At 45.6% G+C, this 144,179-nt stretch overlaps 1 protein-coding gene and 1 non-coding gene across 3 annotated transcripts; both read left to right on the top strand.

The window, feature by feature from the left end:
- The first annotated feature begins 35,223 nt into the window (after positions 1–35,223).
- On the top strand, positions 35,224–107,789 carry B4GALT5 (beta-1,4-galactosyltransferase 5). 2 transcript variants are annotated; one of them, XM_081560251.1, is made up of 9 exons: positions 35,224–35,551; positions 86,941–87,075; positions 96,054–96,167; positions 97,139–97,263; positions 98,937–99,053; positions 99,709–99,896; positions 100,799–100,921; positions 103,551–103,652; positions 104,588–107,789. In XM_081560251.1, the coding sequence occupies exons 1-9, from the start codon at positions 35,437–35,439 to the stop codon at positions 104,733–104,735; spliced, it is 1,167 nt and encodes a 388-aa protein (XP_081416377.1). In that variant the 5' UTR covers positions 35,224–35,436; the 3' UTR covers positions 104,736–107,789. The 2 variants fall into 2 exon arrangements, with proteins under 2 accessions (XP_081416377.1, XP_081416378.1); XM_081560252.1 differs by lacking the exon at positions 35,224–35,551 and adding an exon at positions 83,424–83,526.
- TRNAK-CUU (transfer RNA lysine (anticodon CUU)) lies at positions 51,988–52,064 on the top strand. The gene is given in 2 exon segments: positions 51,988–52,024; positions 52,029–52,064. It is a non-coding gene; the product is annotated as a tRNA-Lys (tRNA).
- Positions 107,790–144,179: the final 36,390 nt, after the last annotated feature.

Here is a 144,179-nt window from a genome sequence, read left to right as displayed (position 1 = left end):
TTTAATTGCCTTAGAACAAACAGAGCATCAGCCCTGGTGGCTCAGAAGGTAAAGAAGCCACTTGGGTTCGATCCCTGGGTTGGCAAGATCCCCTGGAGAAGGGAATGGCAATCCACTCCAGTATTCTTGCCTGGAGAATCCCACAGACAGAGGGGCATGGTGGGCTACAGTCCATGGGGTCACAAAGAGTCAGACACGACTGAGCGGCTAACGCACATCAGCAAAGCTGCCCACAACATAAAGGCCATCCCCAGTTCAGTGCAAAGTGAAAGTCGCACAGTCCTGTCTGACTCTTTGCGACTCCATGGACTATACAGTCCATGGAATTCTCCAGGCCAGAATACTGGAATGGGTAGCCTTTCCCTCTTCCAGGGGATCTTCCCAATCCAGGGATTAAACCCAGGTCTCCCACATTGCAGGCGGATTCTTTACCAGCTGAGTTATCAGAGAAGCCTTTCCCCAGTTTAGTAAAACAGAGTTAAGAGTGGGACGTGGAGAAGTCGGAGAGCCAAAGAGAGTTCCATTATTCTTTGTAGAGGCTGGTGGGGAGGTGGCAGCGGTGCCAGCATCTCTGTCTGTGACCAACTGGGAGGAGCCCACTGCCTGCCAGGGGTTGCCAGGGCCTTTACTCCTGGATGTGTTGTGTGGCAAGCTTGAGGTTAATACATAGGTGGTATCTACAGCTCAATGAAAGTGACTCTGTTTTCTGAAGTTGCTGGTTTACCCCTCAGTCATCACTCACCTAGACAGCATATTAGAAAGCAGAGACATCACTTTGCCAACAAAGGTCCGTATAGTCAAAGCCATGGTTATCCCAGTAGTCATGTACAGATGTGAGAACTGGACCATAAAGAAGGCTGAGCACCAAAGAACTGATGCTTTCGAACTGTGGTGCTGGAGAAGACTGTTGAGAGCCCCTTGGACTGCAAGGAGATCATCAAACCAGTCAATCCTAAAGGAAATTAACCCTGAATATTCATTGGAAGGACTGATGCTGAAGCTGAAGCTCCAATACTTTGGCCACCTGATGTGAAGAGCTGACACATTGGAAAAGACCCTGATGCTGAGAAAGATTGAAGGCAGGAGGAGAAGGGGATGACAGAGGATGAAATGGTTGGATGGCATCGGTGACTCAATGGACCTGAGTTTGAGCAAACTCTGGGGGATGATAAAGAACAGGGGAGCTTGGCGTGCTGCAGTCCATGGGGTCGCAAAAAGTCGGACATGACTTAGCAACTGAACAACAACATTGTTCACAATGTGAAGGATTCACCTCGTGGCCCAAAATGTCTGCCTTAGCTCCAGCTATCATGTTTCTCTTCCTGCTAGCAGTTAAAAAAAAAAAAAAAGGCTCACCACCATCTATGAGGACATATTCTGAAAGTTACACACGTTATCCTTACTTTCATCTCATTGATCAGATCATAGTCACGTGGTCACAACCAGTTACTAAGGGATACTGGGAAATGTAGTCTGTATTCCAGTGTCCATGTACACGACTAAACCTGGGGTTTCTACTGTTCATACAGAAGAAATAACATGAATAATCAACTGCTTTTCATTTCCCCAACTCTAGGTTCGTTGGGAAAGAATGAAAGGTATTTCCCCGACTTTTGACCCAGAAGGTAGCCAGGATTTTGTGATTGAAAGGTCTGGATATTTTCTGTCCCCTGGGTGGAATTAACAGGCCATTCTTTCCTAAGGTCAGGGTCTCAGATTGTGGTGGGCAAAACCAGCTACACTGAGGGGCCTGGAGGAGCTTGTTCCAAAGTGGAGTCTCAGGCCCCAGCCCAGGTGACCCAGTCACAGTTTTGGGGAATCAGACCTTGGAATTTGCCTTTTGAACAAGTTTCTCCAAAGGCTGGGAAAGTTAAGATTCTTTTATTTGTAAAAGACAGAAAACCGTCTGAAATTGGCTTATGGAAAAGTGCAATTTATTGACTTAAGTAACCGAAAAAGGACTGGCTTAAGTAATGGAAGAGTTCTGGCTTCAGGCCTGGTTGGATCATGAGCCCAAATGAAGTTGCCAGATACAGCCTCTTGCCATCTCTTGGCTTTGCTGTTTGGTACATTGGCTCCCTTCTCAGTCACCACTTGACAAGATGGTAACCAGTAGCCTCATCTTGCCAGATAAAGGTCTGGTGGGAAAGAGGATCATTTCCTGGAAACTCTACTGAAGTTCCAGCATTCACTCTGATTGCACTGATTTAGGTCATGGCCCATCTCAGAACTAATCCCTGTCACTCAAGGATGGCAGTGCTTCGACTGTCCAGGTCTGGTCACATGTCTGTTGGGATAAGGACAGCTTCACCTGAACTGCAGGGACCAGACATGGGGGAGGGGAGTTAACCAAAGAAATACTGGATGCTGTGAACAAACAAGAGGGGATGAATCCTGGACAGGCAAGGGCAATTGTTTTCTGTGTAGAATCACTGTCCTAGGTCCTATATCTCCCCAACCTGCCCAGGGACTCTGGACTTCTTGACACCCTCGTGGGTGGGTACAAGCTGCCCTTTGGTCCAGATCACGAAAGGAGAACTAAGGTACCCAGTCAGGAGACCATCAGAGCCATGAAGCAGGCTTGTGGATTCCTTTATTCCCCTTCTTCCTTGCCAACAGAACCTAATTTTGTTGTTGAGGAGTAGCAGGCCAGGCCCAGAGAATGAATTCTGATGGGTCTAAGCCAGCCATGACTATCCTGTCTCCCTTTGTCTTAGTCTTGGGATAAACTTAGGACCTAGTCCTGGCTAGTGAGGCAGGAGGGGAAGTCTGCTGAGGGCTTCTGGGAAGGATTTTCCTCCCTGTTAAAAGAAAGAGAAGCCCTGTCAATGCAGGAGACACAGGTTCAATCCCTGTCTGGGAAGATCCCACACGCCGAGGAGCCACTAAGCCCGTGTGCCACAACTGCTGAGCCTGAGATCTGGAGCCCAGGAGCCGCAACTACTGAGCCCACGTGCCCTAGAGCCCCTGCTCGGCAAGAAGGGAAGCCATCGCAATGAGAAGCCTGCGCACTGCGACTAGAAAGTAGCCCCTGCTTGCTGCAACTAAAGAAAAGCCTGAGCAGCAATGAAGACCCAGCACAGTCAAAAATAAATAAATAAAATTACTTTTAAAAAAAGAAAGAGAAGCTTTCTCCCCCAACCTCTTTTCTTTCACAGATGTCTTCTTATAGCTTTTGGATGCTGTTGTGACATTTGGAGCTGCAGCAGTCATTTTGAGATCATGAGGGAAAAATCAAGGGACTCCTCCAAAAGGTGACTCATTGTCCTAATACCCTGATGCTGAATTATCCAACCCTGAAACATCTTACTTGTTAGCTTATTGTTATCTAAGATAAAAAATATCTTCATAATTTAAGGCCCTCTTAACAGAGTATGTAGTATCTGTAGCCCAAAGCACCCCAATAGATCTACCTCTGTGCTAAGTTGTTTCAGTCATGTCCAACTCTTTGCAACCCTATGGATTGTAGCCCATCAGGCTCCTCTGTCCATGGGATTCTCCAGGCAAGAATACTGGAGTGGGTTGTCATGCCTTCCTCCAGGGGATCTTCCCAACCCAGGAATATAGAACCTGGCCATATTATCCTAAGCAAGTTATACTCCTGTTTGAGCCTTAGCTTCCTTATATGTAACAAAAGAGGGTTGATTAGAACTCTCTCCTATGATTCTACTATCATTTTTCATATGACACCAACCTTGTCAATTCTTTCCTTCTTTTCTTCTAACAGGAAAAAAATGAATAAAAAGAATTAATAGTAGAAGTAAATAGTCACTGACAATTTTGGAATCATTCATTCAATAAATATTTACTGTTCACCCATGTTGACCAGGACTCTCTCAGTTGGAAGGAACTTTATTCATACTAGTCTGAACTGCAAACAGAAAAAGTCCAGAGGTAGGTTTAGCTTCAGGTAAAGTTGGGTGAAGAGCCTCAGGTGATAATACGCGGAATCTATGCCTTTCCCTTTCTTCATCCTGCTTTTCTTTCTATTGGCTTCATTTTCTGGCAGGCTCTCTCCACATTGTGGGGAGATGGTCGCCAGCAGCTCCAGATTTGCAAACAACCAGCTCAGTAACAGAAAAGGAACGATGGCTTCTACCTTCCAGTTCTAGCATAAATCCTGGTGCAGGCTCTCATTGGCCAGGATTGGGTCATGAGCTCACACCTGAACCAATCACTGTGGACAGGAAAGTGAATTACCTGGATGGGGACCTGGATCATGACTCCACCCAAAAGCCAGAAGGTAGTGCCTGTCCTGGACTGTGTATCAATCAGGGGAACAGAGTCACTGTGAGTGACTATCCCATAGGATAAGAGATTTAGTATAGGAAGTAAATCTTCTACCTGGGTGGGGGAAGAGTAGGGAGTTGAAGGCTTGGAAGAGGACTCAGCGGTTCAAATAGGAGTCATCAGTCAAATTGAGAGACCAGGGGAGTTGAGAGAGCTATAGGAAACAGTTGCCTCTGTGAGTCTATAGCCAAGAATCTGGCCATGGGCCTAAGCCTTTTGGTCAGCAGGGCCAGCAGTCAGGAAAAAGAACTAGAAGTGCTATACTGGACAGCAAGACAAGTCCACCAGTCATAAAAACTGACAGCTACAATCTAGTTTGAAAAGTGCATTAACAGAGGAAAGCATAAGGTGCAGTGGAGTCTTGAGGGCTTGCTGAATCCTCTCTAGAAATCAAGGAGATCTTCCTGGAGGAGACAACATTTGAGCTGAGACCTGAAGAATGAATAGAGGACCAGATGAAATGGGAGGGAGGGGGTGGAAGTAGAGGAATTAGCACATGCAAGAGCCTAGAGCCAAGATAAGATATAAGAGAGCTAAAAGTACTTTAATCTGCCTTGGACCAAAGTATGAAGTAAGAAGGGTCAGGGGTCATGCTTGAGGCCAGCAGGGGCCAGATTGCAGGTCCTTATAATGAGGAATTTGAACTCTGTCCTAAGAGCAAAGGTGAGTCACGGGAGGATTTGAAGCAACAGAGAGGTAAATGTCGTATTTCGGCACTGGCAATTTGGAGACAGGAGGGTTTTCTAAATATCTCCTTTCTAGGAAAAGCCCAAATATTTCACTTGGAACTCTGAGCTCTTTACCTTCAAAGGTTTGCTAGCTATGGTTTCCTTCCTTGCAATCTGGCAATAAGACATTGGGAAGGTGACCGTGTTGGTTACGATATTTTCAACTGCAAGTCACAGCATGCCCGACTCATAGTGGCTTAAGTGAAGAAACAAATGTTACTATCTTTTATAACAAAAAGTCTGGAGGTAGGCAGCTCCAAAGATGTTGCAGTGGCTTGGTGGTGTTCTCAAGGACCCAGGCTCTTCTCATCTTTCTGCTCTGTCATTTCCAGCAGTTGGCTTTTGTCCTCAGACTCATCGCCCACAACAGCTGCTGCCAGTGCCCTGCCTCGTGTGATGGCAGGACACTGATCAAAGCAGGAAGGAAGGGGCAGAGGCCGAAGACTCTCACCTCCCAAAATTCCGTGTTATTAATGAAGTTAGCCCCCAGATTTCCCCTGACCTTACATTGGCTAAGAGTTGAATCATGTGCCCATCCTGGACCAATCACTGTTGAATGGGGAATGGGGTTACTTAAGATGGATCATGATTTATCACCTGGGGCTGGAAAACTACCTATCTTTTAAAGATCAAGGGATTTCTGTCCCTTAGCTAAGCCCCAAATCAAGATTTCTGGGGAAGGAAAGATGTGGGAATGGAATGCGAATGCCTGTGGGGTAGCAAAAACAGGGCCAGATTGCAGGTCCTTATAATGAGGAATTTGAACTCTGTCCTAAGAGCAAAGGTGAGTCACGGGAGGATTTGTATCTGTTCGGGTCCTCACAGATGCTTAAGTGCAATTAAGATGGCAAGAGGCTGAGGGCCTTATTTTGTATTTTAAGTTAAAGGACACCCAGAGCCTTGTCTGAGGGGCCACATTTCTCTGCATCATTGAGCCACAGAACAAGGAATCTGCTCTGGGAAGCCAGGAGGCAGTGAGACAGGAAAGGGGTAGGGCGCAACCTCTAAAAGAATGGCATAAGCTTTTCAACAACAAACATAAATAGTATGTATAATATACACATACTTTAGAAAACTTATTGATTTTTGCCTAACTAAAAAATTCATCACACTCTGATTCCACTTGTTTGACTTAGTATGAATAGAATGTTATATTTCTAATTAAAAAAAATAGATATGCAATAAGCAAGACAGATTTACTGTACAGCACAAGGAAATATAGTCAATATCTTGTTATAACCTACAATGGAAAATAATCTTAAAAATAATATATGTATGTATGTATAACTGAATCACCTTGCTATGCACCAGAAACATTGTAAGTCAACCATACTTCAATAAAATATATAGAAAAAATTTTTCTTTAAATAAGAGTAAAAAGGCAAGAGGTTTATAGTAAGTGGGAGGAGTGTTGTACTTATGAAAGATAGAATATGGGAGACAGCAGAATTGATCAAGGGAGCTTCAGACTGCAATGCAGATCCGACAAAGTCTTCGTCAACACCGTGGGGAGCTCCAGAGCAAAGACTTAATTAGAAAAGCCCCAGGTAGGACAGAAATGGCCAGCTTGGGGACTTCCCTGGTGGTCCAGTGGTTAAGAACCCACTTTGCAATGCAGAGGATGCAGGTTCGCTCCCCGGTGGGGGAGCTGAGATCCCACATGTCACTGGGCAACTAAGCCCATGTACCACCACAACTACGGAGCCGGCATGTCGCAACGGACAAGCCTGCACGATGCAACTAAGACCTGAGGCAGCCGAAAAGATAAATAAAGAAATATTAAAAGAGAGAGAGAGAGATGGCTAGCCCAAGTCCCCCACAATACTCAATCATTGCCTGGCGGCTACTTAGGAAGAGACTGGCCTTGGCTCGCGGTTTAGATGGATCACAAAGGCACTGCAGCTGGAGGCTGCCAGCTCCCTGCACTCTTCACAGGGAGCAGCATCTTCTTCCTTGAAGCTGCGTCCTTCCAGGACTGCTCCAGGGCACCCGGGACCTGGTATGGTTGTATCATAAGAAAGTCAACTTTGAGGTGAGAAATCTATTTTTGCCCAGATCAGCATCAGCCTTGACAGACGGAATCAGAACAATTGTGAGATAAGCTCAATTCAGAAACGGAGTTTTTTAGAAAAATATTTTTTCCCACACATAGACTATTTTCATTATGGTAAAATTAGAAATTATACATATACACAAAAAAAGATTTTTAAAAAATCAGTCATAACTCTTACACCATTGATAAGGATGAGAGTAATAAGATAGCAACAGGTGACATTTACAGGGTGGTGATTACGTGCCAGGCAGTGTGATAAGCAATTCATATTCCTTACCTCGTTTGATCCCAGCTCTGCCGCTTGAGTGCATCACTTAGTGCCTCTATGCCTCAGTGCGAACATCTGCCTAATGGGTACATATGACACTATCAACCACAGGGGGTTGTTCTGTGGATTCAGTGATGTTAATCCATGTGAAGTGCTTAGAATACGATCTGGCACAATAAGGGCTCAATAAATATTAGCTATTCTTTTCACCACAAGTCCTCATTCTTTTAGCCACAAGTCAGCTGAAATTTTTTTAAAAAGCTGTGAAAACCAACAGCTTCCCAAAATCTGGTTGGTGCCAAGGCTCATCTGAGAACAAACCCTCACGTGATCTGAGGTTATGTACAGGCTTGTTGGGCCCACTTGGTGTGAATATTCAGGAGTTTCCTATCAATGGGTTTGACAACTTTTCTGAAATGTGAAACCTTCCAAATTTTGAAGTGCTGATTTCTGATGGTGGTTTGTAGAGCTGTGCTCTCAATCCCCGTGACAACTCTATGAGGATCAATAGCCTCATGTTATAGACAAGGAACCTGAGAGTCAGAACCACTATGTGCGTTACCCTCGCCCACCTGCCTAGGAAGTGAAAGAGTGAGGATTTGAACCCAGGCCAACTGACTCCAGAGCTTCTGTTTGGGGAAATTTTTTAAAAAATAGAGAGTAGTTCCCTTTACTGCAGGACTTTCCAGAGACTTTAACCTACTAACACGCTCTGTAAGTCTCCAGGTGGGGCTTCTAGCAAGTGGCATTCCCCAAACTCATAGAATGTGGATGTCAAGGTCATTTTCGCATAGGGGATCTCCAGAGTGCTAATACTGTGAAGCGGGGAGTACCCTCAGAAGAGATAAGAAACCTGTGCTGGTCAGGATCAGGAAGGGGGCAAACCACATGCACTCAGGCCAGCAGGGGAACCCCTCGGCAACTCCCACCCTGTCACCAACTGACTATGTTTGACCTTGAAAAAAAATTCCATGTCCTGACTTGTACGCCAGACGACGAAACCGTCTTGAGATTCCTCAGCCCACCAGAAGCATTTTGGCGGGGTGGGGGGCTGGGGGGCTGGGCCGTTCAGCATGAGGGGTCTTAGTTCCCGGACTAGGGATCAAACCCGCATCCCCTGCAACCTGCGTCGGAAGCATGCAGTCTTAACCACGGGACCGCCAGAGAAGCCCTTTTTCTCTTTTTCCACCAGCAGCATTTTGTACAGTCTTTGAAGAAGAGGAGGCAGGCTAACACACTTGAAGTAGATATTCAAAAAGAACTTCAAGGGGGTGCAACTGATGCCGGGTTCCTGGAAACCCTCTGAAACATGGGGCGGGGCTGGCGGCGCTGCTCCATGGAGGAAGGCGGGCAGGAGAAGTTCTGAACGCCCCTTAGGCTCTGCCCGGTGGAGTCCAGATCACCTTCCAGGTCTTCAATAGCTGAATCTGTCAACATCGCTTTTTTTGGCTGTCCTACCAGCCACTCTGAGATTATTTTAGTAAGGACCAGGATGGCCAGATTCAATTTATTTATTTCACGCCTTTAAAAGAAATGTAAAACTCAATTGTTCCCCTGGCTTTTCAAGTTTTATTTTCCAGTTTTTGAAATGCTAAAAGCTGACCCCAGAGAAACAAAATTCAAGCAGAATGAAAATATCCAGAAAAAGCAAGTCTTTCTTTCATCTTCTTCCCCCTGCCTGCCTCCTGGTCCTTTCCCCACAGTCACTCACGGTTACACTTATGGATCTCCTTCCAGGTAAACTTGAGACGTATATAAGCATATATTATGTATCTATTGAGATGCTTTGGGCTGCAAAACATGCAGCCTACAAGCATACAATTTACTTGGAAGACACGTGGATGTAGAACAGTTTTTAAGGTGGTTCTTTTAAGGCTAGGATCCCCAACCTCCAGGTCCAGACCAGTACCTCCTTTCAGATCAGGCATTAGATTAGAAATAAAGTGCACAATAGATATAATGCTCTTGAATCCATCTCCCCCCTTCCCCGATCCATAGAAAAATTGTCTTCCTTGAAACTGGGCCCTGGTGCCAAAAATGTTGGGGACCACTGATTTAAGGGACCAATAATATATTGTCAAGAATTCAGGTTCTTTCCCTCTTTCTGCTCTGGCCTTGGCAGTGTGATCTCTGGCCCTGCACTTTTGAGTCTCGATAGCGGATGAATCAGGAGTGGGGGCAATCGGAATATTCTGGAAGCCACTCCTATGCCAGGACAGCCGGCAGTACTTTCGCTCTGCAAGGAAGAGCCTTTGAACTCTGTGATCACATCCACTGCACCCAGACTGAATGTGTCCCCAGTCCAGCTTCTCTTTAGCTGACCCCGCCCCCAAATGCCCATGCTTCCCCAGTGCCACCTGGTGCCAAGGCAGGGAGTAAGGAGGAGGTGGAGAGACAGCCATCTTGATGACTACAGTTAAAAGTCCTCACCTGGGGCTTCCCTGGTGGCTCCGTGGTAGAGAACCCTCCTGCCACTGAAGCAGCAGATGTGAATTGCTCGTTTCACTGCCTGCCTGAATCACCATTAGTCCACAGGCATCACTCCTGCTTCACCCGCTCCCTCCCCCTACAGGGCCTTAGCACATGCTGTTCCCTCTGCCTGGAATGCTTTTCCCTTTCCTCTTTGCCTACTTCATGGCTATCTGTCTTTAAGATCCTCCAACATTTGACTGTAACTTTCATGAGGGCGGGATCATTTTTGCCCTCCACTGTGATCCCCACACCCAACACACACAAATGTGATATGCAGTCGGCATCCATTAAATATGTGTTCAGAGAGTGAGTGAGTGACTAAGTGAATAAGTGAGGTAAGGGGGCAGTTAATGCTAAATCATTCAACAAACGCTCTGTAAGTGAGGAAAATAAGTACCTAAGTTGCTGTATCACTGTGGGAATTAACTATGTTGCACATTTAAAGTACCCGGAGTGCTGCCTGGCTGTGGTGCTGAGTAAGGATTCCTCTTAGCGCTATTTTGTGTTGTTGCCATGGTTATTCTTTCCTGTAGGTGTTCTTGCAGCTTCCTGGTGGGATCAGGCCCTCTTGGTCCTGCTCTGATTGGATGCTTCTCTGGGGACCCTGCAGAGTTCCACCCCAACAAATGGGTCCACTTGTCCATCCCAGCACTTTCATCCATTCCCCAGAAGCAAGGATCTGTTCCGTCCGGAGGGAACACATTCTTGGTGTCCTGCACTGCTTCTGGGTCTTGGCTCATCTTGATACAGAGTGTCATGAACACATTCAGTGGCACCTACCAGTCCATGGGGACTTTTCTCTCTGAAACAGGTGTGGGCACCCCAGAAAGCGGTGCTTACAACTGCACAACCCTGCCCCCTCAAGCCAGAGTTGACTGGATAAAAATGGGTACCTGATTTGATGAGCCAATCAGATCCTCTCTCCTGGGAATTTGGGATTATGACCTAGTGATTTTTGTGGGTGGTTGCTTAAAGAAAGGGGTCATGCACTCAGGTGCTGTGAGGCAGCCATATTTGGTCACAAGCTAGGAGAAGACGAGGAGAGAGCGGGGAAAGGAGAAACAGAGGTGATGGAATCTGTGGGCAGGGAGACAGAGGAACACAAAATACGCTGCCACGATTCCTGGTGGTTTTTCAGACGCTAGTTTGAGAAATGTTGGAAGCCACTGCTCTTCCTACGCTCCTGTTTGATGTAACAGTGGTTTTCACATAAAGATAACTGGGTGATTGAGTGGACATCTATTGTCTTAGCTTTTGAGGTCTTGATTCTCCCCTCTTTCAAAAATAGGACTTTGATTTTCCCAGGGGAGCTACCTCTGTTTTACTTTCTGTCCGTGGTGTTCAGCAAAACTGATTCTATCTTCATGTGGCTCTAAGCTGGCCCAATGATAACATTTTATCCCCTGAAGATGATAAGTAATTGCTTCAGAAATGGACACATGACCCAGCTAGATCCAATGAGACTCCATTTTGGAACCTTAGGAGCAGTGAGAAGACAGATTCTCTTGACCCTGTAGTTGCTGAGAGGGCTGGAGCCACTGGTGCCATGTTGCTCCCAGGAGGAGAGGCTCATCTCTGAGATGGAGGGAATGACCTGGAGCATCATTTTAGCCTTAGATCCAGCTGTGCCTGAAGCTGGTCTCTTCAATCAAGTGAACCAAACGACTTCTCTTTTTGCTTAACCCAATTTTTTGTTGGTTCCTTCTGTCACAAATGAAATGCTCCTCCTTTTCACTTGAGCGAGTGATGATCCAAAGATGTCAGATTAGGATTAGAATCGAGTTTCTATTCTGATGACCATGCTTCCCCTCCTTTCCCGATGTGACTCTCCTTCTCCTCACTTTCTATTTCGAGAAACTGTCTGGGAAAAAGAGAACCTGAAACTCCCCTTCATCAAATGATGACAGTTTTAATTGTATCTCTGAGGAGGGGATTATAGTCAGCCAGAAGTGAGGAGAGGATCAATGAAGGCAGGGTTGTACAGATGGGGAAACTGAGGCTCAAACAGGTGAAGTGACTTGCCCCAAATTAGCCACATAGTGGATAGCCAATCTGGGATTTGAACCCTGATCTATATGACTTTGCAGCCTGGCCTTTAACCACCACCTGTCCTGCTCAGCAATAAGAACACGTCCACGCTCCACCACCTGCTAACATTATATACATGGAAAGGCTCCCAGTTGATGCTCTTTGACCTGCAAATCCCAGGTCAAAGGTTTATTTTAAGAACTGAAGATATGCTTCATGACACGGCAAGTTAAACCTGGAGATAACGTGAATGTCTCTGAAAGGAGATTCGATCAATTATGATATCAAAAAATTGTGCTAGGAAAAGCTATATTTATATATATTACATGGTTGTGGTTAAGATCGTAGACTCTGGAATCAGACTTTCTTGAGTTCAAGTCCTGACTCTACTGTTCACTAACCATAAATAGCATATGTGCATGCTCAATCGTATCTGACTCTTTGCAACCCCTGCCAAGTTCCTCTGTCCATGGGATTCCCCAGCCAAGAATACTGGAGTGGGTTGCTCTTTCCTTCTCCAGGGATCTTCCTGATCCAGGGATCGGACCCTCGTTCCCTGTGTCTTCTGCATTGGTAGGTGAATTCTGTTACCGCTGAGCCACCTGGGAGGCCCCTTACTAATCATATACTCTTAAGTCAATTTACTTGACCGCTATGAGCTTCACTTTCCTCTTCTGTAAAATGGTTATAACAATGGTCCCCACCCCAGAGCAGAGGGTGCCTAGAAATATCACTGGGTATAAGCAAATGTGGGCTCTGGAATTAGATTCTATGGGTGAAGCTTCTAGCGCTGCTGTTTAATTTCTCTTCTTTCCCCATCTGTAAAATGGGCCTAAGAATAGGATTATAGTGATCAGTGAATACATACATATAAGTACAGTGCTTTGGACAAGGCTTGGCATATAGCAAGGACTTAATAAATGTTAGCCATGTGATGGGGCAGAGTCCTGGTTCCTCCTCAAGGACATACTCACATGACAATCTGATACGTGTCTCTGAGTTCTTCTACACGAACTAAAGCCCCCATCAAGATGGAGGATGATAACTTCAGGCTGAGCACAAGCCCTGGACCCCAAATTGGTTGGAACCAGAAAGCTGATAATTGAGATTCTTGGAACACCATCCTGTTACCTCACCACCAACCAATCAGAGGAAGATCACACCTCCTGCAGACCTCCTCTCAAATTTCGCTTATAAACATTCTTCCCCCAAAACCATAGGGGAGTTCAGGTCTTTTGAGCATGGGCCACCTGTACTCCTTGCATGGCTCTTGCATTTCTCAGCTCTGAAAAAAAGAATTGTTTTTTTAAAAAATACTATTATTATTATAGCTGCTAAAGTCTTATAGGGGCTTCCCAGGTGGCATTAGTGGTAAAGAACATGTTCACTAATGTAGGAGACGTAAGAGACAAGGGTTCAACTGCTGGGTCAGAATCCCATGGACAGAGGAGCCTGGCAGGCCACAGTCCACAGAGTTGCAAAGAGTCGGACATGACTGAAACAACTTAGCATGCATGCACACACACACAGTCTTACAGAGTCACCTGTATCTACTTTTCACATATTCTAAGTGTTCCCCTCAATGTGATAATTATTAATGTTCTGGAGCACTTATATATGCCAGATATTGTGTTTAACTCTGTGCTGAGCCCACTGCCTGTTTGTTTGTTTACCTAGATGGGAGATTTATAGTTTGCTTCTTCAGTGATATATTTATGGTTGAATATAAATTAAAAGCCTGCTTGCACACCAAAACCGGGTCCTTTGGGTAGACATCGCCTATTTTTGCATGCCTCTTGAGCTAAGATTTCCTTTTTTTTTTTTTTTGAGCTAAGATTTCTTTTTACATTTTTTATTGGTTTACAAAACTCAAAAACTGAAAGTTCCCTGGTGGCCTAGTAGTTAGGATTTCAGGCTTTCACTGCTGTGACCCGGGGTTCAATCCCTGGTCGGGAAACTGAGATCCGACAAGCTCATCAGCGTGGTCTAAAAAAGTCAAAAGCCGAACAGCATTTTGTGCCACATGAAAATGATATGAAATTCAAATTTCAGTATACAAAAGTAAAGTTTTATGGGCACACAGCTGTATCTGTTTGTTTTCTTGCTGCCTATGGTTGCCTCAGCCTCTGATGGCAGAGCTGAGCAATTGTGGCAGAGACTGTGTGGCCCTCAGATATTTACTAAGTGACTTTTATCTAAAACGTTTGTGGACCTTGATCTTATTTGGGTCTTACAACATTTTTATCCCCTTTGTACCAATCCCATTTGAATCTGCTCTCCTGTTTTTATTTTCTTTCCATTAAGCAGAGGAATCAGAGGTTATGCCTGGTCCGGGGTTATTCCCCAGTTCATCCTGATACTCAGGTATCCTGGCTTCTGAGCTCAGGGCCTGCCCACCAGGCTAGACTAGACCCTGAAGCTAGGAAAGATTGAAGGCGGGAGGAGAAGGGGACGACAGAGGACGAGATGGTTGGATGGCATCACCGATTGAATGGTGAGTTTGAGCAAGTTCTAGGAGATGGTGAAGGACAGGGAGGCCTGGCGTGCTGCAGTCCATGGGGTTGCAGAGAGTCAGACACGAACGAGCGACTGAACGACCACACTGGGCTAGAACCTTTCTCCTTAGCCCTGCCCGAGACTCGCCCTGGGAATCCCCCAGCTGCTGGCCTGTCAGCTGGGTTACAGCAGAGGCAGGACCAGCAGCGTCTCCTGGTCTAGAGACTGCAGCGTCTCCTCAGATGGCCCCGCAGGGCGCCTCGCCAGGCCCTTTCTTCCTCCGGAGCCCGGCCTGGCTCACACAGGCTGCTCTGTGAGGCTGTGGGCAGGCGGCCTCCCTCTCCAGCAGTGTTCAGTTACCCAGTGACATTCAATTGTTCCTGGGAGAGGAGGCCCGCGTTTGGCAGCTCCTAGACCTGGATTCCAGGAAACCTCTGCCTGACTCCTATTCTGTTTGTTTCCAATCAGCAAGGCAGCCTGTATCGCTTTCCACCGGGTTGCGTAAGTCCGCCTGCCCCTCTCGCTGTCTCTCTCTTGCTAGCATCTTTATGTCACCGAGCTCGCTGCTGGGCGAGGAGGAAGACCTGGGACCTCTCAGGGGAGGGGGCAAGATGTGGGCGAGTCACTGGGCGTTCACTGCTGGAACACACCCGCAGCCCAGATAACAGATCCCAATGGCTGCCTGGCCGAGCCCTGAAGTTTCCAGGGCTGCGTATCTCACCCAGGCTCTCAGCTCTGAAAAGAGACCCCCGAGGCAGCAGTTCAGGCCTGCAGGTGGCGGGCCCACGTCTGTGTGTACACTGATGGAGCCCCTCGACCCTCTGCACGGCTGTTTGGCAGGAGCTTGGAAAACCGAAGTTGGACACATAGCTCGCCCAGGTTCAAATTCTGGCTGTGCCGTTTACTGACTGTGTGACTTTGGGCAAATTGCTGAGCCTCTCTGTGCCTCAGCTTCTGTATCTGTACTATGGAGATAATAATAAAACCTCCCTTTTCAGACTGGAATAAGAATTGAATCATTTAATACGTGTACAGGGCTTAGCACAATGCCTTGTACATACTAAAGGCTCAATAAATGCAAGTGATTTTACTATAATTACAGCAACAACTATTATTATTTTTAAAATTTTTATTGGAGTAGAGTTGCTTTACCATGTTGTGTTCATTTCTACTGTACAACAAAGTGAATCAGCCACATGCATACATATATCCCCTCTTCTTTGGATTTCCTTCCCATTTAGGTCACCCGTGAGCACTGACTTTCCTATGCGATACAAAAGGTTCTCATTAGTTACCTATTTTAAATAGCTATTATTATTGATATTCACCAGACAGCAAAGGTCACATTTCCGCCCAAGGAGATAGGAACGATAGCGTTTATTGAAGCATTATTTTTAATAATGGCAAATGGAAAGCCGTCTAAATATCTCTCAGTAGGGACTGGCTAAACAAGTTATGGTAGACCCACACTGTGGGTTTCTGAGCAGCAGTTCAAAAGAAAGGGGCAGATTTATACAGCCTGATGTGAAAAGACTTCCAAAATATAATGCTTAGTGACAAAAAGCAAGAAACGGAAGGATACACAAACAGGAACATAGATGTACAACACAAATATGCAAAACAGTCAGTGAGTAACGTAAATAAGTAAATACACAGGGAAAATGTCTGGGACAGCGCCGTCTGAGATGGTTGTCAGTAGCCACACGTAGCTATTTACATTTAAATGTAAGTTCATTTTAAAAGTTTAATTAAAATTAAATAAACAATTCAGTGTCTCCATGGCATCAGCCACACCCCAAGTGCTTAGTAAGTCACCTGTGGCCAGTGGCTAATATATTGGACATTGTGGGCACAGACTAGCTCATCAGTGTAGAATATTCTGTTGGATGGTGCTGGTCTAGATGGGTGAAAAAGCCAAACTGATAATAGCAGTTGCCTTGTGAGGAGGAGGCAAGGGTCTCATTTATTCTTCTATTTATTTCTTTTACTTTTTGACTGCGACACACCACATGTGGGACCTCAGCTCCCTGACCAGGCATTGAACCTGCATCCGCTGCACTGGATGCAGGGAGTCTTAACTACTGGGCTGCCAGGGAACAGTGTTTATTGAGCATTGACTCTGTACCCGCACCACACCAGGACCACAACTAGGGGTAAACCAGATCACATTATTTGCCCTCTTGTTTTCCAGTGGGGGATGTGTCAAGTGGAAACTGAGACTTTGGTGAAAAACAGAGCAGGCGCCTGGGTCAAGAATGTTGGCAGACGGCATGGGGCGATTGTTAGAAGACATTTTTTACATTTACCTGAATTTTTAAAAGATGAGGAGACTGCTTTACTTGTGTAATTAAAAATTTATAAAAGGAAACCAAAGTACCTCAGCCCTGGAGAGAAGAAACCTGGGTACCTCCTGCCCCAGTTCGTCCCTAACCCTTGCACCCTGTGCCCGGTGGCTTAAGCTTTCTGGGCCCCACTTGTCTGTCCTGATGCACCTTAGATAAGAGCTCCGAGCCCCACCCCCAGCCCCTGCATCCTGTAGTTGACGTTTCCGCCAGTCTCTTCATCTGTCCAGGAAGCCCATGGATCACTGGAATCCTTTGGAAGTGTTAACACATAAAGACTCTGCAGGAAGCTGTTGCAAGAATCACAACAACCCCAGAAGGAAAAGGAGGGGGATAGGAAGCAGGGGGCGGCTGAGGAGGACCAAAGAGGTGGGGAGACTGCTTGCAGTCAGCAGAGGCTTGGGTCTCCAGCAAACTTAGCCTGAGAGCTGCTTCTGCACACCCAGGTTAGACCCACACGGAGTTCTTGTTATAGTCGTGCAGACAGACACTTCATAATCGAAGCTAGTATCTAATGAGACTGACCGTGCTGCAGGCACGCTTTCCGTGGATTAGCTCATTTCATCCTCAGGATAGCTTTGTTGAGGTCAGTGTAATTTATCAACCCCATTTTACAGATGAAAAAACTGAGGTTCCAACAAACTAAATAACACCCAGTTGTTAGGCGGAGAGGCTGGACACTTCAACCCAGATGTGCTAACCACCATGCTCCAGCACCTGTGGCTTATAGTCAACTAGGACACGAAACGGAAGAAGTCCAGGCTTTTGCTTGTTGAAAGCAGTCTGCGCATGGGTTCTGGGGGCACAGATCAAGTGGAGGTTAACTCTGATTGAGGGTGTTGGGTCTTCTTGCTTATGCCCTTGCTGGCCACTCCCCAGTAGCCAAAGGAATCCTCAGTCAGATGCTGACCCTCCGGTTCCCAGCTCACTCAGAGTTAAATGCTTTTCATGATCAGCAGGGCCTTCCGCCATGGCCCCCTGCCCACATCGCTTCTGGTATCGGCCACCCCCCTCACTCCCCTCCAGCCACATCGGCTGCCTCCTTGCGGTTCCCACTGGCAGCTGGCTCCCTTCCCTGGGCTCCCATGGGAGCTGTAACCTCCCAGGACTTCCTGGAGGAGGTGAGCTCTGAGCTGAGCCTGGCAGGGTGTGTGGGTGTATGCTAGCTTCAGAGAGTGGGAAAAGAGGGGAGGTTTTCAGAGAAAAGGGGGTGTTGGGGGGGAGTGGAGAAAGACAGGGAGAGAGAGGCTCACGCGAGGGACGTAGAGAAAACCGGTGAGGTCCGTGTTCCTGAGAAAAGAAACGGAGAAAAATGGTGAGGAGGACTGAGAGGCAGGGACCAGTCCACGCGGATCTTGGCAAAGAGTATTGGACTCTCTCTTGCGGGACCCCGGGAGTTATGGGAGAGTTTGAGCATCGGAGGGACACATTCGAATTGGCTTTTCCACAGCTTGCTCAGTCCTTCCTGGGGGCACTTTGCAGCTCTTGACTTGGCATATGGTTGGGTTACAGGAGTCACTCTCCATTCTGCCTCAGTCAGTAATTCTAACTATATATATAGTTTAAAATTAGGTCTTTTTCCCTTTTGAGGAATGTGTTTATTTTTATTGTGCGTGTTAATTTTTTTTTTTTTTTAAGTGCAGTTTTAGGTTAAGAACAAAATTGAAAGGAAGGTACAGACATTTACATAAACTCTCTCACCCTACCCCCTGCCATGCATAGGCTTGCCCATTGTCAACATCACTGGCCAGAAGGGTACATTTGTTTTTCTTTTTAATCAACGATGAACCTACATGACCACTCATAATCACCCGAAGGCTACAGTTTACCTTAGGCTTGTATGTTTGCTCTTATTGCAGACCCTATGGGTTTGGAGAAATGTACAATGGCACATGCCCGCGTGTTAAGTCGCTTCAGTCTTGACAGGCTCTTTGCAACCCTAGGGACTGTAGCCCATCAGGCTCCTCTGTCCATAGGGATTCTCCAGGCAAGGATACTGGAGTGGGTTGCGATGCCCTCCTCCAGGGGATCTTCCTGACCCAGGGATGGAATCCGCATCTCTTGTGTCTCCTGCCTTGCAGGCAGATTCATTCCTACTGAGTCATTGGGGAAGCCCTCTTGTCTCCATAGCTTTGCCTTTACCATCATGTCATATAGTTGACATCATACATGGATGATTCTTTTTAAGTTGTGAATATAAGGGTTTTTTGGAAATAGTTAAAGTGAAGTGAAGTTGCTCAGTCGTGTCCAAATCTTTGCGACCCCATGGACTGTAACCCACCAGGCTCCTCCATCCATGGAATTTTCCAGGCAAGAGTACTGGAGTGGGTTACCGTTTCCTTCTCCAGGGGCTCTTCCTGACCCAGGGATAGAACCTGGGTCTTCCGCATTGCAGGCAGACACTTTACCGTCTGAGCCACCAGGGAAGCCCAGTTGACATCATACAGTATGCAGCCCTTTCAAATTCGTTCCTTTCACTGAGTAATATGTATTTAAGGTTTCCACTCGTTGGCTCTTATCACCATTTATGTACAGGTTTTTGTGTGGACACATAGTTTCACATATTTTTTGTGTATACCTCAGTGTGAAACTTCTGGTTATGTGGTAACTCTATGTTTAACCAATTGAGGAACTACCAGATTGTTTTCCAATGCGGCTGTGCCATTTGCATTCCTACCAGGCTGTGGATGAGGGCTCTAACTGATAGCTTTTTATACTTTTTTTTCCGGTCACACAACTATATGATCACATATAGAGAAAGAGCTGAAGAAAGGTGAGGATAGGGTGACCAGTGGGGGTCAGAGGGGAAGACTGGTTGGTACCTGATCCTGCAGGGTCTACAGGCCTCAGGGAGGTGTCGAATTTTACTGTGACTTCAAGGGGCGGCAATTAGAGGTTTTTAAGCAGGGAAAGAGCACGAACTGATTTGTGTGTGTGTGTGTGTGTGTGTGTGTGTGTGTATGTTTTAATCCCTAAATGGGTAGTGAATGATTCATATGGTTCCCTCCCCCTGCAAAAGCATTACTGTTTTATTTTCATGCAAATACAAACATACAGTCTTGCTTTCCTACTGTTTTTATACAAGGTAGATATCATCCCGCTTATTTTTTCACATGACAATGTATTTTAGAGAATTTTCCATATCAGTATATAGAGAGCTTCATCATTTTTTTTTTTTTAAACTCCTACATCATATTCTGTTAATGGCTGGATCATAGTTTATTTTAGGGCTTCCCAGGTGGTGCTAGTGGTAAAGGACCTGCCTGCCAATGCAGCAGACATAAGAACCACGAGTTTGATCGCTGGGTTGGGAAGATCCCCTGGAGGAAGAAGTGGCAACCCACTCCAGTATTCTTGCCTGGAGAATCCCATGGACAGAGGAGCCTGGCGGGCTATAGTTCATAGGCTCGCAAAGAGTCGGACACACAACTGAAGCGACTTAGCAAGCATGCACACTCCTCTTACTGGATAATATTTTTTTGTTTTTATTTTGCTTTTGCAACCCATTTTTTTTTATATAAATAATTCCGTACAAATGTCATCTCACACATAGGCAGGGTTATTTGCAGGACGAATTCCCAGAAATGAACTTGCTGGATGAAAATGTATATGCATTTACCATTTTGATAGATTTTGCCAAATTGCCGTTCAGAGAGGTTGAACCAATTTATACCCCACCAGGAATTATGAAGGTTCCTGCGGCCTCAAACCCCTATCACTCAGTGTGTTATCAAGCTTCTGCAACTTTGCCAGTGTGATAGATAGAACGAGGTGGTCCCTGCAGTTCTAATTTGCATTACTTGGAAGGAGACAGGCTAAGCAGCTTTCCGTATGTTTAACAGCCATTAGAACTTCCTTTTCTATGAACTGCTTACATCCTTTGTTCATTTTTCCATTGGGTTTTGTCCGTTTTTCTTATCTGTCTCTATGAGCTCTTCTTACATGAGGGAGAGTAGTTCTTTGCGGAAAGAGTTGCAAGGATTTTTTTCTGGCTTGTCATTTGTGTTTTGACTGCATATGGTGGGTTTTTTCTTTCTCTTTCTCTCTCTTTCTCTCTCTCCTTGCCATAAACTGGTTGTGGGTTTTTTTTGTATTTTTTTTTTAACATAGTCAAATTTATCAATCTTTAAAAAAAAATTTTTTTTTAGCCGCACCGCACAGCATTCGGGACCTTGGTTTCCCAACCAGGAATTGAAATTGCACCTCCTGTAGTGGACACTGGAGTCTTACCCCTGGATGGCCAGGGAAGTCCTCTATCAATATTTTTTTTATGGCTTCTGGATGTTGAATCATAGTTAGAAAGCCCTTTTTCGTATTTTTTTTTTTTTTTTAGTGTTTATAGTTCCATTGTATATATGTTTTAAATTCAGCCAAATGTTCTCCTGTATGTCTCCTTTGCTGTTCTCTCTAGCAAAGTTTCAGTTCATTCATTTTAACTGTTGGTCATTATGTGACTAATAAAACCACTTTTCCCCCCAACTCCCCTAACAGCGAATTTAGGTTGCCTGTAATTTTTCATTATGACACTCTGTGCTACAATGAACACCTTTGCATGTATCTCCTTATGCTCATTTGCCAGAATTTCTTTGGAGTGTGTATCTAGAAGCAGAATTTCTGTCAGTCTCTGGATGTAGAACAGTATATGATTCTGGCTTTAGCTTGTATTTCACTGTTCTGTCTCTAGACTGGGCACCTTTTCATGTTTATTGTCCCCTTGGATTACCTCTGCTCTCAGAAATACTTTCCAAACCCTTTAGTCCTTTTTCATTGGGGTGATGGTCTTTTTTTTTTTACTTATTGATCTGTAAGAATTCTTTATAAATTCTGGATATAATTTCTTTGTTATATTGACTGTGAATATCTTCTCTGGCTTATCATTCATCTTTTCCCTTTGCGGGGTCTTTTGTCACAGAAGGATACTCAATTTTGATGTATTAATAGAACAACAGGATAATCTTTTCCTTTGTCTTTTTCATGCCTGGTTTAGGAAATCCCTTGCTCTCCAAGATCATAAAGATATTCTTTCCTATGTTCTTTTAACCATTTTAGAGTTTGAGGGAAAAAAAATTCTTTTGAAATCTTAATGATGCCCAAGGAGATGGAGGTGCTTTTATGTTCACCGAAACTGGGTATGGGCTCAGAAAATGGAGGAACAGCGCCAAGCTCTGACCATCCTGAGGCCTCTAGCTCAGGGCAATATTACATTTGCTGTCATATGGGCTGATTGATTATGGCCAGGCTCCGGGATGTTTAGACCCCAGACTCAGATGTTCTCTCACTGCCTTTGATCAAGACTCCTCATCCTCGCCTGTGACCCTGGGGTGTAGCTATGGCCACGGTGTCTCCCTATGGCCCCCATCACTCTGCTCAGGGCGCTGCTGCTGGCTCAGAGGATGCGAGAGGGGAGAGGCAGGCACAGCTGTTTTTCCCTTCCGAGACCATGACAATATCTGATCGCTCCAGACACCTGCCACAACATAATGCCCTTGGCTAATTGGCTTTCCCTGTTGTGGACATGGGTGGCCTCTCCTCCAACCGGGGGGTGATATTTGGAGCTGTGTCCATCTCCTGGGAGCTGGGATATTTTCTCATCCCAGCAGAGAGTGAACTGAGCCCAGCTTTGGAATGTCAGCGCTCTGTTCAGGAGCTGGGCTGGCAGCGGGCAGCAAGTGGGTTGGACGTGAGAGTCCTCTGACCTTCCCACGGGAACTTTCCAGCGACTTTCCCATCTAGGGTCAGGTCATTTTAGGATTTTCCTGGGCCGCTGGCACTGTTACTTTGTAAGGCCCCATTCACGTCCTGTTAAGCAGAACAAAATGCCTCCCCATGGCTCAGTAGATACAATCAGAGGCAACCATGTGAGTTCAGAGGCAGATGACTAGTGGGCCTAACATCATATGTATTTTTTTATGGTTACTTATTTCTGGCTGTGTGGGGCGTTTGTCGCTGTGCTCAGGCTTTCTTCCCTCTAATTGTGGTGAGCTGTGGCTCCTTTTCGTTGCGGTATGTGTACTTCTCATTGCGGTACATGTACTTCTCATTGCGGTGGTTTCTCTTGTGGAGCACAGGCTTCAGTAGTTGGGGCACACAGGCTTAGTGGCCCCAGGGCGTGTGGAATCTTCCCGAACCAGGGATCGAACCCGTGTCCCTTGCATTGCCAAGCAGATTCCTGTCCACTGTACCACCAGGGAAGTCCCTAATATTATATTTTGTAGATATTTTCATTAAATGTTAATTTCATTTTCTGCTGTTTTCTTTTTATATTTTGGAGTCGGTATTGGCCTCGAACATCTTTAGGTGTCCTTGAAACATTTAAGGACTCTGGGCTCTGGCCTTTGGTGTTCCTTGATAAAACTGCCCATCCCCCAGCTTTCCTTCCTAAGATGAGATGTGCCAAGCCCACTACAGCCCGCAGAATCCCCAGACACTCACCAAGCACTCTCTTGCGTATTAAATCATGAACTGTGTCCAAACCCTCCTGTGTGTAACATCAAGGGATATTTGTAGAGATTCTTTGTCTTCTCAGCAGAATCAAGGAGCATTTGCTGGACTCTCTTCATCTGTGTAAAATCTTGGAATGTGTTCTGAATTCCTCCTACATGTAAAATCATGAGATATTTGCAGACTGCTCCCTCCTCTATGTGAAATCAAGGAGTATTTACCGAACACCCTACTATCTGTAGCATCATTAACTGCACGCAGAGTTTCCTGTGTTTGGTGCCATGCAATCTTTACAGAGCATCCCTGTTCTAGGTAGAATCTGGGAAATGAACACCCTTCTCCAAGTAGAATCATTAATTGCTTGCAGATCCTTCTCTGGAATGACCAATGGTTTGCGAAACACTTTGGAAAATCCACGGAGAGTCACACAGTTCTTTTCTATTTATAGAATTATGTAATATTTGTAAGTTTCTTCCCAGGTATGAAATCATAAAATGTTTACAGAGCTCTCACTGTGTATAGAATTTTAGGGTGTTTGATCAACTTTTCCTTTCTGTATATAGAATTATAGACTGTTTTTGAGGAACATTCTTATATATACAGAATCATGGAGGGTTTGCAGAGCCCCTTTTTGTGGTTTGAATCTTGTACTGTTTGCAGAACACCTGCTTCTATAAAATCGTTGGATGTTTACAGAGCCTCTTTGCTTATCATTATGGAATGTCTATAGATCTTCCTCATCTGTATAAACTCAAGGAATGTTAGCTGAAACCCTGTCTCCTGTGTAGAGTCATGGAATATTACCCAAGCACACTCCTCAGTATAGAACTTGACATATTTACATCCCCACTTCCACACTGGAGGGAAGTAAGAGATACATGGCCAGGTCATGGGGGGTGGGGTGGGGGGCGGTCTCGAAGGTCAAATGAAGATTATACTTTCTTCTATAAGCCAGAGAGAGCCACTGAAGTTTTTTTGATAAAAAGAGTGACATGATGAAAATTATGTCCCAGGAAGTTTAATATACTGAAGGAAATAAATGGGATAACCTGAAAGGTGGTAGCTTAAAACACATTTTTCAAAACAAAGTAAAAATTAAGGTACTGATGCATTTTTACTAAGTGTGATAATCTGTAGTAAACACTTTGATACATTAAAAACTCATTCTCTGTTGCAGGCATTAGCAAACTACAACTCATGGGCCAAATCTGGCCCCCTGCCTATCTTTGAAAATAAAGTTTTATTGGAACACAGCCGCATATCTATGGCTGCATTTGTGTGACAAACTAGAATCAGGTGGTTGCGACAGAGATTGTATGCCCTGCGAAACTAAAAATATTTGTTATCTGGCCCTTTACAAAAGAAGTTTGCTTACCCATACTTTAGAGAAAAAAAGAAATACCTTGAAACATTTTTAAAATGATTAAATGAAAGGGGTAATGTTTTGTTTTCTTACAGCAGAGTCAGTTGAATTCATAAACAGTTTTATTCGTTTAACCAATAGTTGCTAAAAATCTACCACGTGCCAGGCCCAGCTTTAGGTACAAAGAGTGCAAAGATCAAAAAGAGACATTTTCTTGTCCTCAAGGAAATGTAATCTAGCCATAACAGTCACATAACCCATACAAAACCAGCTGTGTGACCTTGGGCAAGTTCCTTAATCCTTCTAGACTTTAGTTTCTTCTTCTGTGAATGAGGGCGATAATATCTATCTCAAGATGTTGTTATAAGGATTAAGTAAGTTCCTATTTTACCCAGCGCTTAGAATAGCACCTGATACAGACTAAGTGCTATTTAAGTACTTGTTTTGTTATGTACACACACGTGCATATACACCCACATGCTCATATATAACATATAAAACAGTGTGATTGGTGCTGTCATAGAAGTGTCTATGATTATTCTACATAGGAGAATTTTATGTCAGGAGGTAGTTCAGGAAATAGAAACCACTACAGGTATTTTAGTCAAAAACAGATTTTTAAAAAATAGATATTTATTTATTTGGCTGCACCGGGTCTTCCTTGCAGTATGTGGAATCTAGTTCCACGACCAAGGATTAAAACCGAGGCCCCTGCATTGGGAGCACAGAGTCTTAGCCACTGGACCACCAGGGAAGTCCCCAAAAAGGATCTGATACAGGATTTTGGTGCTTGCAAAAATGCCAGGAGGACGGGAAGAATGGTCAGGGTGACTTAATTTTAAGGTTCCCCCACCACGCCATGCTTCGGAAATCACCAAACTGTTGCTGCTCCTGCCATCACCACCCACCTCCTACTCCTCGCACCCTCCAAACTGGGGACTAGATGATGGACTCCACTGCCCATACTCCTCCCATCTTCTAGGATTGGCTGGTCAACTGTCACAGCCACAGGAAGAGGACCACTGCTTCCCTTTCACCCTCCAGATTTCACGCAAATGCATCTAGCTGACAGAGCTTAATCTACCACTGACGTCCTTGCTGCAGGAGAGGCTGGTAAATGTCATTTTAAGATTGTGAGCCTCTTGCAATAGAAGGAGAGGGAAATAGAGGTCAAGAGCACCCATCTGAGTATCCAAACCCAGAATTCTGGGAGATTTCATGATAGGGAAACAAATTTGAGCTGGGTCTCAAAGGATGAAGAAAGATGAGAACCCAAGGTTTCCAGGAAACAGAAACAAAGTATGTAGAGTCATGAAGGCATAAGAAAGCTTAGTATAGTCCACAGATATCTGTTGTTGTCACCTACTCAGCATCTGTTCCACTGGAGCAACTGCACAGTTGGTCTGCCTTTGGGGAGTCACCCTTTTCCACTATCAGCCACATGGTTCATATGAAGCTCCTCTTGCTCCTTGGCTCTAGGGATAGGCATGTGACCAGGTCCAGCCAATCGGCACACTCCATCCCCTTAGTCACAGCCACTGGTCCAGGGATGATCATGCGACTGAAACCAGACCAATTATACTTGATCACAAATACTCTTTTTGGTGCGGATTCCTTAGCTGTGGGGACCACCTTCTTAGGGGGGCACAGATGAATCGGATGAAGCCAACCCAAAGGAAAGCAGAGCTAAGATATGGAGAGAAATTGTGTGCTGATGATATTACACTGAGCCCTTGGATTCGGCTATGCCTGAAGCCATGTAAACTTGCCTTAGGCCATTATAGTCATGTAAGGCAATGGCACCCCACTCCAGTACTCTTGCCTGGAAAATCCCATGGACGGAGGAGCCTAGTAGGCTGCAGTCCATGGGGTCGCTAAGAGTCGGACATGACTGAGCGACTTCACTTTCACTTTTCCCTTTCATGCGCTGGAGAAGGAAATGGCAACCCACTCCAGTATTCTTGCCTGAAGAATCTCAGGGACGGCGGAGCCTGGTGGGCTGCTGTCTACGGGGTCGCACAGAGTCGGGCACGACTGAAGCGACTTCGCGGCAGCAGTAGCAGCAGTCATGTAAGGCAATAAATTCCTTTTTCCTTTAAGCCAGTTTGAGTTGGAAGTCCTGACTTATACTTTATGTCAAGAGAGTAGTTTACTAGTATCATAGCCAGTACACTAAAGATTTTACAGCAGCATTATTTATAGCAGCCTCCAACTCAAAACTACCCAAATTCCTGATAACAGCTGATTGGATAAGAAACTGTGGAATACTATTCAGCAATTAAAATGAATGACTTGCAACCTCACTCCTCAATATGATTGAATCTCATATATAATACTGAACAAAAGAAGTCAGACATAAAAGAATATACTCTATGATTCTACTTATACAAGTGAGAACCAGTGATGTTCTTTTTCTTAAGTGCTTGTTTAATGGGTATATTCAGTTTTAAAAATTCAGTGAGCTATACATTTGTGATATGTGTACGTTTCTGTGTGTGTGTTATACTTCAATTAAAAACAAAACAAAACAGAAAAACCTCAGCAGGTAGAAAACTGAGGGGACAGGGTTGGGGGAGTGAATCGCAGGCCAGGACTAGGTGGATTCATGACTGAAATTATGTCATCAGGACTCAATTTCTCTTTGTTACTTGCATCAGTTTCTCTCCACATGCCGTCTTGATCCCCAGGCACCACATGTTGATAAAATGGCTGCCATTACTCCGGCCTCACAACCTTTCATATTAGTGTCTAGCATGAAGGGGAAAGTTGGCTCTCCAAAAGCACAAATTTAAATGTCTAGGAATTGAGTCTCATTGGCTCTGATGGGTCTACCCAACTCTGAACCAATTATTACTACCAGAGGAATACGATGTTCTGACTAACCAGGCTGGCTCACCTAACAAGTCAGAAATGGAGTTCAGAGTTCAGAGAACCCCACAGACTGAAAGCAAGAGGAAGAGGAAATTGGAGCTGTTGCAGAAGTGAATGGATGTTAAGTAGCTAAAAAAAAAAGTCAGTAAATGCTGGTACCTATACTTCTCCTCCTCCTCCTCCCCGTTCTTCTCGTAGCATTTAGAAAAATGCCTGGCACCTACTTTGATAGATCTAAATCACTTTTATCAGTGAACACTCAGAAGCGACCCAGGCATGCCCTCGGCCAGGTGGTCCAGGGTAGAAAAGACAGAGTCAGAATGTAGAAAGGGGTATGAATCAGTCTTTTGATGGCAAAGCCATAGCGCTCTATAGAATCAATGCTACTGGAGGACTTCTGCTAACTTTTTATGCCAGTTCCTCCTATCTTACTCTCTTTCCTCAGAGGGATTTCATGGCAGAGGGACAGAACTCTGGAACAATCTCATCATAGAAACTGTGAGTGAGGCAGGAAGTCATGAAATCCTTGTTCACTGTGGCGGAGAGTGTAAATTGGCACGCCCGTTCCAGAGAACAATTTGGAAATAGTTCATCAGAAGAGGTGCATCCCTACTGCTCAGCAAACTGCACTCACACGAATGTGCTCTGGAGAAAGTCTTGCCCTGGTGCGCAGGGCACATGCAGAACGGCACTGTTATAGATTCTACTGCTGTGCAGCAAAGCGCCCCAGACTTCATGGTGTAAACGAGGGTGACTTGGCAGCTGGGGGCCAGACTGTGTGCAGGTTGGCTCTCTCCAGTATCTGGCGACTGATGCTGCCTGGCGGCGGGGACCTCTGCCGGGGCCTCGACCGGGGCACCTGGACATGGCCTCTTCACGTGGCCTGGACTTCCTCACAGTGTGGTAGCTAAAGGCTCCAAAGCTGGGTGTTTCAACCAACACGTCAGAAGCCACATTTCCTCAGAAGTTACGTGCACTGTCATTTTCACTTCTTTTTCTTGGCTGTAAGTGATTCACAATCCCAGCCAGATTCAAAGGGAGGCAAATTAAAGAAAGTTCCTGAAGAACATGGGAATGGGAAATATTGTTGAGGCCACCTTTGTGAGTGACATCCTGCCAGAGATGCTCACTGCAGCTATGTTTGTACTGGGCCACCATCCCTTATCTAACCCCCTTGGGGTCTGATGTGGTTTGCAATTTTGTAAGAATCTCAGAATTTTGAAAGGTAATATAGTATATACACTGAACATTTACATAATACCCTTTGAGAGGACTGGGTCAACCTCTAAGTAAAAATATAAATATTTCCTCATATAGGAACATAGGAATATATTCATATAAAGTGCAATAAGTACTATAAATAGCTTTCTGTCTATTAAAGTAAGTTTTGTCACTAGTTCAAGTCAGGTTGAGTTTCACTGCCAAATAAATTATGAAGAAACATTTAGGTTTTAGATTTTTTAGATTTTGAATTGTGGCTAAGGATCTATGGACCAGTAATAGCAAAAAAAAAAAAAAAGAAAACAACAAAATAAACGTCATTAAGAAATGAATCAACTCCTGCTACATGTTTCATTGCAGCTGTATCTTATAAAAACATGTTGAGGGAAAGCAAATTGCACAAGAGTTTATTTGTGATCAGCTAGGATAAGCCAGATTGCATGTGTGCACGTGTAGTCACTCAGTTGTGTCAAACTCTCTGGGATCCTATGGACTGTAGCCTGCCATGCTCCTCTGTTCATAGGATTTTCTAGGCAAGCATACTGGAGTGGGTTGCCATTTCCTCCTCCAGGGGATCTTCCCAACCCAGGGATTGAACCCCTGTCTCCTGCGGCTCCTGTGTTGGCAGGCAGATTCATTACCACTGAGTCATAAGCCAGGTTATATTGACGAATATAGCCCCTGGGACTTCCCTAGTCGTCCGGTGGCTAAGACTCTGTGCTCCCAATGCAGGGGAAAGTGAAAGTGAAGTCGCTCAGTCGTGTCCGACTCTTTGCGACCCCGTGGACTGTGGCCTACCAGGCTCTTCCGTCCATGGGATTCTCCAGGCAAGAATACTAGAGTGGGTTGCCATTTCCTTCTCCAGGGGATCTTCCCGACCCAGGGATTGAACCCAGGTCTCCCACATTGCGGGCAGACGCTTTAACCTTTGAGCCACCAGGGAAGCCCTCAATGCAGGGGACCCGGGTTCAATTACTAGTCAGGGAACTAGCTCCCACGTGCCACAGCTGAGTTCTGCATGCTGCAAGAAAGATCCACGGTCCTGTGTGCCTTAACTAAGACCCAGCACAGCCAAATGAATAAATAAATAGATATTAAATAAACAAAACCAAAACAAACCCAAATAGCCCCTGTATCGCACAGGCTTAAACAAAGTTTTATTTCTTGTTCAGGTTATATGTTCATCCCCGCCTGGTGGGCTCAGGGGAGTTTTTTCCTCTCTTTGGGACTCAACCGGTGGGGCAGCTGGTCTGCGGAGCACTGCGGTGGAGGGGCAGGAGGACCCACTGGCTCTTAAAGCTGCTGGAGAGAAACGATGTCTGTTTCTTCTGCTCTGCGCCTCAGTTTCTTCTGAAAGGGCTGGTGGACTACGTAGCTGGAACTTACCAGGGGGAACCTCCCAGTCAGGGTTTCCTCAGCAGGGGTTTCTGGCACCAGAAGTAATCGATGCCAAGACTCCTGAGGCCTGGAAAGCAGTTAGGACATATCAGCGATCTTTATCTACTCACTGCCCCTGGGAGGGTGAACTCAGCTGTCACCGCGCTGTAATGTTATCGCACCACTGGCGATTAGCATTTATGGATTAGGCAATGCTTCCCTCAGGGCAGGTGCCTGGGACAGGCGAGTTTGAGGGGCTGTTGGGCGGGGGCATAGTGCCATTTCTGACTGACTTTAGGCTCTAGATCCTTTGATGTGTTTTACTTCAGCAAGTCTGTAATTGAGTGTTGACTAGCATGTGAGGCCCAACTCATGCGCTCCTTGAATATCTCCAGGCACCCGCCAGCCCCCACCGCCCTCCGCCTTTCTTTAGGTCTCCTCTCCTCCAAAACCTTCAAGGGCTCCCTGTGGCCCACAGGAAAAAAAATGTGTAAGAACAGGACAGTTCCCACTGACTGAGTGCCTGCTGCATGCCAGACTCTTTACAGACACTCTCTCAAGTCCTCCCAGCAACCTCAGGAAGAAGGAGCTGTGATCCCCATTTTACAGATACGGACATGGAGGCTCTGAGAGGTGCAATGACTTGCCAAGGTCATGCCGTCAGGGTCAAAAAGAGGCAGAACTGGTTGGTCACAAGATCTTTCTGACTCCGAGGCCTCTACTGAGCTACAGGGTCAGGGCCCCTTTTCCTTGGAAGAACCAGCTGCTCCAGGCAGGCTGGCCTCCCCTCCCTGCCCCTTGAGCAAGTATGTCTCAACTCCCTTTCAAAGGCCACCTAGAACCTCACAGGCCACCTCCCCAGACTGCTGGTCGTATGAGTCCCGCATTGTACTGCAGTTACTCACTTACCTGTCCACCCTGCCACGGGCTGCAGACACCTCCTCTTAGTCACCTGTGCGTTTGTCATGCCCAGGTGTGCTCAGTGCACATCTGCTATTCAGTCAGCATCCCTTCAACAACTATTGAGCACCTACCCCATTGGCTCAGCGGGTAAATCTGCCTGCAGGAGGCACAGGAGAGAAGCGTTCGATCCCTGGGTCGGGAAGATCCCCTGGATGAAGAAATGGAAACCCACTCCAGTATTCTTGCCTGGGAAACCCCCTGGACAGAGAAGCCTGGTGGGCTATATAGTCCAGGGGGGTCACAAAGAGTCAGACGTGACTGAGTGCTGACGCACGCTGTGTGCTAGGCACTGTGCTGGGTGCAAAGATTCAGCAGAGAATGAAACAAAATCTCTGACCTCATGGAGCTTATGTTCTAAGGTGGGAGACAGAAAAGGAGCAAATAAACACATACATGTGATGTCAAGGATGAAAAGTAACATGAAGAGAAAGAAACTGGGTAAGGAGATAAAGAGTTCTGGGTGGGGAGAAGGAAAATATTTCAGAGGAAAATCTCTTGGAGGAGGTAACATGTGAGCAGAGACCAGAAAGCAGTGAGGTTGTTTGACACAGAGACTGGATAGTGAATGAATGAATGAATGAACACTTGAGTGAGTTGGAAACCTGACTTGGAGATGAAAGGAGGTGTGGAGGAAAGATTTTACCATCTTTCCTGTCCCCTTCCATTTGAAAAAAATAACCACGCCCCCTTCCATTTGAAAAAAATAATCAATCAATGCCTTGTTATTTCAGATGGGTCTGAGTGGAGATTGGTCATCAGTATATAGTCCAGATGTGGGAGGGTCTCCCTATCTCTTTTCACCGGGGAACAGGGAATTCCTTGCCCACCTGGGCTAGGGTAGAGATGGATGGTAAGGGAATCCAACTGTGGAGGACACTTGTTCTGAGTCAGCTAGATTTCCTAACTGGAGCCCATTTTGAATCTGACTCTTTGCAACCCCATGGACCACAGACCCTCAGGCTCCTTTGCCCATGGGATTCTCCAGGCAAGAATGCTGGAGTGGGTTGCCATGTCCTCCTCCAGGGGATCTTCCACCCAGGGACCTAATGTCTCCTGCGTTGGCAGACAGATTCTTTACCACTAGCACCAACTGGGAAGACCACAGAGGGGCCAGACCCTCTTTTTCCCTGTCCCAGCGTGGTTAGAGGTACTCAAGTCCTCGAAATCTTCCCACCCAGCAGCACTCTGAGGAAGTCAGCCCTATGAGTGTCATTTACCGATGTGGAATGATGGAGGAAGGGGTTCCAAACAATGTGTCCAAAGATGGTTTTTGATCCCATTCACAAAGGCAAGGGCACCCCTTCCCTCAGCTTCCAGAACACCCAGCCTCCAACCTCTCTGACTCCTTGGCAGAGTCACAATTTCCTGCTCTGCCATTCAAGGTAGACTTCCTCCAGGCTCAGCCCTAGACGCTCCCTTTTTTCCTGTGAACCAGCAGCCAATGTTGTATCGAGGTGTGGTTTTAATTTGCATTTTTCAGATGACAAATAAATGCAAGCATCTTTTCATGTGCTTATTGGCCGTTTGCATATCTTCTAGCTTTTTCCTGCTTTCTTTTTGGCTGCACCGTGGGGCAGGTTGGATCTTAGTACCTGGAATGAACCCATAGCCCCTACAGTGGAAGTGTGGAGTCTTAACCACTGGATCACCAGGGAAGTCCCAAAGATATTTTTTAAACCAAGGGGGAAATTTGGGAATTGCTGTTGTTGTCCAGTTGCTAAGTTGTCCAAATCTTTGCAGCCCCGTGGACTGCAGCACGCCAGGCTTCCCTGTCCAAATTTGGGAATGGACTGGATATTACAGTTCATTGTAGTATAACTGTTCGTTTTCTTAGGTGTAATAATATTTTTGTCATTATGTAGGAAAATGTACTTTTTCTTAGGATTTCCTGTGGAAGTATTGAAGCATGAAGTACAAATAAGGCAGCAACTAACTTAAATAATTCAGAAAAAAACCTACATATGAATATAGATAAATATGAAAAAATAGGGGGAGGGGCAATGTAGGGATGAGGGAGTGGGACGAATAAACTATTGGATGTAAGATAGACTCAAAGGTGTATTGTACAACATGGGGAACAAAGCCAATATTTGGTAATAACTGTAAATGGAAAGTAACATTTAAAAATTGTATAAAAGTAAAAAAAATTTGTTTAATCTGGAAAAAGAACAGTCCAGGTGGAGTGTACAGTTGTTCCTTGTACTAGTCTTTGAACTTTTCTGTGTGTTTGTAAACATTCATTAAAGACAGAGTTAGGAGGGAGGCAGCGTTGCATGGTCCAAACAAAAGAAGTGGCAAGTCAGATTATTCCAGTTAGTTTGAGATTTCTGGTCTAGGGCCTCACCTCTGCATCTCACTTACCCTGCAGTACATCCCTATAGGACGATCAACACTGGGCCCATTTCACAGGCAGTGAATGGAGGCTCAGAGGGGGCAGTGACTTGCTCAAGGTCACACAGCCAGTTGAGACCAAGTTAAGATTTGAATTCATGTCTGTCCGAGTCAAAATATTTGCTTTTCTTTTTTGTTGTTCAAGCGTCTTCTCTCTCATCCCATTTCCCAGGGGTGTTGCTCAGCTGAGAACTAGCATGTATGTATTACTCAAATTCTCACAACAATCTGATGCAGTCCTTACTGATAATATCTACCATTTTACTGAGAGGCAGAGAGGTTAAGTAACTTGCCTAAGGTCCTGTCCAGCTAAGAATGCAAGAGACAGGAGTCAATGAGCCAGAAGAGTCTGACTCTAGAGCCCTCATTTGAAGAGCCAAAGAAACACTGAAAAGTATAAACCACTTTAGGAACACAAAGCAGGATAACTGTTGGTTTTCACAGAATTCCTGCAAAGTCCTTTCTTCCTCTGACTGCTCTGGCATTCCAAGGGGATACTTGGCTCCCCGGTTCAGCTGGCGGCCCACTGAGGCTGAGGCAGGTTCTACTGTGCCCACTGCCTCAGAGGTCTTCCAGCCTAAGACTGATCGCAAAGCATTGTTTGGATATGGCCGCATACTATCCTACACAGGAGGATACCAATTTGTCTTCAGGATAGGAATTAGGGTCCGCATGGAACGCTGAGGCACTTAAAATCTACAACCTACTGGTCAAGGGTGCCTTGAGAGATGGATCATTTTTAAAAGATTTAATTTATTTATTCATGTATTTTTGGCTTCGCTAGGTCTTCGCTGCTGCATGTGGGCTTTAGTTGCGGTGAGAGGGGGCTCCTCTCTAGTTTCGGTGCAGGGGCTTCTTATTGCTGTGGCTTTAGGGCACGGGCTCACTAGTTGCGCACGGGAGTAATTACCCCACAGCATGTGGAACCTTCCCGAACCAGGGATCAAACCTATGTACCCTGCATTGGTAGGCGGATTCTTAACCACTGTCCCATCAGGGAAGTCTGAGACCGGTCATTTTTTATTTAATCCCTCACTGCAAGGCTTGGGTGGATTGCTCCTCCATCCAGGAGCTTCACTCTTCATTTGTACAATAGGAATAATAAGAGCACACATCTCAAGGTTGTTGGGGGTGATTTAATGAAGTAAGTAAAGGCCAGTGTTTCTCAAGGGCAAGTCTTCGCTTTGATGACTGTTATCATTAACCCCCTTAGGAGTCTTTGGGATGTGGAATCTGCCCAGAGCTACAACCTGTCCTTGGATTTTATCCATGCTGGTCTTGAGTCAACCTGGGGTCAGATCAAGCTTTTTTAACCTCAGGGCTTTGGCATCTGCTGTTCACCCTTTGATGTGACTCCTTAGTGAGGGCTTCCCTGACGTTAGTCCCCCTCAAACATATTCTCCTGTTTTACTGTGTTCACATCACTTATCAGTACCTGACATGAACTGATCTTTCCTTTTCTCCTTCCATTTTAGTGTTAGGTTCAAGAAGACAAGAGATTTTGCCTGTTTTGTCCTGTGTAGCATCCTGAGCGCCAAGACATGCTCACGCACCCGTCTGACTTGCAATAAACGGTGAACCGAATGGATGACTGAATGAAGGTGTGTACCGAGCCCTCGCCTACAATCCCGCTCTCCTGTCGCAGTGGGTGACCAGCCGCATCAGACATTGCAGACTGTCCCTTGGCTCCCAGGTTGGGGGCGTCCTACCGGCACTTCAGCGACGCTCCCCAAAAGCCAGGGCGGCGGCCGCTCGGGTAAGAGGGGCTGTCGCCATTTGGCGACGTTCCCCGCGGGCCGCCACGGGAGCCGCACGGCGCGGGGAGCGCGCGCGCGGGTCTTTTGCGACGGTGCCCGGCGGCGCTGGCCCCGCCCCCGGCCCGCCCCCGCGGCCCGCCCCGCCCCGCCCCCGCCGCTGCGCTCTCCGCCGGGCCGCTCAGGCCCCCGCCCGCTTCATGTGGCCGGGCCCGCGGCGGCCGGCGGCTGGGAGGGCGCGGCGGCGGCAAGAGGCGGCCGGCGAGGCCGGGGAGGCGGAGGCCGAGGCCCGCGCGGCGACGGCGGCCCGGGAGGCGGCAGACGGGGAGCGGCGGGAGCAGGCCCGGCCCGGCGCCCGAGCGGCGGCCCGGCTGCAGCATGCGCGTCCGCCGGGGGCTGCTGCGGCTGCCGCGCCGCTCGCTGCTCGCCGCGCTCTTCTTCTTCTCGCTATCGTCCTCGCTGCTTTACTTCGTCTATGTGGCGCCGGGCATAGGTAGGAGGGGGGTCCGGGGCGCCGGGGTGGGGGGGTGCCGCTCTGATCTCTGGGCGTGGGGGACTCCGGGAACCCCCCGCCCCGCCCCGGGGGACCCCGGCTTTCGTTGGACACTCAGCAGGGAGGCGACTCGGAGCCTGGCGCTTGGAAGGCTACGGGGGCTCCGGCCCGATCCTCGGGAGACCCCCCTGCCCCCGCCGGGCCCTCAGGGGACCAGGACCTTCCCGCCCTCTGAACCCCGACGGGCTCCGGAGCCCCCACCCCACGCCAGCCTCCCCCCTGCCCTCCTTCAACCCCATCTCCACGCGCTAACCCGACGGTGCCTTCGCGCGCGCGCACACACCGACACACACACACACACACACACACACACACACACACACACACACACACACACACACACACACACACACACACACACACACACACACACACACACACACACACACACACACACACACACACACACACACACACACACACACACACACACACACACACACACACACACACACACACACACACACACACACACACACACACACACACACACACACACACACACACACACACACACACACACACACACCCTCCCTCACCCTCGTCGTGCTGGGACGCCCCCTGTTCTGGCCCTGGCCTCCCCAGAAGCCCCACTTCCCGCTGCTCGCCTCGAGAGCTCCCGCCCCGGGGTCTCCTCCAGCCCCGGTTCCCGCATTCCGCGGACCCCGAACCCGCCCGCCCCTCCCCGCGGAGCCCGGGTGCGGGGGTCTCCCGGCGTCCCACCTTCCCGGTTCCCATCCATCCTTCCCCTCTCCGCTCGCCGGCGACTCCACCGTTTCCTGCTCGCTCCCCTCCCTCCCCTTTCTTCCCTCCACTTTCCCAGGTTACATCCTCCTCCTGGTCCTCCTCCTTAACGCACACATCCTCCTCCGAGTGGCCAGATCCCTTTCCTCGCCGGGTGCCATCCCCCCGCTCCCCCCGGAGTTCCACCCCCCATTCAATCTGCAAGCCCCGGAGCGTCCCACGCCGCCACTCCATCCCCTCCCCCTGCCCCGCCTACCCCCAAGGGCACACCCTTGTCATTCCCCGCTCCCTGCCCTCCCGCCTATCCTTCGCCCAGCCTTCACCACCCCTCTCTGGTCCTCAGCCAGTTTCTTCCCCAGCTGAAGTCTTGGGGAAGGGGAGCTGTGTGGGCTCTTCCTTTCTTCCCTTCTTTCACTTCTGGCCTCTCCTGGCGTTAAGGGTAGAAGGGGACCTGTTCTGGGGCCGGGGCGGGGGTGGAGAGCCCTAGAGGAGAGGCTGTGACTAGGGCCTTGGGGAAATGGTGCAGGTGGGAAGGAGGAGCGTGGAGAAAAGATGGAATGGATACTGATTCTTCTCTCAAAGGCTTAGCCTTTAAAGGAAAGGCAGCTCTGGAGAAACTGAGCCCTGCCCAAGTAGAGACTGTCTAAGACCACAGAGCAGACATTAGGGAGGAGAAGAAAGATACTAGAAGGAAGTAACAGCGTGAGGATTAAGGTCAGGGAACTTGGAGGTCAGACTTGGATTCTAGTCCCTGCCCTGTATGACCTTGAGCAAGTTACTTAGCCTCAGCTTTTCTCCTCTGTAAAATGGGGGTGTGCATTAGGATGAAAAAAACCTCATAGGGTTTTAAAGCTGGAAGTACATAAATTCCCTTTTAAGGCACTTACCATTGTACTTGATGCTTAGAGAGTTTTAAAAGAAAAAGCTATTGTATATAGCTTTTGAGAAAGAAGGGAGTAGATGGAAGGCTTAAGGTATGTATTTGCCTGACTTGGCGTGACCATGAGACCATAAGAAAACCTCAGTTCAAGGTGAAAAAATGATCAGAAGATGCTGTTGGGGGTGGGGCATTTTTGCTCTAAAAAGTCTGGATGATTTGGATGTTAGGAAAGGGTTGATGGTTTAACTCTAGAGAAGAACCCTTTAGGATTGTAGTAATGATTAGTGCCTTTCTGTTGACCTGTCAACACTGAACTAGCTGAATAGAGAAATTTCCAGATACAGCAGGAGATTCTTTCCTGATTTTTTTTTTAAGAGCATATTTCATTTGGTTAATATTGATGATTTGAACTGCAAACTCAATCTCGAAGATAGAACAGGTAACATCAGCTTGCTGTAACAGTGTTTTAGGAGAAGCATCTCCCTCTGGGAAGGAACTGTGGATGGCCTGGTGAGGAGGTGGGAATTTGGGCAGAATAAGAATAGGTGAGTAATTAGGGGAATTAATTGAGAAAAGAGTTCATTAGCATATTGGGTATTAGACTCTAATAAAACTGAGTGTAAAACGATGGATTTGAACCCAGAGGCAATCTTGGAGCCATAACCCCTTTTGTGAAAGGAACAGGTTTTTTCCTGGTGTGGGTGCATATATCAGCTACGTCTAAATGGAAAAATATACCCCACTGGGTTGGTAATCACCCTGTTGATTAGAGAGATTAGAAGCAGGATTCTAAAACAAAATGGAACTTATCAACTTAATTAAAATTCTTCAGTGGTAGATTTTTAGGTCAGTGGATCCCAGTGTAAAGCAGTGGGCGCCACCACACTTCAGTTCCTGCCTCACTGGTAACTGACTGAGGAAGATGGGAAGCACTGAAAGTCACTAATTTCTGCTTAAGTGTAAGTCTTCTAAAGGACAGGTCAACTTAGGATGCAGATTCTGTTAGTTGGAAAAGGGGAGTGGTGGGAAGGATGAGGAGCGGTTTTCGGGGTTTCGCATCCAGGAGTTAGTGGTTTTCTTTATCTTGGCTTTCCTGTTAACTGACTTAATTTTTTAGATAATCAGCTTTGGACAGAGGGTGGCAAATCTTTTCAAAAGGTTAAGGTAAACTAGAGAAAGAGAAGCTTTTATATGCCTTGGGCTGTGAAGACCTTATTTGAGACAATTATTAAAATGAGCTTAGAAAATAATATTAGATGATATTCATGTGAAATTTCCATTTTTGCAGGTCAAAACCAGTTGTATGTCGGCAGTTTGATATAGCTCAACCTAATACATTTTCAGTGCCAATACTGTGTTCTGGCCTAACGGGAAGCATCAGACTTGTATTTCCTTCCAGGTTTAATTTTTTCCAGTCCTGCTTTTGATTTGCTTTGTATACCCTGTGGCCACGTTGTGCTCAAGGGCTAAAGTGAAGTCCTTAATCCGAGAGTGTGTTACAGCTGTACCCGGAAATAGGCAGACTTGAATTTGAGATGTGAGAAAAATCACGTTAGTTATAAATATTTTAAAGTTGCTCACGTGTAATATAGCCCAGATGCAGTTTCAGCGTAACTGTTGTTGATATTTTTGAGATCGAACGCTGGCTCTCAATATCAGTGACCCATGTAGTCTGAGAGCAAAGGGAAGTTTTCCTGGGCTTGCAGGTCATCTGAAATGGGGGTCGTGAAAATTGGATGTGAGAAGGATCACTAAATAGGGCTATAATGTGTTTGTAACAAATACAGAGTGCTCTTAGCTACTTTGATATCCCCATGCTGATCCGGTTTAAGTAATTTAAAAATTCGGCTTCATTGGCCATTATATTTTTGTTATTAAATCAAAAGTAGCGTTTTAACATCAGCACTGAAAAGTAGAAATGAAAAGGATGGGGCTGAAGTGTCAGGGAGGTGTGGGGATTTTGAAAAAGGAAGAGGAAAGGAATGTGGTTATGAAAGTGCGTGCATGCTTCTTCTCTGTAGCCCCCTGCCCTCTACAGCCTGAGTGGTTACTGTTGATTTCATCACTTGTTTCACCTGCAGGATGTGAAATATCCCTTTTCCTTTCAGAATTCTCAAGAGAACTTCGGACTTATTCATGATCCTTGAACTTAGAAAAAATCCAAGAGCTCAGTGTACCTCTGTTCCAGTCTGACCAGGTCTTTTAGGAGATAAGAGAAGTGAACTATTTATGGATGTACATTTGAAGGGCTGATTTTTAAACTCTTATGAAGTTTATGGTGCTGTCACATGGGAAGGTTGTTACAGCAGTTACTCACTTTTGCAAATTGTTTCAGTTACTGATTTTGAGACAGATGCCGGGGCATTGTTGGAGCAGTAGTTTATATACTGAGGACATTTTATTGAAGTTCCGCTGTCTAATTTTGCTTTTGATTGTTGAGGGAAGGAAAGGAGGAATGATTTTTCCCTTTGGGCCTGCTTAGTTCCAAGACAAGTTTGATGTGTGGCTGGCTTTCGGAAGGCAGAAATCAGTTGTTACAATCCCTCCTGATTTGACCAGATGACCTTGAGCAAGTTGCTCTGATCTTATCCTTGGCCACAAAACAAAGCTGTTTGAAAAACTAGAACTGCGTCTTAGCCAAACTGCTAGTGGGAAGTTTTTTGTATAGAAAGTTGATAATTCATGCACATTCTATATGAGATTTGGACCTAAGCTTCTAGGTAAGATACATGTTTTGTATAATGAAATGCAACCTTTTCTAATAATCCCAGGAAAATTTCAGATCCCCTCCTAAGTGTGGTATGAAAATTGTTGCTGTTCCTCACGTGAAAGTGGCCTCAAAATGCTTAGTGCCCTTAGTCCCTGAGCTTTTCTGGAGTGAAATTCGCACTGTGAATGTGGCTTATTTAGAGAATTAAAAGGCACCACCCTGTTAAAGGACCTGCTTCTCCACTCTCTGCTGGCTGCTCAGATACTTCCTCTGAGTATTACATTGTATCAGTCTTCTTAGAAGGAAACCACATTTGGAGAGCAGATTGAGGTTATAAAACAGAGCCAGCAGCACATTTGACCAGGATTTTGGTGATGTTTTATGGCTTTCTGCAGACGTTTGCTATGTCGGAAACAGAGTCTTAGGTTTGAAGTTGAAGCCTCTTCAACAGTGAAAATGTGCTGGTCCCAGACAGGCTTGGGAAGCAGCGTTCAGAGAGCATCAGTTGCCATTCCAGGGCCTCCATACTCCTGCCAGTAGCTAATTCTGCTGCGACCCTGACATTTCCCCCAGTGAGCTTGACAGGCCTGTGGGAGCTGCGTATAATACGGTGTAAGATCTCCAGGAAGGAGGGTATCCTTGTGTGGCCACTCTTTAGAGCTCTCCACGACTGTGGAACTCCAAAGCCATAGAGGCTGAAGTGCTGCTGACTTACTTGCTTCCTTAAGAATCTGCCTGCAATGCAGGCGACCTGGGTTTGATCCTTGGGTCGGGAAGATCCCTTGGAGAAAGGGAATGGCTACCCACTCCACTATTATTGCCTGGAGAATCCCATGGACAGAGGAGCCTGGCAGGCTACAGTCTATGGGGTCGCAAAAGTGTTGGACATGACTGAGCGACTTAACACTAATTTTGCAGCTTTTATTTTTTAAAGATTTTTCTGGTGTGGGCCATTCTTAAAGTCTCTATTGAATTTGTTACAACCTTGCTTCTGTTTTACCGTTTTGGTTTTTTGGCCATGAGGCATGTGGGATCGTCTTAGCTCCCCGACCAGCGGTTGAACCCGCACCCCCGGCTTTGGAAGGCAAAGTCTAAACCACTGGACCACCACGGGAGTCCCAGCAGCTTTTTAGATCATGGAAGATATGTTGTGCACATCTAGCTGCACAAAGCCAATAGAACTTTAGCAAGCGAGAAGTATGCACTGTGATGCTGCAGAGGCCTGCCAGAGAATGAGAGAGAGAACTAGTGGTTAACATTGGTCAAGATGAAGGTTCAGTTCAGTCGCTCAGTCGTGTCCGGCTCTTTGCGACCCCCATGGACTGCAGCACGCCAGGCCTCCTGTCCATGACCAACTCCTGGAGTTGAAGGTTAATCTGAAGCAGAAGGTTAAACAGAAGCAAACAGATTAGGTGTTGGCTTCAGAGAAGTTCAAGGAGATACCGTAAGAAGAGGCAGGCCTGTGTACACTATTAGTGAAAGGGCAGTTATTCTTTCAGTTCAGTCGCTCAGTCGTGTCCGACTCTTTGCGATCCCATGGACCGCAGCACACCGGGCCTCCCTGTCCATCACCAACTCCCGGAGTTTACTCAAACTCATGTCCATTGAGTCGGTGATGCCATCCAACCATCTCATCCTCTGTCGTCCCCTTCTTCTCCCGCCTGCAGTCTTTCCCAGCATTGGGGTCTTTTCACATGAGTCAGTTCTTCGCATCAGATGGCCAAAGTATTGGAGTTTCAGCTTCAGCATCACTCCTGCCGGTGAATATTCAGGACTGATTTCCTTTAGGATGGACTGGTTTGCGTTATTCTTTAGTTTCTAGATTTTTGACTGCTTTATAAGCCCAGATTGAGTCATTAACTTGTCCAAAGGTGAGAATTACAAAATATCCCTGAGGCACATACCACGTGATTGAAAAGATAAGGTTCATCATAAGAAGCACCTAGAGAAAAATTGAAGATTGTAGGTAGTCAATTGATGCTTCCCTTGTAGCTCAGTCAGTAAAGAAACTGCCTGCAATGCAGAGAGCCAGGTTTGATTCCTGGGTCGGGAAGATCCCCTGGAGAAGGAAATGGCAACCCACTCCAGTATTCTTGCCTGGAGAATCTCATGGAGAGAGGAGCCTGGCAGGCTACAGTCCATGGGGTTGCAAGAATCAGACATGACTTAGCAACTAAACCACCATAACCAGCTAATCAGTTTCTGAATTCTGTGATACTAGCTGTTAATGAGGTGGAGGTTCAGATATAGGCATTCATTCATTTATTGAGTGAGTGGTGCTTTTGATTGCCGCCCCTCGTCAGATACTCTTTTGGGTATTGGGCAGTCTAGAAATGAATAAGGCAGAACATTTCTGCCATCCTGGTGCTTTCATTCTAGTGGGAGGTTTTTCCCCTTTGTGGTGCTTTTATCCTGGTGGGGAGACAGCCAATATGCAAGACATTTTTGGAGAGTGGTAGGAGTAACTGAGGGTCTATTTTAGACGGAGTGGTTAGGGAAAGCTTCATTAAAGAGGTGATATTTGACTTGAAGGGTAGAACTGGTCACTCTCAGGTCTGGAGATCAGGGTGATGATGGGGGTGTCAAGCATATGTAAAGGCCCTGAGGCATAACACCTAGTGAAGGTTGACTGGACTTTTATAAGTGATGGGAAGTGGTAGGAAGTGAGCTTAGAAAGACGGTAGGGGTCAGGCCACATAGGACCCTGTAGGCCAAGGTAAGGGCTGTAGGGTAAAGGTGAACTAGTGGCTCAGACAGCAAAGAATCTGCCTCCAATGCAGGAGACCCGGGTTTCATCCCTGGGTTGGGAAGATCGCCTAGAGAAGGGGATGGCTACCCAGTCCAGTATTCTTGCTTGGAGAATACCATGGACAGAGGAGCCTGGCAGGCTACAGACCATAGGGTCATAAAGAGTCAGACTCGACTAACACTGGAGTCAACTGTTAGAAATCAATCAGACCTGGATTAGAGTCAACTCGGACTGAGTGGGCAAGCTATTTTCAGTTTTCTCATCTGCCCAATGGAGGATACCATCTTCCTCAGGGTTGCTGTGAGAATTGAGTAGAATATGCATGGAAGGGGGCTTGGCACAGAGCTTGGCACAACACTTCATAGGCCCAGAATTGTTATATTTTGTTATAACCATAGGAGATGTCCTGTAACAATTGTATAAATTGTTATAGCCATAGGAGATGTCCTCTTGACCTAATGCTAGCGCTGAACTCAGAGGAGGATCGGCGTCAGTCCAACTTGACGAATAACTCGATGGAAGCCTTTATTTCAGTTTTCCCATCTTTAAACTGAAGCAATGAACTCAAGTACAGATTCCAGGGTCCCTCTCAGACCCAAAGTTCCACGGTTCTGAGCAAGTGTGAGTTGAACCTTTTGGGGGAAGGAATAATGAGTTCTGTCAAGTAAAGATACCCCATTTATTAATAAAAAAAATTCGGACCTCTCATTCACTTAGTATCCCACCTGTAGTGAAATACTGAGCGGTGGATTCTGTGAAGTGTCAGTGTGTAACCATCATGAGGACAATCTGCCCTGAAAATAAGGCTTAGAATGTCTGCACTGAAGTCTATCTTTGAAATCATTGTGACAAAGAATGGTCAAAGGAAAAAAACCCTAAAGAATTCTAGGGAAATATCTTTGGGATGTTACAGCCTTTTTTTTTTTTTTTTTACCTTCTTTCTTTTCCCCCTTTTTGTCCCCTGGATAATCCTTTTAAGTTTTAATCTGTTAAATCAGTTTTTTTTTCCCCCTCTAAGCTTCACACTTTTGCTTTTAAACATGAAATGGAGCCCTGGACTCATTAGCTTCTGCCCCATCTTCAGTCCTCTAGGTAATTGGATGTTAAATGGAAAATGAATATTGCATTTTGACCCAGTAATTCTTTTTAATATTGTGGCTTATATCGAAGAGCATTCATACCTCCTGCTGATCCCATGAATCCAGTGTTTTTCCCAAGCCTGGGAATCACGCTGAATAATTTAAAGCGGTGTCTCTTCTCAGATCCCACCCCTCCCCACCCCTTTTGTTAGTTTGAGTGAGTAGTTACTAGACTGGAAGCAGTGTTCCGCCTCCTTCCCAGGTGACAGATACACCCAGGTACTTTGACTAGAAGGAAAGCTGGTCATTGTTCTGAAGTACCTTAGTTACCATCATCAATTATGAACAGTTCTCTGAGGCGATTAGTAGCCTAATTATAATGATGAAAAGTGTTGTGGAGTGTCACGTACAGGGAAGTGTAGATTGTAGGAAGGTTCTGTGTCATGTTTTAAAACTTAACCTAGAGGTGTGCTAGTGAGCACAGCTGTTTATTATTTTTTATTAAAGAGCTGTAAAACATTTAAATATCCATGGAAAAGGAATCTTTTTCACCCCCAAGTGGTCCTAAACGTATGATTAATAGACACTTAAACTTTTTGCTTAATATTCAGGTGTTGAACAACTGTATACTTGGAAAGATGGGAAAACAGTATTTTTTTTTAACTCATGGAACTGCTAGTTGCCCCGTTTTGAGGAACTGTGCTTTTTAGGCACTAAGCTTAAATTATACTCATGATTGTGATGTATATCAGTATTTTCTGATTGGTAGACTGTTGGCTTTTAAAGGTCAGAAAATAGTATTTTCTTAAATGTTGTGTTGTGGTCTTCTTTGTGTAGTTTAAAAAAATAATCCTTTATTCTCTTGCAGAAAAACGAAAAAAATTGCCAATATAGGAAAGTTAAACCAGGTGGGCCAGAGATGACAGCAGACTGACTTCAGGATTCTTGATGTACTTATTGTAGATCTTTATATTTTAAATAAACCCATTTAATCATTTAACTTGTAAAGAAAAACTCATTTTATCCATATCTTCATAATCTGTCAAGTCGTGATGCGGAGGTTCTGTGGGTTGAACGTCCTTGTTGTGCTTAGCACGTCAGATGCACTTAAATGTTAGTTGAAATGAATGGAGAGACTATTGTGGTCAAACTGGCCTCTTTGTTGTTGGATTGCATTTAACCTGGGAAAAGAGTCACTTCTTCAGTTAATTCTTATTTTGAGTTTTAATGGGGGTGAAGGGAAGGAGTCTGAGAAGAGACACCAATTTAAATTATTCAGTGATTTTTGTGATTTTGAATTCACTTTGCCCAAAACAACTCTGTCCTTTTTTCCCCCCTTGCTCTTTCTTTGTGGTAAATTTTTCTGACATGAAATTTGCCATGTATTTTGGTAATTTAGGTGTGCAATTCAGTGGCATTGATTGCATTCACAGTGTTAAGCAACCAGGACCACTATTTCCAAAAATTCCTGTTGCCCCAAACAGAAAGTCGCTTCCCATTAAGCAATAACTCCTCATCCACTGGCCCACCCCCCAACTGCTAATCTGCTGTGAATGTGGTTGCTCCAGCCTCCTCATCTAAGTGGGATCGTACAATATTGGTCCCTTAGTGTCTTCCCTGTTCACTTGGCAGAATGTTTGCATGGTTCGTTGCTGGCATAGAATGTGTCAGAACTGTACTCTTTTTATGGATGAATAATAGTCCATCATGTGTATACCCCATTTTGTTTTCTCAACTGTTGACAAACACGTGAGTTGCTTCCACCTTTTGGCTGCTGTAAACAGCACTGCTGCAAATGTTGGCACACATGTATCTGTTTGAGTCCCTGCTTTCAGTTCTTGGAGTGTTTACCTGGGAGTGGAATGGTTGGGTCATATACTAATTCTAGGGCTTCCCAGGTGGCTCAGTGGTAAAGAATCTGCCTGCCAAGCAAAAGGTGTGGGTTCGATCCCTGGTTCAGGAAGATCCCCTGGAGTAAGAAATGGCAACTCACTCCAGTACTCAGTTTAATTTTTTGAGGAACTGCCAGACTTCCCACAGTGCCTGCTCCAGTTTGTATTCCCACCAGCAATCTGTGAGGTTTCCAGTTTCTCCAGTCTTGCAGCCAACACTTATTTTCAGAGTGTGTATTTTTTTAAGTGTAGGGCATCCCCATAGGTACGAAATGGTAGCTCGTTGTAGTTTTGGTTTGCATTTCCTTAGTGAGTAATGGGGTTGAGCATCTTTGCGTGTGTTTATTGGCTATTTGTATATCTTGTTTAGTGAAAGGTCTGCTCAGGTTCCTTCACCCTTTTAATTTTTTTTCTTTTACTCTTCTTAAATTGGATTGTCTATTGGTAAGAGCTCTTTATATTTTTAAAATATTAAACCATTAGAGATACATGATTTGCAAGTATTTTCTCCCATCCTGTGAGTTGTCTTTGGATTCTGTTGGTAGGTGGCATTTGATACGCAAAAGCTTTTAACTTTAATGAGATTCAGTTTATTTATATTTTTCCTTTGTACTTTAAAAAATGTACTACTTGGTAAGTTTTGTGACTTAACTTTTGCTCCCTACATTGTACCCATTTCTTGTTTTTTTTTGGCTCGAGAGAGGTTTCCATAGGCAGCCTATCAGTAACTTATGGAAGCCTTTCACAAGCAATTGAGCTGATTTTTGAGAAAGCAGGAGGCAAGGTTTTTTTGTTTATCTTTCTCTTACTTTTTTTTTTCTCTCTTGTTTAAGTTTGATCTTTGTTTCTTGATTTCTGATTCTTGGTCTTTAAGATGATTACTCTCTTTGCCAAAGTTGACACGCTCTGCAGATTCCATTCGATATTTCAAGTATTTGAAGAGTCCTATGACTCTTCTGATAAAGGGGGGAAATCTATGTCTTTCTGATGTTTGTTGATTATTTTGCTAGATCTGAAACGTCACTTGCCTTTAAGTATCTTCTGTTTCTAATCGCAGTTCTCTGAAAATCCATGTAAGGCAGGGCCAGGATGTTAGAACACCAAATTTTTGGTGTTGGGAACAGTACAATTTAGTGATTAAACATAAGATTTAGAAGAGAAATTTAGAAAGTATTATAGATTGATAAGCGTAGTCCATGAAACACTAGGCTCACTCTTTTTTCCATACAGAAATGAAAGCGTATGTTGATTTTGACGATAGTGAAAAGTAAATATCACTTGGCATTTTGTTGGCCTCGGATCTGGATTAACCAGCACTTTAAATGTTTTGCTGTTTAATACGTGGTGATGCTTAGAGTGTAGACCTGGATGCGTGGCTTTGAGTTTGATGTTAAGTATGATTTTTTTTTCCCCCTCTGATCGTTTGAATACCAATAATTCTTCATCCGGGAGAGCACTGTTTCCCCAGTCCCCTGCAGGATGGCAGGTGATGATGAGGAGCAGCCTGCCGGGACGGCTGCCTGGCTGACTAGGAGGTGTGTGATATGAACACATGGTTTCTTTCTTCTTGGTTTCCTTTATAATATTATCAGAAAATGAAGAGAATGTTAAAGAATGAGGAAATAGAAGAGTCTAACATGTAAAACCTGCTGGACTTCTGCAACGGTGACATAGTAAAATTTGGCTCTTTGATTTTTTTTCTTTCTCCTGGTATCAGCTGAGTTTCAAACGTACTTAACTAAACGTGAGTGATAATGATAGTGACTTAAAACAGGTGGGTCCTTGGGAGATTTTTGTGTTTTGGAGCCTGTAATAAAAGAAAAAATGTACAAACTTGAGTTTGCGGTTGTCTGATTTGGCTGTTTTCTTAAAGCTAACTTATCTCTGTGTTAACCCCTTACGGTGTGCTAGGTCTGGGGATACAGTGATGAATAATCTGAACACCAAAGCTCTGTTACTTTTAAGTCTTCAACAGGGGAGCATGGCTTCATTTTAGTAAAAGCTTCTCAGAATTTTGAGTGATTTTTATATTCCCAGAGGATGTGTTTAATTGAGGGTCAGTTGATGTTAACATTCCTTCATTGCCAAGAATAATAGTGGATATATTTTATTGTAGATATTTAAGGCAGCAAAATTTTTAAAGAAATTCATGAAGACACATTTCATTTCTTAACATCCTCCCCCCGCCCCGCCCCCGCCCGGGCCCATTGGTTGTACCTGTTTTTGGTGCTGTTTTTATTTGTTATTCTTGGTCACTAAGTCACGTCAGACGCTTTTGTGACCCCGTGGACTGTAGCCCGCCAGGCTCCTCTGTTCATGAGATTTCCCAGGCAAGAATTCTGGAGTGGGTTGCCATTTCTTACTCCAGGGGATCTTCCCGACCCAGGGATGGAGCGCATCTCCTGCATTGCAGGTGGATTCCTTCCCCCTGAGCCCCACGGGGGTGTTTATATTTAACCATGGAATGTTTCCGATGTTTATCTCCTGAACAGAGTCATGGCGATGGTGGTGAGCAGTGACCTGAAGTTTCTTAATAACTAGATGCTCTCCACCAGCAGAGGGAGGATGTGTTTATATGCTGAGGCCTGTTCCTTTCCACCTGGAAGTATCAGTTTTAGAACAGAGGTCTGGTACTTTCTCAGTGCCATAGAGAGAAAGTGCTCCGAGAGCGTTTGTCAGACAGGCTCAGTCTGTCTGCTACCCGTCAGTGGCTTTCGTGGCTTTTAGGATAAAGTTCAGTCTCGTGGGAGCTTAGAAACATTTTTGTGGTCAGGCCTCTACCTTCTTCTTCCGTTTCATTTATGCCTCTTCTCTCCCTCCAGCCCCACAGACTTCCTACCTGGTTTCCAGAGTAGACGAGGCTCTCTCCTTATGCTTTTCTCTGGCCGACTCAAGTACTCCTGCTTGTCCTTGGATCTGTAATTCAGTGTCAAATGCATGGGCCTCATCTTGCTTGTTCGCTGTTGTATCCCTGCCTAGGACACTGGTCTGGCACACCATAGTGTTAGTTGCTCAGTCGTGTCTGATCCTTTGCGACCCCATGAACTGTAAACCCGTCAGGCTGCTTTGTCCATGGAGTTCTCCAGGCAAGAATACTGGAGTCGGTTGCCATACCCTCTTCCAGGGCATCTTCCCGACCCAGGAATTGAACCTGGGTCTCTTACATTGCAGGCAGATTTCTTACCATCTGAGCCATCAGGGAAGTAGGTTCTCAATAAATATTTATTTGTTAAATTGGTAAAGTAAGGTGGAGGTGGCCAGATCTGAGGTCCTGAAAAGTACAATTAGCCGATTCTCTGCTCATTTGGGTGTGTTGTGCTATTAAGACTTCAAGGTGAAGAATTAAAAAGGATCAAATGAAAACACAGTGGATTTGTAAAGATATTAATTGTAATAGAAAGTATGATTCCTAGCTCAGTTGCAGATTAATTATGCCCAGTTCAGTCAGATGTTTGGTTTTGAGCTGGGGGGTGTGGGTGGGTGCTGGTTTATGGGCAGATGACAAGTAGGGGTTCTAAAGTTTTACCCATTTAAGATTTGACATGGATTTTAACCCTTTGAGGTGCTTTGTATCTTACATAGTATGTGTAGCATAATGCTTCGAACTTGCAAATCACAAATGAATGTATTAATGGTTTGTCTTGTTCCTTAACTTGAAATCTAGATGAAAAAATGATAAACAGGAAAAATTCCCCGGCAGTTCAGTGGTAAAGACTCAGCACTTAAACTGCTGCGGGCCTGGGTTCAATCCCTGGTTGGGGAACCAAGATCCTGCAAATCACATGTCTTGGCCAAAAAATAAAGATAAAATAAAAATTGATAAACAGGAAAACACTCAGTCCTGATTTAGGAAAAAGTAGATACAATAATTCTTGTGTATCGCTAGGAGCATTGTTTCTAATTTTGAATTAGAAAAATATTTAGGTTAGTGGTTTTGGTGTTTTCAAATTTGTGATCAAAGCTATACTTTTTGTCTTGAGTATGCTCATCAGTATTTCATTTGAGAGGTAGTTTTTGCCTAGGAAATGAGAAATTGTTTTATATTTTACTTCTTCCAAGGAGCGATAAGGAAGAAACACTTTCTGAAATTGGAAGTCCATATGGTTGGTATGAAAAGTAAGTCTGTTATTCCTAAGCAGCTCGTCTTGCTGTTGGGTGGAAGGTGGAAATAACCTTGCCTCTGTTGCTAAGGTTATTTTTGAGCTGACTTGTGGCTGGCACCCATCGTTTGCTTTGTCTGCAAGGGACAACTGGAATCCCAGAGAGAGAGAGTGTGAATGTGAGTGGGAGAAAGTGAAACATTTGGTTTGAGTATTGGCTTGATTTTTCTGTTTTGTTGTTGACTTGGCATGCCTGGCTTTTTCATTCTGCTTTTAAGTATCCAGAAACCTTCAGGTCTGTGTGAATTAGAAGATTTGGATTTAATTGAATTTCATTTGGCACTGTGGAAAATTAACTTTAGGTAAGAGTTACTTTTTGGGTTGGCTTAATGATGAAGATAGTTTTTTCCCTTAATTGTTTTATTTCATTATAGAAAGTTTCAAACATATATACAAAAGTAGAGTGCATAGTATAATGGACTCCCATGAACAAAGGTGATTTTCGATGTGACCTTCATATTTGTGAAAAATGTAAATGTGAAACGGCCCCTTCCCCCAACAAGACAAAAGTCCAAGCTTAGGCTAATTAATAACCTGTACTTTTAAAACCTTTGGGTAATTGAGTTTCATTTTTGTTTAGCTGTCTTGCTGATCCAGTTACCTAAATGAGTGTTTCTTGATATATAGAAAGGGAAGACCAGAAGTATATAAATATAGGCTTAAATTGAGAGGATTAAAGGAGAGAGTATTTGTCAGAGTTTGCATGGCTTGGTACCAGGTAGATGCTGAACAGATAATTGTCCCCTTGCCCTCTCACAGTTCCTGGAGTAGAGGGGGGAAGGGACACTTGGGTGAACTGGTACCTAGTAGAGAGTTGATTATAGTGCAGTTTCCAGAGGATTTATTTATTTTTTCTATTATCCCATCCTTCTTTCGAACCCTGGATGTTTAGAGCTGGAAGAACAGAGGTCAGATTTTGCCAAGGGTAGACCCTTCTGTGCTCTGGTGATACCTCGAAGGCAGTCCTGAGCTTGAGGAGCAGGTGCTGTGGTTGAGGATGCTGAAGTCGCAGGTGCCCTGGAAGCAGGCGATTGCTGCTCGCGTGTGTACCACCTGGGTTCTTCTGGGTCCCTTGGCCTGTTTTTCTGAGAATATATTGCTGGGATTTGCAGCAGCTATTTATGAGTTTGGGAGATGGTGATGGACAGGGAGGCCTGGCGTGCTGCATTTCATGGGGTCACAAAGAGTCAGACACGACTGAACAACTGAACTGAACTTGACCAAAGCCAGGTGCCAACCTTGCAAAGGAAAGAATGGCAAAAATACCACTTTTAGGACTTGTGTTGGCACAGATTTTGTGATTTGTGTTTAGTAACATTCCCCAGTAACCACACATGAACACCACCACCGATTTAATTGTATTATTAGTTATATTAATTTATTAGTTCTATCATTAAAAAAGTAAAACAGCATAGGTGAAGCCATACTTTTGGGTTGTATTGTTTGTGTGAAAAACTGACTCTCTTCATTGTGAATTTTGAACAAACTTGCCAGTAGATTATTTTAGTAAGCTTGTGTCATCAGAAGCATTCCAGAATGAATCATGTTTTTTAGAATCTAACAAATGTTACCACCCTTGTTCTGTTGAGCAATATTTTTAAACTATTTAATCAACCTTAAGGATGATAAAGGAGTTTACCGTAATTTATTCATAATCATCTTTTCATCCCAAGTGTTTTCATTTCATTGTTTCCTTCTCTTTATATACACAAACAGATATTTAAAAATTTTATACGTTAGGAGTTGCTAGGCTGAGAGAATTGACGTTATAAGGGTGGCGGCAGTTTAATGAATGCCCTCAGAGTTTGTGTTAGAATAATCTTGTACCACCTCTTTGCTGTAATATCTTTTCCTGGTTAGTTCTGTTTCTCTCATTTTAACTAAACATAGCATCTTTATATAAGATTATTTCTGGCAGATGACTCTTGAAAGCTCTGAAGAAAACATGTGGAAAACTTGATGGGAAGTTCTAGCCTTTGTGACGTCACATCAGATTAGTCTCATTCCTAAACACATTAATAAAGTTAAAATAGAACGACCTCAAATTTTATTAAATGTTATCATGTGGCTAATTTAATGTGAAAGTGTAATATTTGATATATCTCCTCCTTTGATTGGGTTCTACAGAACAGAAATCTTTCTTAAAAACCTATTAACGGACTTCCCTGATGGTCCAGTGGCTAAGACTCTGCACTCTTAATTAATGCAGGGGGCCTTGGTTCAATCCCTGGTCGGGGAACTAGATCCCACATGCTGCAACTGAGACCCAGTGCAGCCAAATAAATAAATAAGTAAAATATATATAGAAAAACCCTAGTTGTACTTGGTTATTTTTCTGCAGTCTGATTTTTTTTCTCCAGTTTGTCAAGAGTAACCAAATTTTCTTTCTCCACCCTCTTTTTTCCCCATTCCTATATGTACAGAAGGTGGACACCATCGATGGCATGCAGTTTATTCTTTTTGGTAAAGATGATTATATTAATGCAGTCAGTTCTGTTAAAAGATGACTTAAATGTTCCTAAAAATCACTATACTATACAAAACTGTTGAATAAAAACCATAGAGCTGATGGGCAAGATGGAGTTAGGCACACAACACTTAAAAACTAAATTAGTGTCGTATTAACAAAAAAATAAGGAACCTAATGAAACCAGCATAGTTTTACACATGTTAAATGGTTAAGAAACACCAAAAAATAGGGTACTTTGTTTTGAAAAAGACCTGAAATTTGCTGGTGGAAGTGGGCAATCCAAAGAATTGCAACTCCAGAGTTACTGTGAAGTGGAGGTTATTGTGAAGTGTGCTGAAATGGTACTGGATGTTGTAACATCCATTGTGTATGGGATGCTCGCTCGAGATGCACTGAGGCTGCTGGCGGATGTTAGACGTAGGTGTGTGTCTGTTCAGTCCTCAGGGACGAAATTGCACATAAGCAACACGAAATTCCAGTTATCCTCAGGTTGTTCCCAAATATGTCATTTGTGTTGGAACAAGTGTGTACTTTGAAAATAAGTGTGATAGCGGGACTGACTGTAAGACAAAGTACGATGTAATTTGAATAAATATGTGAAATAAAAAAAGATTTTTGATTGAAGTATGGTTGATTTACAGTGTTGTGCCAATCTCTGTTGCACAGCAGAGTGACTCAGTTATACACATACAGACATTCTTTTAAAAAAATGATTTTAAAAACGTTTTGAAATCTCAAGCTTCCAGAAGAGTTGCATGTGTAGTATAGTGACTTTTTCTTGAACCATCTGGTGACATTATGTCCCCTCACTCCCAAATATCAGAGTGTGTTTTTCAACAAAGAAGGATATTCCAGCCAAGGACAATCCACCCATTAGCGTTAACATTGATACTCTACCTCTGTGGCCATCTAATCTCTGACCCCCATTCAGGCTTTGCCAGTTGCCCCAGTAATGTCCCTTATGTCAAAAGGGTACAGTTCAGAATCGCCCACTGTGTTCCACGTAATGTTTCTTTAGTCTTCTTCAGGAAAACCTGGAAAAGTTCCTCAGTTTCTCCTTGAATTTCATGACCTTGACACTTCTGAGGACGACAAGCCAGCTCTTTTATAGCCTGTCTCGTACTTTGTCTGATGTTTCCTTGTGGTTAGATCCAGGTTATGCATCTTTGGCGGTAAAATCGCAGAAGTGGTGTTAACGTCCTCGCGATGCGTGTCAGAGGACACAAGACTGTGATTTGCCCCATCCCCGAGGATGTTTGCTCTGATTCCTTGACCGAGGAGGTTTCTGAGGAGGGTTTCCACCATAAAGTGACTCTCTTCCCTTCTGTATTCAGTATGTATTTTGTGGGAGGGTCCTTAATAAATTTAAAGGAAAAGAAAGAAAAAAAAACTATATAAATATCTTGTTCTTCATCAGACTTCTTCATGTATTTATTTATTTATATAAAGCCATGCTTTTTTAATGAAAACATTAGTTATCAGCATGGACGTGTGGTTTTAATCTGTTTTCTCTTATTATTTGTATTCACCATCAGGCCAGGGGGACTCCCGCGCCCTGATGTCAGTCCTTTTGTCTCTGTCATTCTCGAGCACGTCCTTACTTTCTGGAATAACAAGTTGTTCTAGGCACACTTTGTGCTTTCTTTATGCCAGACCTAGAATCAGCTATTTATCTAAAACATGATTCTTTTTAATGGAGAATGGATTCTTAGAAGCCAAGATCCTGGTTCCGGATGCACTCACTGCTGTTGGAGTGTTGTGACTTCTAGGTTTTCTCATCAATGTATAGAGCTCTGGAATATATGTAGGTACACACACACTGTTACACACCCACACACTACATCTATATTTATTTCTCCGTGTGTGTGTGTGTATATATATATAAAACAGTGAGTTCACAGCAGTATCCACAGTTCAAATCTCAGGGTTCATTTTAGTTTTTTTTTTTCTTTCCATATTTGTAACTCCTTTCTCTAACAGTGAGAGTGCTAACTCCCATTTTCCTTGCTGTTATTAATATTTACTTATTTGATTAATCCCGTATATGTAACCGTATATTAATCTGTGTCCAGTCCCTGTTTGGACATGTTTCTCACCCTGAACATAGTTCGACTCTCTCTTGGCTGGGCTGGCTTCCCCCGTCATCCCACTTGGGTTCTCTTCAAGCCTGCCCCAGGCCACTCCCTCCACCCCTGCTTGGGCTCTGGAACCTCACCCTGGCATGCCTTCTTCTCTGTTGGATGCTTTTCTCACCCTTCCTGGCTCTGACACTCCATGCAAGGCAGTGCCCTCATCCTGCTTGGCTCAGAATCCCTCTGTGTCTGCCCTGTCTACCCCTGATGCAGGCATCTACCTAGCTTGGTGTGGTGGTGGTGCTCAGTCATGTCCGACTCTTTGTGACCCCATGGACTGCAGCCCGCCAGGCTCCTCTGTCCGTGGGATTTCCCAGGCAGGAATACTGGAGTGCGGTGCCATTTCCTTCTCCAGGGGTCTTCCTGACCCAGGGATCAAACCTGCATCTCCTGCATTGGCAGGATTCTTTGCCCACTGTGCCACCTGGGAAGTCCCACTTAGCTTGGCCCCACCTAATGGCATCCTTTAGGACTGAAATTTTTTTATTTTTTAGAAGGAATGGGAAAGGGGATGGCACTGTATAAAACTTTTTTGATAAGTAAATTCACATATTTTGGGAAAAAATTATTTGGCTTGACCATGTCACCTGAGTTTTTGCATACTGAAAATAGTGTCACCATACCTGTTTGAAATTCTTTTTAGACTATTTTCTGTGTCTCTTGACGCACAAGCTACTCTTGATTTCTTCCTATAGACTCCACACATGTAGCTAACTAGAGGCTGACGAAGTGACATTTAGCCCATGTAATTGTGATGACTCTTCTTTCCCTCTTGAGCGTTTCTCCTGACTGAGGGGCTGGGGTGTTGGAGAAACCCTGTTTTGCAGAAGTGACTGTCTCAGTCAGTAGTTTGTGTTCCTGGCTCCCTCTCCTCCAGCTCAGCGGTCCGGCCTTCTCTGTCTCCCAACCACAGTGGCAGCAGGCGCCGCTTCCATTTGTTGAGCCTTTTTAAAAGTGTTTTGCATGTATTATCCTCTTAATTAACACTCTAGCTCCGTGAGACATAGATGTTTTAGAGATGAGGAGACCAAGGCTTGGCGAGGTTAAATCATCTGTTCAAGGTCATAGAACTTGTTTTGAGGCCAAGCCTGCTTTTTCTTTAGAGCTGATGCTCTTGGATAATCCTCCACTGCCAGTGGACATGGATTCGAGCAAACTGCGAGAGATAGTGGAGGACAGAGGAGCCTAGCGCGCCGCTGTCCGTGGGGTCCCAGAGTCAGACCCGACTGCACAGCAGCGGTGATGCTGCCCCTAGAGGAGGAGGATGAATTTGATTATACTGAGTTTTCCAGTCATCGTTTTTTATTCCTTTTGATTTTGGAGGAGGAAGTATAAACTCTTTATAGTTGGAAGAAGAGAAATAGATGTCATTAGCTGTGTGGAAATACTGACACTTAAATGACTGTATTACTGGAATAGGCCCGCAGAAGTGGTAGGTGTGAAGCCTAGATAAGCCCTCTTTTTTTTTTTTCTGATCTGGGCACAATTCATCTCTTTGTACTTAGAAAGGGTACTTTGAAGTAGGAGGATCAAAACTTTTCAAACTTCTCTTTGGAAACTAATGTGAAAATTAAGATCTTCAAAGTATACTTAAGCTGTCTGTCGCTTTTTAAGGAAGAGCAGCTCAAGATTTCTCACTTACCAGCCCATCTCAGCGCTGTCCGTTTCTTGGTGAATGGAATGATGTGGCTAATTGTCAGGTTGAAAGTGGGTTTCCGTCCTGTGGTTTTGAGTTAGTTATTTTCCAGGTACAGAGATTATTTTGTGCCTTTGTCCCCATTATGCTAGCTCTCCCTTACGACTGGTATTAAGTATGAGGAACACGTCAGGAATTGGGGAACTTCCCCCAGGGCTTCCCTGGTGGCTCAGATGGTAAAGAATCCGCCTGCCGTGTGGGAGGCCTGGGTTCGATCCGGGGGTGGGAAAGATCCCCTGGAGGAGGGCATGGCCACCCACTCCAGTGTTCTCGCCTGGAGAATCCCCTGGCGGGCTGCAGTCCGTGGGGTTGCAAAGAGTCGGACCCGACTGAGCACCTCAGCACAGCACAGCACCCCCAGGCTACTCCTCCTGCTAAGAGTTTTTCTTTCTGAAAAGCTGCAGGCCTGCCCTGGGGGTCAGACTGGCTTTAGTCGTGTCCGACTCTGTGTGACCCCATAGACGGCAGCCCAGCAGGCTCCCCCGTCCCTGAGATTCTCCAGGCAAGAACACTGGAGTGGGTTGCCATTTCCTTCTCCAGTGCATGAAAGGGAAAAGTCAAAGGGAAGTTGCTCAGTCATGTCCAACTCTTAGCGACCCCATGGACTGCAGCCCACCAGGCTCCTCCGTCCATGGGGTTTTCCATGGCACGAGTACTGGAGTGGGGTGCCATTGCCTTCTCCAAACCATGAGACTAGTAAGGATGTTTATACTTAGAATTCCTAGAGCGCTGGAAATCAGAGGTACAGAATTCTTTCTCTCCTTTCTCTCCCCCTTTCTCTCCACTTTTCCTCCCTCCCGCCTCTCTCTCTCTCTCCATCAGCCAGTCAGTCATCTTTCTCACAGGCCTTTAGAAACATTAGTTATACTGTTCCGCCTGCCACTGTGCTCTGTTGAGGAGGAGGAGAATTTGTCTGCCCCCAGGAGATGTAAACCCAATGAGTTCTGGAGTCACACCTTCTAAGCTCTTGTCCCACCTCTGCAGTTTGCTGGTTTTGTGACTTCAGGCAAGTTTGTTGAACCATTCTGTACCTCCTTCAGTCTCCTCACGGGACAATGGCAGTTTCCTACCTCATAGTGAAGCGCTTAGCAAGGTCCTTGGCGATGGTGAACATGCCCAATGAATGTTAACCGGCTATGATGATTGATAGTCTGCCTGTTGGGAGATTGTAATGTTGGATGTGTTTTCCGGACTAAGTCAGATACACAGGGTCACAACATGAAAGATGGGACTGCGGCAACCTCTGTGTTGTACAGGTGGGGGAATGGAATCTGAGAGAAGTTACAGGATTTACTCAGTCTCCCTGCGATACCAAGGCTAGAGCTGATTCTCAGTCTCGTAATTCCAGGGACTTTTCCTCAGTTTTATCAGGGAGTCTCATAAAGATGGCATTGAATGATGGTGATATGATGATACCAGGATTTTTTTTTTTCTTTTTCTTTTTTTGGTGGGGGATGAGGCAGAGAGAGGTTTGTGTATAAATAGAAAAAGCACACTCAACATACCTATTGTTTTTATAATGCAGACCACAGTGAATAAGTTAAAAAAAACTCGGCAGGTGGGACTCCGCCAAAGGTGGAAAGCATGATTGCAGGGGGACATAGGTTTGACACGGTTGAATCACTTTCGCCCTTACAAACACGGGGTAAGTAGGGTGTCGTATTGGTTTGCTGCTAGGAGAACATACACAGGTGAGCAGAAAGATAGATACAAAGGGCATTGTAGGTCTGTAATCAGGTGAGATGGGGGGTTGTTACAGGTCAGTTGCTGCAATAGTTGTTGCTTGTTTTATTTTTTTAAGTATGTATTTATTTGGATTATAAAACTAATACGTTCAACTGTTTAAATTTGGAAGATACAGCAAAGCACAAAGAAAATAAAGAGCCTAAAATCTCAACCCAAAGATAAGTTGCTATTAACATTGTGTGCTTTTCTCGCTCTCTCTTTTTTTCGGTATGTGCATAATATTTTAAAAACACATTTGAGCTCATATGATATGTACAGTTTTATATACTAACTAAAAGTGTTAAAACAATCCAGAAGCAAAGTGGCTGTCATGTCTTCGGTCCTGTAAGAAAATCTGGACTTGACCATCTGGCGTAGAAGAATATTCTTTATTGTGTGCCTCGTATAGTAGCGATGTCTAAAGTGGCCTGTTTGTGCTGCACCTTCACTTTTATCAGAATGACTCATGTTTCCGCATCTATTGGAAGGCTCAGAAATGAAAAGGATAATTAATCCTCAAGGAAGTGTTGCCTGGTTCAACAGGCACCATTTCATCACCTACTTACTCAGCTCTTATCTGCTATCTGTTTAATAATATTCCAGGACCAGAGTACAGGCATAATCTGTTAATTTATGTTAAATTAACTGGTTGCCAGATACCACCAGGTAACTCCAGTTCACAGCAGAGAGAGCAATCAATTCTTGCCACAAGAAATTCATTTTGGTCATATGCAGAAAGAAAAGCCAAATATTCATGGAATGTACATTATAGATAAAATGGAAATCTGAGGGTAAGGATTCTTCCCTAGAATATTTTGTGCTTCCCTGGATTCATAAAAGTAGAATTTTAGAAAACAAGAACAGTTGTTAAATAATGGCTACATATGTTGGACTTAGCAATCAGTGTGTCTTTGGAGCTAAATATGATCACATTGAGACATACTGGCAGTAAATTAGCTATTATTAATACCACACTTTAAGTAGTTTATTGGAATTGAAAGATATCTCTTTCCTTCTTGTATAGATACATTTAACTTCAGGAATGTGGTTCCGTTTAATATTGTATAATTAAAATATTCATCCTTTTAATTTTTTTGTCCTTAAAACATTACTTTTCTAAGATTGACTCTTTACACTAGAGACTTTTGAAGATGTTTAAAATGCAGTTCTGAAAAATAGTGGGTTAAAAGTAGCCCTTGTTCTGGGAGTGGGGAGTGAGCATGGGGACTGACTAGGAGGGTCTCAGGGAAACTTGAAGAGTGATGGTTGTGTTTCATATCTTAGTAGGGATTTGGGTTACACAGGTATATGCCTCTGTGAGAACTCAGCAAATGACATGTGCTCATTTTATGGAATATTTATGTAGATATTGATCTCTTATTAGTGATATGTATGCTGAAGTATGTAGAAGGCAGTATACTGATCTGTGTAATTTCCTTGGAAATGCATGAAAAAATAAGATTGATGGATAGGCAGATGGATGTATTTGTGATGAGAAAGTGAAGAGTAAAGGAGGGCAGAGGAGAGATGAACTGAGCGTTTGGGATTAGCAGATGCAAACTATAATACAGAGAATGGATAAACAGCAAGACCTTATGGTATATCACAGGGAACGATCTTCAATACCCTGTAATAAACCATAATGGAAAGGAATGTATATATTTATGTATGTATGTATAACTGAATCACTTTGCTGTACACCAGAAACTAATGTAACATTGTAAGTCAACTATATACTTCAAAAGAAAAAAAAGTCAAGTAGAATCAAGGTGGTGAGTATCTGGGTGTTCACTACAAAATTCAACTTCACTGTATGTCTGAAATTTTTCGTAGTAAAATGTTGGTTGAAAATGTTATAAATTAGTATCTTTAAGGTTCTAGTTACCATAGGGCAGAAATGGAGCCATTTGAATCTGACCACTGAGTTGATCATTTTAAGACTGATAGAGAGCAAGTGAAGAATTGTTAAATTCTCTGTCTTCGCTACGTGGAGGCGCTCCCAGTCTTTCTCACTGAGTCCAAAGATTATTTTTCTGATTATTGTACTGTCCTGGAAATGGCCAGGTAACATAAACCTTGTATAACTGTCAAAGGTAGCACCTGTGTTCATTTCTACATACAGTATCCAGTGGGTTCATAAATACTACTTTGCTAAGGCACTTTCTAAGGCTAGTGCTCAGTTCAAACCTGTATTTTTCTAGTCTCTTCTCCTACTCTGCAAGCTTCAGCCTGGATGTTTTCTGTTGTCATGTCACTAATTCTCCTTTTTTTTTGGCTATGTCTAATCCAATATTAAACTCACATAGTAAATTCTTGATTTCTTAGTTTTTGAATTTTTATTTGATTCTTTTTTAAAAAATAGATTCCAGTGTATGGTGAAATTCTTTTTTCTCTCCATCTTTTTTCTTAAATTTTTTTCTCTCTTTTCTCGAATGCACTTATTTTGAAAACTCATGAGTGATGACTCCCAATACCTACATCCCCTGTGGATTTTTCTTTTTCCTGTTGGCTGGTTCTTTTGATACTCAATCATCCGGTGTCCTGGCTCTTGGCATGCCTGGTAATTTTGACTGAAAACTGGTTGTTGTGTGTAAAAAATTGTAGCTGGCCTTACACGATTTATCCTTGACTAGAGAAGGCTCGCTTCATTTGCTAGGCAAAGAGGATGGGAGCTGATCCCATTATCCTGCTGGGGACCGAGCTGACCACAGCCAGGGTGGGGTTTACTTCTGCTCACCTGCTCTCAGGTCGTAGCCCTGCAGGAGTTCCGGCTGAGAACCTGGGCTGTTTACCATGGCCCCTCCTCCCGATGTGCCCTGAACTTTGATCTTTGAATCCTCAGCACAGGGGATGGATAAAAACCCAGCTGTGCTCTTCAGAGGCTTTCTGCTCGGTCTCTGAGCTTCCGGACCTGTGCATCTTTGGGATTCTACTGGACAAATCTCTTAAAGGGAAAACTGGTGCAGTTCTTTTCGCTGGGATCTTGGCCCCTTAAGACTCGATTCTTTACATCTGAGGTAACAGCCAAGAGCTCTGCTGATGCCCCTGCCTCTTGGTGGTGTCTTCGGTCCTTTGCCCAGACTGTCTGCCTCCTTTTTCAGCCTTGTTCTTGGTACCCAGAATTGGCAAATACCCTGAAGAACAAACCAACTGCAGTATGTTGGCTCATACCGCCAAGGGATTCTCCCCTTTCCAGGATTTTGTCTCCTCGAGTCCTGGTTACCTCAGCAACTCTCTGAAGTTTTCAACTTTTTTTTTCTTTTTTTGACTTTTCTAGCTTTTCACTGAGGAATCCCTGGTCTGAAGTAGCTAGTTAGTAATAGTTGGAAGCAGACACTGGTTTAGATAAATCTTGCTCGAGTGTTTTTTTCTTTATGTTGTAGAAAAGATGGTATTAGTCTTTGCTCCATTTAAGGAAGACATGTCCAGTTCAAAGGGAATTCAAAAGAAATATGACCTGTTGATTAATCTAAAAGTGAATATATAAGTAAGTTATCATCACTAGTGTGCTTTTTGTCTAACAGTATTAATGGTTAATTTAAAAGTATTTTATTTCAGTTGCTAAGTCATTTTCAACTCTTTGTGACCCCATGGACTGGAGCACACCAACCCCTTCTGGCCTCCTCTATTTCCCGGAGTTTGCTCAGGTTCATGTCCATTGAGTCAGCGATGCTATCTAATCATCTTGTCCTCTGTGGTCCCCTTCTCCTTTTGCCCTCAGTCTTTCCCAGCATCAGGGTGTTTTCCAGTGAGTCAGCTCATCATCAGGAGGCCAAAGTACTGGAGCTTCCAAAGAACTGAGTATTCCAATGAATATTCGGGTCGATTTCCTTTAGGATTGACCGGTTTGATCTCCTTGAAGTCCAAGGGACTCTCTCAAGAGTCTAATACAGCACCACAATTCAAAAGCATCAATTCTTTGGTGCTCAGCCTTCTTTAGGGTCCAACTCTCACATCTCTACATGACTGATGGAAAAACCATAGATTTGACTATTAAAAAAAGAAAATAAGTGTTTTATAACACTTATAAGTGTTAGTCTTAGGCACAAACAAGTTTAATGGTTTATCCAAGGCAGAGTTTCTCAATCCCTGCACCAGTGACATACTGGGTTGGGTAATTTGTTGCTGGGGGCTGTTCTGTGCAGTGTGGAATGTATAGCAGCATCTCTGGCCTTTTACTTAATAAGAGCCTCTAGCAACCCCCTCCCCCAGCTGTGACAACCCAGAATGTCTCCAGGTACTGCCAGATGTCCCCTGGGGAGCAAAGTCACTCCTGGTTAAGAGCCACTGGTCTAAGAGGAGGGCTTAGTTGTCCTAATTTGATATTTTGCCAGAGAAGTGGAATTGAATTTTGACTTACTCATGTTATTGTCTTTCACCATTGAACTATTCTCCAGCTGCATTCTTGCCTAATCATTCAGTGGTAGACCCTGGGGCCCTTAAATGGTTATAGGAAGAAATAGGTTCAAGAGGGAGGGAGTATAAGTATACTTAACTGCTGATTTAGATCGTGGTATGGCAGAAACCAACACAACGTTGTAAAGCAATTATCCTCCAATTAAAAATAAATATAAAAAATAAGACCATCCACCTAAAAAAGAAAAAGAATATATAGATTTTATCCCTTAGCTTGCCTGTTGTGAATTGGAAGCATAGGTCACTCTTGAAGACAGACTCGATTTGCAGGTGATGGTAAGGGGTCCAGCCTGTGTGTGGCGTCTCCTTGGGCTTCTGCAGAGCAGGGCTGTGGCCGTCTGTTTTCACTGTGATCTCACACATGGCCAGTCTAAGCCGACAGGAGCAAATTAACACAGAGAAGTCCGCTCAGAATGTAACAACCGTTTGGAATTGAAGCGACAAAGGGCACAAAGAGATCAGAATTTAATGGCTGAAACTAAGGGTTAAAAGCGGAAAAGACAGCTTAGAAAAGTGAGCTGGAGTGAACATTTCTGACACCGGCAAAAGTGACTTAAGCTGTTTGCTACTCTTTCTCTTACTCTGCAGACATTTTCCTGTTTTCCAGTTCATTCTGCTTTGATGCCAAGGCTCTTATTAATAATGCATGGCTTTTTTCTGGTACTCCCTGCCCATCCAGCCTCTTAGGTGCTGAGTCAGAGAAGATTGTTACAGCAGCAGCTCAGAGCTGCGGAGAGAGGCCCCGAGGCGGTGCTCAAGGCTGCCCTCTTTCCTGCACCCGTATCCTGCAGCAGCTTCTCGCCTTAATTACTCTAGACCTTCTGTTCAGAGGTTGCTCTTTTCTTCCTTGTAAGAGGCTTTAAAAACTATCCAGAAATGTCTATGACATAAGGTTTTTGAGAGCTCTTAAAAAAAATGAAAAAAAAAATTGGTCTGAATGTTAATGTGAACTGCATTTGATTTCTGGGACAATACTGTTATTTCAGTACTTTTCTAGCTGGCTGCCTGGATATGTTGCTCCTGAGTTCCCTGATAGCTGTTTTGTACGATTTAAAATGGTATTTTCGCTTTACCTTTTTGATAGGCAGCTGCTAGGAGTCAGACAGATGTAAAAGAACAGGACAAGTAATTAATTGCCTGGGGAGCACTTGGGTGCAGGCTTGGAGCCAACATTTTCCTCCCTCCCTTTGCCAGCCCACGGCCCTCTGGATGGCCACTCAGAGCCTGATCTTTGAGAGCCCAGCCACTGCTGTGCCTGCGGTTGTCAAAGGCAGGTCTGTCTGGGCCACAGTTTTATTTCTGGTCGGTTAGGAAGTAGCCGTGTTGGGATGGACTCTGCGAAAAAAGCAATTGTTGAAGTCGCGGGGTTCGTGGTACAGGCAGAGGGGAGAGCGAGCGCACACACCTGCTGCAGCTCCTGGCACACGTGGTCCCGTGGGGAAGGTGGCGAGGTCTTGGATGAGTCCTGCAGCCTCTTTCTCAAGTCAGCCTTTAAACCATGACGCATCTGAACAAACTCGTTAAATCAGTTTATTGACCCTCTGTGGTGCGTTTACGTGCTGATTTCCCCAGAACGATCATCCTCTTTGTTACCCCGGGTTTTAAAGGTAGCTTAGAAGTTATTTACCTCTCTTCACAATCAGAAATAGCAATATAGATAAAAAGAATACTCGAATGGAAACCCAACAGTATCATCACAGTTTTTTCTGGAAGATTATCCTAAAACAAAAGGTGTATGAAAATAACAACTGGGACTCATACAGAAGGCCCACCCCGTTCTAATCACTAACTTTGGGGCCTGAGATTTGTTCTTGCCAACCTTCACAGGACTGTGAGACGCTCAGTCTTGAGCTGCAGACCACACGGCTGAGCAGGCTCAGCTGTCGGTCTGAGCCGAGTGGAAGACTGCCCCTGCCCCTTTTCGCTTCCTCTCTGTTCACAGAGAAATGGGATAGCGTTATTTGAATGAGTGGCTCTTCAGCGTGTACACGGAAGCCTCGATCGCTTTCTGTTATAGCACTGATTATGTTGCACAGCACATAATTAATTTGCATGCTCATGTTCTTGGTGTTATAGGTGGCCTCCATAAGTTCAGGGACCAACTTTTTTTTTAAATTAAAAGAAATTCTAAGCTAGCATGTGGGTGGTAACCATACACAAGGTCCTGGTCTTCGAGCTTTGTGGGTGTTCCTCATCTTCCTTACCTGGTGAGGTAGGTGTTATTTCCTTCATTTTACAGGTGAGGAAATTGAGGTACAGAGAGTCTAGGTAACTTGACCAAGGTTTTTTTTTTAATTGACTAATTTTATTTTTGGCTGTACTGGGTCTTCGTTGCCACGCACCGGGCTCTCGTTGCAGTGTGGGCCTCTCTTGTTGTGGGTCACGGGCTCCAGGGTTCTCGGGCTTCAGTGGCCATGGCTCACGGGCTGAGTTGCCCACAGCATGTGGGATCTTCCTGGACCAGGGATCGAACCTGTGTCCCCTGCATTGGCAGGCAGATTCTTAACCACTGGACCACCAAGGAAGTCCTTGATTAAAGTCAGCACTCAAGCCCAGGTTGTCTTGTTCTGGAGGCCAGGCTCTTAAATGCTAAGTTGTAGTCCCATTTTAATGTATTTGGATCCCCATTGCTTTGTAGTAGAAACTTAAATATTGATGAGTGGTTAGATTAAAAAGTTAATGAATATAAAAGCAACTCCTTGGAGGCTGGTCACAATGAGATACTGATTTTAGAAAGTATTTTCGTTTTTCAGGTAGATCAGAGGATGTAACTGCTGGTAAGGACTGGACAGGCCCCGGTGAGGATTAGAGTCCGTTTAGAAGGTGTATTCTGTTGGAAGGGGACAGCCACTAGGGTACAGAGCCCCGAAATTTCAAGAGAATCCAGAGATCTGGATTGAATAATAATAATAGCAAATATTTAATTAAATCTAGTGCTTATTATGTTCTGGGCTTTATTCTTAGTATGTGACAAATGTTAACTCATTTAATCCTAAATGAGATGGGGTATTGTTATCCCCATTTTATAGATGAAGAAACTGAGGCACAGAATGGGTTTTTTTTGTTTTTTTTTTTTTAATTTGCCCAAGGTCATTTAGCTGGCTGGGAATTATCCCTAGGTAGTTCTATTCCGAAATTGATACTTTTAACCACTAAACTGTCTGGCAGTTAACTCAAGTTTGAAAGTGAAAGGAAAACCAGAAGACGTCTGATCAGCCAGACAACACGTCTGTGTGTAGATAATTTGCAGCTTCTCATCTGAACCTTAGCTTTCTGTGAGATGAAAACAATTTATTTCTAAGATAACTGCTTTCCTTAATCATTCTTAGTTGGCAATTTTTATCTGTTGTATACAAACTTACTTCTAAGTCATCTCAGGTATGCTAGTGTTGTTAAATATCGAAACTGTTTGTTAAACCCTCTACCTGTAGGGCTGGTTTGCTGCTAAGTCGCTTCAGTCGTGTCTGACTCGGTGCGACCCCATAGATGGCAGCCCACCAGGCTCCACCCTCCCTGGGACTCTCCAGGCAAGAACACTGGAGTGGGTTGCCATTTCCTTCTCCAGTGCATGAAAGTGAAAAGTGAAAGTGAAGTCGCTCAGTCGTGTCTGACTCTTAGTGACCCCATGGACTGCAGCCTACCAGGCTCCTCCGTCCATGGGATTTTCCAGGCAAGAGTAATGGAGTGGGGTGCCATTGTAGGGCTGGTTTGCTACTTGATAAATTCAAAACCTGGGGTTCTTACAGATTTCAGGTTCCTTTGGTATTTTTGATAGTGGAGCAAAAAAGTTACCATCATTCTAACATTTTTAACTTTACTTGCATGATGCATTTTTCTTCTTTAAAATATTACTTACAAAAACTAGAGTTGCCAGTTTTGTTAGCACGGGGTTGGTTGGTTTTTTTTTTTTTTGACAAACATCATTTCTTTAATCTATTTCTTTAAAACAGGGTTTTTCTTCCTCTAGTTCTGGTCATTTCAACTAAAAGGATGATAATGAAAAGCAGTGTTAATGGACTATTGGAATAGAGTAATCAGAAATGTGTAAGTTAAGATGCTGATTTTTGAAGTTTAAAAGTTGTTTAATAGGCTATGAATAAATTGGAGGTTTACAGCTTAAAACAAGGTTTGAATTCTGAGCACATTTGGTATTTATTACTTAATTGAAACTCTAGACTGGTGTTTTGATTTTTTTAATTGAGAAATTTAGCTTTGGAAGTATTTGTCTCTATTTGACATGTGTTAGAAGCCAAAATTGTGTTTCAGATTCTTTTAAAATATGGATCCTAATTTTCCCTATCTCTTTTGTTAATTATTTGATTTTTACCCCCAACGATTAGAACAGAAATCTTGAATTTGGCCATAGGCTAACAAACTACCACACCTACTCTGTCAACCCTATTTAACAAATCTTTATTGGGTTGCTACGGTATGCCAGGCACTGTTGTAGACATTGGGATAATGAACAAAACATGCAAAAAAATCTCTGCCCTCATGGAGCTAATATTCTAATGTGTAGCGGTCAAATCAGACGAAAAAGAAAATTATGAATCATGTTAGATGATTAGTGATATGGAGAAAGACAGTTGGTGGGGGGGGGTATGGATATGTGGGGGTTTTTCTGGGGGGAAGGGTTGCCATTTAAAATGAACTTTGGTTCGGGAGGTCCTGCCAGAGGTGGATGAGCAAGCCGTGCCCTCGTCTGCAGTACAGCAGCCCCAGCAGAGAGCTGCGTGGGCAGGGCCTCAAGGGGCCAGCTTGCCTGGTACCCTTGAAATAGCAAGGAAGCTGCAGTGGCTGCTGCAGAGCGAGTGAGGCAGAGAGTGAAAAGAGATGCTGGCAGAAGGGTGAGGACGAGATGCAGATCTCTGTGAGCTGGGGTGGGCAGACTGACTCAGTGAAGGGCCAGGTTTTAGGCCTAGCAGTAGCTACTCTGCCCCGCCTTGCAGCTTGTAGCACTGAAGCAGCCACAGACAGTACAGAAACCGATGGGTGAGGCAGTGTGCCAGTAACACTTTGCTTACAGAACCAGGCAGTGGGCAGGCTTTGGCCCTCAGCGTTTGCTGGCTCCTGCTTTAGAGCCTTGGAGACCATTGTCCGGAGTTTGACTTCTTTGAGTGAAATGAGAATTCACTGGAGGGTTTTGAAAGGAGAGGAGTGAGATCATTTGACTGCTGTTTCAAAAGGATGCTGCTGCCTGCCTTGACACCCCTGCCTATGAAGGGGTGATGAGGGTGAAAGGGAAGAGTTACCATTAACCAGGATAGGGTGACCACAGTAGAGCAGGTTTGTGGGCGGGAACAACCGTGCCCTGGCTTTGGATCAATTGAGTTTGGACATCCAGGTGGAGATGTGGACGATGCAGTTGGTATACGGACAAGGTGTTCAGGGAGCGGTCCAGGCTGGACTTACATGTGGTATGTGAGGTCCTGAGGATAAGCAAAGCAGCATAATAGCAGCAGTTAGCTTTGTCTGCAGTTTTGACACTTTGGGAGTTTTGACTCTTCCAACTCTTAAATGGATTTTATTTGAATATTGTTTAAAAATTCTTTTTTGTTGAGGTGTAATTGATTTACAATAACTTGTAGGTTTCAGGTATATAGCACAGTGATTCAACTATATGTGTGTGTGTGTGTGTGTATACTTTTTCAGATTCTTTTCCCTTAAAGGTTGTTACATCATATTGAGTATATTTCCCTGTGGTATACAGTAGGGAGGGTCCTTCATTGGTTACCTTAAATGAATTTTAGAGAAAATTTATGCCCCTTTGGTTTGGTTTATTATTTATCACCTATAATTTTATTGTTGTAATTCTGGTTTTTTACATGAGGCTTTTTAAAAACTGTGGTTATATAAGCAAAGTTAAAATTTACTGTTGTAACCTCCTTACGTATAAAACCCAGCAGCATTAAGTACCTTCACAGTATGGTGCAGCCGCCACCACTGTCCATATCCAGAACCTTTTCATCATCCCAGAGACTGCGCTCTTTAAGCAGTTCCCCGGTCCCTCTTCCTGCAGACCCTCGGTCATCACATTTCTACTCTGGTCCTATGAATTTGTCTATTCCAGGTACCACATGTAAGCAGAATCATACAATGTTTGTGCTTTTGTCTCTGACTTAGCATCATGTTTTCCAGGTTTATCCATGTCATAGCACGTATCAGTGCTTTTATTACTTTTCAAAACTTCTTTGAATAATTAATACAGACTTCTTGTACTGAGTCTTATTTCTAAGAGGAGTTCTTTGCTACACAGCAGTCTCGAAAACCCATCCTTGTCACCCAGAACCCCCAGGGTCCCTGTGTCTGGAACGTGAAGAGTTGGTGAGGGACCTCCCCAGCCTGTGCAGCCCTCTTTATTTGTGCTGGTGGAAGAACAGAGACGATGAAAGTGCGTAGCTGGATGGTTTACTCTCTGGCCAGCATGACTTAATGGGTTTTCTGATATTATATGGCATGTTTAATCACAGGATAAGCTTGTCTCATTTGGAATAGATAGAAGACCTGAAAAAGTGGCACCTTGAAGGAAATGATCAAGATTCCTTCTGGAAGAGGGTGGAGAAGTATTTGGGGGAGTGGAATTCTACAGCTGGCTCATCTGACAAATTGCTGAGCTTGGGGGCAAGTCCTGTAAGCCTGCCCCTCCCATCAAAGCCGTTACAGTGTTATTTGCCACATCTCCTAAGTAACCTCTTCACTGTTGGCTTGATGACAGCAGGGTTTATGGCACTGTGTGCATTGAGGAAGAATCTGGCTGTCCTTTGGGCTTGGGGTTAAGTCCACTGCGAACTCAGCCAACATGTGAACAAGGTGATATTTGTTTAACCAACATCAGGTCTCACTGGCAAGGCTCAGTGATGTTCCCGCAGAGGACGATAGATAGAAGGGAACAACGAAGGCTAGAATGAAAATGAATGTTCACCTTGACTTCAGAACTGGCCATTGTAGAAAAACCTTAAGAACAGATTAGTTTAAAAAAAAAAAAATTAAGAACAAAATTGGAGACAAGAAGTCTTTTTCAAGACGCAGTCCCAGTTTAGTGGCTACAGTGGATCTTTCAGGTCATTTCCCGTAATTCATCCCAGCAGTCTTGAAAACAGTCAGCTCTGATGAGAGGTGAAAAGGATGATCAAAGTGTCCTTTGTTCTTTCCTTTTGAATCGTGGTTGGCTTTGGGTCTTGGCCCTAGGTTTCAATTTTTTTTTTCTTCTTTTGTCAAGTGGGCAAAGGATGAAATTACTGTATCTGGCAGGTTGGAGGGGACTTTGCTTGGGGCTCCAGGAACCCAAGAACTTTTCATTTTTACCCCCGTCAGCAGTAACAGCAGTAACAGTGTGTGTTGAAGATAATACATGGAGGCCAAGGGTCTCCACCATCTTAGTAGCATGATGAATGGGAACTTTTAAGCCAGGTCAGAGCAATGATGGACTCCCAGGTTGTTTTTCTATAAAATGGAAATAATAATACTTGATCAAAATGAAGTGAAACCCCCTGATCCCTTCATTTTCTTCTTGATCAAGGCTTGTGCAAGGAGGGAGTTTGGGAGGAGTGTGTCCTTCTTACCCTGTTGCATCTGTGTCACTGCACCCTTCCAGAGACCTGGGGAGCTCCTGGATGACTTCCGGGGCTCAGCAATTATGTGTTTTAGCAGCCTTACGTTGGGAGGCACTTTTCAGGACGTCATGGCCAGCTAATTGTAAGTCTTGCCCTTCAGAGGCATGCCCACCAGTACCAAAGGGTGTATCCATTAAGGACGCCCCGCTGCATCTAGCTGGTGGCTACACTGGAAAGGCATCTGCATCCTTTGAACAGCAGGCGAAGAAACTCAGAAAGGGCCTGAACTCTTTTCCAGCCAAATTATTATCCACCTGTCCTGGGCTATAATTAATGCCGTGACATGCCTTCCATCGTGTTTGAGTTCCAGGGTTGGTTCTGCTTTTCTCTCTTGCTTCCCCTGGGCTGTCTCTGGGAAATTAGTAACCAAGTTGACCTTCATCTTCTAATTTAGCCCAGGAGCCCTCAGCTGTATCTGATTGGCATCTGGGCAGGGGTAAGACCTAGGCTCTCTTCCAGTGCTGTCTGATTATCTACCTTGCCATTCTCGGCTCTGAAGAAATAAAATCTGTTTATTCTGAGTCCTAGGGTGGAAACTGTCTTTAGAGCACACGCTCACATTTGTTTTAAAAGATATTTCACCTGTCATCAAATCCATATGTAATTTTGGAGAGTGTGACTTATTTCGTATTGTGTTCTGGTTATATTTTATTTTTTGTGCATAATAAATAATAAAAGGCTGCATAATAAAAAAAAAAAAGGGCAGTTTCAACTCTTTTCCTCAGTAGACAGTTCCACTTCAGAAATCAGATAAGGATCAAGTAAAATTAAAAAAGCTTGACTTTAACATAATCACCAAGGGTTTGCACCTAGCATTTAGGATTAGAGATTTGTGTGTTTATGGTCTAAATGGTGTGAAATGGGATTAAAAAAAATAGAAATGATAGTGCACTCTAGTTAGTGTTGAAGTTGCAGGTGCATTGAAGATTCATGCTGTTGGAAACACTGCTTTGGGGAAACTAGAGTGGAGGTGTGGTGCTGGGGGGTGGGGTGGAAGGACCTTGCGAACCTTTCACCCGGAGGGTCTAACATGTGACCTCAGGGCCAGACTTTGGGGAGGGAGACTACTCGAAGAGTTCTCATACCCAGGACGAACTTGTGCTTGAGCTGAGTGTGGATCATCTTCGCACGGTAGGTGGTGTGGTTGTGGTCATCTTTGAAGCCTGTGGTTCCCTTTCTAGCCCATGCTCCCTGACTGACATCAGAAAGTTGTAGCGTTTTCTGGCTGATACTCTTCAAGGTGCCTCTGAAAAGATTGTGGAAATGCCCCTGGGAAGAAAGACGTCATCAAAACTGTAGCATCTTTTAAAAAATACGCACACACACACCTCATAGGCTGCTATTAGAAGGTCCCAGCCCCAGAATTAGAGCGATGACGCCTTTGTGTTGTAGAGGAACATAGAAGTATTATAATTCTCTGCTTTCCAGGATGACTTTCCCTCCTTACTCACCAGAAAGCAGCAGGTACTAGTCATCTTAGAGAATGAATGCCGTCATGATTCCTTTAACGGATGAAGACTATCGTTAGGTAGTTTTTTTGTCTCTCCTTCCTTTGAGATGGGGCTAGGACAGGCTGGTCACAGTCTTCTCTCCCTTGTACCTCCCTTCCCTCCAGCTGGCTTCCTACCAGTTTTATGTGTGCCAGCTCTAGTCCTAGTACAGAAGGCCTTCACAGACTTCACAGCCACGGTGCAGCTGCCAAGGGCAAAAAGTGTGCCCAGAAGAGCAGCGGGGCTTTTTAAAGGAGGAGGAGATCAGTTAGGTACATTCAACACTGGATCTTGAAGGGACTCATTCATCTTTCTCTCTTTCTATTTTCTTTGGTGGCAGGTGGAGGTGATAACGTTGGTACAATCTCCAGTCAATAGCTTAACTTCATCTCTGCTTTTATTACCACTCCCAGCATAAATTATTTAGCGCAAAGGCAGGCATAATCCCATAAAATTACTTAGCATTAGTATCCTGCTATGTGGAGAAGGAAATGGCAACCCACTCCAGTGTTCTTGCCAGGAGAATCCCAGGGACAGAGGAGCCTGGTGGGCTGCCGTCTATGGGGTCGCACAGAGTCGGACACGACTGAAGCGACTTAACAGCAGTATCCTGCTATGAGCATCATTTTCTCATGTTGCGCTCTAACCACAAGACACTTTAAGAAAATCTTCTGTGGATCCACTTAGAAAGGTCATATGGGTAGAAGGTTACAGTTGGAACTCCCTGATTTTTTTTTTGGCAGGGGGTGAGTTTTTCTTTTATTCTTATGTAATTCATTGCTCTACTAGAAAAGTGTTTTTTTTTTTAACCCACTTCTTACCTGATAATATTTCAATCTCTTAAAAATTTGCCGGTGACCGCATCTGTAGACTTGAGTCATTTTATGAGCCGGTATCCAGAAAGTGCCAGGCTTTGTCTGGGGAGCTAGAGTTGGGGTAGAGGGAGGCGAGGCAGTAATAAAACTTCAGCCAAAAGATCCAAGGCCTACGGTTGAGTTCAAGAACTAGGTTTGTTTCAGGGTGGCCTCAGAGTACAGCGACCCTGCTCTTAAGATGAAGTCACTCGCTCACCCCTTTAATGATCTGCCCGATTGCTGAAGTCAAGTCTGGAGCTGAAAATTTTGCTCCTTTCACAGGGATCTAATTGTGAAAAGCACAGATGGCCACTGACGGTTTACAAATGTTGGGCATTTGCTGATTTTAAAAATAACCGTGAGAAGGGAAAACGAAGGTGAGAAGAGAGACAGAAAACCAAGTGGGCACGTCAGGCTTTGGCTTGTCAGACAGCAAAAGACAAAAAAACAAAACACAGGCAATGCTGAGTTTGCTCAGGTCGTTCTCTCTCACGGTTCAGGCTTTCCTCCCGGTACGCAGAGCCCCTGGTGCATTCACTGTAATAGTTTTTGGTCAGAGGCACCTACTAACAAATCCACAGGGTCATAAGCAACTCTGAAGGCCTGGAGAGCCAGCATAGTTGGGCGTGGTGGGAAATGGTAATTGGCCTCTGCTAGGATTCTTATCCCTTGATAAACTTACTCCCTCTGGCAGTCTTGTTAGTACTTAAGGTGCTAAATCTATTACAGAGGGCCGTAATTTAATTTTCATGACATTTCAGTCCTATATGTTTGCCAGCAGAGCTATTGGTGTCTCTCAGTCGCTAAGTCGTGTCTGACTCTTTGCAACGCAAGAGACTGCAGCACGCCAGACTCCTCTGTCCTCCTCTACCTCCCGGAGTTTGCTCAGATTCATGTCCACGGAGTCGGTGATGCTATCTAACCATCTCACCCTCTACCGCCCCCCTCTCCTTTTGCCTTCAATCTTTGCCAGTATCAGAGTCTTTTCCAATGAGTCAGCTCTTTGCATCAGGTGGCCAGAGTATTACAGCTTCAGTCCTTCCAGTCCTATTCAGGTTTGATTTCCTTTAGGACTGACTGGTTTGATCTCCATGCAGTCCAAGAGACTCTCAAGAATCTTCTCCAGCACTACAGTTCAAAAGCATCAATTCTTTGGCTCTCAGCCTTCTTTATGATCCAGCTCTCACAGCAGAGAGTCAGTGTCTTAAGGTCTTTGGTCGTACTGCAGTTTTTTGATTTTTTGATTGTGGGGTGTGCAGGCCTAGGGATTGGCCTAGAGAATAAGTCCATTCCCAGAAATTAGTCATTTTTCATTTGGTGAACCTACAAATGTAACTGAAGAGAGCCACAGCACGGCACCCTCAGGAATGTGTGAAGGGAGAGGGAGGCACAGCTGGGTTGGGTCTTCCCTGGAATCTTTTCTCCTCCCCTCCCTATTCACCCCAAACACATGCTTTTTCTCAGTGAAGGTCCAGGCAGTGGAAGCAGCCCTGTCTGAGATCCTGGAGGACTGCTGATGTCCCTTGTGGCTGGAATTAGGGCGTGGCAAGATCTGAAATTGCAGCGACAGGGGACAGGTTTTATGAACACTGAGTCACCTAAGCATAAGGGATTTAGAACTTGACCTTGAAGGCTGTGGAAAGCCATTCAGAAATTAAGTGAGGGAGCAATAGGAAGATTTATGTATAATTTCTCTTCGGTTCTCCTGAGATAAAGAGTAAGTACAATTTGGGGTTCCAAAAACAAAGAATTGGGGAGTGGGGCACAGGTTAGCCACTGAATGCTCTAAGTTTGTATGTGACCATTACCAGGGTGTTTATCCCTGTGTTATAATTTATGACACGTTTAGAGAATTCTTAGTGCAGTATTACTATAACTTAGATTTAGTTGGCATTTTAGATACATCCAAAATCAGGCTTTGCCCCCAAATTTTTGTTATGAAAAAATTCAAGCATGCAGAAAAGTTAAAAGAATGACACAGTGAACATATGACCCTCCATCTAAAGTCTACAGTTTTTACCACTTTGCTTTTATTTAACTCTGGCTTTCTTTTTCCTCCGAGCCATATAAAATTAAATTGTAAATAGACATCAAGATATTTAAATACCTCAGCAGACATCTGTTTAAAAAATAAGTATATTCTCCTATATATTATTACTGCAACTAACACAGTTAACAGTACTTTCATAATATCTTCTAGTATCTAACCCGTATGCAAACTGCCCCAGTGGTGCTAAAAGTGTTCTTTATGGCTGCCCTGCCCGCAATCACATATTTTTATATTTGATTATGTCTTTTTGGTCTCAGTCTGTAGCTGCCTGTCCCCTCCTCAACCTCCAGTACATTTTCGAAGAGTCTGGGCCAATTTTCATAGAATATCCTACAGTCTGGAATTGCCTGGTGTCCATTTGATATGTTCCTTAATCCTTTGTATTTTTTCTAAACCGGAAGATCTGAACTCTTGATTACATGTAGGTTAAAAGTTTTCGGCAGGAATACTCTTGAAGGTAATGTTACCTTGTTTTAATGTTAGCGATACCCAGTTTGATCCCTTGGTCAAGAATGCCAGTCTGCTCTTCCCATTATAAACGTGCATTTTTGCCCTTAGCCATCAGGTGATCTGTGGGAAGGATTTGTAACGTTCCAGAGTAGTCTTACAAGTTTTGACCACAGTTTACACTTTATAGGATTCCCTCACCGAGTGGGTTGGCCCTCCTGCTTCTGTGGACCTGTTGGGCCTTGCATTGCTGTAGCACGTGAGCATCACTTAGCTGGAGAAAGAAGAGTTAATGTCTGCTCGTCCTGGGTCAAGCAAAAGACAAAGCCATTGTTAGAGATGACAGAAGATGAGTGCCTAGAAGACCCCTTTCTAGCACTACAATTTGACGTTTGCTAAAGACAGACCATCTGGTCTGGAGGAAGGGTGTCATACCCACAGGGTGTTAAGGAAAGACCTTATTCTGCTGAGTGTTTATGCCTCCAAGTCAAGACATTTTCAGGTGCTTTCTTTGATTATTTCTGTCCTTCTATAGAAACCATGGCTCTGATTTCGTGTATTTGACAACCGGGGTGCTCATTTCAGCTAGAATGTTGCCTTCTGGAAACACTTAAATTCCCAAAGAGTAGATAACCCTATTAGTCTGTACAATCTTCTAGGCTAAAAATAATATGATTATCATATATTATCCCCATGGGACATGGAGAATAATCTCCTTTCCAAAAGAGGATCAGGAGGGGGAGACCAAAGGGCTGTCTATGGGAAAATACTGTGGGGTCATGGGCTTGATGCAGAAAACTTGCTTGGTCAAGTTATAACTGGAAGCCCCAGAAGTTTCAGGATAATACTAAATCATTTGGAGGTAGGCGAAAGTAGAATAATGGTTTGGTACTAAGATTATTTGGGTCTGGAGCAGTAAAAAGGGGGGATCCTGAATAAGGCAAAAGCTTGGTTCTGTTTTTGTACACCTCCCCCATATAAATGTATGATCGTTGTTTACAAAAATGAAAAGAAAGAAAAAGACCATGTCCCAAGGCAGCATTCCTAGAGTCTGTTCCTAGACATTAAATAGGTGCTGTGTGAAACAAGCATTCTCAGAAATTCTGGAAACTTTTTAATTTTGAATCAATTTGAACAAATTTGGTTACTGCAAGAATTTTCTACCTTTATTCTGTTTATAACGTTTATAGCTTTTACTTTTAAAGTTGTACAAGATTCTCCCAGGTATATGTATCTGTTCTTTAGTTGTTGCTTTTGAGTTTTGAGTTTTCCGAGTTTTTGTTTTTAGGAATAACAGAATTAAAACCTTTGTGCGTAGACTGTCCTCATATTTCAAATAATTGCCTTAAAATTGCTAGATCAGAGAATATGAGTATTTTTATGGCTCTTTGTTGAACTTGCAAATAGTTTTCCCAAAGGGTTATACTAATTTACACTTACACCAGCAAAGTTGGTCAAGTATCAGTTGCACTATGTCATCTTCTGGCTTAGAGAATCTTTCTTGTATGGTTGCAGAAAAACCAGTCTGCTTCTAACTTGAGAAAACAAGGCATCTCCACCAAGTGGCCATAACAGCAAGCTGTGTGCTGAGCTGTAATTCATTAATTTAATAAACAGATAAGTGTCTCCTATTTATCAAACATTGTAGACGGAAAAAAAGTAAGACAGTGTACTGGTAAGGAATTTATAGCCTGCTGGACGAGATAAGCTCACATTTATAAGGATCATGGTAAGAGTTTATGTATCAGTTGGGAAAGAGTCAAGACCACCCAAGACTAACTTGGGGGTGGGATGATACCAGGAAAAGCCATGAAAAACGCTTCTTCGCGTGAACAGGTGTCACCTGAGCGCGTTTGTACAGAGGCCGGGCGTCAGCAGCCGCAGGAGGCGCTCTGCTCTCTGGCTGGTGGGACTGAGGGGCAGAGGTCAGGCCCAAGAGGTCGGCAGAGGCACACTCCCACCTGTGACACGTCTGCTCGCTCTGCACACTTATCCCCAGGGCGTGGGCACGGCCACGGCCATGGTCGATGCAGGCAACCCAGTGCCAACGGCCCCAGAAAAGTCACTTTTGATCGTCTCTGAGAGAAAATTGGACATCCTTGTTTGCTCAGCCTCTCCTGTGTGTGTGTGTCTCTGGAGGTTGTTAACTGACTGTGCTGTTGAGAATTTGGAGGGAGGGACTTCCCTGGTGGTCCAGTGGTTAAGAATCCACCTGCCAAGACGGGGGACATGGGTTCGATCCCTGCTCTGGGAAACATCCCACGTGCCTCAGGCAGCTAAATGCACGTGCCACAACGACTGAGCCCGTGCTCTAGAGCTCTCAGACTGCAACAAGAGAAGCCGTGGCATGAGAAGCCTGTGCCCCCAGCTACAGGTAGCTATACTAGTGGGGTAGCTATACTAGTAGGTAGCTATACTAGTGGGGTAGCTATACTAGTGGGGTAGCTATACTAGTAGGTAGCTATACTACTGGGGTAGCTATACTAGTAGGGTAGCTATACTAGTGGGGTAGCTATACTAGTAGGTAGCTATACTAGTGGGGTAGCTATACTAGTAGGTAGCTATACTAGTGGGGTAGCTATACTAGTAGGTAGCTATACTAGTGGGGTAGCTATATTAGTAGGTAGCTATACTAGTGGGGTAGCTATACTAGTGGGGTAGCTATACTAGTGGGGTAGCTATACTAGCAGGTAGCTATACTAGTGGGGTAGCTATACTAGTAGGTAGCTATACTAGTGGGGTAGCTATACTAGTAGGGTAGCTATACTAGTAGGGTAGCTATACTGGTGGGGTAGCTATACTGGTGGGGTAGCTATACTGGTGGGGTAGCTATACTGGTGGGGTAGCTATACTAGTAGGTAGCTATACTAGTAGGTAGCTATACTAGTGGGGTAGCTATACTAGTAGGTAGCTATACTAGTGGGGTAGCTATACTAGTAGGTAGCTATACTAGTGGGGTAGCTATACTAGTGGGGTAGCTATACTAGTGGGGTAGCTATACTAGTGGGGTAGCTATACTAGTGGGGTAGCTATACTAGTGGGGTAGCTATACTAGTGGGGTAGCTATACTAGTGGCGTAGCTATACTAGTGGCGTAGCTATACTAGTAGGTAGCTATACTAGTGGGGTAGCTATACTAGTGGCGTAGCTATACTAGTGGGGTAGCTATACTAGTGGGGTAGCTATACTAGTAGCCGGTCACCACAACTAGAGAAAACTCTTGCAGCAACAAAGACCCAGCACAGCCATAAGATAAACAAATAAACAATCTTTTTTTTTTTTCAAGAACTTAAATTTTTTTAAGAAAAAATGGGGGTGGGAAGCTGAAGTTAAGTGACCACCATAGGCTACTCAGCTAGCTAATATCTCTCAGGCAGCACTTTCATTTCTAATCTCATGTACAGTTTAATAATTTAACAGATAATAGACTAACAGGTCAGTGGAAATGTTTACAGGGTATTTCAAAGCTGTTAATTTTTACCACGTGGACTTTTCTTTTTTTTTTAATAGCTGGGGATAATAATTAGAGAGGGTGGAAAACAAAACCTATGTTTGATTTGGTGGTTTGTCTGCCTCAAGTGGGAAGGAAAAAATTCGTCAAATGAAATTTTTCTCCTCAGATAACCGTTGGGATTCCTTATGGTTAATGTCTCTCGTTGCCAGCCCCCCATTTTCTTTAAATACTTTTTGTGTGAAAATTGTCACACAGTTACTCCAGAACATTAAAATAGATGTGCCAAAGGGTGTAAACTTATTGTCAAAAAAAATTCCTTGTCTTAAAAAAAAACCCAAACAGCTTTCTTTTCCTTCTTCAATGTGTGTCACCATACCCACAATTTTGGATCTTCATCTCTCTCTGTATAGTATGATTATCCAGCATTTTAAGTAGATCCGAAATGCAAAAATTTGGGATTCATTCTTGAGCTTCAAACTGGTAACAATTTTAATAAAATCTTAGGGGATGTACCATACTATGCCATAATCAATGGCATCAGCACCGAAGTGGAATATTGGAGGTGAGTCACATATAAGAGTTTGACGTAAAGATCCAGACGGAAAGAATCAGTGAGCAAAGTGTGGTGATGGCAGCAGGGCTCCTGGTCATCTGGAACCTGGGAGACAACAGAACATACTTGCTAAAAACCTGGACCCTGGAGACAAAGACCTGTCGGGAAGTCTTGGCTCCAAATTGTCAAGTTACTTATCCGCACCTCAGTCCCCTCCTCTATAAAATGAGAGTAATAACTTCTTTCTCGGTTTACTGTGAGGATGAAATGAGATAAGGTATGAAGTGTTTACAAAGGCACTGGCGCACACAGAGACTCAAGACATGAATTGCCTTTTACAGGAATCCATCTCTTTACAAGCAGAACAAGTTGGCTCATTCTTTACAGAGCACCTAGTGCGTGGAGCAGTGGACACTGACCATCTGACCTGGGGGGAGCAGTCAGTCTATTTTTCAGGTTCTGGTATATCTCAGAAAATCTTGGTCCAAAAAGGCTATGCAAGTTTTGCAGCTATTCTAGCATGGCAGAAGTCAGACTTCAGCATGCCTGTGACATAGTCAGTCCTTGTTTCCCCTTGATTTTTATTATGTCTCATTTGGGTATTTTATAGATGGGGGTAGGAAGAGAGAGTGAGCAGCCTTTCTATTTTCTTCTATTTACTCCTTTTCTACTCTGTTCCCTTTATATTCTCTCCCTTTCCCCGTCCTTTATTTTGAAATCGTATGAATGTGAATGGGGTACAACCCTTGGTTCATAGATCTGTTCTGTTGTTTTCCTGGAATGTACTTGACCCTGTTAGAAATCACACTTTGGGTGGGGTGCAGGAAGTGTCCAGAACAAAGATGCCAGACGTGAGCCAATCCCCAGAAAACACCTAGTCTGATGGGCCCACACTGAACACCAGACCCACCTTTGCGCCCCACCCCCACCAGCTCTCCCCAGCTGTGTATCAGGAGTTGTTGAGTCGTGTCTGACTCTTTGTGACCCCGTGGACTACAGCATGTCAGGCTCCACTGTATCCTGGAGTTTGCTCAGATTCATGTCCATTGAGTCAGTGATGCTCTCTAACCATCTCATCCTCTGTGGCCCACTTCTCCTTTTGCCTTCAGTCTTTCCCAGAATCAGAGTCTTTGCCAATGAGTCAGCTCTGCACATCAGGTGGCCAGAGTATTGGAGCTTCAGCATCAGTCCTTCCAATGAATATTCAGGGTTGATTTCCTTTAGGATTGACTGGTTTGATCTCCTTGCTGTCCAAGGGGCTCTCAAGAGTCTTCTCCGGTACCACAGTTCAAAAGCATAAATTCTTTGGCACTCAGCCTTCTTTATGGTCCAACTCTCACATCCGTACATGACTACTGGAAAAACCATAGCTTTGACTAGACGAACCTTTGTCGGCAAAGTGGTGTGTCTGCTTTTTAATACGCTGTCTAGGTTTGTCATAGCATTCCTTCTAAGGAGCAAGCGTCTTTTAATTTTGTGGCTGCAGTCACCATCCTCAGTGATTTTGGAGCCCAAGAGAATAAAATCTGTCACTGCTTCCAGTTTTTCCCTTTCTGTTTGCCATGAGGTGATGGGACCGGTATCAGTAGTACTGGTTTTATATCATGACGTCTTCCCTCCATCTGCCTACTCCAAGATTTGGCAGACAGAGGATTCCTCCTGCTGCTGCATCTAGAGCGAAAATATATTTTTGGTAAGATTTGGCACCCAACTTGTAGTAACCAAATGGGATTCTGCGTACGGCACCTTATTCAGTTCTATCCAAAGCTGTTCCTCCTGTTAAGGAACAGAGTTCTGTCTACTGAAAAGCTCAGTCTTTTGTCCAGAGCTGCGAATTTGAGCAGGGAGTGTGTATTCACTTGTTTTGACCGATTCCTACTAGTTGGCCTACCTGAAATGTGATCCTGGACTATTTCTTCAATGTCAGGCCCCTAAGTACAGCGCATAAAGCCCTTTGTGATCCACTCCCCTCTGCTTTCCTACCCGCCCACCCCAGCCTCCTGTTTTTGCCATACATACCCTTCATTCCTGCCATACCCAACTGCTCTCAGTTCCTCAGATGTCTTTTTCTCCGTGTGCCCCTGTCATCTGTGCCCTTCCCTTCCCTGTTTCAGCGTTCTTATTTCTAGACCATCTCCTAGAGGTCACCTCTCCTTGAGAGTATTTTCTGACCCCCGCCACCCTCACATCATGAGTTATAGCCCCTCTCCTGGGCTCCCTCACAGACAGCACTGGTTGCAGCTTCCTTGTCTGACTGTCACTCAAGATAGCGGCAAGGACTGCATCTTATTTATAATTATCATTCCTTTCACATAGTAGAGGGCAGTTCCTGGCATATAGCAGGTGCATAATAAATGTTTACCTGGTTTGCCTTTCATCTGTTTCTTCCTATAAAAATATGTGCATGCATAAAATTGCACCTTATTTCTGTATCAGCATAATATGTACATGCATGTGCACGCACGTGCACACACACATGTACATGCTATTGCTCTTTGCTCTTTTCCAGGTAACAATATATCCTAGAAATTAGTTCATAGATTTTCCTCAATCCTCTTTTTTTTTTTTTTTGGTAAATTTATCAAAGTATAGCATACATTTTAAATTGTACACAAATAAATGAACACCTTGATGACTTTTTCCAAAATGAGTATACCTATGAAACCAATATCCAGGTCAGGAAATAAAAGGTGACCAGAAGCCCCCTCCCAACTCCCCTCCTCCACACACACACACTCCTGCCCTACAGATACCTCTTCCCAGGCTTCTGACACTACAGATCAGTCATGTCTCTTTCAGGCCCTGTATACATAGAATTACATGTGTTGCATGAGAGACTCTTCCGTGTGGTTGCATATAGTTGTAGTTGATCTCTTCTAGAGGCTGTGTAGTATTCCAATAGGCTAAACATTTTTAATCTGTTCTATTATCAGTGAACTTCTGGGTTCTTTTCCAGTTTGGAGCTGTTTTGACTGGTTCCTCATTCTTTGGTATTAGCCTCACGGTACTCTATCCATGTGAATGTACAGTAATTCAAGCAGTCTCCTTTGGGTGGACATTTAGTTTTTTCCTGATGTCTTCCTATTACAAATAATGTGGCACAAGGTTTTGAATAAATTTGTGCACTATGTTAAGGAACATTGCAAAACCAAGCAACTTAGTGGGGACCAAGAGTAAGGGAAAGTCTCTCAGTCATGTCTGACTCTTTGCTATACAGTCCATGGAATTTTCCAGGCCAGACTACTGGAGTGGGTAGCCGTTCCCTTCTCCAGGGGATCTTCCTGACCCAGGAATCGAACCGGGGTCTCCTGCATTGCAGGAGGATTCTTTACCAGCTGAGCTACCAGAAGCGAGCGTACCAGAGAACTTTTTTAGAGAAAAATCTAATCTGTTTGGGAGCTCTGCTCGGTTGGTACAAAGGAATTGCTGAACTTTTCGTGAAGAGCTCGTGTAATGAAGCTGGTTCACTCAAAACATTTTGAGTTCCTCTCATAGCGGAGTAGAGTACTAACACAAGAGAAAAGCTTGAAATCCCATATCCATGCACAGCCGCGTTCAGAAGGCTCCACTGTTCGTTGTCCCAACTTAGATATTCATGTATTCAAGTACTTACTGGGCATCCTCTGTGTTCCAGACACACTGTTCCAGCCACCAGGGGCATAGGTCCTGTCCTCACCCAGCTCACATTCTAGAGGGAGATAACACGACCGATTAAGAAAAGGTGTCATGCGTTAAATAAAAAAATAAAGCCGGAAAGGACTGGGGGGTGTGCACACACACGTGTTGGGTGTTGGCGTTAAGACACAGATTTTAACGAGTAGTCAAGAAAGGGATGGCTTTCTTAATTCTGTTTACCTTACCCAGCCAGATGTAGCAAACATTAAGAATACACATGTTTAAGTTAAAATTATGAGCTCTTTAGTATATAGACTCCTCTAATTGTGTCAATTCCTCTTGGGTTCATTGTGTCAATTTATTTTGCTTTTAAGCCGAAATGTCAGATTTCATTATCTAGTGAGGAATTTTTTATGAATCAGAGTCATTTATTAACCTGTGTGTTAAAGTGAAAACGGTGTTCCCTGACTCCTAAGGATGTAGAGGCCGCCTGGAATCCTGATGGAGGGAGGAGAGGATGCCTTTCCGTTAGGATGCCCACTGCTCTGCTCCCGGAAACTCTCTGGTTAAAGCCATGGCCCAAGGCTGCCTCCATGGGCACCCGGATGGAAATTTCCAATTACGTAAACCTGAAAGGGGCTTATTTCTCTCATCTGAGTTATGATCACAGGAGATACCTCAATCTAGAAGTGGGGGCAGGACAGGAATTACCATTTCTCATGAAAGTGTAAAAAAGCTACAAGTAAGCCTGAATTTGTATTAAATGTTATTTTAGCATGTATCACAGGGAAAGGGGGCTGCTTTGGGCAATGGTGGATTAGGTAATTCAGCATCTCTTTTGTAGGATTTCTTTGGCCCTGAGCTGTTGCATATTTGCATCTCCGAGACGGGGCTAGGGAGAAGGCAATGGCACCCCACTCCAGTACTCTTGCCTGGAAAATCCCATGGACGGGGGAGCCTGGTGGGCTGCGTCTCTGGGGTCGCACAGAGTCGGACACGACTGAAGTGACTTAGCAGCAGCAGCAGAGGGGGCTCGAGTTGACAGCGCTTTGGTAACAGATGGCACAGGGCCGCCGGTAGTTCTGCAGGTTTCTGGGCCCTCAGACTGCACCTGGCCGGCTGTCGACATGGGCTGCAGTCTTTGTCAAGTGTGGACTCCTGGGCTGAAATCCAGAGCAGCCGGGACCGTGAGTGAAGCTGTGGGGATTCCAGGAAGAGGGGGTGGGGCGGTTAATGGAGGAAGCGGGACTGTTTAGCTTGAGGTTGCGGGTTAGGCGGGGTGGCTGTGAGGGCGCTTGACAATGTCTGTCTTCCGATATCTGAAGGGTAGGAAAGGAACTTGACTCTTCCGTCAGGGGACAGGATGAGAACCAGTGCTTAAAAGTGACTGGAAAACATTTTTGATCCAGCCCAAAGTAGTTTTTATCTGAAGACGGCTCTACTGTACAGACTGACTCTGCATTCTTGGAAGGCAGTTTTTGGGTGGTGGTGTCTGAGGAGGCATTGAAAAGTATTCTTTAAAATCCCATCCAACCCTGAGTCTATGAATCTGTGATTATTTTCTTTGGCAAAAATTTGCTTCCTCAGGCTTTTATTTATTTTTTCAGCCTTTTGCTAATTCCTGTGGAGAGTTTACAAAAAGCATTAATAATATGTGGTTTGTGTAATTTGTTAATTGAATGACATAGACGAACACATGAGACGGTTGTTAGCAAACTAAGACAAAATATAAACAAAAGGCACATTTTTAAATACCACAGAAATCCTAGAAGGGGAAGACTGGAGAAATAGCTAAACTGGGGTTTGAAGGATTAATGAGATTTGCACTGCAGCAGGGAGAGCAGAAGCACTGCGGATCAGCAGAAGCCCAGGCACAAAGACCAGAGATGAAGGAGGCTTTTGAGGAGCTGTGTGGATATATCTGTAATTAAGAAAGATCTGCCCAGCAGCTTTGTGTAAGAGCAATCGTTTAAGTCATGTGGGTGTGAAATCTCTGAAGGACGGGTGGCTAGAACACGGATGAGCAACTTCTTAAGCTTAGTGGTTAGAGCATAGTTACACCTGATTCAGATCCATCCCTCAGTGACCTTGGAGAAGCAAGGTGGAGAAACCGAAGCCTAGAAGTCAACCCTGAGTTGGATAGTATTACTTGTCTCTTAGGTTGTGAGGATTAAGTGAGGTAAAGAATTAAGTGCTCGACATGTGTTGCTCACTATTACTGATTATGTAGCTGAAGTTTCCTACCTAGAGCGGTGGTTCTGGAAACGTGCTCCTCTGCCCAGCCACACTGGTGTCACCTGTGAGCTTGTGATGAGTGCAAGTTCATGGGCGCCACTCAGACTTAGGGAATTAGAGTCTCGGGGGGGTGGGAGGTGTTGGAACGGGCTCCCCGGGCGATAGGCCGGGAAAGGTTTGAGAACAGCCCTAGGGGAATCCTACAGAACTAAGAAAGGGAGGGAGGTTTTTTGTTTTTTTTTCCCCTCACGTATTTATTTTTAATTGAAGGATAATTACAATATTGTGTTGGTTTCCACCAACATCAACATGGATCAGTCATAGGTCTAGAGTTTTTTTAAAGAGGGGCTAACAACAGTGTCCTTTACAGTGGAGAGGATAAAAAGCTCAGAGAAGAAATTTGGGGGAAAAGAGGTAGTGTGTATTTTTTGCAGTGCCTGACAGCTTTACACACAGTGTTCAATAAATATTTGTCTTTATATTATTGAAGACAGCTGGTTTAATAGTATGCTGGGGATGGAAGGAAGATTTAGTGTAATATGTATAATATACAGTCTAAGTGATTAAAAAAAATACTGCAGAACCACGTGAGAAATACGATATCGGATGAAGTTTAAATCTTAAGTTTAACTGCGTGCCTACTGTGACCAGGCAAGCTGCTCTCTGTTGTAAATAGAAAGTGAGATTCTGCTCTTGTTTTCTGAGGCTTCACAGCATTACACTTTCCTTAAGGATCTGAAGCTGTTCCTGGCTCCCCACACCAGTAACTTTTTTATGCTACAGAGAGTTAACACTGTGTCTGATCTCTCTGGCCACACCAAGAGTTAAGCCTGCCCTTGTCTTCCGGTCACTTCCAGGCCTAATCTGAAACCGCTCCCTCATTTCTGAAAGCATTCTGAACATGGACTTCTTTTGTTAATGATCTGACGGCTCTGGCTTTACCTTAGAGAAGATCTGAAAGCTCCTATGTCCCCGATTAACGTGGGCCACCTGGGGGTTCTCCGCATTGGGCGTTGTGCCAGTTGACTTGTCCCTGTCCCCAGCCCCATCACCAGCACAAGCGCCAAGCACAGTAGCTGGAAATAAATTGACTTCTAAGCTTCATCCATTTAGTCCTTATTTACTGCCCATTATGTGCAGGACACTGTGATAATAATGAGACAGTGTCCACAAAATATGTCTCGCTGAAGAGCCAGGACCGCCCGAGGCCCTGTGGATTGAGTCTGGAGGAGAGGCCGGGACTGTCTGTTGCGTACCTGCCTGGAGCCTGGTTGGAGGTCAGCCAAATGTTCAGACGATCCCTAGCACATGCCAGTGTCCAGACTTAGAAACGTGCCATCCCCTGATACAGCCCCCTCTCACAGTGACTGGTGAGGGAAACCTGAGTAAATTAGAATGGCTGGTGAGGAAGCTATGGTTATAAACCTTACAATTTCTTTCAAATACATAGCATTTGAGATTGCAGATGGAGTATAGGAATTATACTAGAGATCGGCTAATTTCATGCTGTAGAGAGACTTCAGGAAAACCCGAGAGGAGATCGCTTTCCAAAGATGATGGTGACTGGGCAGTTAATCTGTTGAGTATATATTTTTGTTTGTTTTGCTTTGTTTTTATTGGACTATAACTTGCATGTAACATTATTTTAGTTTCAGATGCACAGCATAATGGTTGGATGTTTGTATGTATTGTGAAGGGAATCTGTTATAATTGACACCTGGATCAAGCCACTTGCTCCTTTTCCATTGCTCTGAACTTTGGGGCTGAGGCGGATGGGTAGTGAGGACTGCCAGCATTCTTTCATTATCTTCTTCTTTCTCTCCAAATAGTGCAGAAAAGAAAAGGTAGCTGGAGCCTTCATCACCACTTTTAAAAGATAGCCAGGACCAGACCTACATCTAAGTGATTCCAGAAGGCAGGGCAGTTGGTGGCTTCCTTTCTCTGAGGATAACCACTGAGTCTGAGAATGTGAATTTAAAAAAGAGCAGAGATCTTTTTCAGAATGTTTTAATTGATCCATAAAGGTCTTTCTGATCTTACCAGGGCTAGAATACCGCTTGGGTATTTGAAGATCAGGCAGAATATATATTTTTTTCAATTTACGTTTTTTTCAAAAACTGTCGAATATGGATAGATATTCCCCTGAGTCCTGCTAGCTACCCAAGAAAGATCAGTGTCCTGAAAACTGAGACCCCAGTATGGAAAAGAGAAATTATGGCCTTTGTAGAATTTTAGAGCCTAAAGACGTTTCAAAAAGAAAAGGGGAAAAAAAGGAAAGAAACTCAGAGTAATGTGTTTGTGTGTGTGTTTTATGTTACTGACTGCTTCTGAATTAACCCCTTCTCCGTCCGCTTCTGTTTCTGCAGTGAACACCTACCTCTTCATGATGCAGGCCCAAGGCATCCTCATCCGGGACAACATGAGAACCATCGGTGCTCAGGTTTATGAGCAGGTGGTTCGGAGCGCCTATGCCAAGAGAAACAGCAGTGTGAATGACTCAGGTACATGTTTAGTAAAGAAGGGTTCTGCGCAGACTGTCTCCTCCCAGAAGAGGGAGATATGCTTCGAATAATTCTCTTCGATGGAAAAAACGTGCATTGTGGAGGAGGAAAGGTTTGACTGAGTCTTAGGTTATCATCAAAAGAAGCTCTTGCCAAACGTATAAGGATTCGTTTGTTCTGTGGATAGTACGTTAAGGGTGACCAGTTGACTCCACTTTGACTTCATGAAGAGAATCTTTCAAGACCCCCCTTTTTGTGTAGTTGCCCTAAGTAGGCAGATTAAGCATGTATCTTTAGGGCACCAGAAAGGCAGGAGCACTGAAAATATTTTGAAAATAATTTGATTTCAAAAAATACATCCATACAGCCTGTGAGGAAACACAGGTTGGTCGGACTTGACCTGCACTTGTTTTATGGGCTAGCATCGTGGGGTTCGTTCGTTTTGTCTTCTGTGTTCCGTGTGGTAGTGGTGTGCGCGCGGTGCTCTCAAAGCTGATCTGGTCCTGGCGGCCACGCGGGAAGAATTGCTCCATCTGGCCCCTTCCTTCAGATGCTCCTTGAGCTTGGCCAGCCCAGTAGGCCTGGTTCACCTTGTGTCTAAATGCTTTAGTTGAAACTTAACAAACTTCTGTTTCGTAATCATCAGGCAGTCTGGGACAGTTTCCACAAATTATAAAAGCAACTTCAGGAAGAGTAGTTGAATGAATCACCTAGTTTGCCTTCCTCAGTCAGGTCTGGTTTTCAGCCAGTGGTTGAATGCCAGTTGCGTGCCCGTGTTTGGTGGTCAGACTCATTTAGCTTTGAAGAAGGCTTTTCAGATTATTCATCTTAGCAGCAGTGATGGACCCCAGACTGAACATTTCTGCCTCAGTTTTTGGAACTTGGACCTGTAGCTTTTATTATCTTTTAAGCGCTAATTATGTAACGAGAGAAAAAGAACACCAAGGTTAGATGGCTTGCCTAACATTATATTGTTAAAACTTGAACCTGAATTGTGGGTTTGACTTTAGCTATTTTTTACAGAAGACTATACATAGCAAGTTCTTCACCTTTGAGAGAAAGCTGTCTTTTTTTACGTCTCTCTTTTTAACTCTTCCAAAAATTGAACAGAGGAAGTATTTCCAGATGGTTAAATGGGTCTGTCGTGAAGCATCTCCAGTCTCCAGCCAGGGATGGTTTTTATTTAGAAAACGGATTTTGAAATTTCAGTTTACTTCGAATTCATGATTTACCTCTTATTTCTTTAACTGAGCACTAATGTGCTTTCCCTGTGGCTTCTTACTGATCTCACTCAAGCCTAGAATTATAAAGTACATACATTTTTAAAAACACTTTCCTCCAACTCAACCCTTTGTTCCTCTCCAGTAAGTTCTAAGATTATCCGGAACTCACTGCAGAATGTGAAATTGCTTTGCAAATGTTGCAAATGAGAATTCTGTGGTGTTGGGATCTCAAGAGGAAGCACTACCTCTGAAAGGGAAGTTAAATCCTGAGAACTGACCATGTCCTAATGTATCAGTCTGCCCCGCTGGCGGCCAGTTTAGCGGTAACCAAGCACCACAGTTAGCAAACGGATAAGCTTCGATACTTCCTTTCTTCTTGCATGCATGCTGAGTCGCTTCAGATGTTTCCCATTCTTTGCAACCCCATGGACTATGGCCCACCAGGCTCCTCTGTCCATGGGGATTCTCCAGGCAAGGATACTGGAGTGGGTTGCCATGCCCTCCTCCAGGGGGGGGCTTCCCAACCCAGGGGTCCAAGCCGTGGTTCTTAGGTCTCCTACATCAGCAGGTGGGTTCTTTACCACTAGCACCACCTGGGAAGCCCTCCTTTCTTCTTAAAAGTTTGCAAAGATCAGGCCATCAACTTTTCAGAACTTTTCAGCCACCTTGTGGCCTCACAGGACAAATGGCCTGAGGCCTGCCCCATGCCCAGAAGAGGAGTCACTGTAGCTCCTGAAGTCAAGGGAAAAGGTGAGCACAGTTCATCATTTATGGCACTCAGTTTGAAAATGATCCCACAAGCATTGTCTCACTTGACTTGGGTATGGTTCCGTTGGGTAGGCAGGATTTTACTTCGATTTTTCACATGTTCATGTAATTAATCTTGGGGGTGTTGGCGTGGTTTGGTCACGTGACTTTCCCTAAATCCCGCCCCAAACCTGCTTCTGGCTGTGTGATGACCCTTTTGATTGAAGGATGAAGCCATTCAGAGCTCTCTCCCCCTGTGTCACTCCGGATAATGAAGCGTGTACGCTGTCCTGACCTTTACCCCGTCCGAGTATTCAGGCCTCTCCAAGGGCAGAGCATGCTGGGGCTTTTTGCTGGGCCGTTGACGAGCTGGTCTGTCTGCTCTCAAAGTTAGAGGGCGCGTTAGCAGGTCTCTGTCCCCGCGCCACTGCCGGTCTTGCAACACAAGCTCACGTTAATTCCCTGAGGGGTCATCATCCTAGAAGCTGAGCAGAGAGTGAGTTAGCCTCTTGGAAGGCTTATCCAGGGACCCATTATTATTTGTATTTGCATGTATTTATCTTCAAATTATCATCCACTAAAATAATTCTTCCCGGCATCACTTGGCTCAGACTGGTTAATCATCCATTTTGAGTTTAACGTGTCTCTTTTCCTCATAAATTGTAAGTCTTTGTCGTTGGGGCCTGCTTATGATGGGGTCACACTTCATTTGCATTATGTCATGGGCTCCTCATGGGAGCTCAGGAAGATAACTGCTGTGTCCCCCTTTTAGGGGCAAAGGGATCAGAGCACACGAGTTCTAGGACTCTGCGCCTTGGCGGGGTTGGGGCTTGCTGACCTCTGAACCCCAGCAGCTCCCTCCTTGCCTGTGTTGTCTTTGTACCCCCTGTGCCTGGTACCCTGCCTCGCACACAGGAGGCACAGAGTAAATGATTTTTGAGTGCACGAGTGGATAGATTTAACAAGGAAACCCACCTTTAAGTGTTATAACCTAGAGCCGAGATTACCATCTTGATTGGCTTCTGTGTTATTGGCACATCCTTGGTGACTAAGTGTTGAAGAGGAAACATCATTTCATTGGAGGCTATCCAGTAAAAACAACTCTTTTTTTAAATTCATTTCAAACTAGTTTTCTGCCTAGCACAGTCAGAGAGAGCGTTTGGGACCTAAAGCTGCTGAGATAGCCAGATGACCATCACTGCTGACCCGGCGACTCCCGCCAGGAGCTCGGTGAGAGTAGCCTGGCTGAGATAGTTCGTGAACTGTGTTGACCCACCCTGAAAAAATGCTGTTGAACACATCCATGTTCAGAAATCTTTAGGAGACCAAGTATGGCTGAAAAGCTTAGTGTGTTGTTGAAGTAACGCCAGCTTTCTTCACCCTTGAAAGCAAACAAGGCTACTGCCTAAAAACAGCGTACCTTAAGAGATCGGGCCCGTGACCTGGAAATAGCCTGAAATAAGGGCTTCCCTGGTGCCTCAGTGGGTAAAGAACCTGCCTGCAATGCAGGACACCTAGGTTCGATCCCTGGGTCAGGAAGATCCCCTGGAGGAGGGAGTGGCCACTGCCCCAGTATTCTTGCCTGGAGAATTCCACAGACAGAGGAGCCTGGTGGGCTACAGTCCATGGGGTCACAAAAAGTCAGGCACAACTAAAACAGCTGAGTATGCACGCAATAACGCGGAAAACCTTCCTGTCACCGAAAGCCACCGGAATGTGAGATGGGGAGTCCGGCATGGTTTACTCTGAGGGGTTGAGAGAGATGCTCAAGAGACTATTGGCATCAGGAGAGAGTTCTCTGGGTTCATCCAGGCCAGCCACTTGAGTCGTGTGTTTGAGGTGAGTGGTGGGGTGGCCTGGCATTTCTCATTCTTAAATACAAATTTTCAGGTGCCCTTCTCCTCAGAGAGACAGTTCTTCCCTCCGTATGCATGTGCACATACATGCCAACCCCCCCACACTGATAACCTGAGCCCCCTTCTCACGCACTCAGAGAAACGACCCGTTACCCACATCCTTCCAAACAGGTCTGTTGTTGTAGACAGATAAAGTCATTGCCAGGATGTTTTGTACTGTATTCAAGGAGGTGGCTATTCCTAACCTCTTTCTCTGTGGTTTTTGGGTAGTCAATCCATAGTCGTCTTTTATGTCTCCCCTCCCAGCAGGTAGTCATTCTTCAGTAGGCTAAATCCTGAAGAATGCAGATTCTTTGTGTTTTACAAGTGCTGGTAAAGGTGGTCTGATGATATCTTTCTAGTGTGTGTGTATGTGTTTTTTTTCCCCCCACTTTTTTCAAACAGAGAAGCAGGTGTTTAGCCTTTTTGCAAATGGGAAGAAAAAATAGTGATTCTTCCTGGATCTGTTGATCAGCACTTTGAAGTCCCCACTCAGCTGGATTTGGTAATTTGAGGGAGAAAGCAGAATTTTAGCACCCCCACATATTGGGGTAGCCACATAAACCTGAGTGCATATTAGACTTTTCTGGGGGGCTTTACAAAATACCAATGCCTGCACCCCACACCCAGAGGTTCTTATTTAATAAGTCTAGGGTATAGCCTGGGCATGAGAATATTTAAAAGGCTTCCTAGATGATTCCAATATTCGGCCAGGAGTGCTGAACCACTGATGTAAAGCAGAGTTGACCAAGTAGGCTGTTTGAATCTACAGGTAGGAAGCAGGTCCTCTGTTATAAATGTAAAAACAGTTGCCTTCTTTGCTGTCTACCTCCCTTGCTGGAAGAACATGTCCTGGTTCGATATGGTTTAGATTTAAATTAGAAAGTAAAACCATGGCCATAGAAATTCAGCAGGCTGGCTTTTTCTCTCAATGATTCCCTCATTCAATTGGGTTGTGCTTTAGAAGACCAAGAAATTGGTGTTTGGAACCCCTGAGGAGAGTAGGCAATATAGTCCGCCCATTTTTAGGCAGCTGGAGGAAGAGAACTGGGACGTCACAATAACCAGGCACAGTTTTTACCGTGTCTTGTGTGCATGCGTGCGTGCTAAGTTGCTTCAGTCGTGTCTGATTCTTTGCCATGTCATGAGCAATTAATTTTCTCTGCCTCTTCCACTTTAAAAGGCTTCTACTGCCAGTGGGAAGGTAGATTTTGTTTAAATTTTTGCGTGAAGAATTGAAAATTAGAATTGATGGAATTAGGATTTGGTGGGGTGGGGGTTCTCCAAGGTGTAGGTCAAGGTTATGGACTTTGACTTAGGACTTGTATATCTGAGTCCTTGTATATTTGCTGCTGATGAAACAGGAGGGAAGGGGGCAGGGCACAGCCTTTAAAAGAATGACGTGGCTGTTGAATACGACATAAACTGGTTAGAACCAACTAGATCCAAGATGGTGGATGAGTTGACTTCCGCTAGACTTTGAGCCTCAGTGTAGTTCATTGTAACACATCAGCAAACTAAGTGACAAACCATAGGTACCATGACAGTTCTGAGGCTGACCATAAAGGTCAAAAAGTACGTGGTGACCCAGTTCCTGAAAATCTCCACCCCTTCCAGAAAGTAGTTGCAATAAGCCTCCCACTCATTAGCCTATGAAATACCAAGCCCATGAAAACTAACCATCACGTATTTGGGGGCCTCTCATCTTCTGAGATGGGACTTGCCTCGTGGCTCAGTGGTGAAGAATATAGGAGGCGCAAGTTCAGTCCCCCGGTTGGGAAGATCTCCTGGAGAAGGAAATGGCAACCCACTCCAGTATTCTTGCCTGGGAAACCCTATGAACAGAGGGACCTGGTGGGCTATAGTCCATGAGGTCACAAAATTGTCAGACACACTGAGCAACTAAACAACAACGACAAATGTCAAGATCATCAGCCCATAGTTTAATCGGGTCTCAGACTTGCACCAGGCAAGTCTCCTCATAGGAGTTCTGTATACGGTGCCTCACTTTCTTTATCTGTAAAAAGATAAGAGATTGGAGGGCCCCCTTCATACCCCCCTCTAGAAAAAAAGGCATTTGCAATAAAGTTAAAATGTCACTGAAGTAACAGTAGATATTGTGTGTATGTATGTGTGTTTAGTGCTGTAAACCCTTAAAAATGAGAAGCACAAGAATGGAGACCACCTCAAAAAATTATGGAAGTTGGAAAGCAGATGGGCCAGTGATAAAGGACTTAACAGACTCAAGAAAACTCACTGCTAACGTGCAACAAGGAAAGCCAACCACCCCGTAGTTGATGGCCCAGAATCGCTCAGAAGTTAGAATATCAGGTATTTCTGGAGGTAAAAATAAAGGTGGCAACTAAGATAAAGATGGGTTGAAAGCTGTTTAAAAAGCAGTCCGATATTCCACCTCCCAACCTGGCAAAGTACTGGAGGCTTGATAACCTCCAGCCAGAGACCATAAAACAGAGGGCCTGTCAGCTGGAGCACCTGGCTGTTTTCAGGGTACTTCCAGCTTTTCCCCTCCTGTTTCAGGATGCTTGTAACAGAGACTGGACCATTCTGGCAGGAGATTAGAATGACTTCTCTGGGGAACCTGACCGGACCAAGAAGAAAGACCCAAAGATACTGACCCTGGAGGTTTCCCATTCAAACCTCTGACCAGAACACCCTCCAATGAAGAACCTCCATCCAGACCCTTCCAGTTAGCTGATTCCGAGCCCCACTCTTAAATATTAGCAGATGGCCAAGCGTCACTGGGCTGGCGATCAAAACAAGTAACAAACTGGAAGAAACAATATGCTGGGAGGAGAAAACAACCATCACATATGTTCTCAAGGGTCAGAGGAAAAGGATCATAAACATGGAACAAGATATTGAAAAAGATGAACATTCAGAAAATTAAAGGGACACTTGAAAATAAAAAATGTAATAGCAGGAAATGATAATTGAAAGGACTAGATAAAATTGAGGAAATCTCTCCGAAGGTAGAGCAGAAAAATGGCAGGATGGAAAGTCAGGTAGAAAAGATGAGAAAATTATAGGGCCAGGAGGCCCGATATCTAAGTCATCTTTCTGTCCTCCAGAAAGAGAGCCCAAAGAATACAGAAAGCAGGAAGTCATCACCACAGTGATAACTCCGAAAAATTCTTGAACAGGACTTGCATCCCCAGACTTTAGAGGTCCACCACACAGCCAACACAGTGGGCCAGGCGCACCGATACGAAATTTCCTGAACAAAGAGAAAAAGTTCTTTACACATCCAGAAAGCAATTACTGTCACCTTTTACAAAGAACAGGAATTGGAATGACTTCGGACTAAACAGGCCCAGAGGACTCTAGAAGGCAGTGGAACAGCATCTTTACAGTTCCAAAGGAAAATTTATCTCCTGCCTAGAATTCTGTAAAACCATGTATGAAGTGAGGAAGAATAAAAATAATCAGATATCCAGGGTTTCAAAATCACTTCCGTTTCCCCGCTTTTAGGAAGCCACTGGAAGAATGTGCTTTACCAAGTGGAAACAAAGAAGTTGAAGTTAGGAAAACTGAGGTTCGACACTCTAGGGACATGAATGGACTCCCCTGGCCGCTGATGAAGGGAGAGCCCAGAGTCGCACGAGTGGATCACGCTCCCAGGCAAACCCGTGCACACTGGAGTGGGTTGGGAGGCGCAGGACCTTCTTAGCAAGAGGAAGACCGAGGCCTGTGTCTTGAGGGGAAGTGAAGTGGCAAAGGGCAAGACATCCACTTGTCATCATTCCACGTAAAACTAAGCAAACAGGAAAACAAGACAGTTACTCCAGGGTGGGGGGAGTTTTTGCAGGAAAGGAAACGTAATCATCCTTTCCACATTTCTCAGCAACAGAGACTGTTTATTGAATCATCATAATAAAAATACTGCAGATTGTCCTAACCACAGTGAGCATGTCTGACTGTAGGGGTACTGGAGGATAGGAAGGGTATGTGTGTGGTCGGGGCAGGGGAGGAAGGGTACGAAATCTTCACTCCCGTTAGTGAGACGTTAACAGACCTAAAAACGAAGCATCGACATCAACTGTATACCACAAAAAGGAACATCTCTGCCATTTGCAGAGATGTGGGTGGACCTAGAGACTGTCATACAAAGTGAAGTCAGGCAGAAAGGAAACAAGTATCGTACATTATGAACACATATATGTGGAATCTAGAAAAGAATGGTACTGATGATCTTATTTGCAAAGCAGAAGTAGAGACACAGAAAGAGAATAAGTATATATATACCAAGGGGGGTGTGGGGTGAATTAGGAGATTCGGGATTGACGTACATACACTATTGATACTGTGTATAAAATGGATAACTAATAAGAACCTACTGGAAAGCACAGGGAACTCTACTCCTGCTCTGTGGTAACCTAAATGGGAAGGAAATCCAAAAAAAGAGGGGGTATATGTCAACGGATACCTGGTTGACTTTGCTGTACAGCAGAAACTAACACAACACTGTAAAACAACTACACCGCAATAAAGAAAAAAAGGACACCCCCCCCAAAAAAAGAAAAGATTGGCTGTATAGGCTGATGCAGGTAAACACTAAGGTATGCATATATGTACATGTTAGTTGCTCAGTTGTGTCTGACTCTTTGCGACCCCATGGGCTGTAGCCCTCCAGGCTCCTCTGTCCATGGGATCCTCTAGGCAAGAACACTAGAGTGAGTAGCCATTCTCTTCTCCAGGGAATCTTCCCAACTTAGGGACTGAACCCAAATCTGTTGCATTGCAGGCGGATTCTTTACCATCTGAGCCACCGAGAGAAGTGAGAGCTTTTCCTTTCAGAAAGCCATGGGAGGGGGTGCTGGTTTCTCTGTTTTAATTATGTTGTAGGGTTGTTTGACTATGAACTGACTGCATATAAAAGCTATAATAACAGTCAGAATAGAAACACTGGTGAAATAGCATCATCTGATTAACATTTCTATTGATGAATTCAAATTTTAGCTGAAGGGCTAAGTCAGCATCCTGCCTCACCGAAAGATAATTACTTAGAAAAATCCTTGTTTGGTGGGCATCTGAGAATTGCAGAGATGATGACTTGTACCAACTGGAGCTGCCTTTTCTTTTCTTTCCTCTCTAGATTATCCTCTCGACTTGAACCACAGCGAATCCTTCCTACAGACCACGACTTTTCTTCCTGAAGACTTCACCTACTTTGCAAACCATACCTGTCCCGAAAGGCTCCCTTCCATGAGTAAGTAGAGTGCTTGCTTACCTTCCTCTGCTTTTAAAATCGATGTCCTTCTATTTGATTAAAATAACAGGGAGAGTGTCCTTGATCTCTTGATATGTCTGCTTACAGAGAGATTGTAAACTCCTCCTGGCCCTTGGAAATAGGAACTATGAAAGTTACATGTGTCCTGGCTCCTCTACAGCCCTTCTGCAGGGTTGCCTATGTTCCTGGTGCCATTTTCCACCACATTTTTCACTCTTTGCTTTACGTGTTCCACTTCCTTTATAGCTTGAGGTCTGTTAAGATATCCTTGAGAAAGTGTAGGCAACCAGCTTTGTCTTTTAGTATAAATCTCACAATGATTGTATAACTCGTTTAATATAAGGGAAGTAAGGGAAGTTATTTTCTTAACAAAGTGCTGGTTAAGAAAAATTCTTGCATCTTCTCTTTCTCTTCCTTTTTCCTCTTCCCCTTCTCTTCCCCTTCCCTTCCTAGAATCTCGTGTGTAATCTAAAGCAATGGCAATGTACTGTTAAACCTTTCCTGTGCTTTGGGGCTTCTTGGACTGTGTTCTTCTTGACTTGAGTTCAAGGTGATGCGTGTTCTGAGTTTGGCCATGACCAGTCAGGGTCACTGATCAGTGAATTGGGACAGCATGTCTGCACTCGCCTCAGGAGCACGCAGAGATGCCACCAAGCTCAGCTGCTTTTCTCCTTCCTCTTTGAGAAGTTCAGCTGCTGTTGTACTTGGTCTTCATTTCTTTCTGCATCCTTAGCAGAAACAGAACTCCCAAGTCTTTATTTTTTGGTTAGCTGCTTTACCCAGTAGTAGGGATGAACTGAAACCCAATGGGTTGGGAAGCAGATGTAGGACCCCCATCCTTGTTAAAAAACACAACCCACTGAAAAAGCACTGAACCACTCCAGAGATTACAACCCTGAATGTAGGAATTTCGTGGCCTCTTACTATTTTTTTCCCCCATCTCTGTTCAGAGGGCCCGATAGACGTAAACATGAGTGAGATTGGAATGGATGCCATCCATGAACTCTTCTCTAAAGACCCAACCATCAAGCTGGGCGGTCACTGGAAGCCGTCAGATTGCGTGCCTCGATGGAAGGTAGGGTGGGATCGGACCCCGGGTGCTGGGAAGCCTACTTGGCACTTGCCGTCATGTGAATCACCATGGATTTCACTTGTAACATTTTGTAATTTGCACCCTACTTACCACTTACTGCAAAGGATTTGCATCTGATGGGAACATATTGGAGGACTGGGTTTCCCTGAGGACTCTGCCGTAGCCACAGACATACACATTGTTCTGGTCATTGAACCAGGACCCTTTTTCTTCCTTCCAGGAATATTGGCTAAGCAGTGGGAGAAGGTGGGTGGTGGGTCTCTCCTGATAGATTTGCAGAAGCCATCTTCACAAATTCAGTGCTTTATGCTTTACTTTGCATTGTTGCCATGAATCTAGTGGAGTAAAAAGCAGAACTATCTAGCCTGACTATGAGAATAGTTTTTTTTCCTGCTTGACTGTAATCAGGAGACATCAGTAGTGTGGCTCAAGCTTATGACACTGACTTAAGTCAATTCTTTCAACAAGTGTTTAGTAAAGTGCTTATTCCATGCCAGCCCTGTGAGATGCTATAGTGCAGCAGTGATCAAAGTGGGTCTGGAACAAAGCAATGTTTCCACCCCGTCACTGAGATGTAAAATCAATTTAATGACCAGCGTTAAATATATATATATATATATAAATGTTTTTTCATGTCAGTTAAAAGTATTCATTTAGTATATGTGTGATAATATGGGGCTTCCCAGGTGGCTCAGAATCCACCTGCAATGTGGGACAACGCCTGGGTCGAGAAGATCCCCTGGAGAAGGGAATGGCTACCCACTCCAGTATTCTTGCCTGGAGAATATACAAGACACAGAACAAGGCTTTGCTCTGATATAAAGAAGTGTTAAAGCAGATGGTGATTGCAGCAATGAAATTAAAAGACGCTTACTCCTTGGAAGGAAAGTTATGACCAACCTAGACAGCATGTTAAAAAGCAGAGACATTACTTTGCCAACAAATGTCCGTCTAGTCAAGGCTATGGTTTTTCCAGTGGTCATGTCTGGATGTGAGAGTTGGACTATAAAGAAAGCTGAGGGCCGAAGAATTGATGCTTTTGAACTGTGGTGTTGGAGAAGACTCTTGAGAGTCCCTTGGACTACAAGGAGATCCAACCAGTCCATCCTGAAGGAGATCAGTCCTGGGTGTTCATTGGAAGGTCTGATGTTGAGGCTGAAACTCCAATACTTTGGCCACCTGATGTGAAGAGCTGACTCATTTGAAAAGACCCTGATGCTGGAAAAGATTGGGGGCAGGAGGAGAAGGGGACGACAGAGGATGAGATGGCTGGATGGCATCACTGACTCAATGGACATGAGTTTGGGTGGACTCAGGGAGTTGGTGATGGACAGGGAGGCCTGGCGTGCTGCGGTTCATGGGGTCGCAAAGAGTCAGACACAACTGAGCGACTGAACTGAACTGAACTAAAGACATCTCACCTACCCTCCTAATCTCTTAGTCTAGTGGTTGGGACAAGCACACCCACATTGTTCTAAAACAAGCTGCACTAGAATAAAGAAACAGGGGATACTGTTGATACAAAGGGTGACTACAGAGAAGTGGAGGGTAAGGCAGCTCCCCGGAGCCCCCCAAGCGAACCAGGCCCCAATGCTGCGGGAGCAGTCGAGGGGACTCACTGACCTGGTGGCCTCTGTTGATGTGACCCGCTGCAGGTGGCCATCCTTGTCCCCTTCCGGAACCGCCACGAGCACCTCCCAGTCCTGCTCCGACACCTCATCCCCATGCTCCAGCGCCAGCGCCTGCGGTTTGCGTTTTATGTGGTGGAGCAAGTGAGTGGCCCTTTCTTCTCTCCTTTCTCTTCCAAGACTACAGTTGAGAGAGCTTCAAGCTGATCCATCCTTGGGGTTAAGAGCCCATAAGATCGAAAACTCACGACTGAGTGGCCCTGTGGTGGGCAGGGAGCAGAGGGCATCCTGACTGAGGGGCCCTGTGGTGGGCAGGGAGCAGAGGGCGTCCTGCGCTCCTCCGTGGAGATGTTCAGTACCAGCAGGTCTGAGTGCTGCCTGGAACTTCGTTTACCCTTGAGCAAAGGCCTCTTGTGGGCTGGTTTTGCTGGAACTGCTTTGGGTATTGTCTTTACATTTCAGACCCAGGAAATTCCCATGAGATAAGGGGCTGCAGGTAGAAATGGCCGTGTTCTTCTTTCTGTGTGGGGGGTTGGATATCCTTCTAAATGCTACTACACAGCTGACTGTGCCTTCAAACGGCCTTGGGAGAGAGAGGTTTAGGTTTATCCTTATCACCCTTTTTTATTCCTGAGGAAGTTGAGGCCAGAGGTCAAGTGATGAATCAGTGATGAACCAGGCAGGACCCACCTCCCTTCTGGCCCAGTGATCTCTCAATAAGCTCTCCTTTAGGCAGGGCTGAGGCAGCAAAGATTATTCTTCAAGAGTCCTTTTAAAAATAAAGTTCTGCTTCTTTTAGGTTGGCACCCAACCCTTTAATCGAGCCATGCTTTTTAATGTGGGTTTTCAAGAAGCAATGAAGGACTTGGATTGGGACTGCCTCATTTTTCATGACGTGGATCACATACCAGAAAGTGATCGTAACTATTATGGATGTGGACAGATGCCAAGGCACTTTGCGACTAAACTGGATAAGTATATGTATCTGTGAGTATCATTTCCTTTTAATTAAAGAGGTTAAATTTAGAAAGATGATGAAAGATGCAAGGATGACCAAATCAAATTAGCTCCAACGTGAATCACGATCTACTGATGAATGGATAAACGAAATGTAGTATATCCATCCATGTGATGGAATGCTATTTGGCAATAAGAAGAAATGAAGTACTGATATATGTGACAGCCTGGATGAACCTAGAAAATGTTACACTCAGTGAAAGAAAACTAGCTACAAAAGACCGAGTATTATATGATTCCATTTGTATGAAATGTCCAGAATAGGCAAATCTGTAGAGACAGAAGGAAGAATAGTGGTTGCATAGGGTTGAGGGGAGCAGGGAGAAATGAGGAGTGACTGCTGATGGTGGGTACAAGGCTCCTTTGGGTAGGGGGGTGATGAAATTGATCAACACTGATTGTAGCCAAGGTTGCAATATATTTTAAATATTTAAATATATTTTAAAAACCCATTGAATTATACACCTTAAATAAGTAAATTAGGGACTTCTCTGGTGGTCCAGTGGCTAGGACTCCATGCCCCCAATGCGGGGGAGAATAGATCCACAAAGATCAAAGACCCCACCTGCCACACTCAGACCAAATCAACCAATAAATATTAAAAAAAAAATTTAATGGGTAAGTTATATAGTATGTCAATTCTGTCTCAATAAAGCTGGATTAAAAAAAAATCAATTAGAAAAGAAATTTAATTAGCTACTCGGGTTGATGCATTTGACCCAAGGAAACCATTTCAGTTGGTTTGGGGCAGTAGCACAGAGAGTATTGTTTTACTTAAGACTTGGTTCTCCCATGAGATGGCCTGTTCTAGGGGGAAAAAAAGAGAACACCCTTTCATGCACGGATGATTGATGCCATACATCTCCTTTTAGGCTTCCTTATACTGAGTTCTTTGGCGGAGTGAGCGGGTTAACAGTGGAACAGTTTCGGAAGATCAACGGCTTTCCTAATGCGTTCTGGGGGTGGGGTGGAGAAGATGACGACCTGTGGAACAGGTATTACCCTTCTGATGTCTTCTAGAAACGCTCCCTTAGGCTCTCCAGACCAGCACTGTCTAGTAGGAATATGATGCATTAAGCCATGTATTTAATTTTCAATGTTCTAGTAGCTCCATTTAGAAAGATTTAAAAAAGGAAAAAGGTGAAATTAATTTATTATAATAAAAATATTTTAACAATTATACTTACTGCAGTATATCCAAAACAATACCATTTCAACATGCAATCCATATAAAATTTCTTTTAATATAAAATATTAATGAGATATTCTACACTCATTTTTTTTCTTACTAAATCTTAGAAATCTGGTGTGTACTTTACACGCATAGCCCATTGCACTGAAACCTCCCCAAACAAGAGGTCAGATGTGAGTTATATTTACACAGATTTATCCATGCTATCAGGTAAGGCTCATATTTTAAGTTTGTAGGAACAAGTTCATGCGTGAGTAGTGTCAAGTAGTATTTTTGTACAGTAAGTAAATAGTAGGGGCTTCCCTGGTGGCTCAGCAGTAAAGAATCCACCTGCCAGTGCAGGAGATGCCAGTTTTATCCTTGGGTCAGGAAGATCCCCTGGAGAAGGAAAAGGCAACCCACTCCAGTGTTCTTGCCTGGGAAATCCTGTAAACAGAGGAACCTGATGGGCTACAGTCCTTGGAGTCACAAAGAGTTGGACACAACTGAGCAACTAAACAGCAGCCCAGCAACTAAGCCATTTTTATGTAAGGGACTTGGGCATCCTCGGATTTTAGTAACTGCAGGGCAGGTACTGGAACCAGTCCCCCCCCACCTGGAGACTGAGGAACAACTATATATCACAATGAGAGTATAAGTTGGATTCAGAGGAGGCTGGTAAAAATTCTGATAATACAGAAGTATATAAACAAAAGGGGCTTCCCTGGTGGTTCAGCGATAAAGAATCCATCTGCAATGCAGGAGTCGTAGGAAATGCAGGTTTGATCCCTGGGTCGGGAAGATCCCCTGGAGGAGGGCATGGCGACCCACTCCATGGACAGAGGAGCTTGGCAGGCTGCAGTCCATAGGGTCGCCAAGAATTGGACACAACTGAAGCGACTTAGGATGCACGCACGCAAATAAACAAGAGTGTAAGTCCTAATCCCCATTGTTATCCTGTTTCCTTCCCAGGAAGTAGCCATTTGAACAAGCAGTTTCTTTCTTTATAGTTCTTTCTATTCATACATAAACAGCCCAGATAATTCCCTTCTCCCCTTCCAATCATGTCAATACAGAGAGCCATTTCATTATTATTACAATTGCGTGGTATTTCCTTGTGTAGACAGCAATTTATTTTTAATCCTCTCCTATTGATGAACAGTGTTGTTTAATTTTGAGCATCTTTTGTTCACATGTGCAAATATTTCTGTAGGTTAATTTCCTGGTCACAGAACTGCAGAGTTAAGAAGTAAATGCACTTTTAAAGTTTTGAGAGTTGTTGTCTGATTTTCCTCCAAAAAAGATTGCAAAAGTATTGTGACCAACAGTACATAAGCATACAAATTTTCTTACTGCACCACCTGCTTTTGGATATAAATGACCATTGAAATTTGTGCCCCATTTCAGCACAGCAGCTCTTGGACAATTCTTTCTCAGTCTGTTAGGTAAAAATGGCATCTCATCCTTTTAATTTGGGTTTCTTAGAAACCTGGTGAGGATGAGCAGCTTTTCCGTACTGGTTTGACTGGTTTCTGAATCTAGTTGGGCTCCCCTAGGACATCTGTTCTGCCGGCTCAGCTTGTTCTTTCCCCAGCTCAGCAAGGAGTCCCTCAGGCCAGGAATGTGTGACTGTTTTTCCCCAGCACCCCAACACAACTCCAGGCACACAGTAGGCATTTCATACATATTTATCAAATGAGAGAGAGAACACATCTTTACCCTGTCAGCCCTCCATATCTGTGGGTTCTGAATTTGAGGATTCAACCAACTATGGGATGGGGGGGGGGTGGAATTCCAGAAAGTTCCAAAAATCAAAACTTGGATTTGCTCCCTGCAAGCAACTATTTACATAGCATTGACGCTAAATATGATTTAAGGTCTACTGGAGTATGTGTGTGGGTTATGTGCAGATACTATGCCATTTTGGGCTTCCCAGGTGGCTCAGAGGGTAAAGAATCCACCTGCCAATGCAGGAGACATAAGAGACACAGGTTTGATCCCTGGGTCAGGAAGATCCTCTGGAGAAGGAAATGGCAACCCACTCCAGTATACTCTTGCCTGGGAAATTCCATGGACAGAGGAGCCTGGTGGGTTACAGTCCATGGGATCACAAATGAGTCAGACACGACTTAGCAACTAAACAACAAACAAGCTGACCCAGAGGGGGCATGTGTGCACCTGTCTGCAGGGGGGACCCACATGGTTGTACCTGTCACTGAGACCCTGTGTCAAACCTCAGGAATTTTTAATTTCTCTTCTTCTTCAAAACTTTTCATATTGTAGACTTCTTTTCTAAAACCATGAACTTATCCAGAGGGAAAGTGGCTTGAATATATAGATGCAAAAGAAGCACTGATGTTCAACTTGGCGTTCCTCAGCCTTGGGATAGGTTTGGTCTCACCTGTCAGACTTGATCATTTTACCCGAAAGCCCATCTTCTTTGTCTTGGACAGAGTCCAGAATGCAGGCTATTCTGTGAGTCGGCCAGAAGGTGACACAGGGAAGTACAAGTCCATTCCTCATCACCATCGAGGAGAGGTCCAGTTTCTTGGAAGGTTGGTGCAGTTTGTTTATTCCTCATACAAAAGTCCTGTATTTCCAGGGTCCTCAAGCATTGCAGTCACTGGGCTTGCTCTTCACCCCTTCCAAGGTCTTGTTCAAACAGCTGTTTGAGAGTTCCTGTTTATACTCATTTAAATGTGAGGCAGGTGTTTGGGGGAAAAATGATACTATTGGTGAAAAATGTGACTGTAAGATCTTTTAAGGAAAAAATGTGATTCTAAGATCTTTTAAGGAAATCACTCCTTCTGCACCTTAAGTTTTGTAGTTGTCTGCTCTGTAGCCTTCAGGGAGTTGGAGAAAAACCCATTCGGGTCAAAGTCCCTGTGTAACTCATGTGACAGAGTTTGGCACCCTCTCTGCTAGCTCGGTTCTGGAAGGGTGTCCCTCAGCCTCTGTTGGTATGGCTGCAGCTGCTTTATCACCCTGTATACCTTCAATTAAAAAAACTCCAGGTCAGGCTGAGCAGAGGCGAGTGGATGGTATGCATCTCCAGGTCCTCGGGAGTGGCTCTTTCTGTCTTTTGTTGATTGTTGGGAGGACTGTCCTCACGATAGTCGATGCGACTGCACGAACTGTTTTCCTGGGGAGTAAGGGCACTGAATACAGACGCAACTTTCTCGTCCCTTGTACGTAACAGCTTGCCTCCCGCTTACCCGCTCTGTGCTCTTGGGCGAGCCAAGTTTGGATCGTGAACCTCGGTTTCCTCGTGCCGAGGGGCAGGCACATTAAATGAAGCCCAACAGCTCACATGAAATAGGAGGTGTTTGCAATTCTGATAATGGCGCGCAGCCTGGAGGAGCCGAATAGCTGGTGACCCGCCCTGCGCGGCCGGGCGGGAGCGTGGTCTCCCTGGGTTGTGCTCCCCGCCTGCGGTCTGTGCCGCTCCGCCCCTCGCTCAGAGCCGCCCCCTGTGCCCTCTGCTTCACAGGTACGCGCTGCTGAGGAAGTCCAAGGAGCGGCAAGCGGTGGACGGCCTCAACAACTTGAACTACTTCGCGAATGTCACGTACGACGCCTTGTATAAAAACATTACCGTCAACTTGACACCCGAGCTGGCTCAGGTGACTGAGTACTGAGAGGAGGAGAGGACAGTCGTTGGCTTCCCCCACCGCCCCCAGGACAGCAGCCCACCGACGCGTCTTCGGGGGGGCGCTCCACAGAGGAAGAGAACAGGAAACCCAGCGCCTCCTGAAGGATCACAGGGTTCAAGGAGAAAAAAAAAAAATGTGAACAGAGCACACGCACAAAAACGCCTTCCCCGTCTGGACGCGCCGGGGTGGAGGGAGGCAGCCGGGAACTGACCTGCCCTTTTCACAAGACCGACGTCTGTCCTGCTGCCCTCCTCCCCGGCCTCCCACCCCGTCGTCGCCCGTCTCAGCCACGGGCCTCCACCACCGGAACCGCCCCGGAGCCTCTCCCCCGCGGGAACGGCCTGGTCAGCTTCTTGGCCTCCAGAGCGAAGAGGCAGACCCGCCGCAGGGCAGCTGTGTTTTAGGAAGAGCAAAAGAAAACTCCCCACAACCATCCTTCTACATCTCTGGTGTTCTCTCTCTCTTTTTCTAAATTACCTGCTTTGGGTGGGGATTAAGGGTGGAGGGGGAGGGCTTGGGGAAGAGAAATAGACATGCAACAATCACTTCTTGAAGAAGTATAATTGTAAATAAGCCATGTAAAATGCCTTTTTTTTTTTTTAATTTAATTTTCTAGCCGGCTCCAGCTCAAACCGAGGGTTTATACATCAGGTCCTGTATTGGTTTGGCAGACACAGGAACTCGGCTACAAGGGAACGGGCAGCATCTCCCCGGTTGCTGTTGCTGTGGAAGGGAGTGGATATAGAGCATGTCAGAGCAGGCCGAGACAGCCCAGTCATTATCACCAGTGGCCAACTTCTTCTGCCTCACCTCCCGTCCCCTTTTCCAAAAGTGTTGCTCTTGACTTTGGCTTTGGTTCTCTCTTCCCCGCTGGACAGGTCCTCCCCGGTCCCAGCCTTGTGCTGAACAGGAAGCTGTGCTAAGACAGTGCTGTCCTGCTGGAAGCAAACCCTTCAGGTGGGCGCACTGCACAGGGCTGGATCTCTCACCTTGGTGTCTCATCCTTTCGTCATCATCGGGAGAGAGTGGGGGGTGTTGGTTTTTCCTACTTTCTCTCTCTGTTTCTCTCTCTTTCTTTCGCTTGCTCTTGTGGACTGTGGCCACAGTTTTTGAAATCTGTGCCTAAACTACCAACCAGCTTCAATGATTCCTCTGAATATTCCCTTTTTTGGTTTCTGGAAAGTTTTTTTTTTTTGTCAACATTATTAACTAGTATTGGATTGGCCAAAAAGCTTGCTCGGGTCATTCTGTACCATCGTACGGGAAAGCCCAAACTTGGCCACCCCAATACATAGAATCATGAGCAATTGAATTATGTGGAACTTAGCCAGGGAGCAGGTGACACTTGTGTGCTGCGGGTCAACTGGGACCCAGGCTAGACCAAATCAGAGCTTTGGGATTAGATTAACAAAGCTGCCGGACAGACAGACACAGGAGCCCAAGTGCTCCTTCCACACTCCCATGTGCTTTTTTGAAGTCAGATTCTAAATTGCATTTGAATTTGTGCCTCTCTCTTTTCCCCTGAGCCAAATCCCTCACCTCGTAGTCCCCTTTGGCTCCTGCAGAATTCTGAGAAGTACCAGGTTTCCCCCATCCTTTTCCATAAGACATATTTATGTATCCCTACTAAAGAGTACTTTCTGAGGAGGACTTAATAGTTGTTTTTTAAATTGCCTTGTCTGCCTTCAGTTTCCTTAATTTTCATGGTTTACATGGATGTGTGTGTAGGGGCTATATTTGTGTATATACACGTGGGTTGGGGTTTTTGCATGTGTGGGTTCCATGGACGTATGATCCCCACAAGCTGTGGGAGTGATTGGCCAGGCCTTGTTTTTTGTGTGTGTTTTTGTTCTTTCAAAGAAGAGAATGCTATTTAGAAAAGAAATCGCATTGCAGAGCTCTTACCAGCTCATATGAGAGAGCAGATTCCTGCCCTTGAGCACGCTGGTAAGTTGTTATCATAATGTTTTAAAAGAGTTTTGAGCATTTCATGCTTTAAAAGACCTTCACAAGGAACACGACACACGGAAGTTCTTTTGGGTTTCCTTTGACGTAAGGTGCATAAAGCAATAAAAATTGATTTCCCCCTTCCTCCATGTGCCCCCAGGCCTCTGTGCTGGCCTGGCCTCTTCTTTCTCTGAGAGCTGTGAGCTGCTTTCAGTGTGACAAAATTCCGATGTCCTTTGGAAGAATTTGCCAGGGCAGACTGATCATTGGTCAGGGATGGCCCGTGTTTGAAGCCTTTCATTAGCATATTTGCCATCAAGAACAAATGTTGGCAGAACGCTAACGACACCTGATTTGACAAAGAAAATGCTGACTTGAGGACAAAAGGAAAAGTCTCTTTCCAGGGCTGGAAGTTGGGTGACTTAAATCATCTTGCAATCATGTGTGAGTTTGTTTTATCCGTGTGAAATCTCTTAACTGTGCACTGTTAATCATTTATCCACTAAACTGAGTGGGGAAACGTAAAAGCAAAAAAAAAAAAACCACAGCCAGCCCCGTGTGCTGTTGATAGCATGAAATTATCATGTTGAAAAAAAACCAAGAACCAAATGTGACCTTGCGCATATTTTGGCAGCTGAAATTCCTTAAAGCTACCAAATGGATGACCCCTTAAATCAGCCTTGTCTTTTGATTGCAGCGTGCAAGGAAAAGTTTTCTTTCACGCTGATTGGGGGGGGGGGGGCAGTGTCCACAAAGCTATTCATTTTGACAACACAGGGCCTCCTGTGAGAGCCGCTCCACCACAGACACCAATAGTTGAACGACAGCCACACAGACTGATGGTATCCACTCACCAATGACGATGACATTGAACTAGCTTATTTCCATCACTACGATTTTTTGAGCTTGCTCTTATGTTTTAAGAGGTGCCAGGGGTACATTTTTGCACTGAAATCTAAAGATGTTTTAAAAAACACTTTTCACAAAAATATAGTCCTTTGTCATTACATTATTTACTCATGTGTTTGTACATTTTTGTATGTTAATTTATGAATGATTTTTTCAGTAAAAAATACATACTCAAGAACCAAACCTTGGTGGTCGTCTCTCTTTGTCTGAGACAGTTTGACTTCTTAGAGTCTTGGCTTCTGCTTTTTAGCTGGGCTGACCTCAAGGTGGTCCTGAGAGAAATACTGCCAACCTGAGCCCTGCAGTCAGGCCAGTTGAGTGAAAAACGCTCCTGATGTAACCAAAGCATTGAACCCCACAGTGCTACAGGGCATCCGCCCACACTTGGGTCTTCATTTAAGAACTGGGCCAGGAAGGGAATTCTCTGGTTAGGATTTCATGTTTCCACTGAAGGGGCCACAGTCCAATCCCTGGTTGCAGAGCTAATATCCTGCATGCAAAGTGACCACAACCGCAAAAGATTTAAAAAGGGGCTTCCCTGGAAGCCTGGGCTTCCCTGGTGGCTCAGATGGTTAAAGAATTGCCTGCAGTGCAGGAGACCTGGGTTTGATCCCTGGGTCGGGAAGATCTCTTGGAGAAGGGAATGGCAACCCATTGTGGTATTCTTGCCTGCAGAATCCCACGGACAGAGGAGTCCATGGGTTCGCAAAGAGTCGGATACAACTGAGCAACCTAACGCTTTTATTTTCCCTGGCGATCTAGTGGTTGACTCCATACTTCCACTGCACGGGGCACAGGTTTGATCCCTAGTCAGGGAACTAAAATCCCACGTGCCCAGAGGTGTGGCCAAAAAAAAAGGAATTGGCCTAGGTAATGCCCATCAAGTTAAATCAGACACCTGGACAAGGGATGGGGTGAGGGTCAATGGAGTTTGCCTTCAGAAGGTCTCTGGGGCCAGTCCAGAGTTTGCCGTCTGCCTGTGTCTACTTGGAGGTTGTAATCATGGCTCCTTTTTGTTGAAGCTTCACCGGTAATACTCTGTGGAAAGTTCTGTGTCCGGGTCCTAGGGATATAATGATTAGCAAAATAATAGGTCAGCAGCCTTGTAAAGCTTAACTGTCCTTTTCTCCTCCTGCATTCCTGATGGAAGGTAGGATTTAAATGACAACCACAGTTAAGTGCCATAAGGCAGGTAACTACGGATGGTGAGTGTATGGTAGGGAAGGCATCTCTGAGGTGCAGTGGGTGAGCTGAGGTGAGGTGAACAGTGTACCCCCGTGAGGAAAGGGCAGAGAGCAAAGGGCGCAGCGGGCAGTGTTGGGCTGGGACGATGGACAGGGCCAGACTGTAGTGCAGGCCCTGTGAGCCAAGGTAAAGCATTTGGGTTTGATCTTTAAAGCAGTGGGTTCAAGCATTTCCAGTAAGCAAGGCTGTGTGATGTAAAGTGAAAAAGAAAACCAGTGAAAGTGTTAGTCACTCAGTTGTGTCGGACTCTGCAACCCCATTGACTGTAACCCGCCAGGGTCCTCTGTCCATGAGATGTCCCAGGCCAAGAATACTGCAGTGGGTAGACATTTCCTTCTCCAGGGGGTCTACCCCACCCAGGGATCAAACCTGCATCTCCTGCATTGCAGGCGGATTCTTTACCGTCTGATCCACCAGGGAAGCTGGTGTGATGTAAGTAGAGGATAATTTGAACAGATGTCTGGCAGCAGGGAGAATGGCGTGTTATAGAGAAACAAAGGAGACGTAAGGGGACCAGACCGGAGAATGCCGTCCTGGTGGGGGCGGGATGTGTGGGATGGAAGGATGCTGACGTCATCCAGGATCCAGGCACTCATTGCTGTTGGGATGGAGGAATCTACTACTGGCTTCTCCACTTGTAGGGATGGCAGGGCCATTTTCACAAGACAAGGGCATTGGAATTGGACCAGGTTCATGATGAAGATCATGAGATCAGTCACAAGTGTGTTGGCTTCAGGGAGTTTTGAGAAAACCAAACCGAAACAGCTAACAAGCTGTTTTACATATGCTGGTTTGGGTGGCTCAAAGGAGTGGTCAGGACCATGGATGGATTTGTGAATCTCTGGACTAGGAGATAAGTGAAGATCCTGGCAGACTACCATCCATGGGGTTGCAAAGAGTCGGTCACTACTGAGCATGCACGCAAGGAGTGGATGAGATTGCTTAGTGAAGGAGTACAACAGGATGGACAGAGGGAGAATAGTGTGGCCTTGACCCAGGCCTCTAAGATCTCCATTAATAACAGTTGGGAAGAAGAGATTGAATGGGCAAGGCAGACAGGAAGAGTGGTAGGAGGAAAACAGGAGTGGCTAGGACAGGAAGGTCAAGGGAGATGTTCAAGGCAGTGGTCAGCAGCATTGCATGCAGCAAAGAAGTGAAGCAAGATGAGGCGTGAAGATTAATGATTATCAGCGGGGAGGATGTTGGTCCAGGCCAGAGCCAGTTTGCTGAAGCGAGTCTTTGAGGGAAGCCACCATGGAGAAGACCAAGAAAGGAGGAGATGGAGTAGCAGCAAATACAGGCATTTCTTGAATTTCATGTACGGGGGTGAAAAAAGAAGGCTGGGGGCTGGAGGAAGTGTGTGAGGCTCAGGGCAGGCTTTGATTTTCCAAGAGAAACTTGAGTGTGTTTTTGAACCCTAGGGAGATGCCCACCCAAGAAAGATAGCTGAATATACAGGAGACAGAATAATTCAGCAGGAATGCTCCTGAACTAGTAGCAGCTGAGTAAGACCAAAGCAAAAACCCAAACCAGGAGGAATTAGAGGTCCTTCCAAGCCATCTCCAATAGGCAAACACCCTGTGAAGACCTGTGCTGCTGTTAACAAGGATCCAGGATCCCGCCCAGTCAGTCACCAGAATCAGAGTTCGGCTGAATTGATCTCTGGCTCTACCACTTCCTCCCCACTGAAAGTTTTTTATAATTTAGGGGAAGTCCAGTGTAAAAACAGTAGTTCCCATTTATCGAGTGCTGCTTCTGTGCCAGGGTCTGTGCTAATGAAGTGCATTGTGCCCTCTCAGTCTTCAGCCCTGCAGGGTGAACTCTGCCCTTTTTTAGGACGTGGTTTCTCAATCTCGCCTCTAGACCCTGACCTTTGGGGCCAGATAATTCTTTGTGCAAGATGGAGCAGGGAAGGAGGGTTGGCGTCCTCTCTGCAATGTAGAATATTTAGCTGCACCCTTGGCCTCTACCGTTTAGAGGCTGGTAGCATAGCATGCCCTGCTCCCAAGTGTGACAACCAAAAATGTCACCAGATATTTCGAGGCGACTGCAAGGAGAGCAAAATCCCCCAGCTGGGAACCTCTGCTCTAGAGTTGAGGAACGGAAGCCACTAAAGCCACGACTTGCCTGAGATCACAAAACTAGCCAATGGAGCCCCCAGCATTTCAACACCATGTGGTTTTTACCCCAAGGTAATTGCTCTGAACCCCCAGGCTATTTCTGATGCAACTTCTTTTTTTATTTTTTGCCTAAATATTCTTACTAGCTTTTGTTCACAAACACACCTCACAGATATTTTTATCGTAAAAGTAACGCCTGAACATATGCTTGCTGAAAAAGTTTTAAAAACTCCCTTTAGTGTTAGCAGTTTAGCTCATGTCTGTATGTACCTATATACATAGGTACAGTATAGGGAGATAAAGACAGGTATATTTTTAAAGAAATATAAATTGTAATTACTTTGGGCTTTTTATCTTACTATTTCTTGGAGATCTCTTCTCTATAATGAAGAGCTTTCTCACATAAAGTTCAAATACCACCTCCTCCGGGAAGCGGTAGACTGGGCACCCAGTCTACAGTGCCTTGGCCCTCATTCACCTTCCTTTTGCTTCTCAAGATTACTCTGAATCCTACTGTATGTTTGTTCACTCTTTGTTCATTGACTGTCGACCCCGCTCCAATGTAATCCCCATGAAGGTAGAGACTGTTTTGTTCCCTGCTCTAGCCCAGTCCTGGCACATAGTAGGTGCTCGATGAATACCTGTTGAATGAATGAATGAACAAATCTGTATTATTTCTTTGAATGGTTGCATGTGGTAACCTATCATATGGATGGATGTGATTTATTTAGCTCTCCTGCTCCTCATCGGAGAAGGCAATGGCACCCCACTCCAGTACTCTTGCCTGGAAAATCCCATGGACGGAGGAGCCTGGTAGGCTGCAGTCCATGGGGTTGCGAAGAGTCAGACATGACTGAGTGACTTCACTTTCACTTTTCACTTTCATGCATTGGAGAAGGAAATGGCAACCCACTCCAGTGTTCTTGCCTGGAGAATCCCAGGGATGGCGGAGCCTGGTGGGCTGCCCTCTATGAGGTCACACAGAATCAGACTCGACTGAAGTGACTTAGCAGCAGCTCCTCATGGACATGGCGGCTGTGTCCAGTTTTCCACTGTCACATTATATACCACAGTGAACAGCTGCATGTAAATTCAGGTGCACCTATGTAAGTAGATCAACTTGAGAGTCCAAAATTGAAACTGCCAGGTGAAGGATTTGCATTTTTAGATGTTGATGGAACACACCAAATTGTCCTACAAAAAGGCAGCTTGGGGACTTCCCTGGCAGTCCAAGTGGCTAGGACTCCAAGCTTTCAATGCAGGGGACCCAGGTTCAGTCCCTAGACAGGGAACTGGATCCTTCATGCTGCAACTAAAGATCCTGCGTGCCACAGTGAAGACTGAAGATCCCACATGCCGTAACTAAGACCTAATGCAGCCAAATAAATATATTCTTGAAGGCATTTTGAATTAACCCTTCTACCATCTATGAATGACCATGCCCTTTATATCTTGGTGTGTGTGTGCTAAGTTGCTTCAGTCGTGTCCTACTCTTTGCGACCCCACGGGCTGTTGCCCACCAGGATCCTCTGTCCATGGGATTCTCCAGGCCAGAACACTGGAGTGGGTTGCCATGCCCTCCTCCAGGGGATCTTCCCAACCCAGGGATCGAACCTGTGTCTCTTATGTCTCCTGCATTGGTAGGTGTTTTCTTTACCACTTGCACCACCTGGGAAGACCATAATGCCGTGGAATTGATTTTGTGTATGAGATGAGATAGGGGGAAGGGCCAGATTTTTTTTTTTTGAATGGACGGTTAATTGTCCCCATAACATTTGTTATAATATGTAATTTCCTCATTTTTTTGAAATATGTCTCAGACATTAAATTCTTTAGCCAGATTCTTACATTCCACCAAGCTCTTTATCTCATTCTGCTTTACATGGTTTATATTTATCCCTACAATATATTTTAATGAGACAAATGCCTCTTATCTTCCATATGCTCCTCCGAACTTTTAGATGTAAGCTTTCCTAGAAGTGGAATATACATACAGAGAAGTCCATAAATATAAGTGAATAACTCTTTGAATTGTTGAGTGAACATATCCATATAACCTCATCATTGTTTATTACTAAAAATTTCTTGGCTATTTTTATGTATATTTTTATTTTGTATTGGGGTATAGCCAACTAACAAACAATGTTGTCATAGTTTCAGGTTAAAAGCAAAGGGACTCAGCCATACATATACATGAATCCATCCTCCCCAAGTCCTCCTCCCATGCAGGCTGCCACGTAACATTGAGCAGAATTCCCTGTGCTATATAATAGGTCTTTGTTGGTCATCCATTTTAAATATAGCAGTGTGTACATGTCCATCCCAAACTCCCTAACTATCCCTTCCCTCTATCCTTCTCCCTGGCAAAATCACGAGTTTGTTTTCTAAGTCTGTTAGTCTCTGTTTTGTAAGTAAGTTCATTTGTATCATGTCTTTTTAGATTCCATATATAAGGGATGTCATGTGATACTTCTCTTTGTCTATCTGACTTCCTTCACTCAGTATGACACTCTCTAGGTCCATTCATATTGCTGCAAATGGCATTATTTCATTCTTTTTTATGGCTGAATAATATTCCCTTGTATATACGTACCACATCTTCTTTATCCATTCCTCTGTTGATGGACATTTAGGTTGCTTCCATGCCTTGGCTATTGTAAACACTACTGTGATGAATACTGGGGTGCACGTATCCTTTCAGATTGTTTTTCTCCAGATGTATGCCCAGGAGTGGGATTACAGGGTCATATACTAGCTCTATTTTTAGTTTTTTAAGGAGCCTCCATACTTGCATTTTCTTAATTCAGTGAAATTTAGATTCATTTTGTCAAATTCTATTAACAAATTATTGTAGGATTACAATTGACCTGACATGACATTGAGGTATTAATTTGGGAAGACTTAGTATCTTTACAATATTAAGTCTAATCTCCAGAATTACCAAATCCTTCTGCTCAGAGGAACCATGAACCATTCCCTCTAGCTGTGACCAAGTCATGATCCCACAACTGTGTTTTTATTAGCCGGTGGATTCACAACCAAAATACTGTGAAAAAAGAAAAGTCCCTAGGACTTCCCTGGTGGTCTAGTCACTAAGACTTTGAGTTTCCAATGCAGGGGGGCCAGGTTTGGTCCCTGGTTTGAAAACTAGAGCCCACAGGCCACAACTAAGACCTGGCATGGCCAAATAAATAAATAAAAATATTTTTTAAAAAAGAAAAATTCCTAAATGATAGGAAAGCAAATCTGATGGCATCTTTCTATTTTGTTGTATTGTTTTGTATTTCACTCCATAACAACTACTCTTTTGACAGAAATGTCCACGATCTTGTCACCAACTAGAAATCCTGGCTCCAAGTTACTTCTCTTGTAGGTGAGTTGGTCTTAAGAAGCAGGCTTTACTAACAATAGTAAGAGTGCCTTAGTTTTATATATGCCGCTTTATAGTGAAGCTGCCGTGATGAAGGAGGCTCTGTGGGCTGACCACCTACTATGTGACAAGCATTGTGCTAAGTAACTCACATACGTCTTTGCACTTACTCTTCAAAATGACCTCATATGGAAAGTATTGTTCTCTCCTTTTGCAAAAGGGAAAACAGAATCATAGACATGTGACTTCACTTAGGGCCCTTGTGAGTGGGATTCAGTGCTAAGCGTGTCAGGCTCTTTCTCCACTCATCTTATCTCACCTAGTTCTTTCCCTATCAAATTGAGATGGTTCATTTTTTTGTTCACTCAGCAAATATTTGAGCACCTACACCATACCTTAGGTCCTGCCGTATACAAGTCCTGGACTGAGTACTGGGGATCAAACAGTGTGAAAAACAGAATCCTTATTCTCCAGTACAGTTGGGAAGAAAGACAAGCACAAACAGAACCTACTTCATAGTATCAGTTCAGTTCGGTTGCTCAGTCGTGTCTGACTCTTTGCGACCCCACAGTGTATATATATATATATATGTATCAATATATCATGTCAGGGAGTAACAGGGTGCAGCTAAGATTTCAGTTCTAAACTGTTTTGCCTCCAACAAGTGTTGACAAGGACGTGGAGAAACCTGCAACCCTTGGGCATTGGTGGGAATGTAAAATGGAGCAAATGGTATGGAAAACAGCCTTTCTTTGAAAAATTAAAAATAGAATCCCACGTAATCCAGCAATTCCACTTCTGGGTATACCTATCCAAAAGAATTGACAGTCTCGGAGAAATAGTTGTACACCCACTTTCATAGCAGTTTTATTCACAATAGCCAAAAGGTGGAAGCAACCCATATCCATCAACAGAGGAATGGATTAGTAAAATGTGGTACTTATAATGGAATATTATTCAGCCTTAAAAAGAAAGGAAATTCTGACACATGCTACAAAATGAATGAACCTTGAGGATGTTATACTAAGTGAAACAAGCCAGTCATGTCACAGACTTTGAGAATGAGCTTATGGTTGTTGGGGAGAAAGGGGAGCGGGAAGGGATGCTTAAGGGGTTGGGAATGGGCCTGTACACACTGCTATATTTAACATGGACAACCAACAAGGACCTACTGTATAGCATATGGAACTCTGTTCATTGTTATGCGGCCACCTGGATTGGAAGGGGAGCTTGGGGGAGAATGGATTCATGTGTATGTATGGCTGAGTCCCTTCACTGTTCACCTGAAACTATCACAACATTGTTTGTTAACTGGCTATCAGTTCAGTTCAGTCGCTCAGTCGTGTCCAACTCTTTGCGATCCCATGAATTGCAGCACGCCAGGCCTCTCTGTCCATCACCAACTCCCGGAGTCTACCCAAACCCACGTCCATCGAGTCGGTGATGCCATCCAACCATCTCATCCTCTGTCGTCCCCTTCTCTTCCCGCCCCCAATCCTACCCAGCATTAGGGTCTTTTCCAATGAGTCAACCCTTCGCATGATGTGGCCAAAGTATTGGAGTTTCAGCTTCAACATCAGACCTTCCAATGAACACCCAGGATTGATCTCTTTTAGAATGGATTGATTGGATCTCCTTGCAGTCCAAGGGACTCTCAAGAGTCTTCTCCAACACCACAGTTCAAAAGCATCAATTCTTCGGCACTCAGCTTTCTTCACCGTCCAACTCTCACATCCATACATGACCACTGGAAAAACCATAGCCTTGACTAGACGGACTTTTGTTGGCAAAGTAATGTCTCTGCTTTTAAACATGCTATCTAGGTTGGCCATAACCTTCCTTCCAAGGAGTAAGCGTCTTTTAATTTCATGGCTGCAGTCACCATCAGCAGTGATTCTGGAGCCCAAAAAAATAAAGTCTGACACTGTTTCCACTGTTTCCCCATCTATTTCCCATGAAGTGATGGGACCAGATGCCACGATCTTAGTTTTCTGAACGTTGAGCTTTAAGCCAACTTTTTCACTCTCCTCTTTCACCTTCATCAAGAGGCTCTTTAGTTCTTCTTCACTTTCTGCCATAAGGGTGGTGTCATCTGCATATCTGAGGTTATTGATATTTCTCCCAGCAATCTTGATTCCAGCTTGTGTTTCTTCCAGCCCAGTGTTTCTCATGATGTACTCTGCACATGTTAAATAAGCTATACCCTAATACAAAATAAAAAGTTTTTTTAAAAAAAGAAGCCAGTCACAAAAAGACAAATACTCCATTTATATGAGCTTCCTGAAGTAGACAAAATCAGAGACCAGGGGTAGTTCCCAGAGATTGAGGGGATGGGAAAATGAAATTTTGCTATTCAATGATAACAGACTTTCATTTTTGCAAGATGAAAAGTTCTGGACATGGTGGCCCAACAGTATGGATATACTCAACAGTACTGAACTGTTCATGGAAAAATGGTAAGCATGGTAATTTTTATGTTATGTATATTTTACCACAATTAAAAAGAAATTTTTTAAAATAATTATAAAATTCTGCTTCTCAATAATCCCACCCAATAGGAACTGCGACTATTCCCACTCCAAGTCCTGGTAGCCCTTAACATAGTAGGTCCTTATTAAATATTTATTGAATCAAGTTGTAAATTAAAAAAAAAAAACTGTTTTGGCTCTGTTCTGTTTTTGATCATCTGTTCAGATGACAAACATAGACGTTTGTCAGACAGAAAATGACAGGCCGAATGACAGGAAAATGCCACGGCCCCCATTGCTCTAAATCTCCGGTTAGCTCTCCCCAGCCGCCGGCCGGGACCAAGGAACGGGCAGTTTAACTGGCATCGGCACGACCTTCCCGTGGTGTGTCCCTTCTTCACCGTCAGGCTCGCTTTTCCGAGTTTCTGTGGTATCTGTCTCTCCTCACCGCCACTTCCTCTTCCTTTGTGTAGACGGAGCCTCGCGCGTCTGTCTGTCCTTGTTGACTTCCTTCCACGGGATTGCTATGGTTACGTGGTGAGAAACCTGCCAGCACACACTGTTGGCCTTATTTTTTCCTGGACTCCTTTTTTATTCTGTGATCCTCCTTCATCATTCATATTTCATCATTCATATTTACCCTATTTCAAGGGTTGGCGAACTCTGGCCAGCTGGCCAGCCTCTGGTTTTCATAAATAAAGTTTTATTGGCACATAGTCATGCCCATTGGTTTACATATAGTCTATGGCTGCTTCGGGTTACAAAGACAGAACTGAGTGGTTGAATTGCGACAGGGACTATGTATGGCCCCCAGAGTCTAAAATATTTACTATCTAACCCTTTACAGGAAACGTTTTGCCAGTCTCACGCCTAATTAGTTCAGTTTAAAAAATTACATTTAGTAGGTGAGTCTGGCACGTCTTAGGTAGGGTAATAAGTCAAGAATTGGAATGCATTTAAAGCTGACACTGAGAACGTTAGTTTTGAAGGATTGTTCCTCCCTCTGCTGGGAGCATGCTCTCGATTTCAGGTGTCATCCCTGAGCACCCGGTTCAGAGCAGCTGACTGTCCCTGTTCTGTGTATTTTTCTTTACATCGCATCACTAGATGAATCCAGGTGTTTACTGGTTTATTGTTTTTCTTCCCTCTCTACACTGTAAACCTCTGGAGGGCAAGACTCTCAGGTCTCTTTGCCATCCAGGGAAGGGTGTGACGGTAGACAAGCATTTTGCTTGTTGACTGAGAGAGAGAGGCCTATCCAGCTATCCAGCTATCCAGACTTCTTGACTTTTCAATTTGTCCTTCTTACAAAAATATGGGCACTTTCCTGGGGGTCCAGTGGCCAAGACTCCCTGTGCGCACACACACACACACACACACACCAAGTCACTTCAGTTGTATCTGACCCTTTGTGACTCCATGGGTCATAGCCTGCCAGGCTCCTCTGTCCATGGGATTCCCCAGGCAAGAGCACGGGAATGGGTTGCCATTTCCTCCTCCAGGGTATCTTCCAGGCCCAGGGATCGAACCCAGGTCTCTTGTGTCTCCTGCATTGGCAGGTGGGTTCTTTACCACTAGTGCCACCTGGGAAGCCCTGTATCTATCTATCTGTCTATCTATGAACCACTGCTAAGGAAATGGAGTCCCAGAGAAGTCAAGTGACTTCCCCAGGCTGTGGAGTTCTGTAGAAGTGAGATCCAGGTACAGAGCCTCTCTCCTCATCCTTCTTTCTAGAATGAAGAGCAGTAGATTTATGTCTCTTTCTCCCCTCTTCCTCCCCACCGGCCACCCCAGCCTCCCTACAAAGCAGGGGCTGCAGTGGTGAAGAAAGAGAGAAGACCGCAGAGCTGTGCTGCCTGGAGCTGCACAGCTCATAACCTCCCAGGGAAGTGTTCTGCCAGGACGAGGAGCAGAATTCATTTCACAAGCGGCATAAATTATCCGGAATTTTAGTCTTTCCTCGAAGCTAATTCACAGGTGATAGTGAATATGAATCATTACGCAGCCATCATGGTCATCAAAGAAACAGCTCGCCCTTACTGTGGCATAGGATCCTGGGGCCAGGTTAGGAGGAAGCGTTGGCATCTGTCCCTTCAGGCCTGGGTTGTTATCATGGTCTGTGAGAGCGTCAAGGGCTGTGACAAGTGCTTTATCGCTTGCCTGTAACTTCACACCCTCAAAGCCACTCCAGATAAACACGCAACATAACACAGCAAGTTTGCTGAGCCAAGGCGGCTCCACAGAGCTGCTTCTCCTCCACCACAGCTCTGCTCTCATCTCGCCTGCAAACCAAGAGATTTGAAAGGGCCCGAGAAGTCTGCAAAGACCAGAAGAACGCCAGCAAGACTGTCAGTCCCAACAACCTTCGCTGCCAGGGCTGTGGGTCTTCGTTCAGTTCAGTTCAGTTCATTTGCTCAGTCGTGTCTGACTCTGCAACCCCATGGACTGCAGCACGACAGGACTCCCTGTCCATCACCAACTCCTGGAGTCCACCCAAACTCATGTCCATTAAGTCGGTGATGCCATCCAACCATCTCATTCTCTGTTGTCCCCTTCTCCTCCTGCTTTCAATCTTTTCCAGCATCAGGGTCTTTTCAAATGAGTCAGTTCTTCGCATCAGGTGGCCAAAGTATTGGAGTTTCAGCTTCAACATCAGACCTTCCAATGAACATTCAGGACTGATCTCCTTTAGGATGGACGGGTTGGATCTCCTTGCAGTCCAAGGGACTCTCAAGAGTCTTCTCCAACACCACAGTTCAAAAGCATCAATTCTTCGGTGCTCAGCTTTCTTCACTGTCTAACTCTCACATCCATACATGACTACTGGAAAAACCATAGCCTTGACTAGACAGACCTTTGTTGGCAAAGTAATGTCTCTGCTTTTTAATATGTTGTCTAGGTTGGTCATAACTTTCCTCCAAAGGAGTAAGCTTCTTTTAATTTCATGGGTGCAGTCACCATCTGCCGTGATTTGGGAGCCCCCCAAAATAAAGGCTGCCACTGTCTCCACTGTTTCCCCATCTATTTACCATGAAGTGATGGGACCAGATGCCATGATCTTAGTTTTCTGAATGTTGAGCTTTAAGCCTACTTTTCCACTCTCCTCTTTCACTTTCACCAAGAGGCTCTGTAGTTCTTTACTTTCTGCCATAAGGGTGATCTCATATGCATATCTGAGATTATTGATATTTCTCCCGGCAATCTTGATTCCAGCTTGTGTTTCCTCCAGCCCAGCATTACATCATGAGAAATAAGCAGGGTGACAATATACAGCCTTGACGTACTCCTTTTCCTATTTGGAACCAGTCTGTTGTTCCATGTCCAGTTATAATTGTTGCTTCCTGACCTGCATACATACATACAGGGCTATGGGTCTTCGTGGTTTGGGTCAAAATCACACGAGAGTGTGTTTTTACTATTCTGACGCTGCACAGCTCTGAGAATTGGAGGATCTGATCATTATCATTCATATCAGCCCTTCCTGAGAGACATTGCAGGCTGACTGCAGATAGGTTTCAAAATTTCTCTGTTATCATAGAGCCCTACCTTTACAAACACTTCTGAAACTCCGACCAGGAGCAGTGACCTGAAACAGAGAAACTCCTCCTGTATTCTTTTTTTTTTTTTTTTTTACAGTGTGTTTTTAAAAGTAACAACAACAAAATAAAAATTTGAAAGCACCAATAGCCCTGTTGGACACTTGAGCAGAAGTACCCTATTGTAACGGTAAGCTTGCATTTGTACTCTGGACCCTCTCCTCCTTCACAATCGCCAGGTGAGTCTGAGCCATCCAAGGACTCAGGCAGGTACAGGTCCTTGTGCTTCCGGAGGCTGCCAGGACTGGTGGGCGTAGAGATGGGAGACTGCTTAGACTTGGGGGTAGAGAGCTGGCTGCTGGAGTTTCCGTTTGCTTACAGGGGAAGGCATGTGGGTGATTTGGGCACGTCCCCTTGGGTGGCAGATGATGTAGTAGTTGCAGGACAGCCCTATTATCTATCTCTTCCCCTCTCTATTTTCCTGCTCATCTTTCCCCCCACTTTCTTTTCCCTACCTCATTCTGGGTGCAAAGAACAGAAGGAAAAAAGGAGAGAGAGAGCTAATTAGGAAGTAGAATGGAAAAGACAATGGAGAAGAAACAGTGTGAAACATAGAGAGAGGTGCACACAGCAAAATGGGCAGAGGAGAGAGCTGAGAGTGAGAGAGAGATCAGGAGTGAAAGAGACGAGGGACCAGAGGTTGCTAGGAAAGAGAAGAAGGACGAAGTCTGAAATCAGGAGAAAGGCTTACAGACAGAAACAGGATGATCCTCCTCCTGTATTCTAAATTTGGAAAAGTGCAGTTCTCAGTCTGAAGCCTCTAGGTCCTGAGCCCTCTCACCTGCTGGCTTCTCGAGTCACGCTCACTCAGTCACTACGTCTTGCATTTCTTCATCAAACATCTCTGATGCGGCTGACCAGGGGCTAAATGCCAATAGACCAAGATGAAGACTCAAGAGACCCCAGGTGGCTTGTGGCTGGGTGGGAGAGGCAGACAGCCAGCCGGTTCACTTCCTAATGGGCCAGTATGAATGATTCCTGGGTGTGCAGTGAGCACCCAGTCTGGGGCCAGTTCAGAAAGCCTTGAAAGTCACAAAGAAGAGTTTGCTGTCTTTTCTATAGATGGTGGGGAGCCAAGGAAGGTTCTTGAGTGGCAGAGTGGCAAGATTAAAGGTGTAGCTTAGGTTTATTTGTCTCGCTGCATATGAGCTCATCCACCCCTCCATCCACGCAACAGATGTTCACTGAGCGTCTACTCTGGGTTACACATGGCTCTGGGTACCCGGCTTCCATCTGCAGCAGCAAAGAAGGCAGACATGAATCCCTGCCTTCACGTAACCAACTTTCTGGGGAGGAAGGATGAGTGGACAATAAACAAGTGAGCAAATAAATGAGTGAGTGCCCGATCTGCCAAGAGCTGGGAAGGAAACGACAGGGAGGTGGGGTTGAGAATGACCAGGACACACGGTGGGGCTGTTTCGATTGGATGGTCAGGAAAGAGACCCCTGGGAAGGTGGTGATTCCCCTGGGGTTTAAAAGAAAGGCAGTTATGACAAAATCTGGGGAAAGACAGTCACAGGAGGAAAGAGGAAGTGCAAAGGCTCTGAGGCAGCAGAGAATTTGGCTTGTTGGAAAAGATAGAAGGAAGCCTGAGCAGCTGAAGGGAAGGGGAGGAGGCAAAGGCAGGGCCTTGCCGGCCGTGGTGAGAGCTGGGACGATCGCCGAAGGCCAGCCAGGAGCCACTGGAAGGTTTCGGCAGGCGGGTGACACGTCTGGATTTACGTTTCCGAAAGTTCCCTCTCGGGGATTCCCTGGCGGTCCAGTGGTTAGGACTCTGCAGTTTCATGGCTGAGGGCCCGGGTTCAATCCCTGGTCAGAGAGCTAAGCTCCCACAAGCTGTGCAGCATGACCAAATATATTTTTTAAAAAAATACAAGTTCCTCTGGCTTGCTACGGGGAACAGAGCGGGCAGCAGACAAACCAGCAAGGAGGCTGCAGGTGAGGGTGGTCGTGGCTTGGAGCAAAGCGGTGGCAGTGGAGGTGGACAGAAGAGGACGATTCAGGACCCCTTTTGGAGGTGGCGGTGGTGAGGGGCGGGGAGGGATCCAGAGGGACATCTAACTTTGGAGCCTGAAACATCGGGGGGTTTTTGAGGAGCAGAGACTGCAGGATGGGGTTGGGGATGGCAGAGGAATAGTGTTTGGAGAGACGCACGATGTCTTTTTAGGATATTTCAGGCTGGCAATTAGATATGCAAGTCCAGAACCTGGGAGGCATCAGGATGCCGACGGAAATGTGAGATGCATCATGCGTGTTTACTGAAGGCTGCAGAATGGGTGAGGTCACCCAGGCAGGGGGCGGAGCACCGCTGGCAGGGGATCCGGGAGCATGGATGCCATGCTCAGACTTGGCAGCAAGGATTGTGACGTCAAGAGCCATTTTGGGGGCATGGAGGGTGGAAGCCTGTCTGGGGGACAACAAGGAGGGAGTGTGGACGTGGGCCAGGGAATGTGGATGCTCATCAGGTGTGGGGGATGGGGCTGAGGGAGGGGGTACTCGTGGGAAGATACTGGGGTTGAAGGAAGGCATTTTATGCTTTTTAACGTAAGAGGTCTTGGGAGGGGGCGGATACCGGGGCTGCATCTACCCCATGGCCTAGTGGGGGTGATTTTATCCCTATTTCACAGAAGATGCTGAAGCACAGAGGGCTTTGGTAGCTTGTCTAAGGACACACAGCTAATGCAGAGGACTTGAACCCGACAGACTGACCCAGATGCTTTCTTCTGCCATATCAGCCATTTGGCCGGTCCCTTCCAGAAACCCTTCCTGTTATCGGCCTGTGGGGAACATCCTTTACCCTTCCCACCTGCCCTCCTGAGTCTGCCCTCTGAACCCACTTCTATAACCACAAGTCAATTGTCCTGTGTTCAGTTCTCATTATCCCAGTGCTACAGATGGGGAAACTGAGGCAAGAAGCAGGGCAATCACACCTGCCCCAGGCTGGAAAGCAGGAGACCTGGGTCAAACCCAGGCTGTCTGATCCAGAAAGCCACACTCCCCTACTGGTCTTCATACTTAGTACTACCACAGCCGGCCACCTGCTATCAACACCTGGGCCCCCCAGGGCCTCAATGTAAGGTCAGTCCTGTTTTTCACCCTGTTTTATTCATTTATTTATTGTAACATTTATTTATTTGTTCGCATCAGGTCGTAGTGGCGGCATTCAAACTCTTAGTTGCGACATGTGAAATCTAGTTCCCTGACCAGGGATGGAACCCAAGCCCCCTGCATTAGGAGCTTGGAGTCTTGGCCACTGGACCAGCAGGGAAGTCCTGGTGGTTCACCCCATGTTAGAGGTGAGGGAACTGAAGCTCGGAGAGTGCGATGATGTGGCCAAGGTCACTCAGCTGGGGAGGGTTGGCGTGGGACTGGACTTACAATGGGGCCGTGGGACCTCAAAGCCTTCACATGACTGCCCCGTGTGTCCAGGTGACCGGGCCGCACGCGTTTCTCTCCCCCACCCGAGGAAACTTGAGTCTCCGGGGAAACTCCCGACTTTCAGATGTTTCCAGCCAGTGCTTCCTGGGAGCTGACAAACGGGAGCCGCCCTCTTGGGCTGCCCCGGGTCCTTCCCATCTGGCCATGAATGAGCCTTTGTGTGGCAGGTCCAGCCCAGCCCCTGTCCACACCACACGGCTTCCTGATGACTCAAGGGCTCCTAGCCAGCTGCTGTGCCTGGCCCAGGGGCCCACCCCCCAGATGAGCAGACAGGCCTGCTTGAAGTCAGGCGCCAGGGCCTGAGCTGCGCCCCGCGGGCCTGTCCAAATGCTATTGCCTCTGTCATGAACCAGCCCCTTCTCATCATTCAAGTCACCACTCAAAGCCACCGTTTCAAAGAGAGGCCCTTCCTGACCATCTGGCCCACCAGAACATGCGCTCTAAGAGGGCAGGGATTCGCTATGCAAAGAAATTAACATTTTGATAAGATCCTTTCTGCTAGTGATACATGGGGTAAAAATATTCAGGCAATTGGGTAGAGAGTGTCTGGAACAGGGAGTCTCTGAGATGGTGATAGCTGAGCAGAGACTGGATGGAATGGAGCAGCCCTGCCAATATCTCGGGGGAAGAGAGTTCCAGACACAGGAAACAGCGAGTGCAAAGGTCCTGTGGCAGGAATATGCAGATGAGTGGGAGGAGCTTCGAGGAGGCCAGTGTGTCCAGCAGAGTGGCTAAGAGAAGAGCAGGGGTAGATTTTTCCCTCTAGGGCATGACCTGGCAATGTCTGAAGACAATTTTGGGGGTCACACGAGGGAGTTAATATTCCCTTGTGGCTCAGCTGGTAAAGAATCCGCCTGCAATGCAGGAAACCTGGATTTGATCCCTGGGTGGGGAAGGTCCCCTGGAGAAGGGAAAGGCTACCCACTCCAGTATTCTGGCCTGGAGAATTGCATGGACTGTATAGTCCATGGGGTCGCAAAGAGTTGGACACAACTGAGCGACTTTCACTTTCATTAGGGAGTGAGGGTATGCGGCTGACATTGAGTGAGTGGAGGCCAGAGATACCTCAGTGCACCGGACACTGACCACAGAGGCCTTGTCCAGACGTGGCTAGTTGGGAGAGGCTGGCCTGGGGGGGAGGACGGAGGGGACTGTGTCCCCCCGAGCGCAGCCCCCGGTCTGCTTGCTGTGCGCTGGTGCCCCCTGGTGGTCTCATGACACACTGCGCCAGCTGCCTGTCACAGTGACACCAGTAACACACATCGAGTGCTTGCTGGTGGCTCGCAGTGTGCCAGGTCAGTGCAGGATATTTCATTCCGATGAGCTCAGACTCCACATCCCGCTAACAGGCAGCTCTGAACAGACACGCCTGCCCCTGAACCCCTCCCCAGAAGCTCAGGGAGTCGGTCGTTTACAGCCCCTCTCTGTCACCCCCACGTCCCTCTCCCGCTCAGAACCCTCCATGGCTCCCACTTCTCATTCACAGAGAAAACCAAAGTCCCTAGGTGGCTCCAAAGGCCCCTGCCCTCCTACTGAAAGTTAGAACACGCTGCAGCCTGCTTTCCCCTCCTTCTCACTCTATATTTTTATATACAGCAAGAATCACCAAGTGGCATATATTTGGCTTATTTATCTTGCCCATCTCCTGTAGGTGAACAGCTCCCTGGGGGCAGGAGCTATCTGTTCGTTCCCTGGTCTCTCTCTGACACCCAGCCCCAGGCCTGGTACACAGCAGGTGTGCAACAAACATTTGTTGAATGAATGGATGGCGATGGATCTGCGCAACCTTCCCCACCTGGCACTTGGAACTCTGTGAGTTTTAATCTCACCTCCATCACCAAGGCTGTGTGACCTTGGTCAGGCTCATTAGCCTCTCTGGGCCTAAGCTTCCTAAGGATAAAAACAGTACCCTCCTCCGTGCATCCTGAAAGCATTAGGCGCATTCCTCCACAAGTGTTTACAGCAGGGTGGCACCCAGTGGGTGCTTAATAGGGGGCAGTCCTGTACCTCAGACCCCATTCCTGGCCTCCATCCCCCTCCCCTGTCCACCCTGAAGGGAAAGGCTCCGAGTCTCAGTCTCTTTCTTTAGTCCTCTGCACACAGCAGGTACTCCTTAAATCCTGTGTTGAGAGAAGGACCCTGATGATTGAGGAGGGCCTCCTGTTTGCCATGCACTGTGAGACAAGCTCTCCTGCCCTGGTTTATGGGTGAAGAAACTGAGGCTTCCACAGTGGCAGAAGCAGGACCTGTGCCTCAGAGATGGTGAGGTGACCTCCTTCCATCCACCTCTGAGGGTGCAGTGTTAGTTGCTCAGTCGTGTCTGACTCTTCGCGACCCCATGGACTGTAGCCCGCCAGGCTCCACTGTCCATGGGATTCTCCAGGCAGGAATCCTGAAGTGGGTTGCCATTCCCTTCTCCAGGGGATCTTCCCAACCCAGGGATTGAACCTGGGTCCCCCACATTGCAGGCAGATTCTTTACTGTCTGAGCCACCAGGGTGAAGTCAGGGACCTTTGGGAGCAGAGGGAAGGTGCGTCATTCTGAGGCGTGACCAGCAGGGGGCGGCAGACATCTGGCTTCCTTTGCAACTCTCCGCATCTCTGGGTCTGCACGGTCCTGAGAGCGAGCCCTCCTTACATTTCGTACCCTAAGCACCTCACTAGCCTCGCACTAGTCCCAGCCCTGATTTGAGAGGTCCCTTCTACCGAGAGATGCCTTTCTCCTGCCCTGCATTGAGCAGTGTGCTCAGAGCTTCCCCCACAACGTTAACCCTCACAGCAGTCAGAATGAGGTGGCTACGGTTATTGCCCCATTATTCAGAAGCGGTAACTGAGGCCAGAGAGCTGAAGTCGTTGGCCAGAGGCAGTGCTGTTCCACAATGTGTGTTTGGTGCATGGGGGCAGATCGCACACCTTTGGATCATAAGCCATGACTGTGAGTATCAGATATTTGCATGGTCTCCTTGGGGAAGGGGTGAGGGCTTCTGCTGAAGAAAGGGAGGCCAATATTGTGCCCAAGAGAGAATTATTTGTTTACAGTATTCATGGATCCTCCATATGAGGAAATGGAGGACTGAGGAGCTGGGATGGCCCTGAGAGAGGAAGCATGGCCCAGCCTCAGGGGATGCTCCAGGGAGGGCAGGAAGCCTACCTGATTTTCCCAGGAGGAGCTAAGGTACCCACCTGGAAGGAGAAGGATGTTTCAGACTGAAGGAACCATGTACACAAAAGCCCCAGAGTGGCTCAAGGAACCTCAACAGCCAAGTTGACCGAAACAGCATCAAGAAGGTGAGGTGCAGGGGGGAGTCAGGAACAGGTGGAGAGATGTCAGGATGCAATTCACTGAGGCCGAGAGGCCGGGATGGACCCAGGACACGCAGGGCGCTGTGGGGTCCCAGAAGGCACCCCCCCACCTCCTGCGGGAACCTCAAAGGACTGCCAGTGGCCCCCTTTGACAGATGGGGAAGCTGAGGCTCAGAGGTGATGAGGAGCCAGGAGCAGCAAAGGAGCTTTTCCTTGAAGTGCACAGAGCAGCTGATTGAAGAGAATCCTTGTAGGGAAAACCCGCCACTCTGGAACTCGACGCCCCACGTGACCTAGAACAGCCCACAGGCGTCAAATCTCCCGGCCGCTTGACCTCAGCCCCAAAGCCTTCTCCTCTGTTCATCCAACCCGCCCCTTCCTGGGCCCTGCAGCCAGAGTCCTTGCATCCAGGGTGGGATGGGCGATCCAGGGGACAGGGCCCAACTGTCCCTCTCACCTTCTGCGCCTTCCAAGCAGAGTCCCCCAAGGCGGGTATGCAGCTGGCGCTCAGCCAGACCTCCAGAGCCTGGCTGGCAGGAGCTCAACACCCAGTGTTTGGTCTCTTTTTGTTGTTTTTAATAGAAAAATGTTCCCTGCACCACTAACTCTTTCCTGGGCAGGGTTTGGAAACCATCTCCAGATGGGAAATAATTTTAGGGCAGAGGAACGGCTAAAATTATGGGCCAGTTTGCTGCCAGCTCCCACTGGGAAGAGCCAGCCTTGGCCCTGGAACTTTCTGGAGGTGGGGCGGCCGGGCCTGAGTCAGGGAGAGAAGCAAGTGTGGATCGCTGAGACTGGGAGAGCTGCCGTCTGGTCACAGGGGCACCCCGGGGAGCTTTCTCGACTACTGTGTTCTGAGGCTGCCCACCCACGCCAGGTTCCTTGCCCATCCTTATACCTCGCAGACATCCCCAGTCAAGCGTCCGCATTTGACTGCCATTTCGCAGGCAACACCAAGGCTAGAGTGTGTTGTGTTGCAATCAGCCCCAGGGAAAGTGACTGGTCAGGCGGCCCAGGCTCTGCCACAGATAAACCAACAGGGAGAGAAACAAACGGCAGGGGAAGCAGACACTGAACAGGTATCAGTTTTGTCATTTTGGCCTCGCTGGCTTGCAGCATCTTAGTTTCCCCCCGCAGGGATCGAGCCAGGGCCCTCAGCTGTGAAAGTACAGACTCCTAGCCACTGGACCACTGGGGAATTCCTCATTAAAAAAAATTTTTTTAATGGGCAAGACAAAATATAGTCTAGGAATACATGCAGAAGTGATAAAACCATAAAAAACCCCACAAAAGTTGACTCTGAAAGTGTCAGGGTCCTTCTGGAAGGAGGGAGGGGCTGTCCCTGAGTGGGATGGGGCTCCTGTGGGGGCTTCTGGAGTAAACTGGCCGAGTTCTGTTCTTCACCTGGAGATGGTCACAGGAAAGTTTAGCTGCCTTACCAGAATCATTAAGGTATGTGTTTGCACTATGCGGTTTTCTGTATCTGTGTTTTATTTAAAAAAAAAAAAAAAGATTGAAGGGAGGAGGAGAAGGGGACGACAGAGGATGAGATGGTTGGATGGCATCACCAACTTGATGGACATGAGTTTGAGTAAACTCCGGGAGTTGGTGATGGACAGGGAGGCCTGGCGTGCTGCAGTCCATGGGGTGGCAAAGAGTCAGACACGACTAAGAGACTGAAATGAAAAAAATATATTTTTTTTTAATGGAAATGTCCCCATGCATATCAAGGAAGGCAGGCTTGGCAGAGTAGAGTGGCTTTCCCATGGGTGAGCAGAGAGCTGAGATTGGAGCCCAGCCTGTAATCCAAGCCCAGGGTCTGTTCCGGGGCCTGGGGGTGAGAGAGACGCGCTCCGGCCCCCCCAGCACTGGGAGGTTGAGCAGAGGGGCCGGTCAGGAGTCTCTCCCACCAGGACACCCAGAGATTCTGGATAAAACGTGGCACAGAGCCTTGTAAGGGAATGATTGGGCTGGCAGAATGGAAGGGAAATACCTCTTCAGGGACTACTGGCTGGTGGTGGTCTAGTGGCTAAGTCGAGTCTGACTCTTGCAACCCCAAGGACTGTAGCCCGCCAGGCTCCTCTGTCCATGGGATTTTCTAGGCAAGAATACTGCAGTGGGCAGCCATTTCCTTCTCCAGGGTATAGTTCCCTGTGCTACACTGACCTTATTTATTTCATCTCTTTTAATCTGAGAGATTCTGTTCTTAATCTTGATAGTTTTTGAGGAGTACAGGCCAGTTACTGAAATAATTATTGATCATCATTAACGTTTATTAGTGATGTTCGATTTGATCAATTGATGGCTGGTGGGGGTGCTGAGGGCAGAAGCAGGGAGGCTGAGGAGGGGGCTTACAGCAGTTGTCCATGCAGTGATGGCAGGAGAGGTACAGGGACTGAGGAAGGTTAGATTCGGGACTCTGGGGGGAAGGGACCTCCTTTTGGCTCAGGGGTACATCCTGCCTGCCCGCCTGCATCTCCCATAAGCTGTGTGACTTGGGCAAGTTACTTGTTCTCTCTGACTTAGTTTTCTTATCTGTGAAATGGGGATGATGGCACCTCTCTAGAGGCGGTTATTAACACATCTAAAGCACGTGGCTCCTAGTAAGTGCTACAAAGTGTTGTCCACTGTTACTCATTATTAGAATCTTATCATCTCCCTCCAAACTTCCCAGCTGTGAATCCAGCCTCCAGTACTCTGTGTAAACCTGGAGTTTAACTCTTGAAACTGAGCTTCTCATCCATGAAACGTGCTTTGACCCCGAAAGTCCCAGCCCCTAAAATCCAGGTCTCCTCGTGCTCCGTGACCCCCATCACTGAGCTTCTGACCCTGACTCCAGTCTCCCCTGTCCTGACGGGGATCGACACGTTGGTGTCCACTGGACGTGAGAGCACGGCACATCCTCCCTCCTGTCCCTACTTGCCTGCACACTTGTCCCTGATACTCGTCTCCACCGGCCACTTCACTGTCTCCACAGCCTGTCCAGGTCAACATCTTTCCTCACCTTTATTACTGCAAACACTTCCTTGCTCATATCTTGAGTTAAAAAGAATGTGGTTGTATGTTTAACTTCAAGTCATGCCACCTCTCATACAAGTTCAAACAATACAGAAGCATGTCAACAGTTAAGTTGTAGTTCAGTCGCTATGTTGTGTCCGACTCTTTGGGACCCCATGGACTGCAGCTCACCAGGCTTCCCTGTCCTTCACCATCTCCCAGAGTTTGCTCAAATTCATATCCATTGAGTTGATGATGCCATCCAACCATCTCATCCTCTATCATCCCCTTCTCCTCCTGCCTTCAATCTTTCCCGGCATCAGGGTCTTTTCTAGTGAGTCAGCTCTTCACATCAGGTGGCCAAAGTATTGGAGATTCGGTCTCGGCATCAATCCCTCCAATGAATATTCGGGACTGATTTCCTTTAGGATTGACTGGTTTGATCTCCTTGCAGTCCAGGGACTTTCAAGGGTCTTCTCCAACACCACAGTTTAAGATCGTATATTAAATCTGAAAAGTCATTAACGGTAGTGGTTTGTGTGTGTGCGTGCGAGGTGGGGAGGTACATCTGTATATTTTCCTATAATTCCGTTTTCCCATTTAATTTCCAGAGCCTGAATGGGGTCAAGGGCCATGAGAAGGTCCTCTTTTACTGGAATCTCGGTCAGGCTGACACTTTTTCCTCTTGTGTCAATGTGTATCATCTTTTTAGATTCCACGCATAAACGGTATCATATGTTTGTCTTTGTCTTAAATCCCACATAAACTTACTTCACCCAGTGTGACAATCTTTAGGCCCATCCATGTCACTGCAAGTGACATTATTTCATTCTTTTTTATGCCTGAGTAATATTCCATTGTATATATGTACTACACCTTCTTTATCCATTCATCCATCGATGGACATTGAGGTTGCTTCCATGTCCTGGCTGTTATAATAAACTTCTGTTTTAACCAGGGGTTCCCTGATAACTCAGCTGGTGAGGAATCCACATGCAATACAGGAGACTCTGGTTTAATTCCTGGGTCAGGAAGATCCACTGAAGAAGGGATAGGCTACCCACTCCAGTATTCTCAGGCTTCCCTGGCGGCTCAGCTGATAAAGAATCTGCTCACAATGTGGGAGACCTTGGTTCGATACCTGGGTCGGGAAGATCTCCTACAGGAGGGAACAGCTATTCTGGCCTGGAGAATTCCAGGGACTGTATAATCCATGGGGTTGCAAAGAGTCGGACATGACTGAGTGACTTTCACTTTTCTGTTTTTAAATTGAGAGTGAGGCAGACACCTTTTGTTTGTTGAGTTAATCATGCTGTCGTTGGTTTGTATCAGGGATCTCCACAGTTTTCTGCGTTTCGTTTTGTTGTGTTTTCTCCCTATCCTTAATGCCCAGGCCCATGACAGCTGTCTCTGGTTGTATATGTGTCTTTTGTAAAACAAGTAGCATTATTTTATGCACAGGTGTTTTCACTTTAGAGACAAGTTCTTCTGTTTCTCCCCTCTTTCTCTCAACATTGTTTCCAAGATCTCTGCCTGCTGCCATGCTGAAAAGTCATTTGTTTCTGTTTCCTTCCTAGCAGGCCATTTGCTCATGTCCTTTGGTGCGGAACATTTTTTTGTCATGAGAAAACCTGGGCCCTGAGCCTGTCTCCTTTGAAGCCAGGAGGGCCTGCACTGCTGGGAGGAGGAGAAATCTCCAGCTGCTACGTGACTAATGGGGTCCTGCTGGGCCCCGGGACGGATAGGCCGGGGCTGGACAGCTGTCTGATCACGCTGTAGGCTGTGGGAGGGGGGTTCGGGAGGGTTGTGGGGGTGAGCAGAGATGGGGTCAGGGCCGGGACGATCCACACTCAGAGCCGCCCAGACCTCCGGCCTTCTTTCTGGGCCTGGCAGAGCCACAAGCAGCCCGTCCAGGAATGGGCAGGGCCAAGCGGTGAGGGAGGGAGACCATGCACACCCATCCCCTCTTTGTGGGCTCGGGATGATGTCACAGGACGTGCTCTGGTGGGTATTGCGAGGCCAGCCCTACGTATGTGGAGTTCCTCTGAACCGAGGTCTCCTGAGTAAGACAGGGAGGACCCCTGGAGTGTCCGAGTCACCTCCCCCACCTCCCTTTCCTTCCTTTCCCCACAGTCTGTTCCATTCAGCCACCAAATGTTATTGAGCTCTGATTAAGCACCAGGCACTGGGCATAAAGTAGTAAACCAGATGGACAACAATCTGTCTCCTCCTGGAGCTCTGTTGCATGCGTGCATGTGTGTGTGTGTGTGTGTGTGTGTGTGTGTGTGTGTGGTAGGTAGACTAGTAGCCACCTCACCCCCATCCATGTCCCAATCCCTGGAACCAGCAAATATGTGAGGTCACATGCGGAGTTAAGGTAGCAGGTGGAATTAAGGTTGTTGTGCAGCTGACCTTGAGCTGGGAGATGGTCCTGGATTATCTACTGGACCCTGTTTTTATTTATTTATTTTAAATATTTATTTGGCTGTGCTGGGTCTTAGTTGCAGCACATGAGATCTTCGATCTTTTCTGCGGCATGCGGGATCTTAGTTGCAGCATGTGGCGTCTAGCTCCCTGACCAGGCATCAAACCCTGATCCCCTGCGTTGAGAGTGTGGAGTCCTAGCCATGGGACCAAGGGAAGTCCCTACTGGACCCAATTTAAGTGCAAGAGTCCTTATAATCCAAGAGGGAAGAAGGAGAGTTAGAGCCAGAGGGATGCAGCACAAGACAGACGGGACCCGCCTCTGCAGCTCTGAAGACGAAGGTGGGGCCATGAGCCCAGGGACAGAGGCAGCCTGGAGATGCTGGAAAAAACACGGAAGCAGACTTTGCTCTGAATCTCCCCGAGGAGCTCAACCCTGCCCCTTAATTGTGGCCAACGATGATCCCATTTGAACTTCTGACCTCCAGAACTGTAAGGTAAATTTGTATTGTTTTAAACAACCAAATTGTGATCTGTTACAGCTGCAAAAGGAAACGCATACCCAACAAACACGTGAGGCATCTAATACATGAGATGGTAGTAAGTGCTGCGGGGGAAAATAAAGCCAGATGGAGAACAGGGGATGTCGGGGTGGTTTGCAGTTTTGAGCAGAGGGAACAGGCAGGCAGGGCCTCCCTGAAAAGGTCACACTTCACGGAGGTCTGAAGGAGGTGAGGACTTGAGCCAGGTGGTTAATGCAGGACCGTGTACCAGGTGGTGGCACAGGCAGGTGCAAAGGCCCTGAGGCGGGAGTGAGCTTGGCATGTTCGAGGCACAGCAGGGCAGCCACAGTGATGGTGGCAGAGTGAGCTGGGGGGATGGAGGTAGGGGAGGTCAGGGGGGTTGTGGAGGGTCAACTGAGCTCCGTTGAGGGGGCTTGGCATGTAGGAGCCTCCCTCCCTGGTTTGGGAAGATCCCACATGACAGAGGAGCTAAGCCTGTGCGCCGCAACTATTGAGCCTGTGCTCTGGCCCAGGAGCTGCAACTACTGAAGCCTGCACGCCCTAGAGCCTGTGGCCTACAATAAGAGTAGCCCCAGCTCATTGCAACTAGAGAAATTCCGTAAGCAGCAATGAAGACCCAGCACAGCCAAAAATAATGAATTAATTAAATAAAAAGAAAAGATCAGCCCCTTTCCCAGGTCTGCCCAGGCTGCTGCCGTGGTTTCCCACTCACTAAAATGAAGAAGGAATGTGCCCACCCGTTACGCCATCATCCCATCCCAGGTCTTGCTTCCTAGGTCAGCCTGTCGCCTGGAATCCTTCTCTGAATCTCAGTGCTTGATACGGCCTGGTCTAGGCGGGATGGGCAGAGATACTGTGACCTCCATCTCACCCTAGAACTGCCAGGCCTGGGAGGAGACAGCTGTGCTGCCTCCCTTGGGATCAAGGCCAAGCAGGACCACCTGTGCCCTAGGCTTGAGCAGCTGGGCTGGCGGCCGGGGGATGAAAGTCGCCAGCTACCTCCCCTCCACTTTCTGTGCTCCGTGACCTGGGGCTGGTGGCTCACCCTCTCCGGACCTCAATCGCCACGTCCAAAGGCAAAAAAGGTTGGATTAATCAGGGGTCTTGAACTGACAGCCTGTAACCACATCCTGCCTGCAGACATGTTTACATGTTTTAGATTAACGGTCAGCACTTAAGAGTTGAGAAACTTCTTGTAAACTCCAGATTTCTGGCTTCTTTTAAGAAATGAGAGGATCTGGCAGGTGGTGCCTGGGGCTGACTCGGGGCTCTCACGGTCAGTGCCCCACCCACTCCGTCATTTCTGACTCTCGTGTCTAGAGATGGTGAGATGTCTGAGTTTACAGCCCTGGACATTTTGGCCCTTGCAGCTCCAATTTTGTTCACTTAACAGCTATTCCTTGAGCATTTAGTATGTGTAGGACCTACAAGAAAAGCTTTACAAGCCCATTTTATAGACAAGGGAAGTGAAGCTCGGGACAGGGGGGACTGTGGTTTACTAGGCTCACGGAGTCGGCATTGAGGCTGCATCTGAGCCACAAATGACCGGCCGATTGACGACTGATCCCAAAGGCCTTTGGCCAAAATGTATTAAGTACTGACACGGGCCTGGGCCATGGCCCTGAACTGGACAGACCAGGTCCTGCCTTCATGGGCTGATGTAGTTCCTGGAGCCACAGCGATCAACCAGGAAAACCTGGGATTCCAGGAGAGAGGTAGATGAGCAGGGTCGTGACAGGCCCAGGAGGGAAGAGGTGAGGCTGGAGCTACTTCCCACGGAGCGAGGGCTTGAGGCTCGAGCCCCGAGGTCCCCCTTCCTCCTCCTGTGTCCATCGTGGACACTTCTCTGAGACCCGTCCCTCTCAGGCGCTGACTTTCCACTAAGATTCTGGTGACATGTGGCTCTGGAGTCCCAGTCCTGCTGCTTACCTGCTGTGTGAACTTGGACAAGGGGCTTAGCCTCTCTGTGCCTCAGTTTCCAAGTCTGTAAAATGGAGACAGCATGGGTATCTCCCACCCACAGGCATTGGTGGTGATAGGAAATGAATGATGAATTACAGTCACCTAGGATGTAGCTGGGACTCAGTCACCAGGGACTGTGATCAGAAAGTCCTTCCACTGGGGAGAGTCTGGAGGCTAAATAGACTACAGAGCGTCCGCTCCCTGGAGGATGGGGTGTGGGAGGAAGCTGGGTATGCGGGACACATTCCCGGGGAACCCCATGCACAACGGTGGGATCGGAACCCACCACTGACTCTACCTGTAGGAGTTTTCCACCACAGCAGAGGGGCCTGGGCAGCCCCTTGGGCAGACAGGAGGCTGGGGTCTGTGTGGGACCCTCTGCTGTTCACTCCCACCAGGAAGGTGCCAGAAGAAATGTTTTCATCATCCATGTTTTACTTTCAATGTCCCAGGAGCCCAGCCCCACTGGCCTCAGGCTTGGGAAGGAAATGCCGGTTTTCACCTTTTCCACACGGTGAGAGAGGCCAGGACCTCTGCAGAGAGACACCTTGAAGCTCTGACGCAGCCTTCCGCAGCTCCTCCTAGTCCCTGGATCTCCCAGGACAGAGATTCTCCCGAGGAGAGGATGGAAGCAGGGATGAGGGAGGGTGGGGCTGGGAAAGGCCTGTGTAGTCCCCACCTCATTCACACAGTGCAGACACATAGTAGGTCTTCAATAATGTTCTATCAATGGATGGATGGGTGGGAGTGAGAACGAGAGGGTAGTTGGATGGATGGATGGTTAGGACTTAATCCTGAGAATACTGATCTTGGAGGAAAGTTACCGGGTTGGCACGATCCTGACCACAGACTCATTGAGGCCAATGGCAACTACCCTCCCTCCCGGCTCCCTCAAGTCCAAGGATCTCCTCTTGAAGGAAGGTGCATCTTCCTTCAGAGACTGAGCCAGGTGCTGCCCCGGGTTCTGTGTGGGTTATAACTCCCCTTGATGCCCAGCGCAATGAGTTTGTGCCGGGAGCCAGCCCACGAGATCCCACCCATGACAGAGTCATGGGAAAGAGGAATGATTGAGCCCGGCTTCTCAGGCCTCAGGGATTCTCGGAAGGCTGCCTCAGCGCTCACCTTGAAGATATCTGTCTTTCTGATGTTTACTATAAAAAACCTCTTCTTATTTTCTATGACTTAAGCAAAAGACCTTTCCCGATTTCCTTCTAAAATAGATCATTCTGAAACCTCAAATCAACAAGGCCCCTGAACGGTAGCACCCTAAATAAAATTATCTGGGATATAGAGTATGCTGATCTAAATTCCTTTTGCTAACATATTAGTTTGTTTAATAAATAAGCCTGTGCCTTTAGAGCTAATACGCATAACTGTTCCTTAATAATAAAATAACATTGAGAGCCTCCACACAGAAAGCCCCTATGGGCACAAAACCCTTCGCAGGAAAAAAGGCTTGTTAGGAAATATAAGAAATATTGCTTTGTGAAACTGTTGCTTAGTCTATATTTACTCACTATGTTTTTACTCTTAACGTATTTAGCCTATATAATGAAAGCATAATAGTTAAAAATTTATAAAAGTTTGGCTTTAATGCAAATAAGACAATTGTAGATTTAACTGATGATTCTTACTTAGAGCTGACCTTCAGCTTGCTGTTCTTTGACTTTATAGGACCACATTCTTTTCTGTTAAGCTCAAGGCAGAGTAAATTACCAAAAACGAAAACGGGTTTTACCTTGAAACTTTCTATTGATGAATTCTTTCCTGCTGTGCCTGATACAAAAGTGTTCTGACTGATCAACCCTTATCAATGGAGAGTCACAAGATGTTAGCAGGCCCCTAGGCCAGAAGATGATGTAAACAAAATGAGGCTTTTGGTAACTAAAAACATGCAAACGGTTTCGATGAAGGTCAAAACTGCTGGCCTATTAAGCTGAATTGATAGACCCATTAAGCTGAATTCATATGCCCATTAAGCTAAATTGGTATGCCCACTAAGCTGAATTAGTATGACTCTATACTTTACATTTGTTTCTATATACCACAAAAAATATAAAAGCTGTCTTAAAAATAATAAAGTTGGGAGACACTTGGAAACACCGAGACTCGCTGTGTCTTCTCATTCGTATCGCCGACGCCGTCCATCCTGAGGGAACCCCTGGACCTGCTGGAGCTGGACTCCGGCAAGTTTGTGCCTGTGACATGCTGAATAAATAAGCATGGCGCCCACATGGAGCCCACAAAGCTTAATCAGGCAGCTCTGGTGTCCCAGGTGTTATACAGTCACGGGGGCATCTAATCACAGCCAGCCCATGAGAGGTAAGATTACGGACATTCTGCAGATGGAGCAAGTTGAGCCTCACAGATCTCACTAGGAAGGGATTTTAAAAATAAATAAATCATAAAAAAAAATGAAAAGTCACTCAGTTGTGTCTGACTGTTTGCGACCCCATAGACTGTAATGTAGCCCACTAGGCTTCTCTGTTCATGGGATTCTCCAGGCAAGAACACTGCAGTGGGTGGCCATTCCCTTCTTTGGGATCTAGGGATGAGCTCTTTCAGCTGTGTCTGCTGGTCTCAGAATGACTTTAAGATGAGGTCTGCTCTTTTAGGTGAGGGAAGGGGAACCATATAAGCAACCACAAGGGTGTTGGTATTTCTTGAGCATTTGTTTTGTGCTAGACTTTCTAAGTATTATTTATCCTTCCTGAGTCAGTCAGGGCCCACCACCAAAGACACAGAATGTATGAAATAGATGAATGAATGAATCCATAATGAATGAAAAACCTCCATCCCAGTCCTTCCCATCCCCCAGAGGTAGCTGATCTTATTTCTTCCAGATCTTATTCTAGTGGTTCTAAACCATGGAGGATTTTGCCAGCAGGGCACATTTGGCAATGCCTTGTGACATTTTGGTGTCACACCTGGGGGAGTGGTGCTACCAGCATCTAGTGGGTAGAAGCCAGGGATGTTTCTAAACAATCTGAAAGCCCAGGACGGTCTCCAACAGAAAATTATCTGCTCCAAATTGTGTCCAAGTTGAGAAACTTGGCCTCTTATTCTGTGCAGCCACACAAATGTATACAGACACGTAGAAGATACAAAGATTTTTTGGGGGGGGGTTGTTTTAAAATAAGTGGCATAATACTGTATCTATCGTTCTGAGCTTGCCTTCTTGCTTAAAAAATACGTTTTGGAGATTTTTTGGGTCAGCATATGCAAACCTTCCCAACTTTTTTTATTTCTATTTTTTAACGGCAGGACACATGAAGATTGGTTCCAGTTTGGGATTATTACAAACATTGCCTCAATAAATATTTTTGGGTTTCTCATTTCTATGAGCCAATAAGTCACAAAATTTTTTTTCTACTTTGGCCGAGTTGAGCTGAGATTTTTGCTCTTACCACTAAAGCACCTGGAACTCTAGGGAGGGTTGAAGGAGATTATTTCAAAGATCCTTCAAGCATAGACATTTCCTGAATCCTAAAGTGGAGTGCATACCAGCTGGAGGAGGTGCCCTGTGTGAGAAGTTGGGGAGCTCACGGAGAGGTTTAGCAGAGAAAGGGAGGGCGTGCCAGGCAGCAGAGGCACAGGAAGCATGCTTGGTAACCGGTGATAAAACACCCTGGCAATGACCTCAAGCGTCAAGCCCGATGCTAAGGCGCCCGCCCCTCCAGGTGCAGCATCAGCGCTCCCCGAGAGCTTATTGCAAAGGCAGAATCTTCTGCTCTGCCACAGATCTACCGAGTCAGCTCTGCTTTTAACAAAGCCCCTAAGGACTTCCCTGGTGGTCCAGCATCTACCTTCCCATGCGGAGGAAACAGGTTCAATCCCTGGTAAGGAAACAAGAATCCCACACGCTATGGACCTGTGCCGTAACACAATGAAGACCCAGCGCAGCCAAAATTTAAAAAAAACAAAGCCAAACTGAGACCTCCAGCTGTCTTCAATGCACATAAAAGATGGAGAAGGACCAGTTTCAGTTCAGAAACCTCCAGAAACATGCTTTTATACTACAAGAGAAAAGAGTGGACTGAACTGCTGTGTCTGTTTTCACACCTCTCAAACACCTTTCAACACTTTCCACTTTGGTGGAAGAACAGAGAAGGAAAAGAAGATGCAAACATGGTTGCTGTGTGCCTGTGGACATGCATGCATGCATGCACACGACACAGGCAACATCATCACCACTCATATGATGGCTATCAGGCACCTATCTCTTTAATGAGCACCATTTCCTACCAAAGTAAGTGCAATGCTCCATGCATTCTCCCACCAAGATCGTCCAGCTCTGGGGGTCATCCCAGCTGAGAGGTCAGAGGTGATGCTTCAGACACTTAAAGGACAGTCGCGGTAAAACTGATAGCAAGAAGGCCCTTTTCAGTCTTTTCATCGTATGGAAGGAGAGCCCAGCAGCGGGGTCTGTCGTCTCTGACGGAAACCAGAGCCCACTGTGGCTTTCAGTGTCAGGACCTTGACTCTGATTACTCAGCTCACCCGAAGGCTCCTCCATCATAAATCCACCTTCTTCAACTGCTCAGAGTCACGTCTTGGACGGCAACCATCTGTATAAACAAAGTATTTTGGGGTCGAGAAAAGTGGTTCTTCTCTGAGCACCATTTTTTAACTTAATTGTCCCCTCACTTCTAACTCCATGCAAGACTGGGCTTAAAGAAACATATCATTTTCTTCCACATCGCTTAAGAAAACAAAAACACATTTGAATTCCACAGCTCCCTGAGGGAGGTGACTGCTGGCACCCAGTTCCGCCCTGGAAGGCTTTGGATGTCGAGCGGAGAAACAGACGTTTATTTCTGGTCTCCAATCTCCTGGCCTCTGGCCTCGGCTCTTTCCCTTTCCCTGGATTCTGTCTCCCCAGATCTCCTGGACCACCTCTAAGCCTCCATCTGTCCACACAGGAAGGAAAAGAGTTTACACTGTAAATATTTAGCCTGAAGGTCTTGGACAGAGTTTGGGGGAGGGTCCTGGCACCAAGGTTCCAGGCTACGATGCCCTCACTGCTTCTCCCAATAGCCCCATCTTGGTCCTTCCCATCCTCAGTGCCCGTCTCCCTCAGCCGCACCATCTAGGGGGACCTCGAGGATGCTTGGTGGTGATGGGTGAATCTGGCTATCGGTGCTCCCAAAGCCAGCCTCATAAGCATACAATCTAAGTTAATGCGACTCACCTCCCCAGCAGGCTGCCCTCAGGTCACCTCCCAGACCACTGCCCCTGAGAGAGTCAATTCCTAGGCAGGTTGATAAGAAGTCGAGGGGTCCCCAAGGAGAGAGGGGTCTGGTGTTCTCAAGGAGGAAGAAAGGACCATCGTTTTTTTCTCTCTCTACATTCCTTAGGATTATATAACAATAATGCATCTTGCTTGAGGACAATCTCTGGAAAAAAATGGTCTGGCTAATTCTGTTGTCTTAAAATGTAAATTATGGGAGTGAGTCTAGTGAGGTCTTTACAACCTCCAGACATTCTTTTGATTCACTGTAATAAGTAATTAAAAAGTATATAACTCCATTGCTAACACTAGTGAGGGGGCACTCTTTCTGCCCCCTTCTGATGTCCATGTCAGAAGCTTTCTCTATCTCCTTTATACTTTAGTAAAACTCTATTACACAAAAGCTCTGAGCAATCAAGCCTCGTCTCTGGCCCCGGATTGAATTCTTCTCCTCCAGAGGCCAAGAATCCCGGAGTCTTTTGTGGTTCCGCAACAACCTTTCATCTTGGGGGCTCATCCAGGATTCTTCAGGACAAGGTAAGGATGCTTGTTCTTTGCTCTCCTAGTGAACATGTTTTCTGCTGTACTTAACAAACTCTACAGTGTGCTTGCGTAAATCAATGAAACGACCTGCGCGAAGCAAGTGAGGAGCCCTGCCCTGCGGTTCCGAGGTGACCTCATACGGCTTATGGCAGAAATCTGTCGGGGGTTTATACCGACCTGCCAAGGCCAAGAGGCACCCAATGTCTCCTTCGGGGACCGACCAGAAATGGGCAAAGCGTGTGGACCAAACTCTCCTTTCTCGGTCAAACTATCCGGTTTCTTTGACCATTTCATAACTTCTTGGGAATTAGAACTACTAACTTAATCTGTCTGCCCTAATCTGTCTTGAAAGTCTATGGACTTTCAAGGGACTTGCGATCAATGCTGTTACTGTGTACTGTTACTTAGGTCCCAAACTTGGATTGGTAGTCAGGAAGCGCCTAACCTCGCTAGGAATCCAAAGTTCGGAAGCTAGATGGAGCTCTAGCTCGAGAGCATCTCGGAGGTTAAAGGTTACTCAGATCGGACGTGCAATGGGTTTCTTCCTTGGGTAACGCTGGCTCTTAGTGGACCCGAGGAGCCTTTCCAATGGCTTTGGTCCCAAACTCCTTAGACATTCTTTCTGTGGAATCTGTGGGAATGAACTGGAAGGACTGGCCCTAGAAAAACTCAAGGACAAAAATCACTTTTTCCTCACTGGCCAGCCCTTCACCATCTCTTTTGCTATCGTTTATCCTGGTGTGGTGACGCTTGGGAGGACCATCTCAGTTTCATGCTCGTACCGGTCTTATCGCGGTCGGGAATATACTCAGGGTCGTGCACAGGCACTCAGGTGACGAATGTTTCCCCCAGCGGTCTTGGCCAGGGAGGCATTCTGGAAGGTTACTCTGATTGCACCCCGGGTGGCATCAGAGGCAAGCAAGGTTTTTATGGTGAGGAGCTGGACGTCAGTCAGGGATGCCATCAGGTCTGCCCCTGGTGCATCCCCACCCCGTCTCGGTGGTAGAACCAGGAGGGACAAGTACGGCGTCTGCGTCGGTAAGGGGATAAGGGACAGACTAAGTCCGACCAGGAAGGAAAAGCTTTGGTGGAAAGTCTGTCTACACCTCCATCTAGAGCAGGGAGGGATGCCTCCGGTGGAAAGACGGCGCTGGTCGCTTCTTTTCTCTCTTACAGAGCTAACAATTCCAGCCTCGCTCCTTTGAACTGTATCCTGAAAAACTGGGATAGATTTGATCCCCAGAGCTTAATGAAGGCACGCCTGGTCTTCCTATGTGATGCTGCATGGCTGCAGTACCCATTGGAGGACGGCGAAAGGTGGCCAGTTGGAGGGTCTCTTAAGTATAATACTGTTTTACAATTAGACTGGTTCTGTAGAAAATAAGGGAAATGGGTAGAAGTAGCATATGTGTTGCCCTTTTTCTCTCTTCGAAATATGCCAGACTTATGTCCTAAGGGTATAAATTTGGGTGTGAAACCTTCAGCTCCCTCCTGTCCTCCTACTTTGCCCCCGTACCCGGGGCTCCAAACTGAGCAAACAGAAAGTCAGGGAACCGCCCCCCTCCCAAGAAGGGGTGCCTTGGTCTCAGTAGAAACCCAAACTGAAATTCAAAGTGCCCAAGGAGAGGTCCCAACAACACGACCTCAGACTGCTCTGGTTTCAGTAGAAACTCAGACCACTGAAGTAAGAGAAGCTCAGACAGTGAAAACTAAGAGTGAAATACAGGACGAGATGGAGGACAGGAGACAAAGAGGTCAGAAAAGCGGGTTTCTCCACTTTATCCCTGGGATCGTGTTCCCAGAGCAGCCGCAGAGGCTGAGGAAGAGCCACACAAGCTACTGTCTCTTGATGAAGCACCGACCGGGAGAGATAATCAGTCTATGCGAGTTAATAAGCCCTTTTCTTATCAAGAAGTGCAAAGAATCAAGGAGGATCTGGGAGACTGTTCAGAGGACCCAGAAAAATATATTAGAGCTTTTAAAGGTGTTACTCTGCTTTATGACCTTACTTGGAAGGATGTGATGTATATCTTGAGACAAACGCTGACTCCCGACTCAAAATCTCGAGTTTCGGGGAAAGCGGTTGCTTATGGAGATGAATGGATTGGTAATGAATCAGTAGGGAAGAGGGAGGACGAGATAACCGCCCTCCCCACTGGGAATCAGGCGGTCCCAACTACAGAACCAGACTGGGACTTCAACACAGCTGAAGGAAGATGGGATCATGTTGTAGCCACACGTTCTGGGAAACAAACCCACTCAGAAGGACAATGCAGGTAGTGGAGTGCAGTTTATTACACCGGCGGGCCCAAGGCAGAGTCTTCTCTTAGCCAAGGACCCCGACCAGCATTTGTGAAAATCTTTTATACCCCATGTGTACCTGTCCGCACTCACCACCCCAAACTCCTTGAGACTTACATAAACAAAGGAAGGGTAAATACAATCACAATAATTCCATCATTCATGTGTTATGTGTTCAAACAGTGAAACAATTGGCCAATAATCAATAAGCTCGAGGTTACACTCCGATAGGTACAGAAAAATTTATGGCCTGTCTGGTGACAGGGGTGATTAGTGTCTGTTTTCTCTTAGGCGGTGGGTAACTTGGATACGATCTTCAAGGTTCCCCTGTCAGGAGGGGGTCTTATCCTTTTATTGTCATTTCCACAGGCACTAAGCACAGAGTTCAGAGTCCAATAGAGAGGCGGCCGAGTGTGATCAGCATGAACAGGCCTAAGATGGAGTCCAGGCCCTATGAATTCCCTCTTCAATCTGAGTCATTTTGTCAGATGTATTCTTGAAGGACTCAGGCAGGCGCATGCTAAAACTTTAAGCTATGCCAAATTGGCAAACAGAACAGGAGAAGGAAGCTCCTGGTAAACTCTGAGACAGACTGAGAGAAGCCCTTCGCAGATTCACTGAGATTGATCCTGAAAGTGAAGAGGGGAGAGTGATCTTCAAAGATAGATCTCTCACTCAATCGGCTCCAGATATCCTCCATAAGCTATTAAAACAGGTGTATGGACCAAATCAGTCTTTAGATAATCTGTTGCAACTGGCTCAAACAGTCTATTACGGTAGGGAACATGAGGAAAAGAAAGAAAGGCAAAAAAAGACAAAGGAACAGGCAGAAGCCCTAGTAATGGCTGTAAGAACCATTCTTAAACAGCCTGAGAAAAATGTCCAGAGGGACCCAGATGAAAAGGGATGGGCTTGCTATTACTGTGGAAAGGAGGGCACCTCAAGTAGGATTGCCCTCAGACATCCAAGCCGCCCCGGCTCCATGTCTGGTCTGCAAGGGACCACACTGGAGGAGAGACTGCCCCCAGAGGCATAGGTTCCAGGGGCCAGACT

This window comes from Giraffa tippelskirchi, chromosome 13 (assembly GCF_054371585.1).
Source record: "Giraffa tippelskirchi isolate mGirTip1 chromosome 13, T2T-mGirTip1v1.2.pri, whole genome shotgun sequence".
Classification (NCBI taxonomy): Eukaryota; Metazoa; Chordata; class Mammalia; order Artiodactyla; family Giraffidae; genus Giraffa; species Giraffa tippelskirchi.
The sequence above is the reverse complement of the archived record's forward strand: the minus strand, read 5'-3'. Positions and strand labels throughout refer to the sequence as shown.

What these genes read in the sequence shown, in the direction of transcription:
- B4GALT5 (XM_081560251.1), top strand. Translation starts at nt 35,437, where the DNA reads ATGCGCGTCCGCCGGGGGCTGCTGCGGCTGCCGCGCCGCTCGCTGCTC. An exon ending in CAGCAGTGTGAATGACTCAG is followed by an intron (nt 87,076 to 96,053) that starts GTACATGTTTAG and finishes TTTCCTCTCTAG; the next exon opens with ATTATCCTCTCGACTTGAAC. An exon ending in GATGACGACCTGTGGAACAG is followed by an intron (nt 100,922 to 103,550) that starts GTATTACCCTTC and finishes TGTCTTGGACAG; the next exon opens with AGTCCAGAATGCAGGCTATT.